Source organism: Thunnus thynnus, chromosome 8 (assembly GCF_963924715.1).
Source record: "Thunnus thynnus chromosome 8, fThuThy2.1, whole genome shotgun sequence".
NCBI classification, from domain to species: Eukaryota; Metazoa; Chordata; class Actinopteri; order Scombriformes; family Scombridae; genus Thunnus; species Thunnus thynnus.
Genome location: NC_089524.1, coordinates 6,837,833 through 6,970,450, shown reverse-complemented (window position 1 = coordinate 6,970,450; position 132,618 = coordinate 6,837,833). Strand labels below are relative to the sequence as shown.

At 38.0% G+C, this 132,618-nt stretch overlaps 7 protein-coding genes, 1 long non-coding RNA gene and 1 pseudogene across 14 annotated transcripts; 7 read left to right on the top strand and 2 right to left on the bottom strand.

The window, feature by feature from the left end:
• The first annotated feature begins 9,081 nt into the window (after positions 1-9,081).
• On the top strand, positions 9,082-10,991 carry LOC137188508 (phospholipase A2 inhibitor and Ly6/PLAUR domain-containing protein-like; annotated as a pseudogene).
• Positions 10,992-16,190: 5,199 nt separating this feature from the next.
• On the top strand, positions 16,191-17,786 carry LOC137188507 (interferon-induced protein with tetratricopeptide repeats 5-like). Its single transcript, XM_067598161.1, has 2 exons — positions 16,191-16,195; positions 16,475-17,786. Exons 1-2 carry the CDS (start codon positions 16,191-16,193, stop codon positions 17,784-17,786), a joined length of 1,317 nt encoding a protein of 438 aa, XP_067454262.1.
• A 12,176-nt stretch (positions 17,787-29,962) lies between these two features.
• Positions 29,963-30,968, bottom strand: LOC137188421 (uncharacterized). Its single transcript, XR_010929399.1, has 3 exons — positions 30,833-30,968; positions 30,623-30,742; positions 29,963-30,495 (listed from the first exon to the last, which is right to left on the bottom strand). It is a non-coding gene; the product is annotated as an uncharacterized lncRNA (long non-coding RNA).
• Positions 30,969-36,314: 5,346 nt separating this feature from the next.
• On the top strand, positions 36,315-37,890 carry LOC137188506 (interferon-induced protein with tetratricopeptide repeats 2-like). The gene is made up of 2 exons (XM_067598160.1): positions 36,315-36,319; positions 36,963-37,890. The coding sequence occupies exons 1-2, from the start codon at positions 36,315-36,317 to the stop codon at positions 37,888-37,890; spliced, it is 933 nt and encodes a 310-aa protein (XP_067454261.1).
• Positions 37,891-37,988: 98 nt separating this feature from the next.
• Positions 37,989-41,880, top strand: LOC137187412 (interferon-induced protein with tetratricopeptide repeats 1B-like). The gene is made up of 2 exons (XM_067596273.1): positions 37,989-38,281; positions 40,189-41,880. Exons 1-2 carry the CDS (start codon positions 38,277-38,279, stop codon positions 41,552-41,554), a joined length of 1,371 nt encoding a protein of 456 aa, XP_067452374.1. The 5' UTR covers positions 37,989-38,276; the 3' UTR covers positions 41,555-41,880.
• Positions 41,881-42,916: 1,036 nt separating this feature from the next.
• LOC137187411 (interferon-induced protein with tetratricopeptide repeats 1B-like) lies at positions 42,917-48,300 on the top strand. The gene is made up of 2 exons (XM_067596272.1): positions 42,917-43,781; positions 45,539-48,300. Exons 1-2 carry the CDS (start codon positions 43,546-43,548, stop codon positions 46,854-46,856), a joined length of 1,554 nt encoding a protein of 517 aa, XP_067452373.1. The 5' UTR covers positions 42,917-43,545; the 3' UTR covers positions 46,857-48,300.
• Positions 48,301-68,114: 19,814 nt separating this feature from the next.
• Positions 68,115-78,065, top strand: gpx7 (glutathione peroxidase 7). Of its 2 annotated transcripts, none has more exons than XM_067596270.1 (3): positions 68,115-68,325; positions 76,316-76,577; positions 77,568-78,065. In XM_067596270.1, exons 1-3 carry the CDS (start codon positions 68,194-68,196, stop codon positions 77,729-77,731), a joined length of 558 nt encoding a protein of 185 aa, XP_067452371.1. In that variant the 5' UTR covers positions 68,115-68,193; the 3' UTR covers positions 77,732-78,065. The 2 variants fall into 2 exon arrangements, with proteins under 2 accessions (XP_067452371.1, XP_067452372.1); XM_067596271.1 differs by lacking the exon at positions 68,115-68,325 and adding an exon at positions 68,471-68,706.
• A 5,173-nt stretch (positions 78,066-83,238) lies between these two features.
• On the top strand, positions 83,239-106,030 carry tut4 (terminal uridylyl transferase 4). 6 transcript variants are annotated; one of them, XM_067596264.1, is made up of 30 exons: positions 83,239-83,385; positions 85,764-86,341; positions 86,420-86,574; positions 87,655-87,771; positions 87,851-88,028; positions 88,162-88,250; positions 88,738-88,789; positions 88,898-88,967; positions 89,493-89,619; positions 90,747-90,866; positions 92,736-92,930; positions 93,038-93,212; positions 93,295-93,845; positions 94,967-95,117; positions 95,252-95,338; positions 96,293-96,396; positions 96,529-96,586; positions 96,703-96,806; positions 96,923-97,012; positions 97,731-97,844; positions 97,978-98,055; positions 98,163-98,340; positions 98,419-98,466; positions 98,669-98,751; positions 98,853-98,968; positions 100,735-100,889; positions 101,021-101,115; positions 102,292-102,850; positions 104,351-104,521; positions 105,486-106,030. In XM_067596264.1, the coding sequence occupies exons 2-30, from the start codon at positions 85,843-85,845 to the stop codon at positions 105,572-105,574; spliced, it is 4,608 nt and encodes a 1,535-aa protein (XP_067452365.1). In that variant the 5' UTR covers positions 83,239-83,385; positions 85,764-85,842; the 3' UTR covers positions 105,575-106,030. The 6 variants fall into 6 exon arrangements, with proteins under 6 accessions (XP_067452365.1, XP_067452366.1, XP_067452370.1 ...); XM_067596265.1 differs by having other exon boundaries at positions 83,248-83,642; positions 86,423-86,574; XM_067596269.1 differs by having other exon boundaries at positions 83,248-83,642; positions 102,292-102,385.
• Positions 106,031-109,566: 3,536 nt separating this feature from the next.
• Positions 109,567-115,367, bottom strand: LOC137188420 (uncharacterized). The gene is made up of 4 exons (XM_067598092.1): positions 114,717-115,367; positions 111,791-111,917; positions 109,852-109,981; positions 109,567-109,746 (listed from the first exon to the last, which is right to left on the bottom strand). Exons 2-4 carry the CDS (start codon positions 111,889-111,891, stop codon positions 109,606-109,608), a joined length of 372 nt encoding a protein of 123 aa, XP_067454193.1. The 5' UTR covers positions 111,892-111,917; positions 114,717-115,367; the 3' UTR covers positions 109,567-109,605.
• Between the last annotated feature and the right edge of the window lie 17,251 nt (positions 115,368-132,618).

Here is a 132,618-nt window from a genome sequence, read left to right as displayed (position 1 = left end):
TGTGTGTGTGTGGTATAAAGTTCAAGTGCCTTGTTCTATTGCTACCCATATAGCGTGGCTGTGACTCAGTCAACAATAGATTATTTTCTTATTATGAATAAACCTGCATTCCATGTGTGAACTGTCCATAGCTGAATATGTTACTATGCTGCTTTGACATACTGGTGTTCAAGTTTGCTGTCTGTTGTAGCATAAAATGTTCTAAAACTGTTGTAAAATGTTGTTGGCCATTCAAATAGATAAAAGTACATTACATGAGTACATTATGTGAAGACAGTAGGTTTATGCACATCCCCCATTTGTTCAATCCAAATTGTTGTTGTATTTGGAACAAATGTTTATAACACATACTGATGATCATCCTGATAAGCAGGGCGGTTTTCAGAGTGAGAACAGCAGTGTGTGAAAAAATGCAGAGCTCTCTATAGAGACTAATCATAATCTTAACTAGAAAGACCTGATTAAACATTAATCTTTGGATATAAATGAGGGTGTGTTAGTATAAAACCAAAACTTGAAGATGTTTACTAATGACAAGAGTGAACATTTTTACATGAATAATCCAGTCGTAAGTACAACAGGTCAAAACTGAAGCACAAAGTCGTTGGCATTTTCTCGATTGTACTTCACCTTTTCATCTGAATGCTGGTGTTTCTTTACCCATCATATTTCTTTTTGGCTGAAATCTTGTCTCAGCTATTCACCTGGTGAGTACACAGTTTTTATTAGTGATAGAAAGAGACTTGATACCTTCCACTTTGCAAAAACAAGGCAATTCAAAGTGCTTTACATAAGACATAAAAGGCAAGAAATAAAACACATCATGACAATATAAAATCTGATCTTTCCTCGACTTGCTGCAGACCTCATTTGTTAGAGATTGTCAGTCAGAAACTCGGGTCTGTTCAGGTCCTTTTGAGTCTTCTTTCCTGTCCTTTGCATTCCTGATTTGAGGGTACCTTTGAGTCTTCTGGGGACTAGCTTGAGGGAATACTAAAAAAATAAACCTTTCAACCAAGTGACCTACATTAGGGTAGATGTTAGGCTATCGTGAGGCAAGCAAGACCTCTTGCACAAATAGCACTAACTTCATATTATGTGTCTCTGGAGTTCTCATCTCTTTAGACTTCTTTCCCTTCTCTGTGCACCAAGTATGTGAAGTTGTTCCAGAGACCCTTACTCTGCACAAATAGCACTAACACCTGCAGGCTTTATTTTGATTATTTGTTATACAATAATAACAAAGACGCATTTGTTTGTTATTATTGAAGAGGTATTTGTTTATTAAGGAGACATTTTCCATTGTGCAGAAACTTGTGAGGTTGTTTCTTCAAGTGAATTTTTTTTTTTTTTTTTTTTTTTTTTATGTGGTTGGGAGCTGGTTCTTAGGCTTCTCTCTGATCAGCTGTGGTCTGGAGAATCAGTACGGCCACAAAATGACACATAAAAAGGATTAAAAAAGTAAAATAAAATAGAAGATAAAAATAAGCTAGAATAGAAGTACATCTATAGTGCATGACATGAATAAATAGTCCCAAATTTATTGTAATGAAGCTGAAACGAAGTTGAGGCTGTTAAAGATTTCTTTTATTATTTCATTACAGGCTGGAGAGTCTTTTTGAGTGCTGCCATCTCTTTGTATCTGCAGCATTCAGTGGATGAAACAGACTGTTGCTGTCCAGTGTAATAAACACTGACCTTGTGGGTATGAACACTGAAACTCACATGTTCTCTCAGATTCAGTCATGTGACTTCACTGAATTTTTAAAATGTACCAACAAGTAAACAAATACGTTTAACCAGCCAAACAGATCAACTGCCTTCTGTTTGTTGCATCTAGTACATTTTTTTTGTCTCTCATGTTACAGAAATATTGAAATATTTATGGGTATTTATGTTTGTATGCTTTTCAAATTTTGCCTGATATTTAGTTAACATGAATGAAAGTTCCACACAAAATTGTTAAATATTTAGGTTATATTAACATATATTTTGTTTTATATTTGAGTAATTTATTCAATGCATTTTAATCAAAATATTTTAATCTAAATCTATTCAATAATATTACGTCATTTTATTGTCATATTATTTTTAGTAACCATTGATCACATTTTTTATCTAACCTCCGAAAATACTTTCAAGCTCCTCCAAAGATACTCTCAAGCAACGTTTGTTTTTGCTTTTTACTGATGTTAGCTGGTTGTAACAGTACAGAAGATAAATATATAATGACAGACTCTTTTTGACCTGAAATAAAATCTTCACTCAAGGTGTGTCTTACTTACTTTTTCCAGAGCTTTAAACTAAATCTCAAGTTCTTCATCAGAGGATGGCATTACAAGATTATATGGACTTAATAAAAGATGGACGTATGTGGTTGTTTATGAACAGAGACAAGATGTACATTCCATGGAGATAAGTTACAACATAACTCTAAGTAACAACTAAATATTTACACACATGCCTCTATGGTAGGTGTAAATCATAAAATGTAAAACAGCAGTTTTTCTGCCACACAGCATCATTTTTTAACACAGCATTAATTGCAGCCATTTTTACAACACAGTAATCCAGTATAGACCTAATTTATTGATATAATATTTAAATACTGATCTAGCTTACTGTTACGATGCCAAGTGGCTAATGCCAGCTCACACATAGCTGGTGCAACTCAGTGCAGAAATCTATGTTTTTATGGATATAACGTTAGCCATTATCATTGATATTGGTCAGTGAAATTTCAGCACAATGCCTTGTGTTCTAGGAAGGAGCAGTTATCCAGAGCTTTGAGAGAGCTTTGAGGGAGCTCTCAAAGCTACTGAAAGGCTACTGTAAGATTTTCTTCCTTTCTAAGAACTATAATTGACAGCATACACAAACATTTTTGTAACTTTCCTTTAACAGAAAATTTCAATTCAATTGAATCTTCATATAAAACATCAACTATTTAAATAACTTGTATTTTTCTCCAAAACAAAATAAAAAGTGCACCAGGTTACAGGACTAGGAGAGAGCTTTTTTGTACAAATAAATCCAACTGAAAACTGCAGAACATCCCACTTTATCTAGCAATATGATTTACTTTCCCAAAAGAAAACAGGTGCAACAGATCTGTAATGGAGATTTAGATACATACTGCCATCTTGTGGTGAAAGCAACACACTTTTTTTGTTTTGACTTTATTTTATCAGCATAGCTATAGACGTTGACAATATGTTCTCTGAAAATAAAAATATGTTCAAAAAAAGCAAAATCAGCTCAGAACAGTTAAATTTTTGTTTGGTTGTTTGTTTAAAAGATAAATCCTTAATAATCTTAATAAAAAACAGTGGTGGAAAGTACCTAAGTACACTTACTCAAATACTGTACTTCAGTACAATTTTGAGGAACTATTCCACTACTTTCAGAGGGAAATATTATACTTTTTACTGCACAACATTTATCTGACTGATATCAGATCATCATTTTTTGAAATATGCATTAAAAAAGATTTATCCAATAATATAGGTTGTTAAAATAAACTTTATCTTGACAACATTAAAATGCTGTTTACATGTAAACATCAATGAATCAGTATTACAAATCATATACACTGTATATGATAAATATATCACTATAAATTGAGTCAATTTGCATAATGAGTAGCTACTTTTGATACTTTGATAATTTAAGTACATTTTGCATGCTTTGCAAATTTTGTAGTTTTGCTTAAGTAGAATTTTTAATGCAGGACTTTTGCTTGTAAAGGAGCATTTTTCCATTATGATATAGTTACCTTTACGTAAACACTTACATGTTGTTTTAAATGTATTGCTAGAATCCACAAAAACACCAGATTTTTTTTTTTTTTTCAAAAAAAAAAATATTTTCCACCTGTTTCCCAAGTTATATTGTTTAACATTACACCTTGAACTCACAAGCTACTACAGCACATAATTCAAGTTGAGGACAGTGGTAGAATTTCATTAAGTAAATTTACTTAACTCTGCTCAGCTCTGGTATGAGTCAGAGAACATCATGAGACTTACAGAAATCTGATGATGATGATATGAACTGGTATAAAAACTTGGAGGGGACAAAGTTCCATTTTGTTTCTTTACAAATTAATGTGTCAAAAGTTGTACCTTCCTCTGACTCACCTGCCACGTATTCAGGTCTGCAGAGATTTTTTTCAAAAACATTTCTTGACAAATGAAAGCATCATCATCTGAGCTCCATGTTGAGTCATGACTTTTTTTATTTTATTTGTATCAGTATGACAGACATGTGGCTGTAGGTTTCTATTACCAGGAAAATTAGGTGCACTGATTCCAAAGTCAGTCCTCCACACGGTGTCATTTATAGCGCCATAGAAGTTATACATTAATGATTTTATGGTGTATATTAGAAAGCTACTGAGTCCAGATAATAGCTGCATGATGAGGAGAGTGGCTGCTTCTGCATGTCATATTTAGAATCAATAACACTCTTAATATGTTAAACATTATGAATCATTCTTCAAAAAGATATTCCCTCATTTGGTGTTTCAATGATGGTGGTGGAGAACGCTGTCTAACACGTCGGTCCGAAATCTCCCATAGGTGTTCAACTTGGTTTAGATCTGGTGACTGTGAAGGCCATAAGATGATTCACATCATTTTCATACTCAAACCATTCAGTGACCCCCCTGAGACCCCCCAGGATTGTCATCCTGGAAGAGACTACTCCCATCAGGATAGAAACATTTCATCATAGGATAAAGGTGATGACTCAGAACAACTTTGTATTGATTTTCAGTGACCCTTCCCTCTAAGGGGACAAGTGGACCCAAACCATGCCAGCAAAATGCCCCCCACAGCATAACAGAGCCACCAGATCCCCTCATTGTAGGGGTCAAGCATTCAGGCCTGTACTGCTTTTTCCTTTAATTTGTCACCTATCCGTATCTGGACAAAGTATAAAAATAAATCAGATTTTGGGATTTCTGCATTATAGTGTTTGGTCTTTGTTTCACTTTACAGCAAGTGTGAATGGGAATTTCACTCAGGACACCATCAGGTCGTGTTTGCCATCCTCCCTTGTCAGTGAAGGAAACCACACATTTTCTATTAATGTTGGTTTTGGAACTATGTCTGCATCTGTTCATTTCTGCAACACATATGGCTGCAACAGTCAAGCTATGCCTTGAAAGTAAAGAGAAAGGTTTCCCTTTTTTTGTGTGAAAAACAACCTGCAGTGTTTCTCCAGTGATGATGAATCTTTTGCTGTGTGTAACAAGACAGTTCAGTGTGTGTGAGTGGATGACTGCTGCATTAATGGGACTGGTGAGCCCTTATGATCATTTTGTGCCTCAAAACACATTATTGCTGCCTTCAAAGTGGCCATATCCTGTTGTGTAAAATCAAGAAAAAAAAAAAAAAGAAAACTTTGAAAAACTGGTCTAACAATGATTTTGTCATGTGAGTCAGTGTGCTTCTGAGGGTTTGTCTGAAGTTTGATGGTTTCTTAAGTCAGAATTACTAATTGTTACAGAGAAGAGAAGCTTGATACCAGGCTGAAAAACAGTGCTTCTGTCTGTCTAGATAAAAGTTTTCAGTTTGCAGTGGTGGAGGAAACAAAGCTTTCTGAAGCACTGAATTAGTTTGAAGCAGTTGTGTTGAAAATGGTTCACTGTTAGAAGAATTTGATACAATCAAAATGGCGACATCTGCTGGACAATTATTGGCATTTCGTGTGTATGGATGGATTAAAAGCTGAGACTGTGATGAAACAGTTTGGCTGAATACAAGTGGTCTAACTGCTTTCATTGTCGTTATTTTGTTCAATAAAGTTTATAAAACTTTTGAAGAGTCTAGAGTTCAGCTTTTAAAAACTGTCAGATTCAAAACCAGCACGACCTCTGTGTGACATAACAAGACGCAGTTTAGAGTAGTCTTGTGATTGATGGTCAAAACATCTTGCAGCGATACCTTTGCCTTGAAAGGTTGATACTGTGTTGAGTAGTCTGCTTTGAGTGTAATATCACTAGTCTGCTGCACCTCTGACCACCTAGCATCACTGATGGGTGTAGTCAGAAATGTGCTTTATTGTAACCACGTCAGTGATGTCATGGTGTACTGACACACCCTGAAGTGCATGTCTTCATCACTGCAGCTTGGTGAGAAATAAAAACACGATTTCGGGGAGTTAAATTGATATTTAAGATCTGAAATTAACCTTTCAGGGGCTTTAAATGTGTGACATTTAGAAAAGAAATGCTAAATGTTATGTGTCTTCACGTGTACTCACCCCACCAGTCACAGTGAAATGCATAAATACTATGACAATTAAAGGAAACTGTTTTTAGTCCTGTTTACACTTTACAAAGCCCATTTATCACTATAAATGGCCTTCAGTTGTATTCATAAACCGCTCCCTGTCAAGGGAGAAGCAGGAGATGAACCCAAATGCAGGAGAAAAAAAAGCCAGAATGAACTGAAGAATGTCTCTTTAATAAAGATTCAGGCGTGCAGGCGCAGCAAAACAAAGGATCCAACCAGATTGAACTGAAACACAGGACTGAAATACTAACTGAACTAATGAGGAGATGAGGTGCAGGTGGGGAGATGGGCAGAGAAACCCAGGTGAGGGGAATGAGGAGATGAAACAGGAGAACGGGAAAGAAGCTGATGGCTGTGGAGAACACTGGGAGAAGAGCAGGGCTAATGAGGATGATGCAGGACAGGTGTGGAGGAAAAAGCAGAACAGACACAGGAAAAACCCAAAACAGCAGAAAACCAAGAAACCAGAAAACATAATCCTCCTCAAAATAAACCAAAATACATAAACCCGTCTAAGAATATAAATAAACTTAATATACATAAACTAATAAACTTAAATACACAAGTACATTATAACCTTATTTATAGTTTCATGATGATGCAGTTCTGTTCACATGGCACACAGAGGCTGTAAATGCAAATTATTCAAATCTACAGAAACAAATGCCAAACAAACTCCTTCTTCATAATGTGTTGAGGATGAGTTACAGAGAGTCCAGCCATTGAACAAACATCTGTCAGTCTCTGGATAAGAACATCTGATAAATGCCCTAAATGTAAATACAGAAGAACTGGAATGAACTCCCTGCCACTCAATGCAGTTCAACAAACAGGGAAAAAGTCCAAGGGCATCTGGTGGACTAGGAAACATCACCCTGCAACAAGCATCACAAAACATCACTATGTTCAATAATGTTCAATAAAAGCAGAGATAAATCAGGAACCATTTTATTCATATATATCAGAAAAGCTTTATAAGGGTGGCATTCCATGTGTATCTTTCTGAAGAATGTTGTGTTGGGTGTAAGTACACTGAGAGCCGCTAAACCAGAGTCAAATTCCTTGTATGTTTAAACATACTCGGCTAATAAAGGTGATTCTGATTGCTGTTGTGTTTTAAGTGAAGGTGGAGGAAAAAGATAAGAGACAGAAACATTCTAACTGTATAATTTTAAGCTCTTCGGGGGTCAGTTCCTTGTGTCGTTTGTCGCTTGGTTTCTTTCTTTTCTTCTCCATTTCTTTTTCCTCTTCTGAGTCCCGTTCTTCAAAACTTCATAACAAGTAAGCTCTGACAGCTGTGCTCTTTAATGTTGCTATGGTTACAAGTTGGGTAGCGGGTGAATTTAGGACGGTGATTAAACTTAAGCTGATCTACGTGTGCATTAAACGGTTTTAACGCACACCTGCTGGCCAATCAGAAAAGAGTTTTCGCCCAGACCATGGTATAATACAATTTAATATCCATTAAATAATTATTCCAGTTTAAGTAAAAAAGTATATTTTATCATAATTATACAAATATAAAAACAATTTTGAATGGATAAGCAACAGGAACAGCATTACACAAAAAAGGGGGTTCTAGGCTACTTGTAACATGACACCATGTATCTTTGCAAACTAACTTTTTGGCTTGTACCATTTACTATCATCATTTATCACTTATCATCATTCGTCATTATCTGCTGTACTTACCACTGTCCTGCTTTCTTTTCTCCTCCTCCTCTTTCTCTCTCTTTCATTCTTTGCTCCCAGACAGATAACTCCTCTCTATTTGGAAAACAGTAGTGACCTGGATGTAACACAGGTCACACAGACGAAAATGAGATGGGGCCCCTTAGGGGGGGTTTCCTAGTCCTGGCTGCCGCTGTAATGGTACTGCAGTTAAAAGGTGTTCCCACATATTGAGACAATGTGAGTCAGTCCTTAGGGGCCTCCTCATGCCTCTGTCAGCTATACAGGCACGTGTCTCCGTAGAAACAAACAAAAAGCAGAGATTTTGGGGGGCATCTGGGTGGCCAATCAGATTGTAGGGGTGGCACTGGCCACCACAACCACCACTTTAAAACCACACATTGGCATTCTGACCAAAGAAGATCAAACTTTTCTTCTGAGACAATTTTCAGTTTAGAGTGACAATTATTTTGGAGACATTTCACAACAAATCCAACACATCTGACTGGGTGAGTTTTATTAAAATAATTCTGAAATTTTATTTATATGACGCTCAGGGCTGAAGTTCATTTCGATACCTTGAAGGCCTTGATGTTTTCATTTTAACAATTTATTTATTAATTATTTAATAATATTAAAGTTACATTTGATTCTATTCTACTTAACTTCATTTCGTCTCATTTCTGTTCTGAGGTGTAGGTGTTATCAGTATCAGACTTTCACTTCTGAATGTTGACAATGTTTTATGATCCAATATTTATTTATTTTTTTTAATGGAACTGGATTATTTCAAAAATATTTCGTAATAATATAATTTGTAATAATAATCTGTTTTTTATTGCATTTTTTGTACATTTATTTATTTTACCATTTTTAATTTTCCAAAATATCCTTTTATCAATTATCTTGATTTTTATATATATATATATATATATATATATATATATATATATATATATATATATATATATATATACATCTGCAGCTGTGTACAGCCAGAAAGTTAATATTGCTGCTTTGAAAGTGAAAAATAGTGTGTCCAGTAACTTCCTCTTTTTAAACACAGGTTCACTATATAAAATATTTCCTGTAATCTGCACATTTACTCATCATGATGAAACTGATCTTGTCTCTCACTCTCATCTGGACACTCTCCAGCACAGGTAACCTCACTCACTCTTAAACAGCATTTCTGCAGGTACTTGTCATGTCAAGTAGTTCATAATTCTGCTATTTTTTTAGTGTGTCTGCCAGGTGCTGACTTTTGTTCAAGTTCAAGTTCATCATCATCATCATTTATGTTTTGTTTGTTATATCATCTGTATAGCAACCACAGAAATCTACAAACAAATATAAAAACACTAAAATGACAAATTTGCAGCAGAAAATATGTTTAGAAAGAAACTTCATGCTGCACAGAATTCAGCATAATGAAGAAACATCTTTTATGGAGCTATCAAGTTACAAAAAGTTCACTGTCAACATATTTAATTTGTATTTCCTACAATATTCACTCATGTCAACTAAAGCATGATTAATATCTTTATAGTAACATAGTTATAGTTGTTTAGGGACTCAAAGCACTTTGTTAAGATAAAGGAAAGATGATGGTCTTGGTTAAATAATAAAAACATCAACACAGACTTGAAGAACAGGACATGTTTACTTTTTCATTACTAAAACAAAACCACAATCTTTCCCCAAACATAAGTTTTTCTTTATTGGCCACAGAAATGTCCCAGTTAACATCATTTTACATAGTGCTGTTTCATTCTTTCCACATTTTTAGAGAGAGAAATAATGCAGATGTCAGCATGACAGAAAACTGTACATCTAAAGGCTGCAGCCATTTAATTTGATGCCTGATTTCTGATATTTTATATATTTGTTAAGAAGAATTTATTGGATTTACTTTGGCTTATATACCATTCTGTCATTGTGTGTTTTTAGGGTTGTCTCTCATCAGATTAACTTTGAATACTGTATCTGTGTTAATATGACAAACAGGATTCATGTTGATTGTTCAACTCATTCTGATTTATTTCATAAATTGCAGCTGAAGCTCTTGAGTGTTGGAATGGTCAACAGTTTTTTAGCAGAAAGCAACCAACCTTACGTCCATGTAATGCTACTGAGGTGTGTGCAACTGTTGTTGCAGAAGGTAGTTGTAAAAAGTATTAAGTCTGATTTTTCCTCAATGTCATTCACTTAATTAGTTTTGCCATTCATGGGATTTCTGCCTTACAGTGTTCGGTCTGTGTTTCACTTTACAGTAAGTGATAGCGGGTATTTCCCACCGATAATCACCTGGTCATGTTTGCCATCCTCCGCTCTCACTGAAGGAAACTACACATTTTCGTTCAGCCTTGGCGTTGGACCTAAGGCTGAATTTATTCATGTGTGTGAAACCGATGGCTGCAACGGTCAAGTCATCCCTCGTAAGTGAGAAAAACATTTCCCTTTTTAAACACACAGAATCATATTCACATGTAGTATCAGTCTAATGTTGATCACAGTGAAGAACAATAAGTCACTCTGTGTCTTGTACAGTTTCTGCCATATCTCCTGTTCTGTTTCAGACTCTCTTAATCTGACAAAAAACAACCTGCAGTGTTTCACCTGTGATGATCCGTCTTCTCCTGTGTGTAACAAGACAGTTCAGTGTGTAGGACCAGAGGACCGCTGCATTAATGGGACTGGTAAGCCCTCATGATCATTTTGTGCCCCAAAATACATAATTGCTGCCTTCAAAGTGGCCATTTCCTGCTTCTTGAATTTGAAAATTTAAAAAAAAACTGTGGTCTAACAATGATTTTGTCATCTACAGTCGCAGATGATGACAAAACAGTTCATACCTTTGGATGTGTCACTGCAAAATTCTGTGATTATGCTCCTCGCTCGAAGCTCATGGGTCTTCCAACTTTAAAATTCATCAGTGAACCAAAATGTTGTGGAAGCAGCTTCTGTAACTCAGCCTAGTCTGTCAAACTGAATGTGATGCCTTTGCTGTTTGGAGAATAACCCCAGGAGCCAGAAAATAGTACACACCTTAAGAGTACCACCACTGCTATTCGAGCCACAATAGTTAAATTTGCTCGCTAATGCAATGATCATTTAATCAATCATATGTTTTAGTCTGCAGGTAGTCCAAGGAATGCATATTGTTTGTTTTTATTTTTAGTCTTTACTATATATTCCATTCAATGCAATTCAATCAGGTAATTGTGATACATTGTCAATTTATTTGCATAGTAGTATGTACTCATATATGGAGGTGTGTAACTTTCATTGAACATTGATTGATATGTTTTGTGCCTTAGTACATATTTCAGATGATCACTACATATTCCAATCACTAGAATAATTAAGTTCTTTTGAATATTATACGCTAAGTAAGCGTATAAGATTCCATATGGTTCCATATGGTTACTTTGATTGATCTGTCACTGTCACATATTTGATTTATGTGAATTATTTTAGCTTTAATTGGCTATTCTCAGTCACGCAAAATGGGTGAGTTGAGATGTTTGATTTTATTTCTGTTATGTTTTATTAAGACTAATTTTTCTTCTGTCCTGATTTAGTGAATTAAGAAAATACCTTCATGTCTCTGATTGGATGTGTACGGATTGATGTTAACATGTCTTAGGGTTAGATATTTGAGATTCATTATATTACCTTACACTGCATTTATCTCATCACTACATTCATCACATTGTTACATTATTTTATTAATTCTACATTACATCATTTGTTCTTATATAATCTATCCATAATAATAATTGTATATTTTGATTTACATGATGGTTGACAGATGATGTTTGATTGATTAAGGCAGGTGTATGTTACTCCAAGTCTGAAGGATATCATGGTAGGTCATTTTTGTTGATCTATTGATGAAAAAGGAGGGAACTGTGAGGGAGTTTTCATGTATGTGCCTTGTATGAAATGCTCCTTAGACAAGCAGACAGTGAAGGACAGACAGCTGTCTTCTTCGTGGTTGAGTCGACGTGGCTTTATGATTGTTGCCATAGAGACAGCACTAAAGTAAACAATCTTATACCAATGTTGTGACAAGGGACAAGGTGACCTGGGTGCTGCCTGAGTAACTGAGAGTGGTTCAACTCTTGTCCTTCAGATATGCTGTTGCATTTCACTGAGTCTACAAAAGCACTTTGAGTTGTAACTGTTATCTCCTTGGTTAAGTTTGTGTTTGTCAATAAATCTTTTTGCATAAGACATCCATGTCTCCTGGAGTTTCTGAATTGATGAGCTCAAGATTTCTATAACACAAGGAACTGCTCTCCTGGGACTGAAAATGTAATCGCTGTTATCAGTCTATTGTTTATGGAGCTATTTAATAGTTTGGTTGTTGTTTGACGAATAATAATTAGTATTATCTGATTATTCGAGATATTTGCTTTATGTAGATTCCATTTCGATAGTAATTTGTTTTGTTTTTATTTTGTTTTGTGAGTTGGGTAACACTATGGGCACCTGAGGTTGTATAGGTTGGTATGCAGGTACAGGGCCAGCATGCATGTGGGTGGGCCTATGATTTTTTCTTTTTTACCAAAGCAAAAGAGGCAGCAGGGACCATGATTTCTTTGTTCTTCTGTTTGCTTGCTGGTTTTTGAGAAATAAACTTTAAGAAACGCAAAACTTTGCATGGACAATGAACTTCTTTTGCCTGTGTACACCACATGCCCATGGTATGTCAGTGGCACTTTGATGAAGTTTGACTTTGATTCCTGACAAATGGCCGCTGGTCTTTGGGGAGAAGCAACATGTCACCCAGTGGAGCAGTGTGGCTCATTGATGAGTTTTTCATAGCAACAGAGGTCTACAGCACAGAGGAATGAGATATATCAGACTTTGGATACACATACAATACTTGTAAGTAGGATGAGTTCATTGTTGGTTTGGCTCTGCACATGAGATTTGTTGACAATAATAAAGATATAGAAAATTGCCAGATATATCCTTTAAACTTTCAAGTATTTTCCTGTGTTTGATGCAGATAACTACAGTGATTGTGTATTGTATTGTGTTGCTCTAATGTGCTAATATGCTGCTTTTACTACGCAGCCTGTATATACATTGTATTGTTAAAACTCTCCACGGGATTCAAAAACTGTCAGTGCGTGATGACCGGAAGAGACCTGCATTTAATCTTAAAATTACAAAACATTAATTTAATGAGAAATGTCTTTGCTTTGTTACATTTATGGTTTACATGTTAAAGCCAACACCAAAAACTGCTTATTAATCGAACCTCTAAAGATTTATTGTTCAGGAAATGAGATAATAATTATCTACACAGTCATAGTTGTTGTTTAACACACAGTTTCCTACAGTACATTAGTTATTCCTGGAATGTGGTTTTAAACCTGCAATGAGACACAGTGCAGATTGATCAGGTCACAGCTGTTCCAGAATAATTTCAGAAAAACTACAAGTCACTAATAAAAACAAAACTCTCTCATGAAACATATCGCACACTCAGTATCAACCAAGTTCTTCGAAACTCATTTTACTGGCTTGTGTCAAGTTCCTTATCCTTTTGCATAAGTTCAGACTTTGATGTTGACATAATGGAAGTCGATGTGCATTGGATGAACAAGGCTGTCTGGTTATCAGTTGAATACATGGCATTAAAACCTTTAATGATTAATCCTGATGATTTCCATACTGCAGTAACATGAACCGAAACTGATACCCTCCGGAAAGAAGGTAATCAATCTTTATGACTTCATTGTCTAATATGGAAAATGAATAATGAGAAGTCTATAAAAATTTGTATTTAATGGGGTCAAACATAGAAAACCAGTGGGTTTTTTTTTAGCAACAGCATATATTCTGACCCTGTACCTGCTGAATGTCTGGATACCCTTAATTAATCTTCTGGTCACTTGCAACTTGCAAAGGTCAGTACTGAAAATGTTACAATTTCACAATAATATCTCTAAATCACGAAACAGAAATGATATACAACTCTAACCCTAACCCTACCTAACCCTAACCCCACCTAACCCTAACCCTAACCCTACCTTAACCCTAACCCTACCTTAACCCTAACGCTAACCCTAACCCTACCTTAACCCTAACCCATAATGGAGGCCCCGCCACATTTGACAGATGGGGTGTTTGGGTCATGAGCTGTTCCTTTTTTTATCCACACTTTCCTCTTTCCATCATTTTGATTACAGATGCACCGATTGCAATTTTCTTGGCCAATTCTGATTTTTTAAAAGTCTGACCTGTCGATTCAGATTTTTGACTGATTCTGATTTCTTTCTTTGTAAGAATTTAATAAGAAAGAAAGATTTTCTTTCTTTCTAAGAACTATAATTTACAGCATACACAAACATTTTTTGCAACTTTCTTTTAATGGAAAATTGAAATTCAATTGAATCTTCATATAAAACATCGACTATTTAAATAACTTACATTCTTATTAAACAAATTAAGCAAAATCAAAAAGTGCACCAAGTTACAGGACCAGGAGTGAACTTTTTTGTGCAAATAAATCCAACTGAAAATGAATTACAGTGCGTCCCACTTTATCTAACAATATGATTTACTTGTAAGAAAACAGATGCAACAGATCTGTGATGGAGATTTAAATACTTGCACTTGCAATTCCATTACGTTTTAAAATGCAGCAGATTACAGGACATTGACCTCTTTTCTTTTTTTACACATCTCACATGTCTCTGTTTACTTAGTAATCACCAGGTCTGTTGCCAAAACCCTTGTGACAGGATGTATGCTGCTGCATACACTTTAATAGTGGCGTGAGACAGCCCTCTATCCAGCAAACACTGCAAAAAAAGAGTGAATAAAATCAACTGCACATGTCAGGGGATCTAACTTCCTTTCCTCACATCACCGTTGGAACCCCAACAAATTTGCCCTATAACAGGTAATGGTGGATGCTGCCCTCGCCGTCTGGATGGTCTGTACGACCTGTACAGACAGTCTAATCCACATCAGCCTGACAGGCATTGCAGCAGCAGTCTTCATGTCATTGTGTTCAGTCCTTCTCATTTCTTGTGTGGAGATCAATGAAATAAAACAAGTAATGCGAGGAAATTGGGGAAACATTATACATTTTACTGCATTACATTCACCTGGCTGATATCAGATCAATATTTTCTATTTAAAACATATGATCACTTTATGAAATATTCATTATTATAGATTTATCCAACAATATAGGTTGTTAAAATAAGCTTTACCTTGACATTAAAATGCTGTTTACATGCACCCATCAATGAATCAGTGTTAGTATTCTATTAATGTATCCTGTATATGATATATATATCACTCTAAATTGTACTTTAAGCACATTTTGCTTGCTTTGCAAATTAAATACTTTTGTAGTAGTTTTGTAGTAAGTTAGATTTTAAATGCAGCACTTTTACTTTTAATGGAGTATTATTTTCATTATGATATTATTATCTTTAAACACTCACATACTGTTTTAAATGTATTGCTAGAATACACAAAAACTTCTGATGTTTTTTTGTTTTTTTTTAACAGTCAAACAATATTTCCCACCTGTTTCCCAAGTTATGGGACACCAATGTCGTTATCAGCTCATGGAGTAGATCTTTTTTTTTTTTTATCATTATACCTTTAATGCACAAACTGCAACAGCATAAGATTCAAGTTGAGGACAGTGGTGGAATTTAACTAAGTAAATTTACTTAAATCTGCTCGTCTCTGGTATGAGTCAGAGAACATCATGAGACTTACAGAAATATGATGATGATGACAATGATGATGATGATATGAACTGGTATAAAAACTTGGAGGGGACAAAGTTCCATTTTGTGTCTTTACAGATGAATGTTTTCAAGTTGCACCTTCCTCTGACTCACCTGCCACGTATTCAGGTCTGCAGAGATTTTTTTCAAAAACATTTCTTGACAAATGAAAGCGTCATCATCTGAGCTCCATGTTGAGTCATGACTTTTTTGTTCTGTTGTTTTGTTTGTTTGTTTTTTTGTATCAGTATGATGGACATGTGGCTGTAGGTTTCTATTACCTGGAAAATGACATGCACCAATACCAAAGTTGGTCCTCCACATAGCATCATTTATAGTGCCATAAAGTTATACATTACTGATTTTATGGTGCTGCAACCAAAGCTGAAGTGTACATAAAGAGCAAAACATAGTTAGAAAACTACTGAGTCAAGTTAACAGCTGCATGATGAGGTGAGTGCCTGCTACTGTATTTCACATTTATAATCAATAAGTCTTAATAAGTTAAATAGTTAAAAGTTAAATATTAATAATCTATTGTCATTTGTTTTATTATCTATCAGCTCTCTATTCCTTCTTTTCTCCTCTTTTGCTCCATTCCCTCCCTCCTTTGCTTTTATTTCTTGATTTCTCCCCTTTTCTTTCTTTCTTCTCTCTCACTCTCCTTACCCGCTCAGCATATTAACACACTGCATATGTGTTGTGATATTGGTGATTTTTCCTCTCTGTCAGTACTGCTCAGAGTCAAACGACACTGAAGGCTAAACTGGGGGCCCTGCAGTGCCACTTCACCTGGAACCTGGACTCCAGCAGGTACAAACTGTTCCGTCTCAGAGACATGCTGGAGGACATCGAAACCAAGGAAGAATACAGGTGGCTGGGTCACATTTACAACCTGCATGGGTACATTCACTACCAGCTGGGCTTCACTGAAGACGCCCAGCGTTTCTTCAGCAGGGCCGCAGAGGCCTTCCGCCAGATGAGAAACACTGTCTCAGATGAAGGCCCCTGGTTGGTGGTGCACTACGGGAACCTGGCTTGGCTGCACCACCACCTGGGAGAGGAAGAAGAGAGTCAGACTTACCTGTCAAAGGTCGATGCCCTGCTGAAAGGATACCCATCTCCATCCCAGGACGAGCTCCATCCAGAGATCTATGCTGAAAAAGCCTGGACCCTGATGAAGTTCAGCACAAACCAAAAGCTGCTGGCTGCAGATTACTTCCAGAGAGCCATCAGCACGCAGCCAGATGTGGTGGAGTGGCACACCAGCCGTGTCATAGCGTTAGTAAATGCTTATAAGGACCAAAACAAACCACTGGAGGAAGACATCTTGGAAAAAATGAAAATCGCCAAAGAACACGATCCAGAGAACTTGTACCTTGCTGCTTTATACCTTGAGGAATGTGCAAAGAGAGGAGGAAAAATTGAAGATGAAGCAAATGAGTTGGCCAGAAGGGTTTTGACAAAGCTCACAAACAGCTACAGTGGTATAATACCATTACTAAGGCTGTACAAAACGTATGTATCTATGGATAAGGCTATTGAGTTGGCAGAGAAGGCTCTGGAAAGACATCCAGATGAACGTTATCTGAAGTGGTGTGCTGCAATCTGCTACAAATGGGTGATTTATTCACACAAGGACAATCTCCCGGAGCAAAGCATGATAGACAGAGCAATCAGTCTCCATAAAGAAGTGATCTCTCTCTACCCTCATTCTTCGATTAAAATAAAAATATCTCTTGCAAACATATACGCACAATCAAACCACAGCCAGGCTGAAGCTGAGCAGATTTACCAGGAACTGGTAGAAAGTGATCTGGAACCTGCAGACCGACAGGTACTTTACTACTACTATGCCAAACATTTATACTTCAATCAAAATGATAGCAACAAGTCAATAAAATATCACATGATGGCAGCAGGGATACCGCAGCAATCTCCCCATCGTGAGAAAAGTATCCAAAGTCTGAGGAAGATTCGAGAAAGAAAAAGACACCAGATGTGTGGAGAAATAGAGGAGTTTCTGGCTAACCTGCAAGACTAAGAGCCGATAATAAAGAGGAAACATTTACTGCACTTCAACTGAACATTTATTGTAACATTATGTCAAAATCCAGAAAAATGTAGATATTCATGTTGTGGAAAAATCTGTACATATTTATTAGTCTGAATACAGATGAGGAAAATTTGTAGAAATTTTGTGATGTTTAAAATGTTTTATTTTTCTTTACACTGACCATTTTTCAAAGGACAATGCTGTTTTAGCTAAAAATTTGAATTAAAATAATATTTTATTGCATGCAGAGAAAAATGTACCGATTTCAACAAACAGAAGGCAGGTGATATGTTTGGCTGGTTAGACTTATTTGTTGACTTGTTGGTACATTTCAAAAACTCAATGAAGTCACATGATTGAATCTGAGAGAACGTGAGTTTCAGTGTTTATACCCACATGCACTAAGGTCAGTGTCTGCTTCATCCACTGAATGCTGCAGACACAGAGAAATGGCAGCACTCAGAAAGACTCTCCAGCATGTAATGAAATAAAAAAAGAAATCTTTAACAGTATCAACTTTGGGAGTTTAATCTGAGTGACTAAATTCCTTTAAAAAAGTCAGACTTGCAGTATATGCAGCAGAAGAGAACCAGCTAAGCAAGGAAAGGTATTTTTCATCCAAAAACTTTAAATTTTATAATAAAAAAGATGTGTACAATACATGCTTAATCACAACATTACTGAAGAAAGTGAATCAAAAAATAACAAAGACACATGTGACTGATTGCATGAAACTAGACAAAAGTGTCAATATTATAATATTATATATTATATATTATAATAACCTTAAAAACATCACTATTAAGAAACTGTTGAAAACTAAAATTCTAGGGTATCTGTCAGCAGAACATATTGTATGCAATCATAACACTTGCACCAGCTCATTGGGATTAATAAAAAGATGTTTTAATAAAAAAAAAGTAAAAATAATTTGGATTGAACAAAGAGGATGTGTATCAAGTGACTGATTTCACATAATTTCCTCATTTTTATATGATGTTGTTGTTTAGTTTCAACAGCCTGGCCTGTAAAATATAAGAGAAACTTCTTAGTGGAAGACAACAAAGGTGTGTTAAACCTTTCACTGTGACTGAAATGAGGATCTTTCAGTTTATTTATGCATCTGTGATCTTTATCTCTTGACTTTCATCCTTGTTTTATTGCATTACTTTTACTTAGCAGACTCACAGAAAACTGCATCTCTGCTCCAACTCTCAGTTCTTTTAAGTCAAGGCTCTGTTTGCCTCTTATTAAAGTAAATTTGGGACTATTTATTCATGTCATGCACCATAACCGTCATTAGTCATTATTCTCCTGTTTTATTTTATCTTCTATTTTATTTTACTCTTTTTAAATCCTTTTTATGTCATTGTATATTGTCATGGTGTGTTTCGTTTATTTCTTGCCTTTTATGTCTCATGTAAAGCAGTTTGAATTGCCTTGTTTGTGCAACGTTGAAGGTATCAAGTCTCTTTCTATTCCCATTAAATAATTTGGATTGAACAAAGAGGATGTGTATCAAGTGACTGATTTCACATAATTTCCTCATTTTTATATGATGTTGTTGTTTAGTTTCAACAGCCTGGCCTGTAAAATATAAGAGAAACTTCTTAGTGGAAGACAACAAAGGTGTGTTAAACCTTTCACTGTGACTGAAATGAGGATCTTTCAGTTTATTTATGCATCTGTGATCTTTATCTCTTGACTTTCATCCTTGTTTTATTGCATTACTTTCACTTAGCAGACTCACAGAAAACTGCATCTCCGCTCCAACTCTCAGTTCTTTTAAGTCAAGGCTCTGTTTGCCTCTTATTAAAGTAAATTTGGGACTATTTATTCATGTCATGCACCATAACCGTCATTAGTCATTATTCTCCTGTTTTATTTTATCTTCTATTTTATTTTACTCTTTTTAAATCCTTTTTATGTCATTTTATATTGTCATGGTGTGTTTCGTTTATTTCTTGCCTTTTATGTCTCATGTAAAGCAGTTTGAATTGCCTTGTTTGTGCAACGTTGAAGGTATCAAGTCTCTTTCTATTCCCATTAAATAATTTGGATTGAACAAATGGGGGATGTACATAAACTTCCTGTTCTCACATTATATCCTCTTTCTTATCTAACAAGTAGCCTCCAGAGAACAGCTTTACCTATAAAAATACTAGGAAGAACGTGTTGGAAAGCAGCCAAACTTTGCACAAATAACAATTGTGTGTACCACATTTCACTAATGCTACATGACTGGTATTATACTGGACAGCAACAGTCTGTTTCATCCACTGAATGCTGCAGACACAGAGAGATGGCAGCACTCAGAAAGACTCTCCAGTCCATAATAAAATAGTAAAAAAGTCTTTAACAGTGTCAACTTTAGGAATTAAATCTTAGTGACTAAATCCCTTTTAAAAAGTCAGTTTATCAGCTTTGGTAAAGCTTTGGTAGACAATGATCTGATATTTAGAAAACCAAATTTAAGCATTGTGTTGCAGTGATCAGTAGTAGACAGAACTATAGAGCTACCACTAGATGAAATATCAATTGGAATTAGACACTTTGTATTATTAGTTGACAGTTTTGAAGGCCTGCGCTTGGGATGGTATGAGGTCACACTTTTAATTACATAAGATGTTTGGTTCTGTACATTTTTAGGTGCTTTGCTGCACACTTCACCAACACTGGTTGCAGGGATGATTATTAGATTAACATATTTAGGGAAAAAGAGTTTGTGAGCAATATAGTGGGGGAGTTAGAAAGTTCAATTCAATTCAATTCAGTTTTATTTATATAGCACCAAACCACAACAAAAGTCATCTCAGGGCACTTTTCACATAGAGCAGGTCTAGACTGTTCTATGTGTCAAACTTAATGTAGACACCTGTCTATATTTCTAGATAAAAGAGCACCACTATTCCCAGTAAGGTGAAGGTCGTCCACTTTCAGTAGGTAAGGAAACTGTGGTGTATTTTCATTAAATGTCATTCGTGTGCTTAAAGACAATATTAAGCTATGCAGATTGATTTTATAAGTTTATAAGCAATAAGGGCTAGTGTGATACAGTTTGTATTGGTGTAGTTATAATCTCATGAACCATAGTTAATCACAATGTACGTATAGAGGCACGGTAGAAGAATCATAATCATACACTGGAGAAATTTGAGTGTGTTTGTATTACATGTCACTTTGCTTGGGTCTGCATTAAAGTCTTCACCTTTTAAAAAAAAATACTCTCTGGAGGAGATCAAGAAATAAGGGTGTAAAATGACTAGAATAACTTATAAAAAAATAAAAGGCCAGAAGACAACTTGGCAATAATGGTGTAAAATGATTCCCAATACTTATATAAAAATTGGATATAATCAGGTAGAATTGAATATGCCAGTACATATCCTCAAACAGCTCAAAACCTGTTTTGAAGAGTTTTGACCAACAACGAGTGACGGAGATAAAAGTAACATAATAATTGGTCAAAAATTAGGGAGGGTGGATGATAAGGTGTGACCTATGCCGACCCAAGGGAATAAAAACAATGCCCCAAAGAAAAAACCTTCGGAGCGATTTGGTTCGTTGTAAAAGTGCTGATTGCTCCCCTTTTTTGCCGGCATTAAAGAACACTTTGCTGCTTGGACCTCTGACTCCCTTTTTATTTTCAAAAGAGGGTTTTTTGCTCTGGTACATTTTTCTGCAACAATTTGATACAACAAAACAAGGCCATTTAACAAATCCAAATCCCTGCTCCTCACAGTAACAAGCCAGCTAGTGGTTCATTAAGATAAGCCTACTATACATCTCATCAATTACCCCACACAGGTAAGGGACCTGAGACAATTAATCAATGCTGACACATCTTTCTGGCCATCTCAAATGTCCTGACATCTTTAGTAATCTCATACTACTTCATCCCAGCAAAGTAAAATGTACCATCTGAAATGTAGCGGAGTAAACATGTAAAGTATGGAGAAAGAGGGATAAAACATTAAATAGACAAGCTCATGTAAAGTACAAGTATCTCAAATTGTACTGCAGTAGATTTGAGTACTGACCTGACACTTAAAGTGAGGTGAGACAGCTGTATACCTGTAATATATTCTATGTAATGAACACCATCATTGAACAGCGTGTACAGACAGGTTGTGAGTTTCACAACATTCCAAACAATGAAACACGTATGAGTAAGGAAATTAGTTTACAGTATGTAAGATTGTTTACTCTCAAGGGGGACCTATATAATATTAGGCATGTGGTTTTAATGTTCTGGCTGATTGGTGTATGGTTTAGTATAAAATAACATCTTCAAACATTGACTATTTTTTTCTCCATCCATCCATTTTCTTACCACTTATCCTCTAGAGGGTCTTGTGGGAGCTGGAGCCAGTCTCAGCTGACATTGGGTAAGAGGCGGCGTCCACCCTGGACAGGTCGCCAGTCAGTTAATTTAAATATATTCTCATTTAAATATTAAAAATGCATTTTTATTACATTGCATTTTTGTGCACAATGACAACAACAATATAGATGAAATTTTAAAAGGATGTGGGAAGGTATGTTGACATTGAGAGTACATTTAGGTGTTTAATGGGATGGTATACCTATATCTAATTGTTAAATGGGTGAAAATTAATTTTAACCATATTTTACTCATATTTGACAGTGCTCCCAGTTATTGACTATACTCACATAATAGCTGAGGTCAAGAGCTGAAGGAAACATGACTGATTTGATGTGGACGCAGACCAAAATAGGGGGTGTACCTGCAGTGATCCAGCTTACCAAGAGATGATCAGTGATCAACCATATAAATAAGTGATAACAGCCTTCTGAACCAACTAGCGGGTGTAGCAGACTACTTCTAACCCATATCTATGAAGCTGATAACCACTGATAACACCCATTCAATCAAGTCATAACAACCGAAGTTGAACTAAATAGTTATACTGCCATATACTGTACATGACATGACTTGAGCAGAGGCTGTGCAGATATTGTATATGTGCACAAGTAAACAGTCTATTAGTGTATATTAGACAAAGCAACAATAAAAAGAAGAATTTTCAGCCTATGTAGACCATCAAAACTTTGTAACCTTGAATCATGTGACGTGATAATCATTTCATTGACTATTTTTTTCTCCTCTATTGCAGCTGGAGCTCTTCGATGTGCCCGCTGCATAAATGGGTATTGTTTGCCATGGCAACAAGCATGTTTTTCCCCACAGACAATGTGTATAACAGCTTCCTTTCGAGGTAGTCATTTCTTCATGTTTTATAGTACTTTTTTCGTGAAATACATGTACTGTAGAGTTATGTTTGCCTCAGTCAACATTAACAAACTGTGCTTTGATTTTGTAGTCAGTTCATCTGGAACTCAGACACAGCATATCTTCAGGGCATGTGCATCATCCTCCCTGTGTCCAACCACAGGCTCTCAGACATATTCAGCGAACCTGGGTGGTTTGAGTGCAGTTGCATCTGTCCAGTGCTGCAACACAGATAACTGCAACTCACGAACTCTACCTTGTGAGTACAGATGGATCTTATTTAATATAGGAAAAGATAGGGTAGGCAAGAAAATCACCATCCTACTAATTTCTTACATGTTTGATTTTAATTGTGTGACACTGGAATATTATAATTATAATTATTATAATCATATTATAAAAATATGTTGTAATGTTTGTCATTATGTATACATATAGCATGTCAATATACAATATATGTCTTTATAATAAATTAAATAATTCTTTTCTGTTTCAGTCCCAAATGTTCAGGCGAGTAACAGCCTACAGTGTTTCTCTTGTAACCCCATCACCGGTCAATGCAACTCTCCATTACAATGCAGAGGAGAAGGGGACCACTGCTTTCAAGCCAGTTGTGAGTCTTTTTTGTACAAAATGAATGAAAACTGTCTCCAAATGTGTTTCACTACCTCAAAGTATTCCACACATTCCTACGTGGGAGTGATCTTATGGGCGTTCCCCATACCAGAACTAAGATCTCACCTATGGATTAGCATCCCAGAGGTCAGGGTGGATATTCAAACAGAACCTTAAAACATATTTTTAGGCATGCTTTTATGTAGTTTTAGTGGCCTCATAACTATTTATAGGCTTTTTGTGTTTTACTATGATTTAGGGTGTTTTCTGTTTTTACTAAATTTTATTTTTGTCTCTTGTGTTTTATCCTTTGGATTTTTATTGATGTACAGTAAAGCACTTTGATTTGCACTCGTTGACCTGTGCTATACAAATAAACGTTATTATTGTTATTATTCCTGAAATTAGCTCACTAACGACAATATAATTTGAATAGTAAAACTGTGATATTTCATCTGCAGTGACAAGTAGAAAAGGCACTTTCTCAGCCTTTGGCTGTGCATCGACAAACCTGTGTGCAGCTGCTGCCCGCCTGGGTAATCTACCTTTCCTGCGAAGTGTTGGTTACATCAGCAGTGGACCAACCTGTTGTGGGACCAGTTTATGTAATACTGTCCCACCACCTGCTCCCCCAACAATGACCACCACCCCAATGACAATGACCATCAGCCCATCAACAGTGACCACCACCCCAATGACAATGACCACTGGCCCTTCAACAGTGACCACCACCCCAATGACAATCACCACCGGCCCATCAACAGTAACCACCACCCCAATGACAATCGCCACTGGCCCATCAACAGTGACCAGCACCCCAATGACAATGACCACCGGCCCATCAACAGTGACCAGCACCCCAATGACAATGACCACTGGCCCGTCAACAGTGACCAGCACCCCAATGACAATCGCCACCAGCCCATCAACAGTGACCAGCACCCCAATGACAATGACCACCGGCCCTTCAACAGTGACCACCACCCCAATGACAATCACCACCGGCCCATCAACAGTAACCACCACCCCAATGACAATTGCCACCGGCCCATCAACAGTGACCAGCACCCCAATGACAATGACCACCGGCCCATCAACAGTGACCAGCACCCCAATGACAATCACCACCGGCCCATCAACAGTGACCAGCACCCCAATGACAATCACCACCGGCCCATCAACAGTGACCAGCACCCCAATGTCAATGACCACTGGCCTGTCAACAGTGACCACCACCCCAATGACAATCACCGCCGGCCTGTCAACAGTGACCACCACCCCAATGACAATCGCCACCAGCCCATCAACAGTGACCACCACCCCAATGACAATGACCACCGGCCCTTCAACAGTGACCACCACCCCAATGACAATCACCACCGGCCCGTCAACAGTGACCACCACCCCAATGACAATCGCCACCAGCCCATCACCAGTGACCAGCACCCCAATGACAATGACCACCGGCCCATCAACAGTGACCAGCACCCCAATGACAATGACCACCGGCCCATCAACAGTGACCAGCACCCCAATGACAATGACCACCGGCCCATCAACAGTGACCAGCACCCCAATGTCATTGACCACCGGCCCTTCAACAGTGACCACCACCCCAATGACAATGACCACCGGCCCGTCAACAGTGACCACCACCCCAATGACAATGACCACTGGCCCTTCAACAGTGACCACCACCCCAATGACAATCACCACCGGCCCGTCAACAGTGACCACCACCCCAATGACAATCGTCACCAGCCCATCACCAGTGACCAGCACCCCAATGACAATGACCACCGGCCCATCAACAGTGACCAGCACCCCAATGACAATGACCACCGGCCCATCAACAGTGACCAGCACCCCAATGACAATGACCACCGGCCCATCAACAGTGACCAGCACCCCAATGTCAATGACCACCGGCCCTTCAACAGTGACCACCACCCCAATGACAATCACCACCGGCCCGTCAACAGTGACCACCACCCCAATGACAATGACCACTGGCCCTTCAACAGTGACCACCACCCCAATGACAATCGCCACCAGCCCATCAACAGTGACCACCACCCCAATGACAATGACCACCGGCCCTTCAACAGTGACCACCACCCCAATGACAATCACCACCGGCCCATCAACAGTGACCAGCACCCCAATGACAATCACCACCGGCCCATCAACAGTGTCCACCACCCCAACGACAATTGCCACCAGCCCATCAACAAACACCTCCGCTGCAGCAACACAGCCAGCCAACACTACAAATGCTGCAAATGATGCCTGCTGTATCAGACTGGGTATGATCCATCTGCTGCTGGGACTTCTAATTTATACCTTCTATTAGAACACAGAACATAAACACAAATATGGACAGAGCCTCTATGAAGCCACCCAAAGGACTCTGACAGGATCTTTTGAAGTGTTGACTTGTGTTTACTGCTTATCTTTAGTTGGCGGAAATTTAGGAGAAAGGGTCTGGGAGAAGTAAGCAGTAATGCAACAGACACACATACATGTACATACAACAGAGGGAAAACTACCTTTTCACAGCTTTAACTTTATTAAATATTTCCTGGGAATTTTCTCTCAAACCTCTGTGTATTGTAAGTGGATTGAATGCATTATTATTTTATTACATTCTTTTATAGTAATACTCAATTTTAGAAAAAAAAAGTAATATCTGAAATTAATGAAATAATCAATGGGAAGGTCTGAGAGGCTGGGGTTGGGGAGGCCAATAATTTTGGAGGGTTTTTGTGTGATGCACATGAATTTCTTCCTATTGGAGGCAGTTAACATGGTGAAGAAACAGGGAGAACAATAGAGGAGAAGGGGTTGAATTATACTTTGATAGAGCAGCAGCAGGAGGAGGTGTGGGGCAACAAAAAATGCTGGTATTGAGTTTGTGGAAGGCAGAGAATCTTTGTTGGTAGCTTTTGTGGATGTCAGTGATGTCTTGTTCAAAGCTCAGTTTATTGTCCAGAGTGAGTCTGAGTTATTTGAAGCTCTCTACCAGCTCTCTACTAGCCGTAGTTTGGCTCAAATTCACCGTCCTGAATTCATCCGCTATCCAACCTGTAACCATAATAACATTTAAGAGCACAGCTGTCAAAGTTTATTTGTTATGAAGGTTTGTAGAATGGGACGCAGCAGAGGAAAAAGAGATGGAGAAGAAAAGAAAGAAACCAAGCGAAAAAGGAACCAACACCCGAAGAGCTTAAAATGATAGAAGAAGAGAAGGATGAGATTAATACAAAAAGGCAACAAAATGGGCAGTTAATATACTGAGAGACTTTTTATACCAAAAACAAAAGAACACTGATTTAGATACATAGCTACTCTGCGGTCATGCTTAACGACACCTTGTGTGAATTTTATGCCTGGGTTCAAGTTATATGAACATTAGAGATGGTATCAACCGCCATATATCACAATTCAATATAATAAGTGATAAGGAGTTCAAGTCAAGCAATGCTGCCTTTAAAGCCATGTTGAAATGCTCCTGGAAAAGCAGCAAAGATACGGGTGTCCATCATCCTCGTATAACCGAGTCTGACCTGGAAATTATTAGAAATTCAGATATACTGTCTGGTCAGAAAGATGAGGTTCGAGCCTGGTGCACAAACCATAAATATCCTGAAAGGTTTTATGTTAGCCATGTCTGGGAATCCCTTGTGTCCAGTTAAAAGTTTTAAGAGCTGCGTTTCCGAGTGTCCAGACATCGCCAAAGTCTTCTATCTTCACCCAAAGTGCATCCCGGACTCGCAACTTAATGCCACTCAAGTGTGGTAGGCTACACCCGGAAATATGCTGAAAATAATCTGTGAACAGGTGAGATATTTATGCCTTCGCTAAAGCTGATAAAAACACAAATTATATGATTTTTATATGCTTTAATTATTTTTTCAAATCTCGGTTGATCCTGTCCGTATTGGAGAAGATGACATGGAGCCAGATCTGGTCTTGACATAAATCCACAAGCACCTCTGCCCATCGTCAATCCCCAATTCAGCCACCTTCCAATAAGCCAGACTTGCCTATATCAATGACAAATTGCACCATCAATGGAAACATCGAGTTTAATTTTCGCTAGTTGAAGGCTTGACGAATCATTGATTGTTAATAGTAAGCTCATTAATATCACTATTAACATAGCATTCTCGCATAGCATTGCAAGAAAAATAGAAATGTAGCCTGGTTTATTTTTTGCTATAGTTGAAGGCTAGACCTGTACATTGTTAATATAGACTATTTTCTTATCTGCTATAGTTTAATTGAAATAAAAATGAACCTGTGAAATTGATGAATTAACACACCAATAAAAGATCACCTGTTTGGTAGCCTATGTCTCTTATTTAATCTAACAAATTTAGCGAATGTCTATGAAATGGAACTGCAACTCAGTTGACTACAGCTTAGCAACAGTAAAATGTTGTCATTGCTTTGGGTCAAGTTTACTGGCTGCCAACTGCTGAGAACACTGATAACAAAGGCAATAAGATGTGCTTTGTTTGTGTGTGTTAGCCTGAAGATTCCCAGTGATTTAAGATGTATGAATAACCCGATCATCAGACTGAAATGTGAGGTTCGTTTTCACTTCATTATTCAAAATGTTGACATACACAGTTTGTTTCTTTGTTCATTCATAGAATCACAAGAGATGTGTCGGCAGAGCCAATAAAGCTCCCTTAGAAGACAATCAAATCTCATCAGGAGCAAATTATATAAATAAAATTTAGAAAGAATTCCAGTTTGTAGGACTCCTTTAAAAAATATAAATTGGCTGTTTGAAGTCCTTGAAGATTTGGGTTGAAGCTGATGAACAAGAGATCCGAATCTTTTCATTATTAGATAGTTTCTCTGCCTGCAATAAAATGTTATTTTAATTCAAATTTTTGACTAAAACATCATTGTACTTAAAAAATTGGTCAGTCCCAAATTTTCCATATTTGTATGTATGCAGATTAATGAGAATGTACAGATTTTTTCAGGGCATTATTTGTTGTGTTTCAAGCACAGATGGCTGCCTCTGTTGTTCTCTCTCTTGTGTTTTCACTGTTTTTGTTATATTTGTTCTGCCTTTTGCCAGTCTAAAAAGATAACTTTTACGAAGGAAGAACTGTTAAATATTCAGCAGCTTGCTCCACACAATTTTTCTCCAGTCTTCACAAACACAGAAAGTTTTGTTCAGTAAAATTATCCTCTTAAATACGGGCTCTTAGTATTGCAGGTTAACCAGAAACTCCTCAGAGGTGCATGTCGAACTGGTTTTAAATGTGGGATGTGCTTCTCAGTCTGCCACAATATTTAAAAGCAGAGCCACAGACTCTGTTTAAGAGGGGTTTTTTTTATAATATTGACTTTATTGAACAAACTAACAATTATAAAGTTGGACCACTTGAAGTTGGACAAACTGTTTCATCACGGTCTCAGATTTAATCCATCCATACAAATGAAATGCCAACAATTGTCCAGCAGATGTCACCATTTTGACTGTATCAATGCTTATGAACAGTGAATCATTTTCAACACAATTGCTTCACATTGATTCAGTGCTTCAGAAAGCTTTGCTTCCTCCACCACTGCAGACTGGAAACTTTTATCTAGACAGGCAGAAACACTGTTTTCCAGCCTGGTATCAAGGTACTCTTTAAGTACTTCTCTATAACAATAAATCATTATCACTTAACAATAAACCATGAAGATGAAGACATACAAAAAGATGCTATTTATTAAGAGTTTACAGTCAAAAACTTCTAAAAACTACTCTGGCAATGTAAGCACACAAACAATCTAATCTACAAACAAGCCAAATATTGTGTGTCATCACCTTTTTGCACAGTTTAAAAAAATGATTGAGAAGGGTTTCCATCAATATATGATGAAGATCATTGAGAGGTTGCAGTTTGTCAAGGAAATATCTTTAATGCTTGCAATAATGGACTCATCACAACATGATGAGAACCCCCAAAGTCAAGGAGTGCTCTCCCTTTATACTCTTACAGTGGCTATAGACACACACACAAGACAGTGCAAAGTAACTCTTTATTTGGTTTCCCACATCCACAGTATAGATAAGTTCATTTCCACCTCTCCTCTTAAAAAAACAAGTTACACAACATAACGACTTACTTACTAGGAAATTAATACACACACACCTATTGTTGCATAAAGGCGCAAGCTAAGCAGAAGATCACTTGTTTAAAACCACAGTTTCATCCACAGTTCTTTATTTTTCTTTTCCTGGTATTGCATCTTTACTTTTCACAAGTATTTGTGCCTTGTTTCAAGAAAAGTAAAAATGAAATAAAAATGTACAACAGAGATTGTGTTTGAGGTAATTTGTGCAAAAATATAGTCCATATGAATCCAAATACAGCAAAATTCCAGTCAAAATACTTTAAAGTTCAAAATTTGTTGATTGCCCAGTCATTTTGTGGGATGGGATGCTGCTGTTATGATTAAAATAATTACTTAGCAAGCTGAAACATTCAAAATGTTAAAGAAATCTCACTGTGTAAATGAATGAGAGGATGATAGCAAAAGTAATGTCTGAGTAAGCCAACCACATCTACTTTGTTAGTTACTCTTTGTTCTAATAGATGATAAGAGTAATGAGTCCAAACAGCAAAAGAATCACATTCAGTTTGACAGACTAGTCTGAGTTACAGAAGCTGCTTTCACAGCATTTTGGTGCAACACTGAATTTAACAAGAATAGGAACAGGCAGGAGTTCCAAGTGAGAAGCAACTTTACAGAGGTTTGCAGAGACACATCCAAAGGAACGAAATACTGCGCCCCTGTCTTCACTATCTACCACTGTGGATGAGAAAATCATTGTTAGACCACAGTTTTTAAAAGTTTTTCAGATTTAATCAGCAGGAAATGGCCACTTTGAAGGCAGCAATAATATGTTTTGAGACAAAAAATAATCATGAGGGCTCACCAGTCCCATTAATGCAGCGGTCCTGCGCTCCCACACACTGTAATGTCTTGTTTCACACAGAAAAAGATTGATCATCACAGGTGAAACACTGCAGGTTGTTTTCCTTCTGAACACCAGGGTCTGAAACAGAACAGGAGACATGGTAGACACTGTACAAGACACAAAGTGACTTATTGTTCTTCACTGTGACCAACATTAGACTTTACTTACAAGAAATGTTTTGATTGTTGCAGCCATCTGTGTTGCACACATGAACAGTTGCAGATATAGCATCAAAACCAATATTGAATGAATATGTGTGTTTTCCTTCACTGAAAAGGGAGGATGGCACACACAACCTGGTGGTGTCCTTAGTGACATTCCTAATCTCATTTTCTGTAAAGTGAAACACAGACCAAACACTGTAAAGCAGAAATCCCATTTAAAACTGAAAAAGTGAATGACATTAAGGAAAATCTGATTTCTTTTTGTACTTTGTACAGATACCTTGATAGGCAACAGTTGCACACAGGTCAGTAGAGTTACATGGAGTTAAGGTCTGTTGCTTTATGTCAGTCCCATGACCAACCCAACACTCAAAAGCTTCAGCTGCAATTTATGAAATAAATCAGGGTGAGTTGAACAATCAACATGAATCCTGTTTGTCATATAAACACAGATACAGTATGCAAAGTTAATCTGATGAGAGACAACCCCAAATTACAACACACAATGACAGAATGATGTTTATGCCAGCCTTCAGGTGTACAGTTTTCTGTCATGGTGACGCCTGCATTATCTCTCTTTCTAGAAGAACAGAACGGCACTATGTAAAATGATGTTACATGGGACATTTCTGTGGCCAATAAAGAAAAACTTAGTTGACATGAGTAAAAAACACATTAATATGTTGACCGTGAACTTTTTGTAACTTGATAGCTCCTTAAAAGATGTTTCTTCATTATGTTGATGAAAAATGAAATCTGTACAGCATGAAGTTTCTTTATAAACATGTTTGCTGTTGCAAATTAGTCTTTTTAGTGTTTTTATATTATTTTGTATATTTCTGTGGTTACTAGATGGTATAAAACAAAACATAAATGATGACGATGATGATGATGATGATGATAAACAAGTCAGTACCTGGCAGACAAACAGCAGAGATAAAAAAAAAATTAGTAGAGTTATGAACTACCTGACATGACAGGTACCTGCAAGAATGCTGTTTTAAGAGTGAGTGAGGTTACCTGTGCTGGAGAGTGTTCAGATGAGAGTCAGAGACAGGATAAGCTTCATCATGATGAGTAAATCTGCAGATTACAGGAAATATTTTATAGTATTATTATATAGTGAACCTGTATTTAAAAAGAGGAAGTTATGGGAAATGACAACTGTCTTGCTGTAAACACCTGCAATACACAGTTCAACAAGCCATCAACTCCTCATCTTTTTCACCTGCAGTAATGTCAGGATGAATATACATATAAATTATTATCATTTATAATATAATTGTTAATTATATCACTATCATTGTGTAAAAATATATATATTTTGAAAAATTGGAAAATGAGGATTGGTGAAATAAATGACACTGTAAAAACAAACAAACAAACAGGTTAGATTTTGTATTCAGAGTTATTCAACAGTAAAATGTGTCCAAATTAATTTACTCATTTTAATATAGACCGACATACTTCAGGCTACTGTAAGTTTGTACAGTACATTGTATAATGTTGGAAAAAAACATGACAAAATCTTTGAAGAAATTCCAGTTCCATAAAAAGTTTAATATTGGATCATAAAATGTGGTAGACATTCATAAGTGAAAGTCTGATAACACCTACACCTCAGTACAGAAATTAGACGACATGATACAGATCAGAAGTTAACCTGAATAGAATCAAATGCAAGCAAAATATTATTAAATAGCTATCATAAATTATAATGAAAATATCATGGCCTTCAAGGCATCAGATTGAACATCAGCCTTGAGGATCATTTTTTTCAGAATTATTTCAATAAAACTCACCCAGTCAAAATTCAACACACCCAGTTCGTCAATAGAAAAAGGAAAAGGTCTCCCAGATAACTGTTACTCTTCTTCTCTGGTCAGAATGACACTAACGCTTCTAAAACCGTTTCACTTATACCTCCACCAATGATGTCTCCACCTCTTCACTGTTTTATTTAAAGTCCAAAGGCATTGCTTCACTTTTCTACAAGATCCTGACAGTACAATTATAACAACAGTCTGCAAAATGGTGGATATTCTGCTGTGATGCAGGGCTTAATCAGTTTACATCCAACTATGGTGCATACAAACCACTGCTTAATGAAAGTAAAACGTTTTCTTAGCATGGCTATGGAAAGTTGCACTTTCTTACACACTGAATGAGCTGACACAAAAGCATAGAAACTGTGGTTATACTGTGACCATTGTGTGAAAGGTAAAGAGAATTAGGCTATTTAATAAGTGGTTTAATAAATGATGTTTATATGAGCGATTGTTATATTGATTTTATGAGTGAAATCAACCCGCTTCAATTCCATGTATGAGAGATATTATGACACCAATCCAAGGGTGTAAGGTCATAAGGGAAGAAGTCTGCAAAGCACTCACTGCTGGGAATTTTGTTTCTTGTGAACGCATGGTAATAATTGAAAAAAATCAATATAGATGAGCATATTAACATTTTAAGCAGCTAAGATCTTCTTTCATCTGGATTTTGCGGTCCGGACTGTGGGACGACAATGTTACAATAAAACTATAAAAGTGAGATTTTGAAAAGAGGAAATTACACTTTTGACCTTGTCAGTGTTGCCAGAGAAGCTGATGTATGTTAACACACCAGAGTGATCTTACACACTGCTCCTATCAGTATGAAGTGACTGTCATGGTTCTGTCCCAGTCTGGCTCTCTGTCCCTGCACCAGTCCAGCAGATGCCCTCAGACTTTTTCCCTGTTTGTGAAGTTGATATTAAAGTTTGCTTTTGTGAAAGTAAACATTGTTTCATCATTTATTTAACCATGCCCAATGTTGTCCTTATTTGAATTCAAACTGTGAGAGGCTTTGTTTACTTTAACTGCTAACAGGTTGATTTGGAGATTCCCTTTTCCTCTGTATGTATGAAGTGAGTAGACAATGCAGGATTTCCCCATGGGAATCTCCTTGCTTCATGCCAGTTGGTTCAATATATGTAACTTTAGAATGTTATCCAATCAAAATTCAACACACCAAGTTTGTCAACAGAAAAAGGAAAATGTCTCCCAGATAACTTTTATTCTTCTTCTCTGGTCAGAATGACACTTACGCTTCTAAAACTGTTCCACTTATACCTCCACCAATGATGTCTCCACCTCTTCACTGTTTTATTTAAAGTCCAAAGGCATTGCTTCACTTTTCTACAAGATCCTGACAGTACAATTATAACAACAGTCTGCAAAATGTGTTACTAGAACTAAAGTGACAAGTTTTATTGACACATTGTGTACGGTTGTGGGTTATAGTTTAAATTTATCTAGATTATGTGTATGTGTGTATGTCTCTCTATTGTCCAGATGCACTTCTGCCATCTGAATTCTGGTTTGCAAAACATTTAACACAACTGCAGACACTGAATACAGATTTCACATGAGTGCTCACAATAGTTCTACTAGCTCACTAATCATGAGCTAGTATGAAGGATAGAGTGGAAATGCAGCTGTGATGCAAGAATCAATCAGGTTATCTGACTATGATGCATGTGAATGAATGAATGAATGAATAGTTAATTTCAGTCATACATAATAAGGAACAAAACAAAAAATTGTGTGGGTATGAAACTGACAAAAACATAATACATGTTTATACCGATCCATTTCACACAATAAAAAAAACACGCAATCAATGACCGAAAAAGGAATAGGCTGAAGTCCAAGGCTTATTTCTTTCCTATCCTATACAATCCATAAAATAACCCAGAATATCAGCAGTATGAAATAATTTACTCAAAATTATTATTTTACATCTTTATCATTTCATGTCATAATCCTTTATTTTTTTTTACATTTTAAGGCTTTTTTGAAACTCAACAGAGAGATAGACAATTTTAAGTCATCACTAAGACCAAACCATAGTTTGACTCCCAAAACTGAAACATATCTGTATTTTACATTGGTTCTCACTTAACATATGTCAAAGATACACAATCCTCTTAGATTATAATTTCCTTCTCTTAACTTAAAAAATTGTTGAATACAAATAGGAAGACTTTTATTCCTAACTCGAAAAAGTAATTCCAATGTTTTTAAATACACAAAATCCAAAAATTTTAATGTGCAGGACCCTATGAATAATGGATTAGTGGATTCACAGCAGCAAGCTTTATTTATTATTCTAATAGCTCTTTTCTGGAGTTTAATTATAGGGTCTATATTTGTTTTATATACACTAGACCTCAACACAATATGACATATATGGCATTATAAGTGAACAATACAATATATACAAACATTTCTTATTCAACAGATCCCTTGTTTTGTAAAGAATAGCAACAGATTTAGATTTAAAAAAACTATAAAATAATACAGTAAATTTCTGTGAAATAACTTCTTTTTTCACAGTGTAGGCCTAAAGTTTAGTTGTTTGTGTGTACTTTTGTTTTTCTACAGGGACAAAAACCTCTGTCCAGGTTTTTGTTTTGTTTCATTTATCTGGTCTCAGCAGCAGGCTTCAGTTGGGATCTGAGGAGTTAAGAAGCAGAATTTGTTTGATTTGTTTTTTTGATTTAGCTCCACCTGCAGTCCTTTTCCTTTTGTTGCTCACCTCAGTTATTTAATCACACTCAATTACTGTTGATTATTTGATGTTGATATTTGAGCTGTAATCTTGTAAACTCTGTTGTCATGACACCAAACAACAGATGCTGATGTGCTTGCCTGTCTACATCAGTATTATGTTGCTTTCCTCATCCCTAGACACCTGCAGGGTTGTAGCATAAATGAGGGCTGGGGGCTCGTTGGATTCAGTTCTCTACAGAGGTGGGGGGGAGGGTTCACTAGACTGTTGATGGTATGAAAGAGAAATCTTGAGTTTTGCTAGATTAGAAAAGTAAGACAGTCTCTTACTTTATCTGTGAATTATATGAAGATAATAACTTCCTCATGTGGAGCCAATGAACTTGAGACTCTTTCCATTTATGTTCAGCTCTTCTACATTTTCTTTTCAGTTTTTGAATATCTTTATTCATCCAGGACCTTGGGACCAAACCCTCACAGGGGCTATTTGGTCAAGAGCTGTCAAACACATTAAATTGATTAACCATATCATTTACATTATTACACTGTGTAATACAACCACGAGCACTGAATGAAGCAGCAAAATCTGCAGCAGCATTGTCATTAAAAACCCATGACTGTGCTTAGCGCATTGAACAGCGACGTGGCAGTTAATATAAAAAAAGATGCCTCTACTCAATTGAAACTTACAGTAACTTAAAGAAATAGAAACTTAGAGTCAGCGGGTTCCTACAACAAAACTAAAGGCATGCAGTTACTTGATCTGTTGCTTTCCTAAAGCATTTAAATTTGTACCCCACCTCTTTAATTCCCTTCAGCATCAATATGAATGTAAAATAGAGGTTGGACAATAGCTACTGATTTTATGTCAGTGAACCCAAATGCTGCTTCAGACTAATATTTAGAGAAATAATGAGTCAAAGAAACCGCAGGATAATGAGGTGAGGAGCTGCTTCTGAATTTCATATAATTGCATGAACAAACATCATTATTAGTAGTAGTATTAAAACCAATAGTTTTCTGTAAACTTTATCTCACACAGCCAGGAATATAATGTTAAATCCATCCATCTTCTTTTAATTGAACAAATTTTGTTAATTAATCTTTTTTGCCTGAAAACAGTCAAAGATGAGTGTAAACAGTGTGTAAAAAATGAAGTGAGGGTTTTAGTAAGACCGTCCTCAGTTGTTGCTACAGCTCTGCTTTCTTCAGTTCTTCCTTCATTCCCAACTCTTTCCTCCCTCCTTTATCTCTTCTGATATTTCTTTAATCATCCATTTACTTCATCTTTCTCTCTATATATAATCATTTTCTTCCTCTAGTTCATCCTTCTTGTCTTCCTTGTTCACTTCCATGTCTTGATGAATTTCTTTCCTTCCTCCCTGCCTGTTTCAGCTCAGTTTTCCATTTCTTAACCTCATTCCCTTTTGCTTTTTTCTTCTTCCTTCATTCGCTCCTGCCTGTCCACTCAATTCATTTCTTCCATCCCTCCTTCCATGAGATGAACACTGGTTACCCAAACGTATCAAGCTTCAGAGCATATTATATTAACATGCTGTTGATGTTATTTTTATTCTCCATCAGTGCTGCTCAGAGTCAGTCAACACTGGAGGCCAAACTGAAGGCCCTGCAGTGTCACTTCACCTGGGACATCGACCCCAGCAGGTCCAAACTTTTCCGTTTTAGTGACAAGCTGGAGGACATCAGCACCGAGGAGGGAAACAGCTGGCTGGGTCATATTTACAACCTGCAGGGGTACATTCACTACCAGCTGGGCTTCACTGAAGACGCCTGGCGTTTCTTCAGCAGGGCCACAGAGGCCTTCCGCTGGTCAAGAAACACCGTCTCAGATGAAGGTCCCTGGTTGGTGGTGAACTACGGGAACCTGGCTTGGCTGCACCACCACCTGGGAGAACAGGCAGAGAGTCAGACTTACCTGTCAAAGGTCGACACCCTGCTGAAAGAATATCCATCTCCATCCCAGGACGAGCTCTATCCAGAGATCTACGCTGAAAAAGCCTGGACCCTGATGAAGTTCGGCAAAAATAAAAAGCCTCTGGTTGCAGATTACTTCCAGAGAGCCATCAGGATGCAGCCGAACATGGTGGAGTGGAACACCAGCCGTATCATAGCGTTAGTGAATGCTGTTAGGTTCGACAACACACCAGTGGGGGAAGACATCCTAGAGGAATTGAGAATGGCCAAGGAACGGGATCCAGAGAGCTTGTACCTTGCTGTTCTTGACCTTGAGCAGCGTGCTATGAAAGGAGAAAGAATTGAAGATGAAGCACACGAGTTAACCAGAAAGGTTTTGAGAAATCCTGTCAGCAGCTACAGTGGTATCAAAAAGTTATCATGGGTTTACAGAAAATATGTATCTGTTGATGAAGCTATTGCTCTAGCAGAGGAGGCTCAGGAAAAACATCCAGATGTACGTTTCCTGAAGTGTTGTGCTGCACTCTGCTATGAATGGAGGATGTGTGAATCTTTTAATTGGGCAGTCAGGCAGTAAATTTCTGCTGTTAGGAAACGAAAGTTAAGATGCCTTCGAATGAGCGAATTTGCTGACCTTAAAACTCACTAAGGGCTCGAGTTTTTTTCTATTTTTTTATCAGTTTCTTTCATAAGACTCCATGTTTTCTCTTGTCTCTCTCTACGTTGATGAAGCGGAGTTTCTGTAAGTTTGTAATTCGCTGCAGCGAACTCCCGTCTGTTCGCTTCGTCCCACCTCTAAAAGTCCAAAGTCCATTCTGCATCATTATAAATATCATGCTCAACATCACAGCATTCACAGCAAAGCAGAAGTTGGACAACAGCTACTGACTTTATGCCAATGGACCCAAAAGCTGCTTCAGAATAATATTTAGAGAAATACTGAGTGAAGGAAACAGCAGAATAATGAGGTGAGTCGCTGCTTCTGCAGTTCAAAATGTATAACAATGTCTTATTTTAGGGTATCAGAGCCCAAAATATCAACATTATGGATCTTGCCAGTTAATGATGATGTATTTATTATCAGTCAGTGCTGCTGAGTTCTCTCTTATTTTATTTTTCTTGTTCCATTTCTGCTGTTCCTTCTTTTGCCTTCAGTTTGCTCCCTTTTACTATATTTTATGATTCTTGCTTTTTCCATATTACCTTTCAACAAGGATGAGATCACGAATCACCTGATGTAAATCCACCACACCCAAAGACATTTCTCATAAGTCTATAAAATGTTATTTTCTGTCTATTTAATATAATTATCATTCTTTTGCTTATTGTTATTATAACTTATCAGTTATTTTCTGTCAAATTTATCCCACTTTTTTCCTGTTTTTGCCTAAAAATGTTTAAAAAATTGTAAAAAGTATCGGAATCAGCCATTAAAACCCTCCAGGAGCATTTAAGTGTAATAATGTCTTAAGTTCTTCTTCAGAAGCTAAAGTTCTGCTTTCATCCATCTTTCCTCCTTTCCGTCCCTCATTCTGTCTCCTGTCTTTGTTTCTTTATTTCATCTTTCTTGTCTTTCAGTTCACTTCTCCTTTTCTTAACTTCATATGCTTTTGTCATTTCCTTATGTCCTCCCTGCCTTCATTTCTTTTTCTTTCAAATTCTTATTTGCTCATCACTTGCTTCCATCATCATCTCTTTATTGTTCCTTTGCTTGTTGCTTCCTTCCTTTTGTCCTCCATTGTTTCCCTCTTCAATTCCTTTTCTTCCTTTTTTACCTTAACTTTCCTACCTTTATTCCTTCTTTATTTTCTTTCCCTCTGTAGTTTCCTTTATGCTTTTTTATTGCTGTCTCTACTCTAAAACTTATTTGGCTATCCTTTCCTCCCCTCATTCACTCCTTCCTTATTACCTTCCTGTCCATTCAATGCTCCTTTGTGCTCTATTTCTTCCCTCCCTGCACATGTGTAGATGAGGGATCTCAAAGTTCAGTTGCAAGCTGATGGATGTTTGATGCTCGCCACTGAGTGACGGTCAGGACACAAGGCTGGAGACTCTGATGAGTTTGTCTTCTTTATTGATGGTTAGGTATGCTTCAACGCAAACAAATAAAGGAGAAGCGATATGAAAATTAACTTACTGATTAGTGCCTTTCATGCTCTATGTAAAGCACTTTGAATTGCCTCGTTGTTCAAATATGCTATACAAATAAACTTGCCTTGCTTAGTAATGACTGGCAACTTATCCAAATATTAACAAATACCACAGCTATGGCTATGGAGATGAAAGTAATATCAGCATCGAAGAATAAGTATCAAATAAACATTTCAATAATTTTATCCACCAAAAACTGACTACAATGACCTAAAACCTCAGTTTCAGTACTACTTTCTCTCACCAAAACTCCTAACAGGGTAATCTCACTGAGGAAACCAACAGTGACACCTGGTGGCCTTTAGCTGGACATGGCAGCTGATCACTGATGACATGGCACTTAATTAGTAACGCTCAGTTAACCCACCCTTCTGTCATCCTAAGAGCAGTAAATAGCAATATGAATCAAACATCTACTATGTAAAGAAGAAGAGGAAAACTACTTGCAGTATGTCAAAAATGCACACCACCAACTGGATTTGTTTGGTCTAATGCAGCCACACTCCACTCATTAAGCCTGATACCTCTCTGTTGCCAATGAGGGGTATTAATCAGTGTGCCAGCAGGTGGTGCATTCGTGCAAATGACCATAAATCAACCTATTCTGAACTGTTTAGCCTTTCTGATAACATGAGATGAACACTGGTTAACGCAACATATCAAAGCTTCAGAACATATTATGTTTACATCTATTTTAATGTGTGTTGTTTTTATTCTCCATCAGTGCTGCTCAGAGTCAGTCAACACTGGAGGCCAAACTGAAGGCCCTGCAGTGTCACTTCACCTGGGACATCAACCCCAGCAGGTCCAAACTTTTATGTGTCAAGGAGGAGCTGGAGGACATCGGTGCCGAGGAGGGAAACAGCTGGCTGGGTCACATTTACAACCTGCAGGGGTACATTCACTACCAGCTGGGCTTCACTGAAGACGCTCGGCGTTTCTTCAGCAAGGCCACAGAGGCCTTCCGCCGGTCAAGAAACACCGTCTCAGATGAAGGTCCCTGGTTGGCAGTGAACTACGGGAACCTGGCTTGGCTGCACCACCACCTGGGAGAACAAGCAGAGTGTCAGACTTACCTGTCAAAGGTCGACGCCCTGCTGAAAGAATATCCATCTCCATCCCAGGACGAGCTCCATCCAGAGATCTACGCTGAAAAAGCCTGGACCCTGATGAAGTTCGGCAAAAATAAAAAGCCTCTGGTTGCAGATTACTTCCAGAGAGCCATCAGGATGCAGCCGAACATGGTGGAGTGGAACACCAGCCGTATCATAGCGTTAGTGAATGCTGTTAGGTTCGACAACACACCAGTGGGGGAAGACATCCTAGAGGAAATGAGAATGGCCAAGGAACAGGATCCAGAGAACTTGTACCTTGCTGCTCACTACCTTGAGCAGCGTGCTAAAAAAGGAGAAATAATTGAAGATGAAGCACGTGAGTTAGCCAGAAAGATTCTGGGAAATCCTGTCAGCAGCTACAGTGGTATCAAAGTGTTATTAAATGTTTACAAAAACTATGTATCTGTTGATGAGGCTGTTGCTCTGGCAGAGGAGGCTCTGAAAAAGCATCCAGATGAACGTTACCTGAAGAGATGTGCTGCACTCTGCTACAGATGGAGGATTGTTTTGGCCTGGGACAGACGCTTAAAGCAAAGCACGATAGACAGAGGGATCAGTCTCCATAAAGAACTGATTCCTCTTTACACTGATTCACTTCTGAACAAAATAACCCTCGCAAATATATACGCAAAGTCAAATCATAGCCAGTATGAAGCTGAGAAGATTTACCAGGAACTGCTAGAAATGGATCTGGAACCTTCAGAGAAACAGTTGATTTACAACTACTACGCAAAACACTTAAACTTTGTTAGACAAGATTACAACAGGTCGATAGAATATCACATGAAGGCAGCAGAGATACCGCACCAATCTTACTATCGAGAGTACAGCATCAAATTTCTGAGGAAGATTAAAGAAAAAAACAGGAACCGAAGGTGTGGAGAAATAGAGGAGTTACTGGCCAAACTGGAAGTCTGGAAAATCCTATATCTAGAAGAAAGTGAAGGTACGATATGTTTTTGGATTCATATATAACCATGGTGTTTTCTATATAACTGGTGTGTTGATTTTGTTTTTTTCTTAGCACTGTTTTTGAAGTTTAAATAAGAACATAATGCACTTTGTATGAAATATGCTTTGCTGTAAGCTTTGGGGTCATGAAAAATAAAACTGTCTGATGAGAAATGTAATGATTAATATGATGTATAACCTGAATATAATCACAAAGTGGAACTGATTGTGTTGGTAGAAACTTGTATGTCACGTGTACACTATACTAATACTATTAAATAAACAATATAAAATCTAATATGTTTGTTTTGGTGGTTCATTTACAAGATATTCATGTTCTCTATGAATGACTGAGAGACGTATATTTGAAACTTTTTATGTCTTTTATTTTCTTGTAGTTTTCATAGTGTCTACTGATCAAAGAGAGAAATCTTCAAAAGACATCTGTATGATGCATGGCCATTATTGCATTGGACCAGTGTATCTACAATAGGAGCAAGACGACAACAAAACAAACAACATATTTCTCTTTCTCTTTCTGTGACATTTTGCAGGTGAACCAGAACTCTCTGCTGCTGCTATTGGTTGAACTGTTACTGTAGCTCAGTATGAAGTCTAGCTGTAATACGAAGGAAAAAGTCCACAAAAACAAATATTGGATCAGCATCATTTCTAGGACTTGAAAAGATCTGAGGTTAAGCCAAGGTCATCCAGAGCTTCATCTTTGTTGTTAATAACACTGACATTTCTGGCTGTGTGTAATGATACACCCATCTGCCCAATGAGGCAACAACCACTGTTAATTATTATTCAATAAAATGATATTTGATTAATGATTTAATTTAATGATTTGGTCAGTAAACACTTCCATGGACACAGCAATGTCAATACAGGAAATATTGTGAGACTTTGCTTTTAAGCAGCAAAACTGAAAACTGAAATTATGAACTTGACAAGTCAGAGGAAACTCTGCAGAGGAAACAGAGTTTGGACTTTTAGATACTTAAAAATAAAGAAATATCCCGACAGCTGTGATGGAGCTCAAGATTCATCCTGCCAGACAACTTTACTACTGGTAATTTCACTGTATAAACTTGGAATCTGTGTATAACAGCTGACCACACAGAACATTAATTATTGATAGATCCTGAACGATCTGGTTGGTGTGTCAGGAGGTAAATAAATAATGAATGATGATATGCTGCTGTGTGTGTAAATGCACCAGTGATGGAAGATCCTTTAATTAACTAAAAGTACCAATACAACAATGTAAAAATACTCCATTACACATAAAAGTCCACACACACACACACACACAAAGTCATTTAGTGCAAAATGCATTTAACTTAATTTAAGTTGATGTGAAGCTTATATAAGGCTTCATCAGTCTGAGTTAGTCATATCAAGTGGATATCTGACACATTTACAGTCTTTTTAGCATCAAATTCCCTCTTTGTGTCTCCTCAGACAGTGTTTCCCTGTTGAGCTGCAGGTGGAAGAATAGTAACAAAAAGAGGGACTTTGGCACTAAAAAGACTGTAATGTTGAAAGATATCTACTTGATTTGACTCATTTGGACGCTGAAGCTTCATATTAGATTCAGATAAACTTTTAAATACATTTTTGCACAGAAGGAGGACTGTGGATTTTGTCCCCCATCACTTCCATTGTAAGTGCATTATGAAGGGATCTTCTAATGGTCAGTATGAACAGGAGGAATGATTACAGCAAGAAAAACAGGTTTAATTTTCATTTGGGCTCCTAACTGTGGTTTTAAGACTCACGTGACAAATTGTGGATCGTCCTTTAAGAGGAAATCTGATGAGTCTTGATTTTATTTTAGTCGAGCAGTCAGGCAGTAAGTTTCTATTGCTGGGAAACGAAAGTTAAGATGCCTTCGAACGAGAAGCGAATTCGCTGACCTTAAAACTCACTAAGGGCTCGAGTTTTTTCTATTGTTTTCTCACAGTTTCTTTCATAAGTCTCCGTGCTTTCTCTCGTCTCTCTCTACGTTGATGAGTTTCTGCAGGTTTGTAATTCGCTGCGGCGAACTGTCGTCTGTTCGCCTCGTCCCACCTCTAACAATCCAAAGTCCTTTCTGCACCGTTACAAATATCATACTCAACATCACAGCATTCACAGCAAAGCAGAAGTTGGACAACAGCTACCGACTTTATACCAGCGGACCCAAAAGCTACTTCAGACTAATATTTAGAGAAATACTGAGTGAAGGAAACAGCAGAATAATGAGGTGAGTAGCTGCTTCTGCAGTTCAAAATGTATAACAATGTCTTATTTAAGAGCATTACAGCCTATAGCCTAATATTAACATCATGGATCTTACAAGTTAATGACGACGTTTTTATTATCAGTCAGTGCTGCTGAGTTCTCCCTTACTTTCTTTTTCTTGTTCCTTTTCTACTGTTTCTTCTTTTGCCTTCAGTTTGCTCCCTTTTATCGTATTTTCTGTTTCTTGCTTTTTCCAAATTCAACAAGGATCATGGTCAGGGTTTAAAAAAAAAAAAAATACTGAGGTCATGAGTCACTTGGTGCAAGTCCACCACACCCAAAGACGTTTTAACAAGTCTGTAAAATGTTCTTTTCTATCTATTTGATATTATTATTATTCTTTTGCTTATTATTATTACAACTTATCTGTTATTTTCTGTCAATTTCATCCTGCTTTTTTCTCTTTTTTGCCTAAAAATGTTAAAAAAAAAAAAATCTGAATCAGCCATTAAAACCCTCCATGTGCTTTTAAGTGTACAATGTTTTAGCAAGATCTTCCTCAGTAGCTGCATCTCTGCTTTCATCCATCTTTCCTCATCACTTGCTTCAATCATTCAAATTTATTAATTGTTCCTTTGCTTGTTGCTTCCCTCTGTTGTCCTCCTTTATCTCCCTCTTCAATTCTTTCTTTCTTCCTTTTCTACCTTACTTTCCTACTTTTACTCCTTCTTTATTTTCTTTCCCTCTGTAGTTTCCTTCATATTTTTTCCTTCCTCTCCTCTTAAACTTATTTAGCCATCCATTCCTCCCTCATTCACTCCTTCCTTATTACCTTCCTGTCCACTCAATGCTCCTTGTTCCATTTCTTCCTTCCCTGTACATGTGTAAATGAGGGATCTCAAAGTTCAGTTGTAAACTGATGGATGTTTGATGCTCGCCACTGAGTGTTGGTCAGAACACAAGACTGGAGACTGATGAGTTTTTTTATCTTCTGTATTGATGTGGGTGTGGTTCAACACAAACAAATAAATTAGCTTACTGATTAGTAATTACTAGCAACTCATTCAAATATTAACAAATACCACAGTTGGCTATGGAGATAACATTAATTTCACCAAAGTAGAATAAGTATCAAATAAACATTCAAATAATTTTATCCACCAAAACCTGACTACAATGACCAAAAACCTCAGTTTCAGTACTACTTTCTCTCACCAAACTAACTCTTAACAGGGTAATCTCACTGAGGAAACCAACAGTGACACCTGGTGGCCTTTAGCTGGGGATGGCAGCTGATCACTGATGATTGGCACTTAATTAGTAATGCTAAATTAACTAAAATACCATACTTATCATTACTAAACAAAGTAATTCTACCCTTCTGTCATCCTAAGAACAGTGAATAGCAATTTAAATCAAACATCTACTATGTAAAGGTAAGTGTTAATGCACAAGAGAAAAGACAAGGAAAGACGAATCTACCATGTGGCATGATAATTACTGTATTTACATAACGTCATACTTAGCACAATGATATTCTGTATACATGGCAGATAAAGAATCCAAAGAATAACAAACAGAAAACTACTTACAGTAGGTCAAAAACGCACACGACCTCCTGGATGGTGCATTGGTGTAGATTACTATAGATCAATTTATTCTGAACGGTTTTGCCTTTCTGACAACATGAGATGAACACTGGTTATTCAAATATATCAAGCTTCACAGCATATTATATTAACATCTGTTTTAATATTTGTTGTTTTTATTCTCCATCAGTGCTGCTCAGAGTCAGTCAACTGAGTCAGAGGCCAAACTGAAGGCCCTGCAGTGTCACTTCACCTGGGACATCGACCTCAGCAGGTCCAGACTTTTATATGTCAAGGAGGAGCTGGATGACATCGGTGCCGAAGAGGGAAACAGCTGGCTGGGTCACATTTACAACCTGCAGGGGTACATTCACTACCAGCTGGGCTTCACTGAAGACGCTCGGCGTTTCTTCAGCAAGGCCACAGAGGCCTTCCGCCAGTCAAGAAACACCGTCTCAGATGAAGATGAAGGTCCCTGGTTGGCAGTGAACTACGGGAACCTGGCTTGGCTGCACCACCACCTGGGAGAACAAGCAGAGAGTCAGACTTACCTGTCAAATGTCGACAACCTGCTGAAAGAATACCCATCTCCATCCCAGGACGAGCTCCATCCGGAGATCTACGCTGAAAAAGCCTGGACCCTGATGAAGTGCAACAAAGACAAAAAGCTACTGGCTGCAGATTACTTCCAGAGAGCCATCAGGATGCAGCCGGACATGGTGGAGTGGAACACCAGCCGTGTCATTGCGTTAGTGACAGCTTATAAATTCAGCGACTCACCAGTGGAGGACGACGTCCTGGAGGAAATGAGAATGGCCAAGGAACAGGATCCAGAGAACTTGTACCTTGCTGCTCACTACCTTGAGCAGCGTGCTATGAAAGGAGAAAGAATTAAAGATGAAGCACGTGAGTTAGCCAGAAAGGTTTTGGGAAATCCTGTCAATAGCCACAGTGGTATCAAAGTGTTATTAAGGGTTTACAAAAACTATGTATCTGTTGATGAAGCTGTTGCTCTGGCAGAGGAGGCTCTGAAAAAGCATCCAGATGTACGTTACATGATTAGATGTGCTGCACTCTGCTACAGATGGAGGATTGTTTTGGCCTGGGACAGACGCTTAAAGCAAAGCACGATAGACAGAGGGATCAGTCTCCATAAAGAACTGATTCCTCTTTACACTGATTCACTTCTGAACAAAATAACCCTCGCAAATATATACGCAAAGTCAAATCATAGCCAGTATGAAGCTGAGAAGATTTACCAGGAACTGCTAGAAAAGGATCTGGAACCTTCAGAGAAACAGTTGATTTACAACTACTACGCAAAACATTTAAACTTTGATCGACGAGATTACAACAGGTCGATAGATTATCACATGAAGGCAGCAGAGATACCGCACCAATCCTACTTTCGAGAGTACAGCATCAAATTTCTGAGGAAGATTAAAGAAAAAAACAGGAGTCCAATGTGTGGAGAAATAGAGGAGTTACTGGCCAAGCTGGAAGTCTAAAAAATCCTAAATCTAGAGATCTAGGATTGAGAAACCTGACCTGGTCAGTGTATGGAGTGAAATGTGATTAGTGGACAGTGGTGGAAAAAGTATTTTGATCCCTTTCTTAAGTAAAAGTAATACAACAGTGTAAAAGTACTCAATTACAAGTAGAAAAGTCCTGCATGAAAAATCCTACTACAGTAAAAGTAAATAAGTATTATGAGCTTGATGTAGTACTGCAGTAAAAGTAGTGGTTTGGTCCCTCTGACTGATATATTATTATTATTATTCTTTATTATTACGCCACTTTTTATATATGACATCATTAGATTATTAATAGTAAAGCATCAGTGTTAGAGCAGCATGTTACTGTTGTAGCTGCTGGAGGTGGAGCTAGTTTCAACTACTTTATATACAGTTAGCTAGTTTAGTCCAGTAGTTCCCAACCTAGGGGTCGGGCCCCTCCAAAGGGTCAGCAGATAAATCTGAGGGGCTGTGAGATGATTAATTTGAGAGGAAAGAAGAAAAAACAAAGTTCTGATGCACAAATCTGTTTTCAGTTTTGGGACTTTTTCTCTAATCTTTGATTTTTGCTGAAATATTGGATCATTTGAACATTTATTGAAATGAAAGCATGTGGGAAGTTTAGAGGGAAAAATCACTATTTGGTGGAGTCGAAAGTACAATATTTCCCTCTGAAATGTAGTGGAGTGGAAGAATAAAGTAGCATCACATGGAAATACTCAAGTAAAGTACAAGTACCTCAAAACTGTCCTAATGGACAGTACTTGAGTAAATGTGATTAGTTACTTTCTACCACTGCATCATAAATTTTAATTTTTCTTTTTTTGAGATGAACTGTTGTGAACTTGTGAATTTGTATTATTGACCAACAGCGTTGTGAAGTGTGAAGAGCAGCTGATTCCAGAAATGTTTTTCCCCAATCAGTACATATATATTAACATTATAGTGAAGTTAATGAAAGATAAAGACTGCTGGAAGGAAGAAGAACAATTAGCCTATAAATTCACTCTGAAAAGATGCTCAGCAGTAATAGAGTTTATGTGATTTGTAGGAAACAAGCTGAATCATTTAAAAGCACTGAGATGGTCTTTTAAAATGTCATTACCATAATCATGTTATGTACTTTAATGGTCAGGTTTTAATCAGATGTTCTTGGACTCATATATAACCATGGTGTTTTCTATATAACTGGTGTGTTGATTTGTTTTCTTAGCACTGTTTTTGAAGTTTAAATGAGAAGATAATACACTTTATATGAAATTTGCTTTGCTGTAAGCTTTGTGGTCATGAAAAATAAAACTGTCTGATGAGAAATGTAAAGATTAATATGATGTATAACCTGAATATAATCACAAAGTGGAACTGATTGTATCGGTAGAAATTTGTATCTCACTTGTACACTGTACCAATGCTATAAAATAAACAATATAAAATGTAATATATGTTTGTTTTGGTGGTTAATTTACAAGAAATTCATGTTCTCTACACAGTTTTGCAGCACTGCACACAAAACAGATGTCAAACTACAACATTGGAAATTTGCTGCCAACATTAAATTTAAAGAACGTTGGTTCAAAGATTCAGTATTTTATCTTGTGTTTTCCAAGAAGGTCTGATAAGAAACTTATTTGACTATTTTCTGCATATTTTCCCAAGAACTTTCATGAAAATAATTTTATTTGCTTACAATTAGAAACTTCCTTGAAGAAAAGTTCCATTTAAACCCGAGTCAGGACTTATTCATTATTGAAAACTTTATTCTCTGTTTATTCTCAACGGTATCCTTGTATGTAGACAAATTTCACAATTTTGCATTTTCAGCTATTCAAACTTAGTTACCCAAATCATTAAATGGAATCAATTAAATGAACACTTTTTACTTTCTCCTTTATTAATACCAGTTTACATAGTTCTACCTGAAATAAAATAAATATGAATTTACAACCATAAAAAACATAATACAACAATGAGATCACAAAAGTATGGTATAATACTGAAGTAATTACAAAGATTGACAATACATACTGTCAGGGAGCAAGAAACATTATGATGGTGCACAACAGGTGGAGCGGGCGGTCAGTAATGGAAGCATGGTTCCCCTTTTATGAGTTGAATTGCAAAAATCTATTTTCTAAGTCTCCAGATATAGGAAGACATGAAGAGCTTGTAGAAAGGCCCAGGTGCAGTTTCAGCAGTGTACAGGCTGCTGCAGCCTCCCTCTGCTGACTGCAACTCTGAAATAAAAACATAGTGGTAACATGACGTGTGTGTACTCATCTCCAATAGTTTGTTTACTTTTAACACTGAGAACTGGCTGACTTGGATTTGCTGACGATGGACAGAGCTGTATCAATCCTATAGATTTATAAATGGAATCAATGGACTCTGGGACTTAAGGACCAATCTCTGGGAAATTGAATTTATCAGGAAATTACAGAACTGTTACTGAGTGTTACTGAACTTCCTTCATCTGTCTTATGGCCATCTTTGATCTCTTTCATCAGCAGGTAGCTTCTCTGGTTGCTCTCTGAGCTCCATTGTGGGACATCAGTGTCCATCAACACCACAATCAAATCATCACCTCTTACAAACTGAGACAAAATGGATGTTTAATGTTGATATTCAGTGTCCTTTCATGGACTTAAAGAAGTATAGATCTTGTGATATATTTTTATATATAAGAGCCGAATTGATTAACAGGGAATTAATCTGCAAACATTTTAATTATTGAATAAACAATTGATTTATTGAATGTTTATATTCTGCTTATAAATGTTAATTGGGAGACTTAAAAATAAAGTCACTTTGACAGCTGGTAAACTGAAATAGACATTTTTTGGCACTTTTCAAACATTCTACAGACAAAACAAATAATTGTAGCAGATTAATTGATACTGAAAATAATGTTGTAGCATTGTGGATTTTCATCTGGTCGATCCTACTACTTTCTCACCTCGTATTACCTCATTATTATTACAGGTTTCAGCATGTCTGCCTCTTTCCAAATACTGTAAAAAAAAGTTTTTGTGGTATTAATGTAATCATGTAAGCAAATAAACTTTATTTCTGTATCACCATTCAAAACTAGAGTTTCAAGGTGCTTCACAGGTGCAGAAGGAATTTTTGTTTTCTAGTTTTTTCAGTCTTCAGGTTTTTAAAACTTTTTAAGATCACTGACTCAGTGCCACATTCCCAATCACCCAATTGGAAATGGTCAAGTATGTTGTTTCCTTATATCATTTCTAAAAGTTGCTTTGCAACCACGGTGGAAAATCCCATAACTCTAACCTTACTCTACCTCCTCAACTGCTCCCTGGATGGGTGACGCCTCAGCCTCGGACTCAGGAGGGACAAAAATATACGATTAAAGTAATCACATAAGTGTTGCCTAACTTCTCCTAACTATTTCCTTTCACTATAGTATTAAACTTTTATTTTAGCAGAAGGTTTGAGATGTGTAAATAGTTTGAGAAAGTTGAACCAATGAAGGTTATATGCTTATACATCATGAAGTGTTAATATGAAGGTTAATGTTTGTTATTAGAAGGACTACTTAACTTAAACTCCTTAAACGTTATCAATCAGAAAATATAATGAAATGCTCAGACATTATGAAAAGAATGTATTTACAGCTTTAATGTGAAATATTAGGTCACAGTGACTCTGAAGCGTGATTTTTGCATGTAAAAACTCAGAATTAGACTTCACCAAAATTCCTTTACTTCAGGAGACACAGGCTGCAAACCACCAGCCACATCTAAAGCCCCAAGAACAAAGGAATTGAATATTCATCAATAATTTGGCATGAAACCCTTTAGAACACATCCAAACTCCTCCCGTTTTATCCTAACTTATGAAAACAACCTCAAAGAGATTCCTCTTTGAGCTGGCCTCCAAGAACTCGAGAAAATTCTTAAGACGTCTCTTTTATTTGTTTTTCAACCAAATATATCTATATATATTTAATCTTTTATTGCAAAAAGTTAAATTGTTTTGTTTTATTAGTAACTAGTCTTGTATTTCCATGTATTTTAGTAATTTAATTCTCTGCTACAGATGGAGGATTGTTCAGGCCAGGGACAGTCGCATAAAGCAAAGCATGATAGACAGAGGAATCAGTCTCCATAAAGAAGTGATTTCTCTTTACACTGATTCATTTCTGAATAAAACAAGCCTCGCAAATATATACGCAAAGTCAAATCACAGCCAGGATGAAGCTGAGAAGATTTACCAGGAACTGCTAGAAATGGACCTGGAACCTTCAGAGAAACAGTTGATTTACAACTACTACGCAAAACACTTAAACTTTGATCGACGAGATTACAACATGTCGATAGAATATCACATGAAGGCAGCAGAGATACCGCACCAATCTTACTATCGAGAGAGCAGCATCAAAGCTCTGAGGAAGATTAAAGAAAAAAACATTAGCCCAATGTGTGGACAAATAGAGGAGTTACTGGCCAAACTGGAAGTCTAGAAAATCCTAAATCTAGAAGAAAGTGAAGGTACAATATGTTTTTGGATTCATATATAACCATGGTGTTTTCTATATAACTGGTGTGTTGATTTTGTTTTGATTGTTGTTTGAAGTTAAAATAAGAACATAATGCACTTTGTATGAAATATGCCTTGCTGTAAGCTTTGGGGTCATGAAAAATAAAACTGTCTGATGAGAAATGTAATGATTAATATGATGAATAACCTGAATATAATCACAAAGTGGAACTGATTATGTTGGTAGAAATTTGTATCTCACTTGTACACTGTACTCATACTATTAAATAAACAATCTAAAATCTAATATATATTTGTTTTGGTGGTTAATTTACAAGAAATTCATGTTCTCTACACAGTTTTGCAGCACACCGCACATGTTAGTTAGTCTCTACAACTACGGATGGCTATGGTTAAGATTCATAAAGACAACTATTTATGGTTCAGTTCATACCTTGTTTTTTGTTGTTGTTGGTTTTTTGGGGGTGGGGGGGATTAAATCAACTACAATTTGGAATGTCAACATAAAACTAAAGAATATCATGCAGGTTGATTAACTTTATAAATTAACTTCACATTAATTAACTATTTGAGCAAAAATAAATAATCTGATCTAACATGTTTTGCAGGATCTAGGGTTCATAATTCTGTATTTTATGCAGTATTAATGTGTGTGGATGTTGTATGACTTCTGCCATTCTGCCACTAGGTTGTGCCTTTGAGTAAGGTGAGAGTTTTGAAGCAGAAGTAGTAGAAGAAGAGGAACTTCCTCCAGTTGCAGTAGTTAGCACAAAGCTAGTGGGTTTTAACAGCAGCAAAAATATGCTGATGGACTATAAACTACACATTCTGCTTTGTTGTGGTTGTAAAGATAAAAAAAACTGCAAGTTATACTACAGCCCAGCATTGGCCTGTGTCTCTGTCTGCAACACATGACTACTTTGGTATATTTACTTGCCAAATTGAAAATCTACCCGCATTTGGTGCTTTCACAACAAAACATAGTACTCTATCTGATGATTACTTTTTTCTGCTGTGGATTGTGCGACTAATACATCCATTAATTTAGAACACTGAAATTGTTCAAACATCAAGCATCATCAAGGAAAAATACCATCTTGTTTGACTGATCTTGAAGGATTGCATTTGTCACACAGTTGATTAAAGAGAAAGAGACCATTCTGCTGTGGTTGAGTTACATTGACTTTGAGCTAGTGAGGGACTGCGAACAGAACAGTGAAACTCTGTCATGAAAACCTGTCAATACATATGCTGTCTTGTCTGAATCAGAAACGGTGTTGTAATATTAAGCTTGAGACAAAATCAGCGCAGGTATGGGAAAATGCTTTCAACAAGCTCCGAGCTCAATTCTGTCTTGCATTGTTTTCTAGGTCCTGCTAGACACTGTCTTTAAAGCCTGGGTTGCACACATTTCACTAGAAGCCACCCTTTCATGTCTCAAAACGTTAACTGTTAATGCTCAATATCTACAATAATGCAAATAGGCCATTCAGCTAAAAACTGCCAGAGCAAGCTGTCCTTTAAATATGATCAACAAAATCAACCATTTGTAAAACTGACTGGTATCCTGTGTTGGGATGCTTAATTTGGAGTGATGTAGTAGTCTCTACATTTGGAACCAGTTAAAACTCTGGTGCAATATTTTGCACAAGCTTTAGGCAAGAGAGTGATTTTCAGTTTTTGACTTGCAATATAATGTTTGAATTATGCAGAATATACAGTTTAAAATAAAAAACAAACAACAAATATACACATTATATATAAAATAACGTGATTAAATCCCTATCATGTGTTGCACATGTTAATATGTATGGTAACAAAAAACACTGTCTTGGCAGCATCATCAAAAACAAATGAAGTTGTCAGCCCTCACAAATAAATGTATATCACTTTTTTAATGATGTACAGCAGCAAAAAAGAGTTTCAGCCCTAGGCTTTCCTCAGTATTAGGATGGAACATAGGATACAACAAACATTTTTATCACCATTTGATTTGATTTGTAACCCCAACATGTTGTGCATCAAGACCTAAATACAATAGCTCTCTTTAGCCTCAAGCACCCTATAAGTGGCAGGTTCTGAAGAATGATGGCAGTGTACACACAATATATAAGAAATATGCCTCTGAAGAAGAGTGTCAGATGGATATATTGGATAATTGCTTGTAATTACTGTCAAATACTATTCATATACAGTAAATCTCATACATTAATTGGAAAAGTCTGTAGATCTATTGGATAGTTGCTTGTAATTACTTTCAGATAATGTTTATATAAGGTAATGATTATTAAAATTATGTTTTTGTAAGCCATTTTCACATGATCCTATTTTTTGTACAGTATCAAACCAATATTTTTTTTACCAGGAATTTACTGTAAATAGATGAGATAATCACATACAATTAAAGCCTAAAGCTCTCAAGATACCATTAATGGGTGTTAAAGGAGGATAACTTGAATATAATTTTACATAATTTTTTTGTGTTTTACATCCAGAAATTTGTGCTTTGATGGGGCAGTCTTAAGGATAAATTGGATAATTCTATGAATTTACAAAATAATACTGTGTAAAACAAGCCATTATTTAAATTAGGTAATTTTAATGTATTTCTGCAATGTTTTTCATTTTTTTGTGCACATTTATACATTTATTTAGCATTCTAGCAATATTTTATATTTTTTTGTTTTTATTTTACAACAGTTGGACTGTAAAAATGCAGATAATGTCTACAGTAAATATCTGTATTTAAAAAAAAATTCTTTGTAGAATAACTAAAGGTTTTTACCATTATTTGACGGTAAGTGTTTTTTTTACTTTTTTTTTTTTTTTTTACTTTTTTTACATGAAATTTAAAGTTAAAAAACAGAAAGTTGCCTTGATTTTACATTCGGTAATAGGATGTGTATTATTTGTATTTTTACATAGAATTCAATGTAATGTAATATTCAAGACCATTTAGTGATTGAAAAATCCTGTTAAAAAACTATAATATTCCATTATATTAATTTACAGGTTACAGCCTTTATTTTATGGTGAATATTTTTAATAAAAATAATTTACTGTGTTTTTATGGCATTTACACCTAATGTAGAAAAAACAAAAAAACTGTAAAATAATACAGTAAATTTCTGTGAAATAACTTTTTTCTTTTACAGTGTAGAAGTAAACAGTCCTGATATCGGGTCTAGTGAGCACTTAGATAAGTGATACACTGAGGCAGCTTTGGCAGAAGACCTTTGCAAAAAAAAAAGATAAAATGTAGTTCTCTTCTTGTTGCTAGTGAGGACCAGTCTACTTTTCCATATAGTAAACAGTGATGTGTGCAATATTTATCTCCTCTAATTAAACACAAAGCACAATGATAAACTGCATCAAGCTGCTTTAAGGTCATATTTTCTTGGATGTCTAACACTATGTATTCTTTATTTTCAAACCATATCCATACATGGATATGTGATGTCTACATGACAACAGAAGTGAAAATGCCTTTATCAGTCGTTCATTTCATGTGGACAATGATTCAAAACCTCAGGATATTAAATAAACGAACATAACCTTGACCATTCACTGCATAGTGTACTCCATTGACTATCATGATGATCAATTTAGATGCTTTTATCGCATCAATAATAATAAACCTAATGAAAACATAACAATGCATATTATTTCATCATGGAGACACACATTAGTTTAAGTGTTTTGTTAGTATCAGATTCTGCTATTTAGTCTAACTTCTGGCTACAGGACAATGTAGTTAGTGAGATCTGAGTAGATATCTCTTAGGAATGTGCAGAGAGGCCAGTATTCGTATTTGTATCTGTATTTGTTGAAGCAGCAATATTATTTGTATTTGTATTCAAATAAAAGAAAAAAATCTTGTTTTTGTTTCTACTACATTTCTAATTTTAGGATATTAAAGTGTTAAAATGTGTGTTCTTCAATAAACCTTTTTGCAAAGGTGTGTCTCCCCCTGTTAGTCACAGCTCAGCTCTGCCAGAGAGAGAGATCTGCTGCATGTTTTTTATTCTTCCCGAAAACAGATAATTTAAAAATATTTGTACAAAATAAATATTTGTAAAAACCCACTATTTGTGTTTTGCCGAATAATGTATTTGTATTCGGGCACACCCCTAGTTTTCATTTTCATTCAAACAGCTCACCAGAGTCCTGATCTGGCACAACTGTTACTGGTGTTAGTTTGCTCTTCATTGTGCCAAACAATGTTATACTGTTTTAATCTCTGTTAAACATGTAGATATTACCACTTAATGTGATCAGACTGCCAGTAATGTTGGTGAATAACTGATGAGGTTGTTCCTATTGGAAACTTTATTTCTAAAGCTCCTTTCAAAACCAGAGTTACAAAGTGCTTCACAATATACAATACCATAAATATAGGTGCAGTTTCAGCAGACATATTTGAACATAGAGAAATGAGATAGAGAGAGCGAACACAGAGAAATAAAACAAAAATTAAAAGAACAACATACACAGAAAATACAATAAAAACAGGGATTTCAAGGACAAACATAGAGAAAATTAAAAGAACAACATACAACGCTTACGGCAGATTAGTGCAGATGAAAATACATTTCTAGCCAAAAGAAACACATGACAGTAATGTTACATAATTTGCTAACACACAATATATGTACCTTGAGTTTAGAGTGTATGGAGAAATTAAAACACACCTGGAAGAAAACATGAAATCAGCCCTATATAGAACATGGGGTAACGATGCACTTGTGCCCTCTTGTGGCTAAAATGAGTATTACAACAACAAACACTTAAAAAAATCCTGACAAAAAATACATTTTTGCACCTGCTATCTTCACAGATGAAAAAAACCTGGCAAAAGATTTTTTTTTCACCTGGCAAAACTTTTTTTTTTTTTTAAATGGAACTGGAGATTATCCTGTGAAAACCTTTTTTTTTCACCTGTTCTTAAGTCATAAACACAGGAGAGAAAAAGAATTTAGATCAGATCTCCAGAAGTATTTTTTTCTCACTTGCCTTTCAGGGCTTCCATAAATAATAGTAATAAAGTAAACAAAAAGCAGAGCTATTTCAAATCAACTTAAATCGTTCTAATAATTAAAAGAGTTTAAGGGCTTTATTGTAATTCACAAGTTTTAGTGACTTACTCAAGAGTTTTAACTCATTCTTCCAATGGTTTAAATCAGGTTTAGCTTTGAAATATCTACATTTATGTATAAAAAACTCTCCCAATAATAATAGAATATTGACGACAAAGTCAAGGTTTCTGTTTTCAACAAATACACCAAACTTGAATGTCTTCACTCTCAGTGGTGACAACTCTATCTCCTTAGACTGTAGCCAGCCCTGCACATCACTCCAGAAAGACTGCACTGATTCATAATGAAAAAACAAATGTTCCAAATTTTCAGTTTCCCTTTCACAAAATACACAGTTATTCATATCTAAGTTAAACTTCATTCTTAGGAAATCATTCGTTGAGTAAATCTCATTTAACATTTTTAAATTAACCACCTGTACCTTAGGAGGGAGTGGAAATGAGATGTATCTATTTCTTATTTTCTTAACCTCTTCAGCTCCAAATTCCTTGAAAACATATTTCCTGGGTTGGGATAACCATTTTCAACATAATTGCTTCACATTGATTCGGTGCTTCAGAAAGCTTTGTTTCCTCCACCACTGCAGACTGGAAACTTTTATCTAGACAGGCAGAAACACTGTTTTTCAGCCTGGTATCAAGTTTCTCTTTAAGTACTTCTCTATAACAATAAATCATTATGACTTAATAAGAAACCATAAAGGTGCAGACAAACAAAAAGCTATTATTTATTAAGAGTTTACAGTCAAAAACTTATCTTATCTTATAGTACATTTGATTGACAATGATCTGCAATAATGGACTCATCACAATATGAAGAGAACCCCCAAAGTCAAGGAGTGCTCTCCCTTTATACTCTTACAGTGGCTATAGACAAACACACACAACACAGTGCAAGGTAACTCTTTATTTAGTTTCCAACATCCACAGTATAGATAAGTTCATTTCCACCTCTCCTCTTAGAAAACAAGTTACACAACATAACGACTTACTTACTAGGAAATTAACACACACACACCTATTGTTGCATAAAGGCACAAGCTAAGCAGAAGATCACCTGTTGCTTAAAATCACAATTTCATCCACAGTTCTTTATTTTTCTTTTCCGGGTATTGAATCTTTAGTTTTCACAAATATTTGTGCCTTGTTTCAAGAAAAGTAAAAATGAAATAAAAATGTACAATAGAGATTGTGTTTGAGGTAATTTGTGCAAAAATGTAGTCCATATGAATCCAAATACAGCAAAATTCCACTCAAAATACTTTAAAGTTCAAAATTTGTTGGTTGCCCAGTCATTTTGTGGGATGGGATGCTGCACTTATGATTAAAATAATTGTTTAGCAAGCTGAAACATTCAAAATGTTAAAGGAATCTCACTGTGTAAATGAATGAGAAGATGATAGCAGAAGTAGCTGTGTAATGTGTGAATAAGCCAACTACATCTACTTTGTTAGTTACGCTTTAGACGATAAGAGTAATGAGTCCCAACAGCAAAAGGATCACATTCAGTTTGACAGACTAGCCTGAGTTACAGAGGCTACTTCCACAACATTTTGGTGGACGAGGGAATCTAACAGGAAGAGGAACAGGCAGGAGCTCCATATGAGAAGCAATTTCACAGAGTTTTGCAGAGGTACATCCAATGGCATGAAATTGGCCCTCGTTATCTTCCACTGTGGATTACAAAATCATCGTTAGACCACAGTTTTCAAAAGTTTTTTTAAATTATTTAAAGCATCAGGAAATGGCCACTTTGAAGGCAGCATTAATGTGTTTTGAGGCACAAAGTGATTATGAGGACTCACCAGTTCCACGAACGCAGCGGTCCTCCGTTCCTGCACACTGAACTTTCTTCTTGCACACAGCAGAAGATCGATCATCACAGGTGAAACACTGCAGGTTGTTTTTCCTCTGAACGCCAGGGTCTGAAACAGAACAGGAGACATTGCAGAAACCAGCCTGGTTGCCAGAATAAAACATTGGCATTGTATGTTTCTGCAAACCACAGATATGTTGAATATCTACGTTTCAGCATGTGTAATACGCATCATATCAACATTTCTAAAGTGACGTAGTGCACATGAGATATACAGTACTGTGCAAAAGTTTTAGGCACCCTAGATGTTTAGATTCTTATCCATTATGTAATACCATAAGGGAGGTGTCTGATTGGTCCTAAATATATTCATGACATGACAATGACCCCAAGCATACAGCTAGAGTCATAAAGAACTATTTTCAGCAACAAGAAGAATGATGAGTCCTGCAACAGATGGTATGGTTTGGCCCCCACAGAGCCCTGATCTCAACATCATGGAATCAATCTGGGATTACATGAAGAAGCACCTGAGATGGCCTAAGTAATAAATCCACAGAAGAACATTCTTTCTCCAGGATGGTTACAACAACCCACCTGCAAGTTACCTTGAAAAACTGTGTTAAAGTGTACTGAGGAGAACTGCTCACAGCAAATATTGATTTCATTTAGCTTTCTGCTGTTTACTCAACTTTGTAAGAAGTTAATTGATAAATGAAAACAATTTATAGTAATATTTTTGTAAGCATTCTCACTTTACTTTTAGTGCCTAAAACTTTTGCAAAGTACTGTATATGAGCTGACTTTGTTATTAGGAGGACGATGGGTCGGTGGATGGCTAGAAAGTTAGTTAGATGGAAGAAAGTTGGAAATGTTGAAGGGCACGGTTCTAGACCACCCATCCTGTTTCAATTGGGTTAGGGTTAGGGGTTAGGTAACCCTAACCCTAGGGCTAACCCTAGGGCTAACCCTAACCCTAACCCAAACCATGATCTTTTCCTAACCCTAACCAAGTGTTTTTTGTGCCTAAACCTAACCAGACCTTAACCACAGCGTTGTCACATCATAAAACATCATTATTCAACTGATAATGGCCAACACTGAAACGTAGACATTCAACTTATCTGTGTTTTTTTGCAGAAAATGCCAACGTCGATTGGGTTGCAGAAATTGTACGAGACACAGAGTGACTTATTGTTCTTCACTGTGACCAACATTAGAATGATATTACATGTGAATGTGATTTTGTGTCATTAAAAAGGGAAACCTTTCTCTTTACTTACAAGCAATGACTTGACTGTTGCAGCGATCTGTGTTGCACACATGAACAGATGCAGCCATACTTGCAAAACCAACATTGAATGAAAATGTGTGATTTCCTACACTGAAAAGGGAGGATGGCAAACACAACCTCACGGCGTCCTGAGTGAAAGTCCCATTCTCATATACTGTAAAGTGAAGCAAAGACCAAACACTGTAATACAGAAATCCCATTTAAAACTGAATAAGTGAATGACATTAAGGAAAAATCTGATTTATTTTTATACTTTTTACAGATACCTCGTCCAGCAACAGTTGCACACAGCTGAGTAGAGTCACATGGAAATAAGAATTTTCTCCCTGAGTCATCCCCTTCACCAAGCCAACACTCAACAGCTTCAGCTGCAATTTATGAAATAAAAGATTGTGAGTTTAACAATCAGCATGAATCCTGTGTGTCATATTAACACAGATACAGTATGCAAAGTTAATCTGATGAGAGACAACCCTAAATTACAACACACAATGACAGAATGATATTTAAAAAATAGAACGGCACTATGTAAAATTATGTTACATGGGACATTTCTATGGCCAATAAAGAAAAACTTAGTTGACATGAGTGAAAAACACATTAAATATGTTGACAGTGAACTTTTTGTAACTTGATAGCTCCACAAAAGATGTTTCTTCATTATGTTGATGACAAATGAAATCTATGCAGCATGAAGTTTCTTTCTAAACATATTTGCTGTTAGTCTTTTTAGTGTTTTTATATTATTTTGTATATTTCTGTGGTTACTAGATGGTATAAAACAAAACATAAATGCTGATGATGATAATAACAAAGGTCAGCACCTGGCAGACAAACAACAGGTAAAAAAATTAGTAGAGTTATGAACTACCTGACATGACAGGTACCTGCAGAAATGCTGTTTTAAGAGTGAGTGAGGTTACCTGTGCTGGAGAGTGTCCAGATGAGATTGAGAGACAGGATCAGCTTCATCATCATGAGTAAATCTGCAGATCACAGGAAATATTTTATATAGTGAACCTGTGTTTAAAAAGAGGAAGTTACAATACACAATACAACAGCTGCAATACACAGTTCAACAAGCCATCAACTCCTTTTTCACCTGCAGTAATGTCAGGATGAATATACATATAAATTATTATCATTTATAATATAATTGTTAATTATACCACTATCATTGTGTAAAAATATATATATTTTGAAAAATTGGAAAATGAGGATTGGTGAAATAAATGACACTGTAAAAACAAACAAACAAACAACAAAACAGCAGGTTAGATTTTGTATTCAGAGCTATTCAACAGTAAAATGTGTCCAAATTAATTTACTCATTTTAATATAGACCGACATACTTCAGGCTACTGTAAGTTTGTACAGTACATTGTATAATGCTGGAAAAAAATATGACAAAATCTTTGAAGAAATTCCAGTTCCATAAAAAGTTAAATATTGGATCATAAAATGTGGTAGACATTCATAAGTGAAAGTCTGATAACACCTACACCTCAGTACAGAAATTAGACGACATGATACAGATCAGAAGTTAACCTGAATAGAATCAAATGCAACCAAAATATCATTAAATAGCTATCATAAATTATAATGAAAACATCACGGCCTTCAAGGCATCAGATTCAACATCAGCCTTGAGCATCATTATCAATAGATTTTCAGAATTATTTCAATAAAACTCACCCAGTCAAAATTCAACACACCCAGTTCGTCAATAGAAAAAGGAAAAGGTCTCCCAGATAACTGTTACTCTTCTTCTCTGGTCAGAACGCTTCTAAAACCGTTTCACTTATACCTCCACCAATGATGTCTCCACCTCTTCACTGTTTGTTTCAAAGCCCAAAAGGCATTGCTTCACTTTTCTAGTGGAAATTCAGCTGTGATGCAAGGCTTAATCAGTTTACATCCAACTATGGTGCATACAAACCATTGCTTAATGAAAGTAAGACGTTTTCTCAGCATGGCTATGGAAAGTTGCATTTTCTCACAGTTTGAATGAGCTGACACAGAAACTGTGGTTATACTGTGAACATTGTGTGAAAGGTAAAGAGAGCAAGGCTATTTAATAAGTGGTTTAATTAATGATGTTTATATGAGCGATTGTTATATTGATTTTATGAGCAGGGAAGTGGCAGCAGGAAGTCATGTGAAATCAACCCGCTTCAATTGCAAGAACAGGTATGAGAGATATTATGACACCAATCCAAGGGCATAAGGTCACAAGGGAAGATGTCTGCAAAGCACTCGTTGCTTTGCACAGTAATAATGGAAAGAAATCGATATAGATGAGCATATTAACATTTTAAGCAGCTCAGATCTTTTGACCTTGACAGTGTTGCCATAGAAGCGGATGTATGTTAACACACCAGAGTGATCTTACACACTGCTCCAAAGATCAGACACTGCATCAGTATGAAGTGACTGTCATGGTTCTGTCCCAGTCTGGATCTCTGTCCCTGCACCAGTCCACTAGAGGCCCTCAGAGTTTTTTCCTGTTTGTGAACTGGACTGAGTGGCAATAGGCCCTTGACGCTGAGATTGAAGTTTTCTTTGGTGAAAGTAAAGTAAACATAGTTTCATCATTTATTTAACCATGCCCGGTGTTGTCCTTATTTGAGTTCAAACTGTGCTGTGCTTCACCAAGAGCCTTTGTCGGGAAATGAGAGGCTTTGTTTACTTTGACTGCTAACAGGATGATTTGGAGATTCCCTTTTCCTCTGTATGTATTAAGTGTGTGGACAATGCAGGATTTCCCCATGGGAATCTCCTTGCTTCATGCCAGTTGGTTGAAAATATGCAACTTTAGAATGTTATCCAATCAAAATTCAACACTCTAAGTTTGTCACAGAAAAAGGAAAATGTGTCCCAGATAACTGTTATTCTTCTTCTCTGGTCAGAATGATACTAACACTTCTAAAACTGTTCCGCTTATACCTCCACCAATGATGTCTCAACCATCTCACAGTTTTTTTTCAAAGCCTAAAGTCATTGTTTCACTTTTCTACAAGATCCTGACAGTACAATTATAACAACAGTCTCCAAAATGTGTTACTAAAACCAAAGTGACAAGTTTAATTGACACATTGTGTACGGTTGTGGGTTATACTTTAAATTTATTTAGATTATATGTGTGTGGAGCAGTGGTGCAAAGTAAATTAATTACAGCACATTTTCTCTCTGTTGTTCAGATGCACCTCTGCCATGTGAATTCTGGTTTGCAAAACATTTAACACAACTGCAGACACTGAGTACAGATTTCACCTGAGCGCTCACAATAGTTCTACTAGCTTACTAATCATGAGTTAGTATGAAGGATAGAGTGGAAATGCAGCTGTGATGCAAGAATCAATCAGGTTATCTGACTATGATGCATACACACCATTACTTAATGAAAGTGAGACATAGAACAAAGAACAGAGAGTTATCCAAACAAATGTTGTTTCTTTGTCTTTGAAAGATAAGGTGTATGTTATTCTTTCTCTCTACTGAGACTGACTTGCTGTTGACTTGGTGTTAAGGTTTGTCTCCTTATTGTACAATAATGATTTTTAATCTTCAACCCAGCAGTGTTTTGTGCATTATTTCATATGTGTGTTCAATGTTTTCAGACACTAGTCGTTGAATGTGACTGAGGAGACTGACACACCTAGTTAGACGCCATAGACGCAGCAATTTATACACCAGAGGTCCGTGCTAGGGAAGCAGGATCTGGGGTTAGCGAGGTAACTTCAGGATTAACTCTGGGTTTTCAGTCCTACGACGGTGGTTCACTTCTTACTGGGGTACATCACCATGGTAAATTATGCTGAACAGAGGATCAGATCACAACCCGTCAACTACCTGACCACTGACCAATCAGATCACTGTTAAAAAAAAAAAATCATCATTCCTACAGGATCCCGACATGGACAAAAGCCCTGAGTTACAATAAAGTGACAGGGAAAAAAGAGCAAAATGTAGAGCATTTTATTGTTCCAGGCTTTGTATTTCCACTCTGGTTTTAAAACAGAGCTTCTAACAAACAAAGAGATCATTTACGACACTACATAATACTTACTAGGGGTGTGCCCGAATACAAATACATTATTCAGCAAAGAACAAATAGTGGGTTTTATATGAATATTTGTTTCATACAAATATTTTAAAAATTATTTGTTTTTGGGAAGAAAAAAAAAACATGTCAAATACCAGCTCACAGGTCAGTTACATCGTTATCTCAGTCTCTCTCCTCTGCTCCACTGTTACATCTATCAGGGGTTAGTCCCGAGGGACTCTCCATAACCTTGTTCCCCTTCTCCTTTCCACAAAGTTAGGTTGTAAAAAAATAGGCAATAAATGAGAAGTGCAAAACAATAATCACCCTTGAAGTTCTACTACATGTTACATGGTGTGCTGTCTCTGTGTTAATGAGTCGTAAAGTTTTAGCTCAGTAGTCAGTGCAGTCGTCTATGATCTGGGAGACTCTAGTTCAAGACCTGGTGTGGGGACCTCCTTCGTAAGGTAATTTATTCATGAACACTTATTGTAACACTTTAATTTTCTAAAATTAAAAACGTAATAAATACAAAAACAGGATTTTTAAGCCTCTTTCCACTTTTATTCAAATACAAATACAAATACAAATAATTTTGCTGCCTCAACAAATACATATACAATACTTACTATCCCTAATACTTACTACATAATGATGATTTTAGCTGCATTTTAATAATATAAAGTTTATTTTATCCCCGGAGTGACAGCTGACAGTGTGGATGATTTTACACTCTGATTCCATCACTGCAGCTCAGAATAACATGAGACAACTGTGTGATGATAACTGGAAATAAAAACTAAATATTTTATTAGAAAAAATAATCCACACTGTTAATTGGCTCCCATGATTATAAATTTGGCAACATTTGTGTCAGATAGACCTCATCAGTCATTAACTACTTTTCCACTCTTTGCTTCGGGGGCAGCAACAGTCTGACATTACTCTTAAAGTTTCCTTTTTATGTGACATATTCAGATGGTTTCTTCATCATCCAACTAACTAGCAAAAACACTCTCTCTATACTTAAGTCATACATACAGGCTTATTTACATTTCACTTCATTGAATATGACTTTTTACTGTCCCTAACACAGAAGTTGGTATCACTGTTTCATCTCACACTGTATGAGGCATTTCATTCATGAACGCGCTCATAGCTGGAAAACCCCGGGTTGACTGAGCTAGATGACAACCAGCTTCATAGGTCTGATTATCTGGACGGCCAATGTGCGGCTCAGTGAAGCCAGATAATGAAAAGATATCCTGGATATGTTTAACTTGCTTCGTAGTTCAGGCCTCAGGTAGTTCATTCCACACGTCTTCTGTATTTACATTCAGGCCATTTAGCAGACGTTCTTATCCAGAGACTGACAGGTGTTTGTTCAATGGTTGGACTCTCTGTAACTCATCCTCAACACATTATGAAAAAGGAGTTTGTTTGGCATGTGTTTCTGTAGATTTGAGTGATTTGCAGCCTCTGTGTGCCATGTTTGAGGAGCTGCATCATCATGACATTGTAGATTGTAGAGTTTGCAGGTTATGGTGTGACTGTGTGTTTCAGTTGTATTCAGGTGTGTTCCTGTACGGGTTTATGGATGCCAGTCGATTTTGATGAGAAATGTCGATGGCCAAAAAGGAAAATCTCCTATCTGAAAAATGCACTTTTTTGAGGAAACTTGTTTAAAATATACTTGTCGTTTTCTTGCAGAATGCTATTTGTTAAGGATACCCAATACATAACACACTGTTTTTGGGCTATATTACTATATTATGTGGTGTTCTCCGTTTGGTTATTTATATGGTTTGTATGGTTACACTGCACTGTTACTTTTATTCTCTTGTTTTATCTGTCTTATTCCCTTTTTAGCTTCTTTTTATTTCCAAATTTAACATTTTTTACTTGTGTTGCTTTTATATTCTGTTTTAATGCCTTTTATGTTCTATGTAAAGCACTTTGAATTGCCTTGTTGTTGAAATGTGCTGTACAAATAAACTTGCCTTGCCTATAGTATTGTTAACACATAATATAGTAATATAGTCCAAAAACAGTGTATTATATATTGGGTATTCTTAACAAATAGCATTCTGCAAGAAAACAACAAATTTTTTTTAGTTTTCTCAGAAAAGTGCATTTTTCAGATAGGAGGTTTCTCTTGCTTTTCCCTCCACACCTGCCCTGCATTATCCTGGTTAGCCCTGCCCTGCTCCCTGTGTCTTCCCCAGCCAATCAGTTCCTTTCTTGTTCTCCTGTTCCACATGCACCTCATCCCCTCGTCAGTTTATTTTGTATTTAAGTTCTGCTTTTCAGTTGCTATGGAAACAGCTTTGGGTCAAGTTTACTGGCCGCTAACTGCTGACAGTGCTGGCAACAAGATGTGCTTTGTTTGTGTGTGTTTGCCTGAACATTCACAGTGATTTAAGATGTCTGAGTAACCCGATCAACAGACTGAAATGCTGTTTCATTTTTACTTAATTATTCAAATGTTGACATACACACTGTTTGTTTTTTTGTTTGTTTATTTGCACAATATTGAAATAGAAGATGCAATATAAAATGTCAGATAAAAAATCATGACAAGTTAAAACAAAAGGGAATATTCATAGAATCTCAAGACATGTGCAGGCAGAGCCAATAAAGCTTCCTTAGAAGAGAATCAAATCTCATCAGGAGTAAAATATATAAATATAAACAACATTCATGTATTTATCTGTTAAAAGCAGCATTTCCAATGCCATTATTGTATCCATTATTGTTCAAAATAGAAAAATACTAAAAGTTAACAATGAGGAAAAACATGTGGGCATAAGTTTACAAAATTACTGGAATTGAATTCCAGTTTGTAGGATTCCTATTAGAAATTGTATATTGGGAGAATCTTATTGTGAAGTTTTGTGTTAAAAATAGGAAGCCAAGGAAGTCAATCATGGTAACCATCACTGACTTTTCATGTTTTAAATCACCTGTGAGCTCAAGATCACCAACCTAAATATCTGTAAATTTAGCTAGAAACAAATTAGAGAGATAGACCTTGTGAAAAAGTTTAATGTGGGTTTCCTTTATTTTGTTAGAGAATATCTGTGTAAATTGAGTTGCAAGTCAGTGACAGTGTTCTTACAGCTGGTGTCAGCAACTGGTAACAAGGTACAAACGGTATTACGGTGGTATTTCTCATTAAAGATACTGGTGATGAATTATTCTGTTTTCATTGATGGTACTTGTAAAAACATAAAGTTTATGATAAATCTATGACTATAATGGCTATACACATAATAGTCAAATAATGAGAGTGAAAAGAACAAAAAAAAAAACAAAAAAAAAACAATATTTTGAAAGTAATTTGAATGTGATTTTTGTGTTGTTTCCTTATGTCAAGTTAACTAATAACTAGGGTAATTTTAAGGTATTTCTGTAATATTTTTCTTTTTTTTTGTGTACATCTATACATTTATTTAACATTCTAGCAATGTAATATATATTTTTTTGTTTTTATTTTACAACAGTTGGACTGTAAAAATGCAGATAATGTCTACAGTAAATAAAATTCTTTGTAGAATAACTAAATGTTTTAGTTTTAGTTTTTCGCCGTTATTTGATGGTAAGTGTTTAGTAACTTTTGCTGCCAGACTTTCTTTTTACTTTTTTTTTTTTTAACTTTTTTTTTAAATTGAAAGATTTGCTGTAAAAAAAAACAAAACAGAAAGTTTCCTTAATTTTACATTCAGAAATAGGATGTGTATTATTTGTATTTTTTCATAGAATTCAATATAATTTAACATTTAAGACCATTAAGTAATTGTACAAGTAATTGTAAAAAAAAAAAATAAGTAAGAAAAAAAGTATAAAACTATAAATATATAAAATAAAAAGTAATTGTAAAAAAATAAGTAATTGTAAAAATAATCCTGTTAAAAAAACTATAATATTCCATTATATTAATTTACAGATAACAGCCTTTATTTTATGATGAATATTTTAATAAAAATAATGTACTGTGTTTTTATGGCATTTACACTTAATGTAGAAAAAACAAAACAAAAAAAACTGTAAAATAATACAGTAAATTTCTGTGAAATAACTTTAGCCACAATTTATTGACCCACTGACATCACAGCAAAATTCACAACGCAATATCAGGCCGCTATTATTAAAGATGACATTCTCTGCTGCTAACTGTGCTGCAATCTACAAATTTACAAATTCTACAAATGATTGCTATACAACTACATTTACTTTAGGTTTCTTCTGTTTACTCAACTTTGTATCAAGTTAATTTATAAATAATAATTTATAGCATTACTTTTAGTGCCTAAAACTTTTGCACAGTACTGAATATTTATATATATAACCTTTTTATTTAATCAAGTAATCTTACCGAAATCAAAAAAGATCTTAAAGATCTTAGATCGCTAAAGGCTTTTATGTTGTGAACAGCGGCCTACGCAGGAAGTGTCGTCCTTCTTTGTAACTTGACTACCTGACGGAAATCCTGCATCCCTGACGGAAATCAACTGGATCCTGTGGGATCTCACCGCTGATGTGTTGGCAGTTTGACTGTTGAAGATGCTTCCCAGGGCGCTCACCGTGTTGCTGGCTTTATTCAGCCTCACCGAGAGCAAACAGAAGGATTTTTATACTTTTAAAGTTGTGAACAGCAGAGGGAAGTTAGTGTCTCTAGAGAAATACCGGGGATCGGTAAGTTTTTTGTGTGTTGAACAGCTGAATAATGCAGTTTATACCGGTGCTGTTACAGACTCTGCATGTCAGCCGGCTGCATGAATGATTGCTGCATGCAAAATGTTTGTGTTTACATCTGCCCGTAAACATTTTGTCTGTAGATGTGACTAACACAGCACTACTGACGCGGATCAGTTAACTGCAGGCTGCTCTGGATGTCCCATCATGTAGCCTACGTGGCAACAGGCCTGCAGGAGCTTCTGCAGGAGAGTTTTCATTTTCATTCAAACGGCTCACCAGAGTCCTGATCTGGTCCTGATCTCTATTACCACTTAATGTGATCAGACTGCCAGTGATGTTGGTGCATAACTGATGAGGTTGTTCCCATTGGACATGCAAGTAAGTAAACTTTATTTCTAAAACAAATATAGGTGCAGTTTCAGACATATTCCAACATAGAGAAATGAGATAGAGAGAGCGAACACAGAGAAATAAAAGAAAAATTAAAAGAATATACACAGAAGATACAATAAAAACAGGGATTTCAAGGACAAATATAGAGAGATAATGCAAAATATAAAAAGAATATAAAACCATTGGAGTATACATTATAGAAATGTTATGCAATATAGTCATAAGTCTGCTATGAAGGTGAAACCTTGGTTAAAACGCTCATGAAGCAGCTTTTCAGTACAGTGAGTTCTGCAATTTTTCGTTTCATAAGTTTTAATGTTTCCAATGTCAAATTACATGTCATATGTTCTGGCTCCACTGGTCCTTTAAATGGCTGGATCTTGTAGTTGATTTTAAATGTATTCTTGCTCATAGTATCCTAAACTTAATTTAGACTGATTCCTTTTTAGTGTACAAACTTTCTTTTTGTTGTATATTCTATACATCATCATGTATAAGAACAGGTAACTCTTCATAATAAATAAGTTATGGTGATAATTACACCAATAATTCATAGTTATTTGTCAATAACCCGCATGTTCTCATCCAAAATCACAATTATATCAACATATTTCATTATAAATATTAGAAAGCAAGACATTTCTATCTGAAAATGAGTTAATGTTTGGGGTTCACCTTAAAACGTGTTAGTCATGATGCGGCTAACTGTCAATAAGCTGCACGTTTGCAGGTTTGAGATTCATTTGTTGTTCTGACAACAGTTCCAGATGAAGTTTTAGCCAGCTTTGAAAAAACAAAAAAAAATCCAGACTCATGTCAAATCATCAACATTGTAATCTGGATAAACCGGTTATCTACGTGTATCCAGTTGATTACTTGGCACAACTGTGGATTTTATTTATTTTATCTGAACACACAGTCACCTGCATGGTTTTGTGTACAGGTGTGTTTCTACAGTATTTAAGGGAAGATGCCTCCCTGGTGAACACTCTCTTTCAGTATGTACAGTATCATCATACATAAACCAGCACAGTTTTGGGGCAATGTGAGTATCAAATAAAGCACTTAAAGTTATAATTCAAATAATGAATACTATCTCATTAAAAGCAGTTGTTTTTACTGACTTGTCTTTTACACTGAGTAAAATTACATCTTAAAAAGGCAAAGTTACTTTAATGAGGTTTAGCTTTAAAGGGTTCAGGACTTAAAGGATACAGCCGGCAATGTTCTATATTTTTCATATTGTTAAAAAATCTCATGTTTTGAGCCAAACCAGCAATGAACTCATCCTACTTACAAGTATTGTGTGTGTATCCAAAGTCTGATATATCTTATTCCTCTGTGCCGTGGACCTCCATTGTTGTCCAAAAGCCATTAAAAACACGTCATTGAGCCACAGTGCTGCAATGGCTGACATGTTCCTTCACCACATAGTTTTAAGGTACAATAGTTTGTTTAGAAACGGCTCCAAAGTCTAATAAAAATGATCACGTTTTCAGTCTCCAGAGTTCTGTGTAAGGCAGACGCCACTGATGCCACATATCACAAGCTCTTGACTTTGTACTACATTGTAAATTTGTCAAAGAACGTCAATAAAAAGTCAAGAGGTTGTGATGCGTAGCACAACAGCAGTGGTGTCTGCCTTACACAGAACTACTCTTCAGAGACTGAAAACGTGATCGCTTTTGTGAGTTTCTAAACAAACTGTTGTGTTGGTAATGAAGGGACATCTCATGGCAAAAACACACAGATCCTTTAAAAAAAAGAGGAAAAATCAGATCAAGTTACCTCAAAATCTGTTGATGTGCAGTATTCCACAACAGCAGAAAGCAAGATGGATATATACAAATGACAGCTTCTAGTCAAGTTTATTTTGTATAGCCCAATATTTCGAATCACAAATTTGCCTCAGGGGGCTTTACAACAGTACAATATCCTCTATCTGTAGACACTTGATCCAAATAAGGCAAAAACTCCCTTTTAATGGGAAAATAATGACAGCTTCTACTGAATTTTTGCTATTAGCTTTCACTCAAGTCCAAAATTTAACTAGTCTTCTTAAACAGAGCTTCAGTGTATATATATTATATCTCCCCCCCCCCCCCAGTTTCTAGTGAACTGTTGTGGTTCTGTATTTATTTAGGATTTATAGATACATCACACTTGCTTCATCGTGACACTAGATGTCAGCACTAGATGATGGGATCATCATCAGTCTGTAGTCTGAGCTGCTTTCCTGTCCTTTGCACTAATTTTTCCTTATTGGCTTTTGCTGCAGCATGAAGCTGTAACTGCACTAGCATACTCAACTGTTTCTTTGCATGTGTACATGAACAGGTTCATCCGTGGCCTCTTCACTAACACCTAAACAGGTAAACAACAAAAGCAGTGATCTTATCACACATGCATCCTTTGATTTTCAAAAGAAGTATGTCTGAACGTTTTTGTCTGTATCACAATTAAGATGTTACAGGTGATCTAATCACTAAGTCAAAGAGCAGAAAAACTATTAACATAAATATTGATAGTTGATTAATGTAGTTAAAGTCATTTTTCAAGCTAATTATTCTCTGATTTCAGCTCCTATGATGTGAAGATTTGCAGCTTTTTTCTGTTATTTTTGGGTTTTAAACTGGCAGTCAAACAAAACAAGACATTTGGACTGTATGAACTTTGGTATTTTTTCACTTTTTTCACATTTTAAAATACTAAGGGCCCAATTTTAACCGCAGGCACAAGGCCAACGCTGGTCCAAACACAGTTTTTATGCAACTTTCCTGAGGCACAAGTCTACTTTTTGTGTGTCTGTGCCTGTTTGGTCATTTCTGGGCACCAAAGGAGTGCACTTGCATCAACATGGGAGGAGAGGCACAGCTGAGGCTGTGTTTATGCAGATTAGGCGGTCTAATGCAATTTTGGTGCTCATTTTGGCACAGAATTGCATATGCAAGAAAACCTGCTCAGAACACTGCTTATCGCAGATGCAGACGCAGACGCAGGGAAAAACACACAGACAGATGTCTCCAAAATCACAAAACACCTTTCATTTATGCTAAGCTTTGCCCCTTAAAGTTTGCCACACATTTTTTCATCTGCTGCAGATTGACATGGGAATCAAAACACAATTTAATTTTTAAGGAAGATAAAGTTCAGAAATACCTTCTGTTAGACGAGTGAGTTTCCAACAACTTGCAGAATGTCGGATCTTTTACATGTTTATTAGCTTCAGCTACAGCTTCAGATTCCAAGTTTGACAATAAAATAATTTGAAATAACCCAGCTGTCCTCAGGATGCGTCCTGAGCTCCATCAGATCTGTCCAGACATTAAAAGTTTAGAGAATCAAAATATTGTGTCTGTTATGTCACAAGGATCATTACAGTGAGTTTCCACCTATGCCTCAAAGTTAAGTCTCACAGTTACACACAGTTAAATAAAATACTATGCAGTAGTCAGTTCTGCGCATGGATGTGCATCCATATAATCCATATAATCAGTGTGTAAAATACCCTCTGACAACCGGAGGTCCTGTCCCACTTCCTAAACAGAGTAGTCATACATCAACATCCTATATGCCGTGAAGAAATAAAACATTCGTGAAAACATTGTAAAGCAGGTTTAAACACAGTCCTGCTTACTTCACGAACAGCCGACACATCAGCTTTATTTTCATTCTACCATTGTCAGTGTATTTGGATTGATGTATATTAATATTTGGGGTGTCCTGAATGTATATTTTGGAACTTCAGGGGCTTCACAGAGGTGAACTCATTTCTCCTTCTAACTCAGCCTTTCTCCCCCATTGCACCTTTTGCTGCATTTAAAGGAAGTGGGAGGAGCTCATGTGATTGGTCATTACTGAATCCTGCCCCGACTCCACCTGTGCATAATGCATTCCTCCCACTTATAATGTAGTCAGTCTCTCCTCCACGTTGCACCAGAGCGCACCGATGCTGATTGTCGGGAAAATTGCAAAAATATGGTCACACCCATAGGCGTCATGAGTCAGGAATTAAGACTTGGATCTGTGCCTGCGCACTATTTCGGGAAAATAGGGCCCTTAATTTTTAATCGATTAAAGAGCAAATAAAACAGCGGTGGAAAACCTTTTTTTTTTTTTTGGCTAATCTCCAGCAGTTTAACTTCTCACATTGCTGTAGAGATGTACAAGCATACGCCAGCATGAATCAGTACACTCTGACATCACTGCAGCATGTGGTTACAGGTGCCTCTAATACCAACCACACCCAGAGGTGAAACAGCCTTGAAACATGCAATCAGAGAGACTCTTTTCTGACATGTGTAAGTAAGTAAATCGGAAACAAGTCAATTATCATAGAAAAACAATTAAAAAACACTTAGTTTTGAAGCTCCATAAATTGTGTACTTGTTAATATATCAATGTTTTTTTAATGGTGGAGAAATTATTAGGTGGTTAAGATGTAGAGGTTAAAGTCAAGGGTCCATAAAAGCCAAGACTGGCCCTGTTATCAAAATAGAAAACATATTCTAGGGCTGCATCAACCCAGCCACTGGAGATACACAAGCCAGTGTGTTATAAGTGCCAGTCCCAAGCCCAGATAAATGGGGAGGGTTGTGTCAGGAAGGGCATCTGGCTTAAAACCTATGCCAAATCAAATATGCAGATCATAAATCAGATTTCCATGCCAGATCAGTCTAGGCCTGGGTTACCAACGGCCGCCACCGGTACTGTTGACCAGCAGGGTGCCGATGGAAACTATGCTTCTGTTGGACGAAAGAGAAGGAGATGGGGAAGGCATGTCAGGAGGCAGTGGAAGAGGAGGAAAGATAGGAAGGAAAGGAGAGAGTTGGCTGATATAATGGAGAGAAGGGAGGTAGATATACTGTGTGTGCAAGAGACCAGGTGGAAGTGAAGTAAGTCCAGGAGCATCAGAGGTGGGTTCAACCTGTTATACCGTGGTGTGGATGCGAGGAGAAATGGGTTAAGGGTAATCCTGAAGGAAGAATATGTCAAGAGTGTGCTGGAGGTGAAGAGAGTGTCGGACAGAGTGATGAGTATGAAGCTGGAAATCGAAGGTGTGATGATGAGTGTTGTCAGCACAAGTTGGGTGTGAGATGGAAGAGAAGAATTCTGGAGTGAGTTGGATGAAGTGGTGGAACGTTTGCACAAGCAGGAGAGAGTGGTGATTGGAGCGGACTGCAATGTTGGTGAAGGGAACAGAAGTGATGGGCAGGTATGATGTCAAGGAGAGCAATGTGGAATGACAGATGGTGGTGGATTTTGCGAAAAGGACGGAAATGGCTGTGGTGAATACATATTTCAAGAAGAGGGAGGAGCACAGGGTGATGTAAAAGAGTGGAGAAAGGTGCACACAGGTGAACTATGTCTTATGCAGGAGGTGCAGTCTGAAAGAGATTGGAGACTGCAAGGTGGTGACAGGGGAGAGTGTAGCTAGGCAGCATCGGATGGTGGTCTTTAGGATGACTTTGAAGACCAAGAAGAGGAAGAGCATGAAGGCAGAGCCAAGAATCAAATGGTGGAAACTGAAGAAGGAAGACTGTTGTGTGGAGTTCAGGGAGGAGTTAAGACAGGTGCTGGGTGGAAGTGAAGGCTTGCCGGATGCCGGAAGTAGGATGATGAGGATGAGGACGTACAGGAAAGTATACGGAGGAAGAGATTGGTGAAGAAGAAGTGGGATAGCCAGAGAGATGAAGAAAGTAGACAGGAGTACAAGGAGATGCAGCGTAAGGTGTAGAGAGAGGTGGCGAAAAGGACTTGTAACGTTTGGCTAGACAGAGGGACTGAACTGGGAAGGATGTGCAGCAGGTTATGGTGATGAAGGATAGAGATGGAAATATGCTGACTAATGAAAAGAGGGTGTTGAGAAGTTGAAAGGAATAATTTGAGGGGCTGATGAATGAAGAAAATGAGAGAAAGAGAAGGTTGGATGATGTGGGGATAGGGAATAAGGAAGTGCGGTGGATTAGAAAGGTAGGAAGGGAGGGCAGCTATGAAGAGGATGAAGAGTGGAAAGGCAGTTGGTCCAGATGACATACCTGTAGAGGCATTGAGATGTTTAGGAGAGATGACAGCCACAGCATGAAGTTATTGGAAAGAGTAGTTGAAGCTTGGTTGAGAGGAGAGGTGATGATTAGTGAGCAGCAGTATGGTTTCATGCCAGGAAAGAGCATTAGAGTTGGGATGTTTACAGAATATTGAGAATATTGATGGAGAAGTATAGAGAAGGTCTGAAGGAGTTGCATTGTGTCTTTATGGATCTAGAGAAAGCATATGACAGAGTGCCGAGAGAGGAGGTGTGGTAATGTATGAGGAAATCGGGAGTGGCAGAGAAGTATGTAAGAGTGGTGCAGGATATTTATGAGGGCAGTGTGACAGCGGTGAAGTGTGCAGTTGAAGTGACGGATGCATTCAAGGTGGAGGTGGGATTACATCAAGGAACGGCTCTGAGCCCTTTCTGGTTTGATGATGGACAGGTCGACGGACGAGATCAGGCAGGAGTCTCCATGGACTATGATGTTCACGGATGACATCGTGATCTGTAGTTAGAGTAGGGAGCAGGTTGAGGAGAGCCTGAAGAGGATAGCAGAATGGTGAGGATACAAGGGGTAGAGGTGGCAAAGGTGGATGAGTTACTTGGGGTCAACTGTTCAAAGGAACGGGGAGGGCGGAAGAGCAGTGATCTGCGACAGAACAGTACCAGCAAGAGTGAAAGGGAAGGTTTACAAGAGGATAGTGAGACCAGCTGTGTTGTATGATTTGGAGATGGTGGCACTGATGAAAAGACAGGAGGCAGAGCTGGAGGTGGCAGAGTTGAAGATGCTAGGATTTTCGTTGGGAGTGACGAGGACGGACAGGATTAGGAATGAGTATATTAGAGAGACAGCTCAGGTTGGACAGTTTGGAGACAAAGCAAGAGAGAATGAGGTGGTTATATTGGGAGAAGGATGCTGAAGATGGAGTTGCCAGGCAAGAAGAAAAAAGGAAGACCAAAGAGGAGGTTTATGGATATGATGAGGGAAGACATGCAGGCGGCTGGCCACACAGAGGAAGATGCAGAGGACAGGAAGAGATGGAATCAGATGATCCGCTGAGGTGACCCGTAACAGGAACAGCTGAAAGAAGAAGAAATTCTAGAGCTGCATCAGTTAGTCAATTAACTGATTAGCTGATCGAAAGAAAATTAATCAGCACCTATTTAAACAATCGATTCATCGTTTCAGTCATCAGTCAAGCGAACATGCCAAACATTTGCTTGTTTTGCAAATGAAATATTTTTTTGTTTTTGACTGTTTGTCAGATAAACAGATTAAGGACATCATTTTGGACTTTGGTAGGCTGTGATGGCTGTTCTTCACTTCTTTTTGAGGTTTTATAGACTAAAAAATTGATAGATCAATAGACTATGAAAATAATTGTTAGTTAGTTGTCTTTCCTTTTATATATCTGAGAACACAAGCTAACAAAACTAACAGCCAGTGTGCACAGAGCATGTTCTGTTTTCACTCATTCAGGGATTGCAGCTGATTGTTGTTTTGTGACTGTCATGATTTCTGTTACTTCAGTGTTTTATAGCGTGTTTCTGTGGCTTTAGGTGTCCCTGGTGGTGAATGTAGCCAGTGAATGTGGCTTCACTGAGGAGCACTACAAAGACCTGCAGCAGCTCCATCGGGACTTTGGCCCGTATCACTTCAACGTGCTGGCCTTCCCGTGCAACCAGTTTGGGCAGCAGGAGCCCGGCAGCGACAAGGAGATTGACAGCTTTGTGCGCAGAGTCTATGGAGTCTCCTTTCCTCTCTTCAGTAAAATTGCTGTGGTTGGAACCGGAGCCAACAATGTCTACAAGTACCTTGTTGGTGAGTCAGCAGCTGCGCCACTGTTCAAAGCATATCGAGGAAATACTGCACATAATGAAAAGGCACATGTTGCAAACCCTCTTTGAAGAACATGACATCTTCTCTTTTATTCTCTAATTCCCCTTTAAGTATTTCAACTACACCCATAGTTACCTTACATGAGTGTGAAATTGTTGTAATGTCACACTGTCTTGGGAAATGCACCGTAACAATGTGATCTTATGAAAGTATCTCAATCCTTCATTATGCTGCTGACCTCCAGTCAAGGTAACATGATTGTGTTCCAGTTTTAGTCCACTGTCACTGAGGACCCTCCTCATGCACTTTATCTTTATGATGTGCAAAGTGCAATCAAAGTTTGATTTATGAATACTGATATTGGTTCTGACAGAATCATCGCTGCTTTGCGCTGCTGCATGTTCCCTGTTGCAATAAAGTGTAATGTTATGAGGACGGTTTCTATTGTGACAGCTTGTGTTCTCAGCAACCCACACAAGTGCATCACTGAGAATATTTGGCCTGTTAGGAGGAATTTCCTTCATTGTCATGCTTGATAAATATGAGCCCAGGTTTCCAATTAAAACAGTTGAACCTAATGGAAAACTCTGAACTGAAAATTTGTAATGGAAAAAGGAAAATCAAAACATGAATAAGAACATTGTAGAGGGAGTATGAGCTCGGTTAAACCATCCTTCATAGCTTCCAAGATTACACATACAATTCATAAAAAAGGAAAATGACTCATGAAAGTTGTAGGCTGCTTATTAGCTCTGTCATACACACAGCAACAAGCAGAAGGTGGCAAAGTCAGTGTCACAATTAATTCACATCTAACACAAAAAAGAAGAGGGCGTGGAAGGGAAGAAGGAAAAAAAGAATAAATTAAAAAAAAACATAAGAATGGAAAACACTGTTATACACTGTTGTTTGAAAGAATGATTTTAAAATAGGAGGACTTTTCATTTGATTTTCTTCTCTAATCCTTTGCAGAATCCGCTGGAAAGGAGCCTGACTGGAATTTCTGGAAGTATCTTATTGACGTAAACGGCAAAGTGGTGGACGCATGGGGACCAAAAGTTTCTGTGAAAGAAATCCGACCTAAAATAGCTGAAATGGTGCGGCAGATAATCTTAAAGAAGAAAGAAGAGCTTTAACCCGTCACCCTTCGCTACACAGTGTTCTGCTGTAAGAAATTTAAACACATTGGTACATGAAGCAAAGGGATCAACTCGACACATTTACGTTGCCAGTACAATCTGACTTTGTAAGAATAAACCATTAAATTGAAATCACATAGTGAAAGCAAAATTGCTTTCTGAAAGCACTGATGAAACACCACTAAGTTTTCCAACTTAATGTCCAGTTTTATATCTTGTGAATTACATTTTTATACCAAAGAACTCCTGTTTCCCATGTTGTGTGGATTATGTGTGTTTTTTCTGATTTGTTGAATAAAAATCAATAAACTCACTGTGATGGGAACAATAAGTTGCTATTAAGTTTTTTATTTCTATAAGTTTACTATTCCTTAAAAAGTAAATGCATCCTGTTGTTTTAAACACGTGATTGTTGGAAGTATATAACAGAAATAATACAGCCATTGAAGGTATATACAGTGAGCAGATCCAGCAGTTTGTTGCACAGGGATCATCAGGTAGCTACTTGGACACTGGTTGGTTCTTAGTATGTGTGTATGTGATTGTACTCAGGTTTCAATAAATGGAATAACAAATAATAATAAATGGAAGCTATTTAATCACATCACTCATAAATCTGCAATAGAAAAGTCCTGCAAAGATGAATAGCTACTTAACATTGCTTATACAGTGATAATGGTAGATTCAAATCAACATGAGAGTATTGTGAAATAACAACTCTCCCATGAAATTATTCTTTGTGCCTCAGTTTTGGAATTTCTTTCTTTCTTTAATAATTTATGTTATTATAATACACACATTATGTTAATTTAATAATATAATACACACCTTAGACCTATATAATAACATTTTTGTCTCACAACCTTCCACATCCTGCAACCTGTCTGTCAGTTTGCAGGAACACTGTCATAAAACCAGTGTGGCTCAGAGCAAAAGAATAATGCAAATGCCAGGACTTAAATAATAAATACATACGGCATGATTCAATGGAGAATCATACTGGTGTGGCTGGTATGAATAAATGACTAACTTGAATAGAAGCTGCTCTACATATTATCGCTGATGAGGAACATGTTACTGGCACTGTGTTTGAACACCGCCCATCTGTGCAAGTGAAACATTGAAGAGCTCCAGCTGCAACGGGGGGAGTAAATATAGTCAATGAAATGATGATCACATCACAAGTCAAATGTCAAATACAGCGTGTGAAGTCGAGGAGGTTGTGAGCTCGAGTTTCCTCCACACTCTCATGGCGGACTCCTCTCACTGCAACATATATCCGACGCGCTCTTTTAATCATAGCAGTGGGTCTGGGTGCTTCATAAGGTACAAGCAGATCAGAAATGTATTTGGTAAGGGTGTGCCCGAATACAAATACGTTATTCGGCAAAGCACAAATAGTGTTTTTTTTTTGTTTTTTTTTTAAGAATATTTGTTTCATACAAATATTTTAAAAATTATTTGTTTTCAGGAAGAAAAAAAAAATATGTTAAATACAAGCGGCAACCTCCAGGGCTGAAAAATGAAGCCAATGCGGAAGTGCCAAAAACTGCAGTTCCTTGAATGGCCACTTGAGGCTCCAAAAGCGAGTCAATCCCCATAGACCCCCATGTTAAAATGCCCAACTTTACAGCAGAAATAAACATGTTTACAGCCTGGTACAAACAACGGTTTTTCATGACAACTGTACGGGGGGGGGTGAATTTTTTTATAACTCACCTGTTTAAATGTTATTAAGCCGTAAAGTTCTGCATAATGAGGGACATGGCTGCTTTGAGTGACAGGTCCACCAGCCGCTAGGTGGCTTGTTTCAGCCAATCGGCCTGCATCTCTGCCCATTTTTGATTGGCTGGGAGTTAGGCAGAGTCATGTACTGCCAAGATGGCGACGGCCGGAGCGGCTCAGTTTGAGCTTCAAAACCGCTCTTCAGAAACCAACGGGTGACGTCATGGTAACTACGTCCATATTTTTATACAGTCTATGGTCTCAACGAGGGGAGTCACATCCACCTGCTACATGACGCACATTTCCTAGTTTGGACATCGCTCTTGGAGTTGGGGTCTTCCCCAGAGATAAATCTGAACTACTGACACAAATGAAGCGCTCCCAAGGGGGCACTTCATGAACACTTCTTGTAACACTTTGATTTTCTAACATTAAAAGCGTAATAAAAACAAAAACAGGATTTTTAAGCCTCTTTCCACTTTTATTTGATATAATTTGATATTTATATAATAATTTTGCTGCCTCAACAAATACAGATACAAATACAAATACTGGGCTCTCTGCACATCCCTAGTATTTGGGCCCAAGACAGTTTAGTGCCTTACAGACTGACAGTATGATTTTGGAAGCCAGTGCAGTGATTTAAGGACTGGTGTAATGTGCTCCATTTTCTTGGTGTTAGTGAGAACTGTGGCAGCAGCATTTTGGATGAGCTGCAACTGTCTGATTGATTATTTGTTGCGAATGTTGATGCAGCATTTGAAAAGCACCAACCTCCACCCCAGCATCCACCTCCACCAGCATCAGACTTTAATTTTATGTCCAAAATTAAATTCTGACTTAGTATTTACACGTATGACGCAATACCTCTTAATTCTGGTAAAAAATTCTAAATTAGCATCTTATAATTTTGATTTACAGTGAGAATTTCTTATTATTTTCATTTCAAACTTTTCATTAGCCCTTTTCTGGCAGAAATGTTTGCAATAAAATAAGATGCTGTAACTTAAATCCTGTAAAAGGATGTGAAAGTCCATTTCATCACAGCCAGTGAAGGGCATTTATACCATTTTCTGGTCTTAAAGTGTTCTCTGTTCTCTGCCTCAGGCGTCTATGTTGAAAGCATATTGGATAAAGAAAGATTGGAACTGGAACAGAAACTTTTCCACTCACAGCTCATTAGGCAAATGAAGGCTACACACACCATGACCTACTTTTTTATTTTCTGGAGGAAAACAGATGAATAGATGCCAAAAAAAAGAAAAAAAAAACAGAGTGAAACCTGAACTCGCTGCATTTTTTTTTGTCAGACTTGTTCCTCACAAACTGGGTCTCATTTGTTTGGATATTTAGGCTACATCACATTTCCAACCAGTGAATAATTATACAGACTTGAGATGAGGCATATTTTTGGTTACATCTTGTGTTCTGAAGTTTAGTTTTGGTTTGAGTCGATGTCCCACATACTGAAAACTGTGGCCTGATTAATTTGTTTTGCATTACCCAGTAAAATGATCAAATTCATAAAGTATCAAGATTATTTTCTGAAAAAGACTATGTCAAAATATGTCAGTATATTTTTGGCTACACACTGACAGAAGGTGCAGAAAACACAGTGATCAATCTCAAACTAAAATTGTTAATGTGCAAATGCACTGACTGGTTATACATAAAATATGATGTAATGATATTTTATGTAATTCCCTAAAGTTTAATGAGTCATGTTAACCTTGTTGTTGTTGCAACAACAGGATACTTTAATCAAAAAGAAAATTATATTTTTTTTACCAAGACATCAACATCAGAAAATGGAAAAATACAAAATCTGACTTCAAGTTTGTTCTGTCATTGTGTAAAATTCAAGTTTACATTGGCTCTTTGGAGTCAGTAATGGAGGTTTACAAAGAGAAAAGAGATTACACCTCTAAATCATTTTAGCTTTTCATAACCCTTTGGAGTAACCAGCACACTCACTATATTTGTGAATAAAATCATACGTCTGTAACCAAGATAATTCCATAGACTAATCAGCCTTATACACTTTTTTTAAATTTGTTTCAGAGAACCAAGAGAATATAGGTAGCCTAAATATAATTTTACAGAAAATAAGTATTTTCTTGTGGGATGGAGAGGGTGTAGTTGTTGAATGCTAAGAAATGTTTCCAGTCCATCTGACCTCAAATATACCAAAAATGAATTGTGTTTTATTTTTATCTGACAAACCAATGGAAAAAAAAGGGAAAAAGAAAATAACCACATTGTTTGGCCAAGACTATTCCTTTAATGTCCTCCTCCACTCAGAAATGTGTTTTGGTTATTGTTACATCACTTGGATTTTGTTCTCTTCTCTGTGCTGAATATTTTAGGTGCAGAGTTTGTTTCCACATTCATTTGCTGAAAGAGGAAAGTTTCCCTGTGTTCACCGAAAATCTGAGTTTAAGGTACGTACCTACGAGCAGGATTTGTGACATCATGCACTTTGCACGAGTGTGATGACGAAATTTGAAGCCTCCGGTGCACAAACACTGAGAGTTAATTTTACAGTGAAGTAAGAGATATCTTATGTCCAGCAGTAAAACTTTTGAAATGAAAAACATTTGCATATTCATAGATTCAGGATTTGTCATTGAGGGAGAACGGGAAGTGTAATTTAAAGAATTTTTATGAGGTAATTAAACGTTTTTGTTTTTGGTTAAGTTAAGTAGTAGTTAAAGTATTGCAGTAAAAGTAGTGGTTTGGTCCCTCTGACTGATATATTATTATATATGACATCATTAGATTATTAATACTGAAGCATCAGCGTTAGAGCAGCATGTTACTGTTGTAGCTGCTGGAGGTGGAGCTAGTTTCAACTACTTTATATACAGTTAGCTAGTTTAGTCCAGTGGTTCCAAACCTAGGGGTGGGTACCCTCCAAAGGGTCACCAGATAAATCTGAAAGATCGTGAGATGATTAATGGGAGAGGAAAGAAGAAAAAAAAACAAAGTTCTGGTACACAAATCTGTTTTCAGTTTTGGGACTTTTTCCCTAATCTTTGATTTTTTGTGAAATATTGGATCATTTGAACATTTACTGAAATGAAACCATGTGAGAAATTTAGAGGGAAAAATCACTATTTGGTGGAGCTGTTAACAATTTATAGACATCTGAAATGTGACCCAGACTACACACTGCTTTTAATAAGATGTCAAAAGCCGAAAAGGTTGGAGACCACTGGTTTTATCTTCATCTGAAAAGTAATTAAAGCTTAAAAATAAATGTAGTGGAATAGAAAGTACAATATTTCCCTCTGAAATGTAGTGCAGTGGAAGTATAAAGTAGCATAAAATGGAAATACTCAAATAACGTACAAGCACCTCAACAATGTACTTAACTACAGTAATCAAGTAAATGTACTTACTTTCCACCACTGCAGACTACTTTTGAAACGTGTCTGGAGGGGATCTTTAAATAATTTTGGCTAATATGACACACACTATGAATTGATCTTGTATGTGATACAAGTACCCATAGAAAAAAAACTTTTTATTGCTATACATTTGTAGCCTAATTATTATAATTATAGTATTATTTCTTTTAATTTTTCTTTATTAGTTAACGATGTTAAATTGTCCCTGCACTTTTGTCAGCATTGGAATTTCCAATTTTTAATAATTATTGCAAAAAAAAATTAAAAAATAAATAAATAAAGGGGCGTGAATACTGTAGTTACGTTACACTAGTTTTCCGAGGGACACCTGAACGCAGCACGTTACACGCCCCTCTTCAGCATCACTGGCACTCCCACAATGCAGCGGGGTAATGTATTAACATGGCGTCAATGGTTGCTGTTTTGACCAGGGCCGTGGGATTTGAAAAACACCATGTAGAGCAGAACCATGGAGACAACTAAACAATAATCCGTAATCGACTTCAGAGCTCGAAAGTAAGTTTAGACGCGCTCGTCTGTGTCGTAAAGATCGAACTCGGATTTTTTTCTCTCTCTCTTTAATGACTTGCTGCTGTGTGGCAACTGGGTGCCAGTATTATTTATTTCCCGTTAGCTGTTAGCTCAACCGGACAACCGGGCACAGCGGCTAACGGTAGGTAATTAAGCTCACGGAGACAGCTAACAGCAAAGAGTCCCCAGGAAGTCAGCGTGAAGCCTTCCTATAACACAGGAAACATATTCTGGTTTCGATGGTGAGCATTTCTTCAAGTCGATATATCTGTGTGCGTGGTGAGCCCTTTTTTTAGTTTCTGTTTGAGAAGTTGGGGTAACGTTAAGTATTACAGGTGTTTTGGTTTAACGAGGGACCGTGTTAACTGGTGACTTTCGGCCAAATGCGTCCGTGGTTGCTCGTAGTGACGGCAGCTTCTGAAAACACGTACAGACCACGTTACAGCTCATAAAAGCTTTAAATTCTCTTACATTGAATGGTCAATACAGGATATATTCGTCTGGTCCTTTTTTAAAAATCTTACATAGTGTAAATTAAACTGCGTCGCCAACAAGACGCGTTCACATTTCTTCACTGAAATTAAATCTTTTTAAACAATTTCAGAGTAAACGTTGATTCTGGCTGCAGTAACTTATCCCACACTGATGAGTCACAAGTTAAACAGACCGTAGGCTGGTCAAACCGGGTGGCTACTGGCCATGTGACACAGTTTATACACAATATGTAGCCACAAACTGACCATATTGTGTGCACCCAATAACTAACGGGTTAATTGTTTGAATGTGGGCCACTTTCAGATTGAGGATAACTCAATCATAAGATAGGATATAGCTGCACTGCCGACTTATAGGCTACGGTTTGTTTCCCACATTATATGAAACATCAGGTGAATGTGTCTTGCTGAGCACAATTTAACTTAAATAAATAGTTAGTATAGATAATAAACACTGGTGAGTATTAATTAAAATAAAATTGTTAAAGGTTTTAGGAGGTCTGTTTGTGTTTTCAACAGCTGTTGTTACTACGAGCAACCACGGCTGAATCGGCTGAAAGTCGCCAGTTAACATTATTATTATTATTATTATTATTATTACTAGTCATATTTCTGTTGTTATTATTGTTATTGTTTCTGTGCATCTCAGTGTCTCTCTCCCTCTTTCTCTCTCTCTCAACCCAACCGGTCAAGGCAGACGGCCTTTGAGATTTCTTCCCGTTAAAGGGGAGTTTTTCCTCGCCGCTGTCACTAAATGCTGCTCATGGGGGAATTTTGAGTCTCTGTAAATGAAAGAGTGCGGTCTAGAGTTTCTCTATATTAAGTGTCAAATTGTCAGTGTTGTTAAAATTGACTTGATTTAACAGGGTCACTAGTTAAACCGAAACTGATCTGTTTCCTCTGCGGTTTGTGTTTTTCCTCCTACCTTAACAGAATCAAACCTAAACCCTCAACCGTAATCTGTCTCCTCTGACAGCGAAACATAACCAAACATTACTCGAAATTAAAAACTCTCAAGCATTGGAGGGTAACGATGAGGGACATGTTATTTGAAGGGGAAACAGACTTGGCCACAACATCTGTTCATATGAGGTGTGTTTGTGTGTAAGATAAGTGTATTTGTATAGCACATTTCAACAACACGGCAAACATAAAAGGCATCAAGACAAAATGTAAAAGAAACACAAGACAATATAAAGAGACATTTAAACACAATTAAAAATAAGTAAAAATAGAATAAGATTTTGTTTAGCCTAATAAAAGGCAGCGGCAAACAGAAAAGTCTTCAGTCTCGATTTAAAAGAAACGAAAGTTGGAACAGACCTCAAGTATTCTGGGAGTTTGTTCCAGATTTATGGAGAATAGAAACTGAAAGCTCGTTCTCCAGCTGAAGGGAGCCAATTAATGCTGTTGTTGTTGTTTTCAAGGATGGGTTTTTAAAATGTTTCAAGTAGTCAGGAGCCCAAATGAATATTGACACACATTTTTCATGCTGTAATCATTCCCCCTGTTCCCACTGACCATTAGACGTTTAATCAGCAGAGACACGGTGAATGAAGTAAAGATAATTGTTTATTATAACAGATGACACGGTGCTAATTACGTCTTCGACAAGAAAGTCTTTGGCGCTTAGATTCTACAGCAGCATAATAAACCCCCCCCCCCCCATGGAGTCCAGACACTGGTGATGATGGTGGCTGATGAGGCTGATGAAGTGATGAAACTGAGGGATCTGTGAAGATAAAGGGGTGATGGGGAGGTGGAGGCAGCATGAACGCACTAAAAGACAGAGAGAGGAACAGCAGCAAGATGATAGGCTAACAACGGAAGTGTGTCACTGTGCTGTTTTTCTGTTTTTTTTAACCCCAGACTTTAGGTAGCCTGCCTCCCTGGTCATCCTCAGCGTGGTGTTGACTCCACCAGGGACAAGAGCAGCAGGACAGGAGGGATGGATGGGTCCAGAAGTCCAGTAAAATCAGTGAAACAGTCTCAGCCCCGAGGAGCCAAAGCTTCGTCCAACGACAAGTCGAATAAAGAGGCTCCCGCGCAGAGAGAGGGCGCCAAGTCCGCCGGCCGCAGCAAAGAAAACCCCACCGCTGTGAAGGATGAACATAACATAGGCGGCCAGGGGAGTCGCGGGCAAGGCAGGACTTCCGCAGATACACCCGACAAGAGGAGAGGACGGCCCTCCAGGCTCACCAGACTAAGTGGAAGAACTAGTTCTGGGGAGAGAAGCAAAGGAAAAGTGGCAGGCCCACAACAACAACTACAGCAGCAGCAGCAGCTGGCGGCACAAGCGCCTGACTCCAGGGCGTCTCTTTCTGCAGACAGCAGCCCCTCAGCGTACAGAGAGACCAGCTCTCCCGTAGCGCCTGGTACACCTGAGAAAGGCCTCGCAGAGCAGGAGAAAAGCTCCACTGTCGCTCCAGCAAAGGAGAAGTCTCATGGTGGGTTTATTTTTTCTGAGGTGATTACATCTTCTTTCCTAAATGTGTCTCTGATAAACTGCTTGTTGTTGTTGTTAGTAGGGGTGAAAGCTGCAGCATTGATGCATCAGTCTATTGAAGGGAGGACAGAGGTGAGGCCCATTGTGGAGGAAGGACCGCTGACAGAGCAACAGCTGGGCCTCCGACAGGCAGAGGAACGCCTCTACAGAGACTACATCCACCGACTGTTGAAAGTAAGGAAGCAATCCGGTCATTCCTTTTATGCACAGTTAAATGTTGGGAAGCATTGGTCATTTGCAAACGTGTGCCTGTTGAAAGTCTGTAATTTGCATTTTCATTCAGACCTGTCTAATAAATGGTGACCTCTCCTGAATATGCAAATGTAATTTATTGTGCTGTACAGTTTCGATCATCGTTTAATCATTAAACTCTTTTAACTCAGCTGCTCAAACGTGAGGATGTGTTGCTATTCTCTGCATTTAATATAAGGAATTTTCTACCTTTTTATTATGGACTATTGATCAAAAAAATAATCATCAGATCAATAAATAATTAAGTCATTGTTAGTTGCTGCCATAGCATTTTAGTAGCCAGTAGCTATAGTTACCAATAAAAGGGTATAAGATATATTAATAAAGACGTTGGTAGATAAATACATTTATCTGTCGAGTATTAAATGAAAAATCTAGGATTAATCTGGATTAAATAATTGATAGAAATAGAAACTTAAAACTGAAACTTTCATAGAGTTTATTACATTGATTTGAATATAAAAAAACTTAAAATTGGTGGAAACTGTTCAACCGTCTTTTATTAGCTTGGATAAAACTTCCAAAAAATTGAGATCAAACCACATGTATTAGAAAAAAATGTACATGGCTGATGGCTACATACTTTAATGGTTATCATTTAAATTAATACAGCCAGTTTTAAATTGTCTGAGTACTAACAACTTAAAAAAAAAATTAAATCATAACACTGCTAATTATGATGTAAGATGTTAAGATTGTATTCTCTATAACATATAGTTGCCATATAGTTTTGTTCTGTAGAATAATGTTCCTGAGAGTAAGGTTCAGGTATGTCTCAGCCCAGTTCTACCAGTCTGTTTACTTTCGTCTTGTCTCCGTCTGCCCCATAAAATCATCACCAGTCAGCGCTGCACGAGTGTTTGTTTTTATCTCCACCTCTCACCGGCTTGTGATCATGTGGCGGAGCACGAAACGATAAATCCCAAAATTTCCAAAAGGGAAAAATGTCGAGAAAACATTATAACCGATCGCTTTTTTTTTCCCCTCCGTTTGTTTCCACAGCAGTCCCCCGAGTACCCGAACTACCAATACTTATGCAAGCTCTGTTCTGTGCACATTGAGAACATCCAAGGAGCACACAAACACATCAAGGAGAAGAGACACAAGAAGAACATAATGGTTTGTATTCTCACTCATCCTTTAATCATTCTTGTTTTAGGGATTATTATATTTTCTAAAGATCTTTCTCTTGTGTCAGGAAAAACAGGAGGAGAACGAACTGCGTGCCCTGCCGCCCCCCTCCCCCGCCCAGCTGAGGGCCGTGGATGCCGCCGTCCTGGAAACAGCCAGAGAGCAGGGGATCTCAGAGGAGGACTTCGAAATCCGGAAGGCCATGGTCGTCAGGATGGAGGAGATCATAAAGAAGCACCTCTCAGGTTCATCTATGACGCCTCTCAGCCTGGTTCAGATTTCACCAGCAAGTAGTTTAGAAAGAGGAAACACCTTGAAAAACATTTCATGTCCCGCTTAAGTGATTTTAAAAAAATGTCTTTTCTTTGGTTTTTACAGCCTGTTCTCTCCGTCTCTATGGTTCCTGTCTTACCCGATTTGCCTTCAAGACGAGTGACATCAACATCGATGTCACCTACCCTTCCTCAGTAAGTCTGCTCCATGTCCCAACGGAGGGGAAAAGTTTCCTGCTTCAGTCGGGATAGTGAATCCTTTGCACCACCCTGCACGTTCAAGCTCATACAAAATGTTATTATTTATATATGCATTTCATCTTTTTAGACACTGAAAAATTGTACACGGCAGATGTACTTATGTTACATATTTTTATAATCTTTTTTTTCTTTGAAATAGTATTTTTATTTATAGTACATTTATATATTTATTTTCTAATTTGCTTACTTTTATTCCAATTAGCATTGCAGGCTAGCCTTTTTAGCTCATTCTCAACAGTATGTCTGTATTTCACTGGACACTATGTTTGAGCATTTGACAAATAAAACCTTTAAATTTTGAATCTCAAATAATATCAAGTCACAGCATAATGACGTTATGTGTCAAGGAAGTTACAGTGTGTAAATCAACAGTTACATTTGGGTCTTATAGTTTCACTTCCTCTCATTTTTGTCTGTTTAGATGACACAACCTGAGGTCTTGATTCAAGTGCTGGAAATCCTCAAGAACAGCCGTAAGTCACACCTTGACTTATATGATTTAAGAACGATTTAAGTTGTATAAACATGTTTTTGTCTGTAGTCAGATTGAATCAGTTTCTCTGTCTTTCTTTCTTTTGCAGCTGAATTCTCTGAGGTTGAGTCAGACTTTCATGCCAAAGTTCCTGCCGTTTTCTGTCGGGATGTCAGCAAGTGAGTGTCGATTTTGTTTTGTCACTTCATGTTCTTGACTCGTCACGGAGCGGCCCTTGATGTGGTGTGCCAGTAGATTTGCATGTTTCACCGTGAAACAGGAAGTTGTCGTACCTCCGCTGGACCTTGTCCAATCACCCCCGCGTTTCACACGCTCGACTGTGAAAAAAGACCTGAACACGTGTACAGTTTCTTTTGATGTTATGAAACTACCTGTGGTCCCTTTTTGGGTTATCTCATCTCAGTCAGCTAAATTTGATGATTTCATTTTTGTGTGCTTATGTAACAGCACTTTTTTGACCTTTGACCTTTGATGCAAGCACTTCCAGCAGTTTTCATATAGAAAGAGAATCTAAAACCAAACACTTCATATGTATGTTTTTGATTTTATTCTTCAATATACTGCTTATTTAAATACATCGAGATATTGCAGCAAGATTTCAACTGGTGGAGGTTTAATCTAACATTTAGAATATGATCTAATGCCGTTCATCGCTGTCTTCCCGCTCCTCTGTTCCTCTGCAGTGGCTTGATGTGCAAAGTGAGTGCAGGCAATGATGTTGCTTGTCTCACCACCAATCACCTGGCAGCCCTGGCTAAACTGGAGCCCAGATTGGTCCCCCTTGTACTGGCCTTCCGCTACTGGGCAAGGGTAAGGTCGGGACCTACACATCAACTGAGCACAGAGATGATAAAGAGCCTCAACTTGGCTTTAATGTGTATGAGAATGTGTTAAAGATGCTCATTGGTTTACATTTTCCTGTTCATATCAGCAAATACAGACACCTGGGAACAAAAGCAAGGTGCTGACAGGTTGTAGCTTTCAGAAAAACTGCATTTACTTTAAAGGTGCAATATACGACATTTCAGTGTAAGTGATGGGGGGCCCCACTAGATGTCGCACTATAGCACCAGCATCTCAGACCGAAACAAATGTGTGTGTTGTTGACTTCATAAAGTTTGGGAGGAAAAAGATAGCGGCGCCTGAACTGACAGCTCACAAAACTCAGATCAAACTGTCAAACTAGGCAGTTGCCTGTTTCTCGCCTCAAATGTTGTCAGAAACATATTTTAGCGTAGCCTACTGTTTAGCTGTAATGTGATAAAGTTTGTGACCCGGCCGCCATGTTGAAAACGGATGCGAGGAGGACACGGAGGGACTTAAATGCACTAACTAACTATCAAAACAAAGAATACGGCGGGAGTGTGACTTCATTCTCTGCTCAGGTCTCCATTACTCCACTATGTCTTTACATAGCAAATAGTCGGTGGCTGCTATATTAACATTCTAAATCAGGCTGAATGTCGTATATCGCACTTCTATTGAGTGGTTTTAAAATGAAAGGTTGTGTTTGTTTTTGTCTGTTGCTAATTTGACAATCATGTTAAATGACACACATGTACAATGTCAGTCCTAAAGCTAAGCTAGCTAGCAAGCTAAATAATACACATGAAAATAAAAGGTATGAGACATGATTTTTTTTGTCCCTTTTCACTACTACCAAACACTTATTTTTCTTTTGCCTGAGTTAGTTTTTAAAAATAAAGCACACACAATATATATGTAAAAAAAAAAATGCTGAAAATAAGTCAAGTCACCCTTGGGCCCTTGATTCAGATAAGGGAAAAAACTTTTAATAAAAGCCGTAGTAACAATATTTAGCATATAATGAGTGAAGATCTGATAATTGAACCAATTAAGTACATTTTTACTTGAGATTCTGCCTAAAAAGCAAACTAACTGAACGCAATCTCTTCCTCGTTGGTTTACCCCCGCAGCTGTGTCACATCGACTGCCAGGCTGAAGGCGGCATCCCCTCGTACTCCTTCGCCCTCATGGTCATCTTCTTCCTGCAGCAGAGGAAAGAGCCCATCCTCCCCGTCTACCTGGGCAGCTGGGTAGGTAAAGCGTTAACGTCGCCACAGAGTTGTCGATATATAACTTGTCATTTTGCCTCTCCTTATGTGCGCTGACCTCTGAAAACGACCCACCCGAACATGTAACGACTCATAGAAACGACTACATATAAAACAAATAGTCTTGAAGCTTTGTAAGCAGGCAGTAAAGCAATAACAAACCTTTTTTATTGGAAAGGAAACTCAAAATAGAAAGTCTCTCTTTGGATATAAAGCTCAGAAAACAATATTAGTAGTGTAAGTCATGTGGACAGTGTGTGCCCACTTAATGTAATCCTAAAATGACCCACATTCCTCGTCTGTGCCTTGTGTTGTTCTGTGAGAAAGGCTTCCACTCTGCTCAGGTCTGTGTGTTGGGAAACATGGGCTGAACACAGGATGTTGTTGTAAAACTGTCTTGCAGAGAAAACACAAGACTGTTACCACTATGCTGCATACATTTGAATAATAATGATGAACACTTATTGGATGCAGCTGCAATCATTAATTTCTTTAAGATATAAAATGCATATTCATAGTTACTTAAAGATATGAAACTGATAGAAAACCAACAGGAAGAAGGAGCTTTACAACCAGGAAGAAGTCCTCTATAAGTGTAGGTGCCAACAATTGTTTCACGTGGTTTTTGTCCTTGAGATATACTTTCATTTCTTCAAACCCTCAGGCTGCTTGTATCACTATGAGCCCAGGATACAGCAGAGTGAGTCAGGTGTAATGACGGTACCTGGGTGAGCGATGTGGCTAACCGCTGTGCTGATTTAAACCAGGTGCGGGACAACATCTGTCCCGGTTGATGATGCATACGCTGAACAGAATCTGCTTCCCGATTCAGGGTCTGAAGTCCACATTACAAGATTTTATAACAGACAGATAAGGCCTGCCCCATTTCTACATCCCATTATCAACAACATTATCCATTTTAAAGGCTTTACTTGAATTTGGAGGAGACAACTGGCATGTCCTTTGCATCCCAAAACATCCCATTATCCACAATCCACAATCATCCACTTGTATATTCAGGATGCACCATTTGACCACATTATAACAACAGTTATTTTCATTTTTAATCCGTCAGTTAGAACGTTTTGCTATAAAATGTCTAAAAATTGAGATAAAGGTCCGTCCAAGGTTCCTAGATTCCAAGTTGACATCCAGATGTCTTTTGTCCGACCAGCGGTCCAAAGATATTCTGTAAACAATGTTATGAAACCATGAAAAGCAGCAAAATTCTCCCACTCGCACTCTGTCGGCTGTTTGAATGCAATTTCTTGGTTCAGGGAATGTGACAAGGAAGGGAGTTCATGCAAGAGTTTACTTAAAACAAAAGTAATTTATTGAAAGTAAAGTCAACTCAAGCAAACAATAGGATTTGCAGCTTAGCATCATCAGCAGTGAAAGCAGTGCGTGGAGGTGTGGCGTTTGTGCTGTGGAGGCGTTGAGGTTAGGACGCAGCGTCTTCTGTCACTTAACACCTTCTGTCACCAGATTACTACAGCGTACGTAAACGTGTTCCCCGATTACCCACATAACCGGTTTACTCGCATTGCACGTAAGCGCGCCGAGTGAGTCTAGAGGATTTCATACGAGGAGCAGCAGGTTCAGCCTGTTTGTCAACTCCTCCACCCAGCATGTGTCTGCACAAAAAGGAAAAGTGATCTCAAACCTGTACTATGATAGTTATTGGAATTATAAACTATTGTGCAAAAACTCACCACTGTAAAAGTCACAGCACAGGAACACACAGGTCGTAAACGAGTCTTAAAGTCACCAGCAACAACATGACGATACAGCGCAGAAACCCTTACCGCTAAGTTTTCTCTGAGTTTGGTTTCATTTTTGTCCTTTTTCCAGATCGAAGGCTTTGACTTGAAACGTGTGGATGAGTATCACCTGACCGGAATCACGGCGGACATGTTTGTCCGGTGGGAGCACAGACCTCCGAGCTCCAACGAGGGACGAGGGGAGAATCGGAACGAGGCCAGAGGGGAAGGCAGACCCAAACCAGAGCAGAACAAATCTGACGACGCTCACTATTCAGAGGGTTTGGTGAGTCCGGCTGTAACTCAGATTTAAAATCATAAGTGTTAATATAAAGTTTCTCTTTGATTTTCTTTGCCAGCTTTAAACTATTTCCTTGTTACTTTCTCTTAAAGAGCCGCCTGACCTTGGATGTGGATAAAAGTGTGTCGCTGGGCCAGCTGTGGTTGGAGCTCCTGCGTTTCTACACGCTGGAGTTCGCTCTGGAAGAATTCATCATCAGCATCCGCTTAAAGGAGCTCCTCTCTAGGGAAGTGAAGAACTGGCCTCGTCGCAGACTCGCTATCGAAGGTAAGAGACGAGCACGTTGGTCATACATGTCCGGGTAAATGGTAGAAACTGACTCTCGGTGTCTTTCTTTTCTTTTTCAAAGATCCTTTTGCCTTGAAGAGGAACGTTGCACGAAGCTTGAACAGCCAAATGGTGTTCGAGTACATCCAGGAGCGCTTCCGTACAGCCTATAAATACTTCGCCTGCCCTCAGAGAAAAGGCACGGGGGGGCGTCAGAGGAGCAAGAAGGCTGGCAAGCAAGGCACCAAGTTGGACGGAGTAGAGAAGAAGGAGGCCGCATGTGAGAGCAAGGAAGAGAACGACGGGAAAGGGGAAAAAAGGCGAAGCGGGCTCAAGAGGTCAAAGGATGACGAAGAACCTGAGAGCGACGACGAAGATGGTTCGGATCTGTCCAGAGAGAAGGATGATGAGGAGATGTTAGATGCCAGCCTCATGGACCTGGTCCTCAGTGAGGAGAACAGATCCGCTGAGCGGCCGGCGAGCGCTTCCCTCTCCCCCAACGGCCTGCTGGACAGTGACAAGGAGGGGGAGGACGAGGACGGGGAGGAGAACGGCGTTTCGGACAAAGAGGGGATTGTGGCATCAGAGGATCTGCACTATGTGTTTGATAAGATGATTTTCACTGGCGGGAAGGTAATAATGAGCCACATTCACCCTTTTTATACATTATTTTAATGAAATCAGCAGCATAGAATCAAGAGTAGAGCTGCAACAATTAATCGACTGGTCGATCAACAGAGAATTAAATAGATCAATGGTTTTAGTCTATTTTTAAGCAAAAATACCAAACATTTGCTAATTTCAGTTTCTCATATGTGAATATTTGTTGCTTTTCTTCGTCATACATGAGAGTAAACTGAATATCTTTGGGCTTTGGCAGAGAAAAAAATACATTTGAAGACGTCGCCCTGGGCTGTGGGAAATATAGCAGTAGTGTTTCAATATTTAATGAAATTTTATAGATAAACTGAGAAAATGATCTGCAGATTAATCGATGGTAGGGCTGCCCCCGACCAAAGATTGTCCTAGTAGACTAGTAGTCGTTAGTTCAAGCTGTTAGTCGACTAGTCGTTGCACATTTATGTTATTAATTAAATTATTTAAATATTTGTTTGGGGGGGCATCAGAAAATGGTTTGAGTTTCAGGGCTGAGAAAGAATGTTATAACTAATATTGTTAACATTGTGCTACGTCACAGAGAAATACAAAACTGTAATAATGAGCCTTTAAGATTTACATTTTACAACCGTACACATGCTTCTGACGTTAGCATTGCCTGTTAGCAACAGTGCTAACGGCAAAAGCGGTAAAGTTAATGATTCTGAATATGTGGGAACAACCAGCAAGAAGACTGAGTCATCAGTCCCGTGGGTCAGTTAGTTCTGTTAAGTCCCGTCTCTCATTTTAGGCGGCGGGAAAGTGCCAAAACTAAGCGATATTTCCAGAGGAATCAGTGCTTCTGTTATCACAGCGGACCAACTCACTGACTGAGTGATAAAGTTATGCCATTGGTCAGCCGGGTGACGCTACTTTTCACCGCTAGCTGTATCCATCGTTTCAAATTAAAAGCCCTCAGACGTTTCATGCACTTTCCAGCCAGATACTAGGTTTTGAGTTTCAGGGTTGTTTTTTTTTCTCCTGCGACTAACCGACCAATGAAAACTTGGCCAACGAATCGACTAGCAGTTGGTGGACTATTAGCGGGCAGCCCTAGTGAACAGTCGTGTCTAACCGGATATATAATTTCGTTCCAGCCTCCGACTGTCGTTTGCAGTATCTGCAAACGAGATGGTCACCTGAAGGACGAGTGTCCCGAAGACTTTAAGAAGATTGAGCTGAAGCCTCTGCCTCCCATGAACGACCGCTTCCGAGATATCCTCGACGGGCTCTGCAAGCTGTGCTACTGTATGTATTCACTGATTTTTTTTTTTTTTTTTTTTTTTTTTTTTTTTTTTTTTTAAATATACCTGTTCCAGATAAGTGAATCAGTTTTAAATAATCAATATTATGTGATTGACTTTCTGCTCTGTTGTTTGTAGATGAATTGTCACCTACACATGCTGAGCAGCAGAAGAGGGAGCAGATCCTCGCCAGCCTGGAGAGGTTCATAAGGAAGGAGTACAACGGTGAGCGTTAACATGAACTATCTGTCTTCCTCCAATGAAGAGAAAACTCTTAAGTCTTTAATGTTTATTTCATGTTTTTACCACGTTTTGGCCACAAGCCTGCCTGTTTTCTCCCTTCCTGCTGTGTTAATTAGCTGTTTACTGTTAATTCAAACCTAAAGCTTGCTTTGCATGTTTCAAATTAAAAGCCTTTGAACAGTTTATGAGACACAGTGTCTTCCCTGCAGGGCTTTTTTTTGTGAAATGTGCGGAAATTGTTGAGGTTTTTATTAAGAAGAAGAACAGCAAAGTAGAATCAATCAGAATAGGAAGTGGCTATTTGTACGGATTCCTTCGTGTCAATAGTTTGTTTATTGCTTGTACGGAATTAATTTGCATGCGCATTGGTATTGATTGCTCAAGATCACTTGATCAAATTTAACGTTTGTGCTTGCATTTGATACGCCGATCCCTCCCATGAGGTTTAGGCACAAAAACCACTCGGTTTGGGTTAAAATGTGGAAAAAATGTTCTGTTTAATGGCGCTAAAATGCCCGATGTGACGGTAAAAAAATATCCAGTTAGTGGTAGATACAGCAATAAATTCTGGAAACCCATTCCGCACCAATAAAACAACTACTATTGGCACAGAAAACCAGTCCGGACCAACAGCCTGTGGATTACTGGCACAGACTACCGTTCAGTGTCAATAGTCAGTAAATTATGACACCGGTTTCGTAGCCGGTGCTTTTCTTTTAATGAGAAAATCAGCAGCAGAGTGGTGAGTGTGACACGACTGTGCTGCTGTTGTTGTTGTTTCTAGACCGTATTTGGGACCATGTTTTATCTGTTCAGAGAGACAGAACATGAAAAGGCAGTTTTTATTTGAGGATTTCTGATAATGATACAGAATGTGTGTTTTTTTTACATTTGCACAGTAACGAGCTTTTCTTCCTTTTTTGTCTGAATCCGCAGATAAAGCTCAGCTGTGCTTGTTCGGCTCCTCCAAGAACGGCTTCGGTTTCCGCGACAGCGACCTTGACATCTGCATGACTCTGGAGGGTCACGAGACTGCAGAGGTAGGCAGACTGAAAACACACACACACACACACACACACACACACACAGCTATTTGATACAGCTGACACTTCCTCACCGGGATTAGAGATGTGACCCTTCTTTTCATCCAAATCTTATTTTGAAATCAACAGAAACTGAACTGCAAGGAGATCATCGAAGGTCTCTCCAAAGTATTAAAGAAGCATACAGGTGAATTAACATTTTACTAATTATCTCTATTTAAGTCATTTATAGACATCAGTATAAGACATTTGTATGTGTCAAGGACTCACCCCGACTGGTTCTCTCATTCTCCAACATCACAGGTCTGAGGAACATCTTGCCTATCACAACAGCTAAAGTGCCTATTGTGAAGTTCGAACACAGACAGAGTGGTTTAGAGGGAGACATCAGCCTCTATAACACCCTGGTGAGCGACGAGACCCTCTTACCAGAACCTGCCTTCAGTTTATCTGCTATGTAAACTGTTTAGAGACACGACAAGTGCTTGGTGAATTATTATATTGGACTGATATTTCTCTGCAGGCTCAACACAACACCAGAATGCTGGCGACATACGCAGCCCTGGACCCACGCGTGCAGTTCCTGGGATACACCATGAAGGTCTTTGCAAAGGTAGGTGACAGTTTACAAACCGATAACTTCAGTGGATTGTTTTTTGGTCAATTCAGCTTTGGCATTCAAGAGCTCTGGCTGAAAATATCTAATAACTATTCTGACATCCAGAAAAATTAATGTCATTTAGACACCTGGAACATGTTGTACTAACTATTCAGAGATCCATCTGTAAGTTTTTGCCAAGTTCCTAGCAAATACTAGCAAGTTTCAAGCCACCCTACAGCTCCCCTCAGCTTTATGGAGCTTTATAGTGAGTTTCAGCTCATTTTTTGTCTGTCTGGCTGCAACTTTACTGTTTTGGTTCACTCTCAGTGCTCTCATAGTGCCATTTTGGGCCGCAGCAGGCAGCTGTTTTCAGAGAAGAAGCTCTAAAAAGCCACTGTACACTACCTGCTCAGCACCAAACGGCAAACACACACAGTTAGCTGTAGACTAGCTGGTGAACACAGTGGAGCATTTAGCAGCTAAAGAGCCAGATATTTCCCTCAGGAGTTGGTGGAGACCAAAAACAGAGCTAAAAGAGAGTGAATATTGGACTAACGTTCACCAGGTGGACAGAAACACGACTCCAAACGAATGATAATGTTAATGTTCACTACTTGTTTCTGCTGAAAACAAATGTACAATAAAACAGTTAATGCAGGCCTAAATAAAACCTGGTGCAGTTATTCATTATAACATTTGCTGTGTGACTGACTTGCTTCTGTCCTCACAGCGCTGTGACATCGGCGACGCGTCCAGAGGAAGTCTGTCGTCTTACGCTTACATCCTGATGGTGCTTTACTTCCTGCAGCAGAGGCAGCCACCAGTCATTCCCGTCCTGCAGGAGGTAACCGTCGCCGATTAACAACCAAACCCTTTAAACTCTCTTTAAACTCAGAAAGAAATGAGTCACACCTAAACCATAAATGTGTGTTTGGCTTCGAGGACAGAATAAATAGCTCTGCGCGATGTCTTTTTAGATCTTTGACGGGAACACGGTTCCCCAGCGGATGGTAGATGGCTGGAACGCTTTCTTTTTTGATGACCTTGAGGATCTGGTGAGTTCTCTTTCAACTATGAATGAATGTAGTCCAAATCTGCCGCCGTATCCTCTTGTTTTCCTGGATGAAGTTTGTAACGAAGCGCGTTTCTTCTGTCCACGCAGCGTCGGCGTCTGTCCGAGCTGCAGCCCAACACGGAGTCGGTGGGGGAGCTGTGGTTGGGTCTCTTACGCTTTTACACAGAAGAGTTTGACTTCAAAGAGCACGTCATCAGCATCCGTCAAAGGAAGCGTCTCACCACCTTTGAGAAACAGTGGACCAGCAAATGTATCGCTATAGAAGGTGTTTATCCCTCTCTGTCTTAACAAACTTCCTAATGTTTCAGCCAGTTTCCACTCACTCATCTGTCTTTCTCTTCAGATCCCTTTGATTTAAATCATAATCTCGGTGCTGGAGTCTCTCGCAAAAGTAAGTGCTTCATTCTGACATAGTTGATCAAAACCTGAAGATTTCAGTTTAAAATTCTCAGACATTTTAAATTAAGTCGCATCAAAATCTTCGGGAATAAACACATAAGGTGTTTTCAGACTTTGCCCGTTAACTGATTTTTGGTATTTGAATGACTTAAATTGTTGCAAATTACAAATGCCTTCTTTCTTCTCTCCTCCAGTGACAAACTTCATCATGAAGGCCTTTATAAATGGGAGAAAGTTGTTTGGAACTCCGTTCTACCCCGTCCCCAGCACTGAAGTGGTACGTCACTCGCGGTTCAATTTCCCCGCTTACACGATTAGTTAAAAAGGCTCAAAAGCTGTCTGCTTTGTGTTCTGAAATGTCCACCGTCTCTGCTGCAGGACTACTTCTTCGACTCGAAGGTTCTAACGGACGGCGAGTTGGCGCCCAATGACAGGTGCTGCAGGATCTGCGGGAAGATCGGACATTACATGAAGGACTGTCCCAAGAGACGCAGGTTGTCCTCTCATGTCATGAAAAACATTTCTCACATACGACTCAGAAGCCAAAACAAACCTAAAAGGCAGCACTGAGAAGTAATAAAAATGTCTTAAATTATATAATTTCTACTTTGTGCTTTCTCACAAAGCATCACTGTCTGCATTCTTCAAATATGTACAGTAAGGGATCAATACCATTTTGTCAGACACTTTTTGATAGTTACCATGGTTACCAGGTGAGCATGTAGCTGCTATCACATTTGATGTTCAGAAATGTAAGTGATGTTGAGAACCATTATTTAAAATATAGTGTACACAAGCCTTTCATTACTTTTAGCAGGTCTGAGAGCTCTTAGTAAACTAACTTATCAGTAAATATTGTCATTATCATCATGTGAACACAGTTAGTGATGGTATAAAACTGCTTATCAGTTGTTTTTTCTTTGTTCCTTGTAATTATAACCAGACTTTTATTCATAGGCTTCATACAAAATTTGTATTTCTGTTGGAGTTTATACATTTTGTCTCACTAACATGCTTGCGCATCACATAAAACATTATTTTAAGTTTATAAGTTCCTATAAACACCAACACACAACCCAGAAAATGACACAAATAAAAAAAAAAAAAGGTCTTAAAATGGAGAGTTATGAAAGAACAGAAAACAGGGACAGAAAAAACTCATCACTATCTAAGTGTGAAAGAAGAACAGTTGACAGTGAAGAAAGGAGAGACTAAAGGGCCAGTACGAAGAAGACTGTAGAAAGGAGTAGACTAACAGGAAATTCCTTATTCCTGATGCTTCAGCTGAGGTAACATGTTTCCATTTAAGTTAAAGGTATACTATGCAGGATTTGTCGGCTGTTGTTTGTAAACATATCGCATACAAAGTTGGCTCCTCCTCCCCGGCTCAACGAGCGAGAGAGAGAGAGAGAGAGAGAGAGCAGCGGTGGTTGAGAGAGCTAGAGAGTGAATGAAGAGAGAGAGCGGTGCTGGCGAGAACAAAGCAGTGAATCAGATGGACAAAACATTATTTTCTGATTGTGTCATGGTGGTTACGCTCTAAAGCGCAAATAAACACACCCACGCCCACACAACCCTGCGGGAAGGTGCTGCATTGCCAGATTTTGTGTGAATGCAGAGCTTTGTCTTGTCCGCTGTTGCCTCTCTGCTCTGTGTGTGTGTGTAGCTCAGCCCCACACACACACAGACCTGCAGCTCTTCATACATAAATGACACGGAGACAGAGCGGAGCAGAGGAGAGAGACAGAGACAGTGATGTAACCTCGTCGCTACGCTACGAGTCCTGACCTCACACCCTGAACGCTGTTATTGGCTACACACCCACCACCCAAAGACTGACACCCAGAAGCGTCCCGAACACAGCAAAATAATAAGAAAATACATGCAGAGTCTCTGAAGATAAATACACCCGCACACACTTCTAGTGGGTCATAAGTGATGATTGAGAGGGATTATTTTTGTACGAGTCGATACATTGTTTTTCAGGAAAATCCTGCAAAGTATACCTTTTAAGTTGTTCATTCCTTTTCACGTAATTTTTAAATTGTTAAGCCAAGAAAAATACTGAATATGTCCAAGTTACTACTTTATTGAGACACAGCAAAAAAAACACAGTGCTTTGACTTGAAAAACAAGTATTTTAAATGGTCTTTGATTACAGTAACCATTGTCATTTTTCTTTCTTGTCAATGTTTGCTCACATATTTCAGATTTTTTAAAAATCTTTCTTTTGTCGTACCCTGAACTTTTTCTACGCCAGGATGAAGAAGAAGGAAAACGACAAAGACGAGGATGTAAAAGACGAGGAGCGGGAGCCGAAGGACAGACGATGTTTCCAGTGTGGAGACATGGGTCACGTACGAAGGGACTGTCCAGAGTACCGTCATCTAAAACAGAGGGTCACCGGGGCACCAGGTATCCACAAAGTTTAACTAACACACAGAAGCTTAACAAAATATTACTGTCATCTGTCTGTCACAGCTAATATTTATAGCATTAGAAGATCCAAATAAAACTGCTTATGTGTTTTCTTATTCTTCCCCCAGTTCACATGGTACGAACAATGGTGAGCTCCCAGTCCATCCCCATTCCCCAGGCAGCTGCAGACTTACCTGGAAGGACCAGACTACCCTCCGAATGTGTGAGTACACCAGTTAGACATTAAACTGGGGTCAGATCACCCACATTAGAAACAAACACTCTCACTCACCTCTAGCGGTATAGATCATGTAGATAGTTTTGGTTTTTAATTTAATTTATTCATCATGCTTGCAGTATTAAAATAATTACATTACAACACCTTGTCCTTCTAGGAACAGTTGGATAATCCACCAACCTCACTGTTAAATATTCAATGTTTTACTTTCTGTCAACAAATAACATTAAAATCAAAACCAACAACGTATCTAATGTAACTTCCTGCACTGTCTGAGGCACTGAAGATGTAAATCATGAATACACAGTACATTTAAAAAAACAGCTGGTCACTGTAGTTTTTTGCAAACAGGAGGAAATGGTGCATTTGTTGGGCGACTATTTTCAGCAGTGGATGAATCCACATTTGGTGCTTCAGTATTTCTGGCAGCAGGACGGTGTGTGTGTGTGTGTGTGTATGTGTGGGATGGAGTCAAAATAAACTACAGCACATGTTTTCGTTATAATGAAGGATATAATGTCAACCAGTGCAGCGGTGTGACTCATTGATGTGTTTTAATGGTTTTTGGAAAAACAACAAAGCTCTCTGGCACAGAGGAATAAGATATATCAACCTCTCACACACAAACCTTAGTAGTAGATCAATTAATTTATAGGTCATTGTGCTGTTTTTTGTTGACAATACGAACACATTTGAATATCACCAGATTTATCCATTATAGAGCCTTGAATATAGACATACACGTGACTGTGTCTGATTATTTATTTTTAATTAGAGCTGCAACGATTAATCGTTTAGTTGTCAACTATTAAATTAATCACCAACTGTTTCGATCATCTATTAATTGTTTTGAGTCATTTTTCTTAAGAAAAAAATGTCCAAATTCTCTGATTTCAGCTTCTCAAATGTGAATATTTTCTGGTTTCTTTAGTCTCTGACAGTAAACTGAATATCTAAAGGTTTGTCAGGACAAAACAAAATATGAGGTTGCATCTCGGGTTTTGGGAAACAGTGATCGACACTTTTTTTCACCATTTTCTGACATTTTATGGACCAAACAACTAATCAATGAATCGAGAAAATAAGATAGATTAATCGATAATAAATATAATCATTAGGTGCAGCCTTGTTTCTAATATTTTCTTTGTTTCTTCTTGATAGTCGGACAGTCGGCAGACTCCTCCCTACTCCCCGCAGCCCACCAGTGTCCCTCAGAGTTCCTCCCAGTCCTCCAGTTCCCCCCAGCCCTCCCACGGTAAGACCAGTTCTGCTGGTCCCCCGAAGCAGCCCGTTCACCCGCAGGTCCCCCTGTCTCTCTTCAGCTTCCCTACGTCCCACCCAGGCCAGTACCATCCCGGGGCACTCACCACACTGGGGCTTCTTCCCTCCCACCAGCACCAGTCGCAGGGTCAGCCTCATCACCCAGTCCACATCCCTTCCACCTCCTGGCCCATCCACGGACCAGTCCTCACCACGTCCTCTCCCACCGCCCCCTCCCCGCCCGGCCTGAAATTCGCTCTGCGCTCGGCGTCGGGGAATGGGAGTCCCACAGGCTCAGGGGGCAACCCCAGCCCCATGAACCTGAACGACCCCAGTATCATCTTCGCCCAGCCGGCGGGGAGACAGCTGGGCATCGGCGGGCCTGGACGGGAAGGACACTGGCACAACCACATGGCACAAGCTGGGTCACTCATGGGAAATGGCACTGTAGTCAAGTCAGGTATTCACTGGGTGAACTTTGGTGGCACTTTCTGTCTCTCTGTATCTTCCTGTGGTTTAGACCTGTGGCCTAGAATCTGCTAAATTATTATAAAAGTATTTAAAATTTTCATCCAGGAAAAGGTTTCCAGTCTTGTGTTTTATCAGTGTGATCAGGCTCAACTCAACAACAGTTACAATAATGAAAAGTTTATAATAGAAATCATAAAATGTCTTTTAGACATGAAAAGTTTTGACTCATGAGCAGAAATATTTTATCAAAGAACTATGTCAGAACAATAATTGGATTAGGATAAAAAGTTTCTACTTGGTGGTAATAAAGTGAAATGACATTTGGTTTTGATGATCAGTTATCAGTCACTGAGTGTTAAGCTGAACCATCCGAACTCAAACTCAACATGTTCTGATGAAAGGAGGCGGTGATTTAAAACACAACAGTACAAAAAGTAACCTGCCTGGAATAAAAATAAATAAAAGTTAAATGAAAAGTAGCCCAACACTGGTCTTTAACCCCTGAACACTGCCCTACTATCCTGAAAATGACCACAAATTAAATGGTTACTGGTCTCGAACCATTTAGATCCTGCAGGATGTCAAAATCAATGTGATTCTAAACCAAAATATTACAGAGGCACATTAGTAATGTAAGTAATAAGGGTGTGCCCGAATACAAATACATTATTCGGCAAAGCACAAATAGTGGGGCTTTTACGAATATTTGTTTCATACAAATATTTTAAAAATTATTTGTTTTCGGGAAGTTAAATACCAGCGCACAGGTCGATTACATCACTATCTCAGTCTCACTGTTACTCTATCAGCAGGTCTCAATGAGGGGAGTCACATCCACCTGCTACATGACGCACATTTACTTATTTGGACATCACTCCTGTAGTTGGGGGTGTTCCCCAGAGATAAAGCTGAACTACTGACACAAATGAAGTGCTCCCAAGAGAACACTTCATGAACACTTATTGTAACACTTTAATTTTCTAAAATTAAAAGTGTAATAAAAACAAAAACAGGATTTTTAAACCTCTTTCCACTTTTATTCGAATACAAATACAAATAATTTTGCTGCCTCAACAAATACAGATACAAATACAAATACTGGACCCTCTGCACATCCCTAGTACGTAATAAGTAACAATAAGTAATGTGAGGTTTTTTCTTTCTTGCCTGTTTTTTATTTTACTGTTGCTGTAAATTGAAATATAAATCGAATAGTGAGATGTTTTTCAAGCAAGGTTTAATCTGATAATAGAAACCTCCTCTCAGCCAGTATACAGGCAGCTGGTTACTGGTTCTAAACATTGATCAAACCTGATAATTAGAGACAGTTGATGTTTAAATGAGGTGAGATGCAGCAGTTGTTTGGGACGTTGGTGGCAGTTCATTACTTCACCGGTGAAGAGGCTCCGATTGGTTTACATGAACTGAACTTTTTATCGAACTGTCTCTAATGCGAGTTACTGAATGTGTTTTGTTGTCGTCTCTACAGACTCGGGCCACCCGACCCAGTTCGTCGGTGTGAACCAAGGCCATCGGTTATGGGAGCACAATAAAACACCCCAGTATACTCTGTCTCCATCCTGGCCCTACCGGATGCCCCAGAACTTCATCCAGCAGGGCAACGGAGGCTACCAGCCCAGCAAGCCCTACGTGGCACAAGGTCATACATGATGAACAGGGAAAAGTATTAGTTTGGATTTATTCTGTCATAAAACAATTTACACAAAACACACTTTTTGACATATTCACCAAGGAAACATGGACATACAGAAACACAGAAAGTTAAAATCACTCATGTCCTTATCAGTCCTGGCGTCAGATCATGACAGCAACAACAAAAACTGCTGCACTCCGGCTACGTTACTGACTGAAATACTAAATACATTATTATAATAACAATAATGTTTATTTATAAAGCGCTTATCAAAACCAGAGATAAACAAGTGCTTTACAAGGACAAAATGAAAAAGCAAAAAACAAACAAACACATGCAGGCAAATTTTCCAAAATTGAGAGAATAAGGTAAAAATACATTTTCAGAAGCAACATATTATGATAATAATAAAAACAAATTATAAATATTTTTTAAATCACTCATCTCTCCTCTTTCCATTTCATTAAATAAAAAGTTCTCACATCATCTGGTAAACTTTTCCAAATTTAGCTGTAAACATTGAAATTTGGATCCAAAACTTTTACATATTTGCATTTTGACAGTCAAATATTATACTTACGCTGGTCTCTGATACACTTAAACACCTGAAAACAGTCTGCTGTCATTAAGTCATTTATATTTATGACTTGCTGCAAGATACTGAACCTTGTTAGTAATGTTTAACTATTGTAAAAATAAATATAATAAAAGATATAACGAATCATTTCATTTTGTATAATCTATAAGCAGCAGTGTTTAAAAGGACTGTGGGAATAGAAATGACATGCATCATCAGTTCTGGATTATATTGATTGTGTCAGACATACAAAACATGACATACAACTTTTTGAACCATAAAGTTACCAGATTAGTTTTGGTTTACTGACCCACCTGAACAGTTACTGAATTATAATAATCACAAGTTTTCTGCGTCTCTTGACTTGTTTTTCTTCTCTCCTCCTTCCTTCAGGTTCTGTGGTGCATCCTAATCCCAACTTCCCGCTGGTTCCCCACGTCAGACATCAAGTCAATCTGAATTTCATCCAGCAGAAGAAATGAATTTGCAGCTCCTTTTAAAATCGGGTTCATGGTCAGTAACAACAAAACAAAGCAGCATTATGTACTCTTTGCATCATTTGATCACAAGGATTTTTAAAATGAATTTTATCATTTTTGTACAGTTTTTATGTTTTATTTTTTTGTCTCATTACATTGATTTGTGATACAAATGTCAAATATTTTAATACCCCCATTTTTGAGGGGGTCCAAAAAAGTGTTTTTATTTTATGTGTAAAGTAAGGAGGAAAAAAATGTAAACCTTTATTTTTATTAGCTGTATTCATACTTTGCTTGCCACAAGATGAAGGCTTTGAATAGACGTTTGTTTTAAAAACAATCTAACATGTCACCCTAGGTATGTAGTGCCAAACGCAGGGATAGCAAGAAAAAAGGGAAAAAAATCTTAAATATTTGAAAAAAAAACCCTAAAAAAAAAATAAAGAAAAAAGCAAACAACTTTTGTGTCTCGTGTTTGGGGTTTTTGTCTTCGGTCTGTTTCTGTGCAGTTTTCTATTCATCTGTTGATCAGCAGGTGAAAATGTTTATTAGTAAGAACTTAAACTGGTCATTAAACTGGTTTCACTGTGTTTCCATCATGTGTCTATAGAGGTCAAACTTCTAGATAAAATCAGGAAGTGCTGCAACAAATGATTATTTTCATTGTTGATTGATCACTTCAAGCTGAAACAATCAATCAGAGAAAATGATTAGGCAACTATTTTGATTATTGAAATTGTGACAGGAATTTTTCACACTTTTCTGGTTGATAATCAAAAACATATCACTTTTTTCTATCTGCAGATTTATTTTTTTTTAGTAAGGTTCCAAACATATCCCATTAGAACGTCTTAAATATCTTGTTTTTTTCAACCAACAAGTATAAAACATGAATATATTTCATTTACACTGACATGAAACAGAAAAGCAGCAGTTTGATAAACGGGTTAAAAGGTCGACTTAATAGGATTGCTGTTGATACTTTTTCCGTCGATCAGCTCATCGATTTATCATCTTAACTTCATGCCTGAGTCGGCTGCTGCTGACTTCCTGGAAACGCTGCAGTTGTCGTGTTAAATGCAATCATCTCTGCCTCTGTGCCACTGAGACTGAACATTATAAACACACTATTATATAGGATAAGACAATCGCTGTTTTCATACGTTACAGCTCTTGGTTTCTATTTCAGGGTATTTGCAGGGTATCTTGAAAAGCCTTGAGTTCATTTTCCACAAGAAATGTTCTTAAATGATATTAAAAAGTCTTAAATTTCATGTTGTACTATCAAGATTCTAGCTAAAGCCTGCAGGGTTAGAAATCGCCATTTAAGCACATAAAAATACAGTATATATATATATATATATATATATATATATATATATATATATATATATATATATATATATATATATATATATATATAATTAGTCATGCTCAGATCAGACAGTGGTCGTAGAGGCAAGCTATGCAAAATGTTTTAAAAGAAAATAAGATTAAAATAAATGACAAAAGGTAAAAGTTACTTTCCTAAACCTGCAAATGATCATTTCTCTTAACTCAAGTCTAAAAATGTGAATTCCTAATGCAACAGTTCATGTTGTGGCTCTTAGTTTTGTCCCCTAAAGAGCAACAACGACACAAAAACATTTTAGGGGAAACCAGGACGTCATCACCCATCAACACGGCTGCTTCAGGAGTCTAAAACTCTAAATGTAAATTGACAGTACGATGCGTAATGTGTATGTTCGGTAAGTTTTGACACAACCTATTGCTGCTCTTCCCTTTCTCATATTTAGAAGTAGGATTGGAGGTTTCATCTGTGGTCTATTTGGCGACAGGAGTCCTTGAGCAACACACTGAACCTCAAACTGTTTCCAGTAAGCCGGCCAGCACATGGGGGGTGGGGTGCATTTGTTAAATTAATGTAATGTAATGTAATAAAGCTATAGATGACATAAAGAGACAAATCATCTCATGAATGTACAATAATTTCAGTAAGAATTTATAGTCCTTTGAAGTGTTTCAGAGTTGCGGCCAGAGGAAGTTTGGCTCTGGTTTCTCGCTGTCATCGATCCTCAGCGAGCTCAGATTGATGATGTCATTGTATTTGTGTATCAGCTGTTTGTCCTCGTTTGTTCAGCTGCTCTGAAGCTGCAGAGAGGTGAAAGAAGGAACAAGTTGCATCTTTAGTTCATTTTGCAAAGAGCAGCAGATACAGAATCTGAATTTATTTTGCATCTGAAAACTGTGGATTTACTTCTCTGTCACTGTGGATTTTCCTCTGGAAATGCAGAATGTCTTATGAATCGTAGCAGTTTTCGGTAATGAACCTGTGAGAACACATTGGACTGGTGACATTAAGACACCAAACTTTTTCTTTCTCTTCTATCTTGAATTTTGGACTGAATTTTCATCAATCCAGTCAGAGCAACTGGATTTTTTTTTACTTTACTTACTTTTTACAATTAATGAAGTATGGGACACTTCAAAGTTTTATGAGTACTTTTTAAAAAATTACTTGAGATGACCTGGAAATTTTAAAAAGGGGAATTCAAACCACATAAACTCAGAAAGATAGTTGTTAAATATGCTGAATTTCAACATGTAGTGTTCAATGATGGTTAAATTGCACAATTAGGTTTTCAATTCTTATGAGCTTCCAATTATTAAATGCTTTCACACATTTCCATCCAGCTAAAAATAAGATTTAATGGCTCTCTTACTACTATCTTACCTGGTCTGGATCACATTCATCAGAAAACATTTGGAGGAGCAGAGAAAACGTTGGTAATTTCAGCGGAACATCATTTTTCAGGAACAGGTGAGTGACCTCCGATCGATCGAGTGTCCCTCTGGAGGTGGAATCGAGAGCTGCCGCGTCGTCCTCTGTTGATGTCAGAGAGGAGAGCTGCCAATCAGACAGCTCGTCACTGACAGCCGAGGAGAGCTCGGCCTTATCTCCGTCCTCAGACACACCTTTCTGAGAAAACACAGTCATGAAGGTCACAGGTCCACCTCAAAAGCAGAACTACAAACTGCGGTGTGGATCATCGCTCTGGATGACGAAGCACAGAACGTCATCATTTTTACAATTTTAATTTATATTAATTATGAAACAACCACTTTATTTTATACTTTAAAAGCACTTAAGCTTAAGGTGAAATGTGACTGGAATGATGTAAAATCACCGAATCAACAAACCAAAGTGAAGCTGTGCTGTTGTTTATCCTCCTCAATTTATCTGATTTCATTTGTTTATTAAGTCGTTTGGCCGATAATCTTGTAAATCAAAGGAAATCTGAGAGATTCAATTCAAAGATGTAGGGGAGTGTATGTATTTTAAAGTTTTTAAAAATGATTTTTGTCTGCTACTGATTGTTTACCATCGAAAAAATAAAAATTAATCATCAAATTTCATCACTTGCTTAATGCTTGGTAGTTATTTCTGCTTTATCAGATTTGATTAAAGCTCCGGAGCCACGCCTGATAAATGTACAAAAATCTGCAGTTTTACTCCGTTCTTCTTCTTTAGTCTTAAAAACTGTATGAGAATAATCTGCTATTGAAAACTGGTGGTGTTAAAGATCCTTCCAGACATGTTGTAAGATATAAAGATACTCTGAATAATAATTTGTGTCTGATGGTTTTTTGCACCAAAAAAGTTCAATTACCTAGTTAGAAAATCTTAAAATTACATCTATTCCCTCTCCCTTATTGAAAAACTGAGAATCTGTTTATGTAAATATATTTCATTTCAAAAGTTGAACTGTCTCCTGCTTCACTGTAAAGTCTTTTCTCAGTGTTTGTGTACTGGAGGCTTCAAGTTTCCACATCACACTTGTGTAAGTTGCATACTGGACCACGATTGGCTCCAAACTAGTCGTAATGTCACAAATCATCCTTAAACTCAGATTTAAGGTGAGCACAGAGAAACACATGAAGCAGATGAATGTGAAAACAAGAAGAGAAAAACATCCAGCTGAAGGAAAAATAAATGAAACACATGTCTGAGAATGTGGAGGAGGATTTTAAGGTTATATTTCACAGAAGAGAACCTGCTCTGTTGTCTCTGCTGCTCCAGCTGCTCTAGACTCAGTGATGTGGGAAGTCTTTGGGTGAATGTAGGACCTGGAGCGATCACCAGAGGGCGCCGTCATACACACTCTGTCAGGAACCTAAAGGGAAACACAATCAGCAAAGACACAGTATAGTAAGTCCTCCATTTACTCTTTTGTAGAACTTAGAAAATGTGAATTAGGTGAATAAAGAACACGATTTACCTGATTGATCACAGCCCAAAGTGCAGAGTCCACTCTGTCCTGCAGCCGTCTGTGAGACGCCATCACACCTCGTTTATCTGCATCATCATCTGCAGCTTCAACAAGAGGATCTTCTTTCTCTGACGTGTCTCTGTTCAGGAAAAACAAATCAAGATAACATGAATATTGCACTTCTGCTGCAAGTTTGACGCACATGAAAAACAAATAATCAGCTCCTTTAGTGCTATAATCACATTTACAGCACCAAAAGGGCTTCAAATTAATAATAATAATAACTTTTTTTTCAAAACAACCATTACAAAGTGCTTCACAAACAAGGACAAATAAAACAATCAAATACAAAATTACATCAACAAATAACACTTAAAACAGTTTAAAGTAGTGATAAAATGATGGATAAAAGTAACACATAATAATAATAAGTAACAGGTAGAATAATTATAGCAAAAGCCACACAGCTGAAGTAAGTTTTGAGAGACGATTTAACAGAAGGAAGTGAATTTTTCTAGTCTGACTTCCTCAGGTAAGCTGTTCCAAAGGGTTGGAGCTCTGACAGCAAAAGCTCTGCCACCCTTCGTCTTCAGCCTTGATCGGGGAATAGCTAACAGGGCCTTATCAGAGGATCTCAAGCTACGGGCTGGTGAGTAATGATTTAGAAGCTCAGCCAGGGAGCTATACCATGCAGGGCCTTAAAAGTCAAGAGTAAAATTTTTAGAATCAATTCTAAAACGGACAGGCAACCGGTGAAGGGAAGCTAAAATAGGGGAGATATGATCACGCTTTTGTGATTCGGTTAAAAGTCTGGCGGTTGCACCCTGAAGCCATGCAATCATGTTTTGGTCAAAGCTTGTAAACACTGCATTACAATAATCCAGATGAGAAGTGATAAAAGCATGAATCACTCTGAAGATTATCAAAAAGAAATAAAAGATCTAATTCTAGAGATATTTCTCAAGCGGAAAAAACATGACTGAGCTAGACTTTTAACATGGGACTGGACAGTGAGGTTCAGGTCTAAAAAGGTTTTTAACAGTGGGTACCACATGCTGAGCCAGAGACCCAAGAGCAGGCAAAACTGGGCCATGAGTGTGCTCAAGGGCTGTAATAAGGATTTCCGTTTTGGAGGAGATAAGCAGAAGAAAATTTACTGCCATCCAATCCTTAACCGCAGCAAGGCAACTGTGCAGGGAAGATAACTTAGCTGATTCAGATGGTTTGCAGGACAAGTACAGCTAAGTATCATCTGCATAGCAATAACATGAAATATCCTGCTGTTTGATAATGTGGCCCAAAGGGAGTAAATAAAGAGAAAATAAAATTGGTCCTAGAATGGAGCCCTGTGGCACCCCATACATAGACGATGCTTGAGAGGAGCTAAAACCATCAACAGACACAACAAATTTTCTGTTAGAAAAGTATGAGGAGAACCACTAGAGGGTGGTCCCAGAGATACTAACCCATGTGCTCAACCTTTCAATAATAATGCTATGATCCACCATGTCAAGATAAAGTGATGACATGATGAACAAAAATACAAAAAAAATAACAACAATTCTGTGAAAACAAGAAAAAACTCCTATAAAATCCTAAGTGGGATGTTATTTGTCAGAATTACTTTTAAAAAATGGAGATTGATTCAAAATACTGGTGTAAAAAACAAAATCAGTGAGTAGTGACATCATCAAACAAGTTCATATTTACAGGATTAACACAAATCATGATCCACATTTTCCACTTTAAATTACTATCAATGACTCATACAGTATATATTGCAGTACTTCAGATGGATGTACAACAGAAATCCTTCTAATAAAATTGTAGAGTACTAGTGTAAATATACTTCTGCAGTTTCTGACGTTATGAGAGTAATTTCTCCAGCCACTAAATAACCACAGCGGTGTCAAATCCGATCATAAGTCAGCCTGGTTATTACACTCACTCTTGTGGCTCCTCAATAAACTGCTTGACTTGTTTGCCTCCTATAATCTTGACAACAAGTCTGGGGATTGCATTTGTTCCAGATGTGTTTCTCTGAGCCATGATGCAGGTGATGTGATGGGGATTCCCTGGAGAAAGAGACAGGAGAGAGAGGCAGGAGACGCATCAATCACACAAGTCATTGAAGGCTGCACAGCTCAAACTTTCACTCAAGTGATAGCCTCATATCAGGAACATCTTTTCTCTTATTTTTCACATGAAGCCATTACAGCAAACTACACCGACTACAGCATAAAAAACACTTTCTCTACAGTTTTCTAAGGAATTTCTGCATGTATAATATCCTTTACTTACATGTACAATCATTGCAATTCCAATTTCCCACTTTTTTCTAATCTTTAGTTTAAGTTTCCATGGCCAAATGGATCTTGTCAGCTTGTGTTTTGTCTCTGTGAAATGGAAACACTTCCCTGAGGGTAACTGTTTGCTCTTTCTGCACCATGGTTACCTCTCTGTTCCCACCCCTGAGCTGCAACGCCCGACATCCTTCAGCACCCTGCAGAGGACCGGGACTCACCTCAGCACAGAAACACTGTCTGTGATTTATGACTCCGTGTTTTGCATTTGAGTATTAAAAATGTGTGAAAAGGTAGAGGAGAAAAGTGACCAGCAGGTAAAGTTGAAACAAAATTAATAAATAAGTAAATGAATGGTGATTGAGAGGAAAACATACAGTATTGGATCCAAAATTGTGTGTCCATAATTGCTGCAGTGATGGAAGAAGCACTCAAATCTTTTAGGCTACTTAAAGTAAAAATGTCTAGTAAGAAAAATTTAAAAAATGTTGACTTAAACCTGTATTAACTGTTTTTTGGCCACTTGGGGGCAGCAGAAACAAGTAGTGAACACAACACTGACATATCATCAGCTTTTGAGTTGATATGTTGAACTTGTTAGCAAACAGTTGCTTATTTCTACATCCAGCGGTTATGGAGAAACATTATCATTCATTTGGAGTCGTGTTTCTGTCCACCTGGTGAATGTTAGTCCAATATTCACTCTCTTTTAGCTCTGTTTTTGCTCTCTACCAACTCCTGAGGGAAATATCTGGCTCTTTAGCTGCTAAATGCTCCACTATGTTCACCAGCTAGTCTACAGCTAACTGTGTCTGTTTGCCATTGGTGTAAAGTGGCATTTTAGAGCTTTTATAGCCGGACAGCTAAACAATGAGCTGAAACTCGCTATAAAGCTCCGTAAAGCCAAGGGGAGCTGCAGAGTTGCTGATCATTCTCTGTAGGTTCATCACTATGAGCCACGACCAACACATTACACACTGTCAGATCATACAGTGTTATATTAAAAAATATTGATTATAGCTTTTTTAAGTGAAATTAAACAAGTATGAAGGCTAAAATGAGCACAAGTGTCAAAATAAAAAGTAGCAATTGTGAAAATGGTTCCCTTCAGTGTTAAATTATCACATGAATGCATTAAGAAAGAAAATCCCCAAAATTAAGAGATAAAAGCTTATTTTGAGATAAAATAAAGTTTTAAATTATAGATTTTATGCCCCCAGTTATGTGGAAAACATTTTTTAAAAACTCTTAACATAATTATCTGAAAGTCATTTTGTTATTTAACTCAAACCAGGCTGGTTTTCAAAGTTCCTGGGTTTTTAGAGACATAATGTTTACTGGTAACAGACATTTTAATTAGTTTATTTTATGTTGAATGTAAAATTTTGACCTGGACCTGAGTTTGGGGCCAAATTATATTCAGTCTAATCTGGTCTGGTAGGGTCTTGTTGTATTGTCCCAGGTCTTAGGTCTCCGTGTTAATATGAGTACTACCGAAAATGGATCCAAGTATTCTTTATTGTTTATTTGGATTCCCATCAGCTTCCACAAAGCAGTCACTAGCCTTCCTGGGATCCACACAACATGAGCAACAATAAAACAAACAGCAATTTAAAGTCCCGTTGATCAATAAAACAAGAAACAGCTAAACACGTCAAATATGGAGATCAGAAAATAAGGGAAATAACTCTGAAAAGGTCGACAATACGAACTTAGAATAAAAACAAAAGACAGAAACAAATAGAAAAGATTAGAAAAGTAACACCTATGTAGGATTCAAGTAGACTCATCACTTCTATTCATAATTCAAGTGCATTAAGGTGTTTGTGTTCATTTTGAATTGGTACATTTAAAAAATAAAGAAATGTCTTCACGTTGGGTTAAGGTAGGTTTGCCATCAGTCAGTTTCAGATCGGGTTCAAAATCTTCCTCATATGAAGACGTTTAGTAAGAAGATGCTCTGTAAAGCTGTACTGAGAACAGCAGCACTTTTAGCTGAATGCTAACACGAGCTACAGCTAACACAGCGCTAGATAAAAAAGTCAACAGGTCACCAAAGTTATTCCAGTTAATCCTGAGCCGAACATGAATGTCTGAACCAGATTTCAGGGTCATTCATCCAGTAGCTGTTGAGCCAGTTTCACTCAAACCAAAGATGTCAACCTCTTTGTTTTCTTTTTTCTTTCTATGTGAAAATCTGATAATGTGACCTCTTTGGGAACAATTATTTAAATGAAACCATCTGAGAAGTCTTTGGTAGAGCTGCAAACAACTCATAGACATCTGTAACATGATCAGGGGCTCCAACTAAGCACTGCTCTTTCAGAAGGGGGCATAAGCAAAAGGTTGGGAACCAGTGGTTGAATCTTTTACAGTGTTTTTTATTTATTTATTTATTTTTACGTTAATCTGAAATCTGAAAAGTTACTTCAGCTTTCAAATAAACTTAGTGGAGCAAAAAGTACAATATTTCCCTCTGAAATGTATGTGGAGTAGAAGTATAAAGTAGCATCAAATTAAAACAATCAAGTCATGTACAAGTACTTCAAAAACTTGAGTAAATGTACTTACTTTTGTTCTTTCCACATCTCTGTCCAGCTCTTCTCTTTATATGCCTCCGGCCAACAACTGACAAGGGAATGAACCAGTTGAAGTTAATTTCACAAAATCGTTAATTAGAAAGATTTTTTTTCTAATTAAATTTCCAGAAGCGATAAGGAAACAGCTTTGATAAGAGGCCTGAGTGGAGATAGAGAGCCTAATTACATTAATTACTCTATACCTGGAGGAGAAATCTGAGTCAATAAGTTCTGCAACCCTCTAATCTTTTCATAGAATAAAGCAGGAGGTGGACCACTGTACGGTTTTAATCTGAGTCTGGAACACTGCCAGGAACAGCTCCGCTTCTCTCCGTTTGATTTGCAGGAATTAAGTTATTACACGGTCTTAATAAGTGTGGAAGTAGCCGCTCATTCTTCATGGCATTGTCAGTCCCTACACGTCACAGACACATTTAAATGTCCTGCTACGGCTGGAGTGTGAAAGTCAAACACTAAGTCCAGATCTTGATGATCAAACGAGCAGCAACAAAACAGCTTTAGGACGTTTGCTGCTGTGAGGAGAGAGGCGCCGATGCCGGCTGAGAGCCTGTTTACTGACAGAAGAATCCTCAAAGGCCCATCTGGTGATTCTGTGAAATTATGTCCACTGTGGCTGAGCTCACATGCTGCTCAGTAATATTAACAGCAGGAGCATTAAGAATTAAAATGAATTGCTGGTTTTCACATAATAATTCATTTTTGTAAATGCACTTGGTTGTAACTATGAACAGTACATTTTATTTCAGAATACCTGATGTACAAACTCCAACATCGAATGTTTATGTGATTTCTTATATGGAATCATACCTTTCATACCTGTATGAACTATATTTTATAGATAGGGCATGTTAGCCCAGTGCTATAAGGCTTTTATGCTAGCTCAAAGCTAACCTAATAGCCTGGAAAAGCCATCCCACAATTTTTACTTCTCTGATTCAGTGTTTCCATGCACTTAAGTAACCAGGTATTGTTAACCTTCTACAGTAATCTAAAGAAACTTGTTTTCCATAGGGGATTAAATAAACCTGATTCCAAAAGCCAAGTTCTTTGTTCATAATTTGTTGAAGTTCTTTGTAATTTCTCAAAGTAGCTGGTTTCTTGTTTGCATGTACAGGAATCTGTATGTACTGAGCGTAGTACGCCATCTGGATGAATTAGCTTGTGACAGACATCATTTCAAGTAGGCTGCACAGGTGATTAACAGCTCTTATCAACTCTTTCTACACCTGATTTGGCAAAAATACAATTTGCCAGGCTGTCGTTGATGTTTGCTCTAGATGTTCAAACTGTAACATCATGACAGTGGCTGTTCTGGAAATACTGTCAAATTTCCTCTAAATTATGCACCAAAACCTGACCTTTGACTCCTGAACTGTGCACAGAACCATTTTTACAAGAACCTCCAATTTTTTGAGTAATATCTAAATGTGGGTTTAATTATAGGCTTGTGTAGAAGAAAGCCTTTTTAAATTAATATTCCTATGTGTATTTTTATCCTGTAATATGGGAACCAGATAAAGTGGTGCATAACTTAATGTGATTTATGAAGTTTAAATTTCTCTTTTGTTATCGCTGTTATCATTATTTTGTCTGTTCGAGTACACTAAGTTGCCAGTTTATCAGGACAATATCCACCTTTATACTAAAATTGTGCATTGCAGAAAGTAATACATCATGTGACTGCAATGCGTTTTACAAAGAGACTGCTCAAATGACAAGGATTCAAGGAAGTTTATTGTCTTTTCAAAACATGTTGGTACATGAGAGGAATGAAATTAGGTACTCAGGTCCCAGTTCAGTAAACTCATCACTGGGAGTTAGAGAAGCTGCTGCACTGCTGCGTGCCGCCATGTTTGCTGTTAAAAAAAAGGACAGCACCCTCTAGCAACTGTAGTAATTATGTCAGAGCAAAGGAGGAAATCAGGTGATATTATAGAGTGAGGAGGTCGGGGTGAATGGGTGGGTCAACAAAACATTGACTCCTATGCAGACTTTGTTGCTCTATAATAACGTCACCTGATTTCCTCCTTTGCTCTCGTCATGATTACAATGGCAGTTAGAGGCTCCTTTCACTTGAACATAAAATGATCTCAAGTCTCAGGTCAAGTCAAGTCAGATTTATTTATAAAGCACATTTTAAAATAACAACAGGTGACCAAAGTGCTGTACAATCAAAATAGCCATAAAGCAACACAATAAAAACACAAAGACCAGATTAATAGACAAAAAGACAAACAGAGCAACGCTCATACTGTGTTAAAAACCAAGGAATAAAGATGTGTTTTAAGACGGGGTTTAAAAACAGGCAGCCTAACATGCAGAGGCAACTCGTTCCAGAGTTTGGGGGCAAAGGTACAATCAGCAACTGTTCAGTGGACATGAGCGACCTTGATGGGACGTGTGGTTGTAAAAGGTCAGAGAGATAGGTTGGAGCTAGTCCATTTAATAATTTGTAGGCAAACAATAAAATCTTGAAATCAGTCCTAAAACGTACAGGAAGCCAGTGGAGGGAGGCCAGTGCGGGAAAATGTGCTCTTGTTTGCGTGTTCCTGTTAAAAGATGAGCTGCAGCATTCTGGACTGACTGCCAGCATGAGTGGGAGGCCTGGCTAACACCAAAACATAAAGGGCATTACAGTAGTCAAGTCGGGACGAGATAAAAGCAGGTAAAACCCTTTCAGAATCATTAAATGATAAAAAAAGACTTGACCTTAGATAAGAGCCTGAGCTGGAAAAAGCTAGATTTGATTACTCAGTTTATCTGTTTGTCCAATTTAAAATCACTGTCCGTTATCACACCCAGATTTTTTACAGTGGGTTTTACATATGGTTACAGGGGACACAGGCTCATCTGAGGGGCATCACAGGTACCACTAGGTCCAAAAATCAGGGCTTCAGTTTTACTCTCATTAAAGTTTAAAAAATGTAAGGCCATCCAAGCTTTGATGTCCTTGAGACAGTCCAGTTTGAATCTTTCTGTTTCAAAGGCAGGTAAATTTGAGTGTCATTTGCATAACAGTGGAATGAGATGCCATATTTTCTAAGAAAGGACACTAAGGGCAGTATGTAAAGGGAAAACAGGAGTGGCCCGAGAATAGAACCCTGAGGGACTCCACAAGGGAGCGGCGCTGAGGAGGATACAGAGTCACCAAGGCTGACAGAAAAAACTTCCGTCAGACAAGTAAGACCATAACCACTCCAGAGCAAAACCTTTAATGCCAACACAGTGCTCCATGCAGCTGTGAGATCTAAGAGTAAAAGAATGGCAGAGTTCCTGGGGTCAGTAGCTAAAGATCGTTAAAAACATTTTAAAGTGCAGATTCAGTGCTCTGAGGGGCTTTAAAACCAGACTGGAACACATCTAGAACACCATGTATGTCTAAAATAGATTGCAATTGTATGAGTACAATTTTCTCCAAAATTTTTGAAAGAAACAGTTTGGAAATTGGTCTAAAATTGGAGAGGAAAGAAGTGTCCTCATTTGATTTTTTGATCAATGGTTGCACTACTGCAAGCTTAAAATTTGCTGATACAACACTTGAAGTGAGACTGCTGTTCATAATTGTTTGGATGTTTGATCCAATAGTCTCACAAATCTCTTTAAGAAAAATGAGGGGCAACCTTATCTGTGAGACAAGCTGAATCATATGATCAATAATTTCCTTTAGAAGAATGAGAGACACAGGCTCAACTGGTTAAAAACAGCAGAGCAAGTGACAGTGATGGATGGGTCATAAGAAGAGGGTGAGGATAGTCCCACCTATGGAAACACCCAATGGAGTATAAATAATTATTGGCACGTTTGTTTTGGAGTTTCACCGGTTTCACCAGCGAGTTATCTGGTAACATAGTGTGAAGCAACAGTATTGCTTCAGTGGTTATCAACAGTTTAATATGCCTTGTGCATTGATTAAGAATTATAATTAATTGATAACCACAACCATGTTTCAGTTGTGCCAGCCGAGATGACTTTCTGCGGATGGAAAAAGCTCAAATATTTGTTTAGCTTTGATTATGATGAGCAGGATGATAGCAGACACTGAGGTAAAACGTGTTCTGTTTAGTCACCTCTCAGCGTCTCACAGATCCAACTGTCAGCCTCATTTATGCACTTGGCTGAGGGGATCTTTGCACACAGGCTTTAATTGATTAGCAGCCCAATTAAAGAGCAGCGATGGGGGCCGAGGGTGGAAGAGAAGGTGACAGAATCACGGAGCTCTCCTCTCCTCCTGAGTAATTCTTTTACCGAGGTTCTAAATCGGGTTTGCCTCGGACTGATAATGGATGTCCGGGCTATCTAAACATGCACCCAAAAGCCAGCTCAATCCCTCAGCTGAGATAAAGCAGACAAATTACACAAGGAGGAAAGCACAAAGAATAAAAAAACCAGAACAACTCCTGAAGGGTTTTATCAGAAGTTTTGGAGTGGTTTCTGTTTTCAGATGTGCTATAAGTGATTGCACATTCTTGTCTGTTGCTTGTAAGTGTATGTGAGTGTTTGGGAGAGAAAAGGACAAAATTTTAGATCAATTTCAGAATGATAAATTGATCATTTAATGGGTTATCTCTGTCTCGTTAACCTTCTCCTGCTTGCAAATGAAGTGTTGGATTAAACAATGGGGTCTGAACATGGTGAGCACTACATCTCCTGACTGGCTGTGTGGAGAGACACATTGATCAAAGCGTCACGTCCAGGATCTCCAACACTCCTGCTGCGCTCCGGGCCATCCATCACCAGTCCCTCCTCCGGTTCAGATGGCAGTGTCGTTTAACATTTTTATAAATGCCTTCTGCTCGACATACCTGCACAGGAAATATATGACATTATAATGTCCTTCAACAGTCTAATGGTCATGTGTTTGGGGCTCCAAAGGACAAAAACTACTAAAAGTCTGTATGCTGGTGCACCTGTGAGGCTTTTTACATGCCAAAGAACTGTGTTTGAATTGATGAAAACTTTCCTAGTGTAATATTAAAAAAGATAAAGGGCCATATTGCTCATCTAACTGACCACACACAGACCAGTCACTAGAATAAAATGTAGGCCTTGTATGTTTCTGTAAACCACAGATATGTTGAATCTCTACGTTTCAATACGTTAAATACGAATCATATCAATGTTGCTATAATACGTATCAAAGGGAAAGTAACGTAGTTCAGATGACATCTATATAAGCTCATTTCCATGTTAGGAGGAGGCAGATTGGGTGGTTGGCTAGAAAGTTAGTTGCATGGTGGAAAGTTGCAGAAACTGTTTGAGACCATCGCTCGCTTCCTGTTTCAACCAACAAAACCAGGTATTTTTAGCGAAACATCGGGGCATTTGCAGCCGTTTTCCTGGCAACAAAAATGGGTATTTTAACCCAAACCATGATCTTTTCCTAACCCTAACCAAGTGGTTTTTGTAACTAAACCTAACCAGACCTCAACCACAGCATTGTCACACCATAAAAAATCATTATTCAACTCATAACGGCCATTTAATGCAGCGTTAAATGACATGCGAAAAGTTTAAAATGCGATCAACTTTGAAATGTAGAGACTGAAACGAAGAGATTCAGCATATCTGAGTGTAACAGGGTCAACTGTGCATATGTATTATAATTACACAAAATTTGTAAATAGTTAAATCCTGACATGCTACTCCTCCATGGTCAACATGTGGAACATTTAAGACTCAGTTCATTGTACCCCTACGTTCACTTTTGTGGGTCCCCCCCCCCTATAAATGATGTCCCCCGCCTTTACCTCTCCCCTTTTGTTGTTGTACTTCATGGGAGAGGCAAGTGACATTGTGCACTTCCTTTGAATTACGGGTGTTTATTAGCTTGGACTTCCTGTGCAGTATGCTAACAAATTTCTGTGTTATTTAATTTATGTAGGAGCCTGAGTTAGCATCACAATTGACCGGAGGATTTCTTTTATTTACTTCTGTCATCAGTTGCCGGAATAAATGGTCGCCTCCAAAGACACCTGGTCTGAGCTTCTTCCTTATAACACCACGCAAGAATCCACCGGTTACACGTGGTTGGCAGAAACATACAATGCCAACGTTTTATTCTGGCAACTGGGTTTCAGGGAATCAGCAAAATCATTAAGATTCATCATGTGAGGACCATAAATGTCTTTACCAGAGTTCACGGTAATTAGATCAAACATGGAAGTTGACCTTGGGAACAGTGTGTGTTAAAAATAATCTTAACTCAAGGGTTCATTTATTTGCTTTTCAGACTTTTGACTGCTATGCATATAATCTGGACAATACAAACTTTCTTTACTTAGAGTTTGTCTGAATCAAGGCGTTGATGGTTAAACATCAACATCAATATTCAGAGAACATTTTGTGTACCCTTCACAAATGGCAGCCATCATCCATTTACAATCTCGGTCCTGACCTGGACAGAAAACATCCGTCACAGCAGGGACTGAGCCTTCAGAGGAGCTGCACACTGCTGAAGGTCAAGTATTCATACAGTGAAATGTTTTGGACAAATTTAAGTGGAAATATTAAAACTTTCTGAATGTCTGGGAATAGATTCTGAGCTATCACTGAGCAGGAATGAAATGACCCCATATTCAGGCAAATAAACAACAAAATGTAATAAATCAAAGGGATGTATTAGTGCAGAATTATAAACTTATTTTTTTTCTTTGGCAGGCTACAGCGTGGCAATGCCTCTCTATTAAGGAAGTGTCAAACGTGATAGGAGGGCTCAGCTCTGCCCTTCAGGGAGCTCCGAGCAGCAGCAACACTCCACTCACACTGTTCCCCGTGTTAAAATGCAAATTGCTTTTTCCTGACCCCTCTGCAGTGGACAGGGAGGGCCTGTAGCTTTCAAAGTGACCTGCTTTTTGCTTCAAAAGGCTGCACACTATGATGCAGCAGCCGCTGACAGGGCGAGACAGCTTAGCTAGATAATATCGTCTATGGCAACGGAGCGGCCAGCAAACCAGACGAAAACACAAAAATATACTCCCACACCATCATATCTTTAACCCTGTGGAGTCTGAGGTCACTTTCGCAATTTTATTTTACTTCCTCAATGACATAGAGCCCCATTATTTACACCTCAAAAGCTCCTTTAATTCCTTACTAAAATTTAGATGGAAAGGGCATTCAGCCAGTATCTTTAAGGGGTAAAACAACAGAATTTGATCCAAAGTGAAGCCATATTGTATGTGTCATTTATGCTCCTCAAGGTGCTTCTCATTACCTTATTTCATGTCTCTTCACTCCTCAGGTGGCCTAGAAATCATTCTCATTAATATTATTATTTATACATGGGAGGGGGGGGGCCCAAAAATTAAAAAAATCAATAGCTCAGGAGTAGGTGAAACCGGTGAAACTTGCCACTACAGCTTGGTGAAACCATAGACTGTATAACAATATGGACGTAGTTACCGTGACGTCACCCATTGGTTTCTGAAGAGCAGTTTTGAAGCTCAAAGTGAGCCACTCCGGCCGCCGCCATCTTGGCAATACGTGACTCTGCCTAACTCCCAGCCAATCAAAAATGGGCAAAGAGGCGGGCCGAATGGCTGAAACAAGCCACCTAGCAGCTGGCGGACCTGTCACTCAAAGCAGCCATGTCCCTCATTATGCATAACTTTACAGCTTAATAAAATTTAAATGGGTGAGTTATAAAAAAATTCACCCCCCGCACAGTTGTCATGAAAGAGGAAATTAGCTATAGAGACCTACACCGTGTTTTTGTACCAGGCTGTAAACATGTTTATTTCTGCTGTAAAGTTGGGCATTTTAACATAGGGGTCTATGGGAATTGACTCGCTTTTGGAGCCTCAAGTGGTCATTCAAGGAACTGCAGTTTCTGGCACTTCCGCATTGGCTTCATTTTACAGCCCCGGAGGTTGCCACTTGGGTGAAACTGAAGTTGGGACTGAAAAGATTCGCCACTGTTGAGGAAATCCAGGAGGAAACACAGGAGGACATGATGGACACGATGACAAAAGATGACAGAAAATGTTTCCAGCAATGGTTGAAACACTTTTTTTTAACAATTATGGGAATATTTCCGAGATCCAAGCAATGTTGTCATTTAACAATACTGAAAAATTATTCTAAAAAATTACAGTGGACTAATCAGAATGCCACACTTTGAAAACTGCATTTGAAATTATTTAGTTACTTATTTAGTTCTTACTGGAGATCTGTCTGAATCAAAAGTTACTGACACAACAGATCAACATCAGCCGAGAGAAAAAACGCTGCGGGACACTGTGAAAACATAGGAAACCATTATTAAACCTCACACTGCTCATAAAAACAGACGGGGTGTAACACAAATAATCTTGCAACAATACAGTCGGTACAGCCGCCCGTGGAGGCGGTGCCACTGGGGAACTCTAACTTGTATTATAAACTTAAATGTTTTTTTAAAAGGTCTGTTGTTGTTAATGGACTGCATGTGTTATACTGGCTGCAACAGTCTCAGTTTGAACGTTATTCTTTGTGTGTTAGATGTCAGATGGCAGCGGTTCACAAGGTGATGCACTTTTATATCAATGTACTGTAAAAAAGAGCTGAGTGGTCAAAATGTAAAGAGGATACCATGAAAGTTTAATATCAGGATGAACACAGGTTTGTCTTACAGTTAAAACTCTGCGTTGTCTATTCTCTGCTAGTCCTTTTCTCCTGATATGGTCACCCGATTTCCTCATGGGTGCTAACAATTACCCGTGGTTACCAATTTCTTTCCCTACTCCCTACTTCCTACTCATCACTTACAAGGCTTTACATGGCGCCTGAGCACATCAGCAGGCTATTCACTCCTTACTGTCCAAAAAGGCTGGTTAGATCTGCTAGTTTGGGCCTGTTTCAGGTTAAAAAGTGATCAAGCTTTTTTCTACACTGACTATACTCGGCTTTGGAACAATCATCCGGTTAGTATTTGCTCTACTTGCATTTTCTCAGCTTTTAAATCCTGTCAAACACATTTTTATAGACTCTCATTCTTGTCTGACACTGGAAAGCACTTTGTGCTACTAGCTTGAAAAGTGCTATACCAATAAAATGACTATTATTACTATTATTTTTCGGAGGAGCAAGGAGGATGCCCAGAGGTGGCATGAGTAATGATACATGAGACCATCCTATGCAGAAGTCTTTTATCAGACCCTTTTATTGGAAGCATGAAAACACTTTCATCATTCATCAGAGAGATTTTTCTTTTCATTTTCCCATTTTAATCCGTGCACATGGGTTAGCAATCTGTGCACACAAGTGAATATGAAGTAAAATTTCAAAAATTACCTCAGAGTCAATGTGGTTAAGAGCGTGCCAGGCGTTGTGGTGTTGTATTTAAATGCAGGTCAAACTGTGCATCTGCAGACTAGTTTCTCACAAGCATTCGAGTCAATGTATTTCACTAATAAAGTCACCCTCTTCAGATGCATAAAGCTCAGCTTGCACAATGAAATATTAAGCTAACAACATGGTGAGCCCAGAGGAAGCTGACTTCCTTTTCACAGCAGACTGACGCAAATCTGCTCTGAATTTCTAGAGCTGACAATCACCTACAGCAGAGGACCTTTCTGGGCTTCTTCTGCTGCCTCTTATCTGTCTGCCGGAGGATACCCAGGAGACAGACACATATAATAAATGTGTGAGTGCCAAGTGTGTGTGTGTGTGTGTCTTCAGAGACTGTCCTTATGCAACTGCACAACAAAGCCATCCTCAGATGTTACACTGAAGAGTTGTGAAAGAGAAATGATGACGTAAAAAACAGAATACAGTAAAAGTAAAAATAAAAAAGTGATACAGATAATAAATTTGCCATGAATGTGTCTCTTTAGGATGTTGTTGTTGTGGCCCTTAGCTCATAGCCAACATCATTCAACCCTGAAGCACAACTTTGCTCTGCCATCCTTCAAATCTTTCTGTCTGTAAAATGTTGGATCTTATTTTTATACTTTGGTCCATCTTTTCCATTAATGACATTAACGTTTGAACCACTGGTTTCACTGATGACATCTGCAGATGTGGTGACACTGGCAGCCCGCAGGGCAAGATGAGAGATAAGTTTAACTTTATTAGCTAAACCACATATATATAAGATCTAAATATCATTTACAGTTTGAGTTGTTAACATCTTTCAAAACACTCTTCTGACTGTCCTAAAAATGAATCATATAAGCATTTTCTAATCTGCCACTTTGGTTAATGTTGGGTTCATTTCAGGTAACCAAAAACTCCTTCACCTTTATCTCCTCCCTGAGACATAAGGCCCCTTTACACTGTGTGATTTTGGGCTGAGATGATTGTTGACAATGTGAGAGAAATGTGGCGAAATCTTTGGTCATCAATTCAAAACGGACTGCTGCTCCTACAGCACTGGATGACCTTAATTCCCTGTTTAAAAATTGTTTTTATATTGAATAAATCCTCTTTTTACCTGGTAACATCTCAGGGTTTGATGTATCCAAGGAAAAATAACAGTTTTCTTAAATTGCCCTGCTAGACGACCCATGTCTACACACCAACCAATCAGAACATGATGTGAAATGATGCCTTTGGCTGGTGTGACATTTTGCAAATTCGAAGTCATTTTTGAATAAAGTTCAGTGAAAAACACGCACACACTCTCTCCTTAATACCTCCATTGCACACACAAACCAAAACAATGGAGGCGAAATGAAAAAGAAGTTTGTGTGACTTTGCAGCACTTTCAACTTTTTGTTTGTCGTGGTAAACAAACGCACTGCATGACCTTCATCTCACAGAACATATCTTCACCTAAAGACCCAGGCTGTAAAAAAAAAAAAAAAAAAAAAAAATTGCTGAGCTGTAAGACACTTCTCCTCTCCGGGCTTTGATTCATCACTGAATCAATCAATTAGCTCCTTCTGGCCATTCAGCTCCGAGGAGGAAAGGCTCCAGAAGAGATTATTTATCTGCTGTCAGGACGGTTGTCAGGCGACAGGACAACAAACGTCGACTGTGTGTACTCGGAGTGTCCAGCAGAGCATGCTGGTTTGTCGGAGGCAGAGCTCAGAGAAAAAGGTTAATAAGGACATCTCTTCTTTACCGGAGAGACAGCGCCGTCACTTTGCCAGCGAGGGAGCCTCGAACAGGTCTCTGCCACATGCAGCGCAGGAATATTTTAGAATATTAATTGCACACTTAGTATGCTGTTGTCATATGGCTTTTATTAGTATTCCATCAACTCAATGAGGCGTGAAAGGGCCAGATGCTGTGTCCTCATCTATCCCACATATATTCTTGTCTTTTGTCAGTTATTAGTGCACCGAGTGTCAGTCTGCTCATCAGTTCAGCGATCTGATGTCATGTATTTATTAATTGGACCAGTGAGTTTAAAAATGAATTAATAACACTCAGGTCTGATCTACATTATTAAAGTGGGGGATGCGTCTTGTGAACAGTAAGGACACGAGTGACAGTTTCCAACCTCCACTTCTCACTGTTATAAACACACATGAGTATTACTGTACTTGTCAGGACACTGTTGACTTATATGAATTACCTGGAGGCTCAACCTCACTTGATCCATTCCACACCTCACCACTACCCTAACCTTCATCTAAAGTGCACTGTAATCAGTGTTGCAGACTCTTGTGTTACAATTCATTAAAGGTGAACTTAAAAAGCAAAATTCACCAACCGTTAGGATTTAGATTTTGCATTTTACAAACTTTTTGCGCACAAATTCTGGTGTGACAGAGCTCCATTATTAATCGTGATAATAATAACGACCACATACCGACACCCAAACCTTATCCTGATCTCAGTTGAGTACTTATTCTAATATTAACCCTAAAATAACAGGTTAACCATGTGAGGAGCAGCTTTGTATCCCTAGATGGGAGGTGAGTCCCCATAAGGCTGTGTAACCAGGTTTGTATCCTCACAACACTGCAAATACACAAACCAAACACCACTATCAAGAAGGAAATGACATTCAGTGTAGATGTGATTGATGTGTATCGATATGTTTAAACACAAATCCAGGTTGTAAGTGGTGGCACTTCACTTCTAAAGCCTTGTTTAACACTCTATCACTGTGCTTTGACAAGAAATCTGTCCAGGAGATTATGTAGAGCTGGTTATATGTTGGACAAAAAGATGTCTGTGAAGATTCTCAGTCTTTCAGGTCATGGTTATTCAAGGAGTTGAGGGCAACTGGATTCAGTTGTAGATACTTGAAGATGTTTTGCTTCTCATCTGAGGGGCTTCTTCAGACACCCAGGTATTTAACCTCTGCAGGGTCGTTATCAAGGTCATTGATACCACTTGGTTCGTTAGTGCTCCTGGCTGTTGTTAAGAGTCGTTAGAGTCACATGAGGCCAAATGTGAATGGTTGTTAAGTCTCCTGGGAAGGGATGAAAGGACGGCATTGTAGGTGGGGGATAAGTAATGTCGTAGATCTTCTCCTCTGTTGAGAGATGGTTTCTCTACTTTGACGTAGATCGCCTCCTTCTCTCCTCTTTCAAAACATCTGTCCTCTCCATCAAAAATATATGTACGTTGTTGTCCTGTTGATGAGTCCTGAGGAGTTGGCCGTCCTGTGTTGAGCCATGCGTTTGTTTAATGGTTGTTTAGTTTCCCCGAGTTGGAGAAAAAGTAATCAAATGCAGATGAAATACAGATTTGAGTCTAAAAAACGTAAACTTTTCAATAAAATGTTGTCCAGCTGGCTGACGTCTTTTCCGTTCTGTTCTGTTTCAGCTGCTAACTTAAACTTTGGGAAAAACAAGTGACGACATGTAGTTTAAGAGAGCCGATCAAAAGGTATAATTTGATCTTTAATCATCTACTACATAAAACTTCTTTTCTGCTTTAAAATGAACGCATGAACTCAGACACATCTGCATTTTTATTTGGCAGTTTACTACTCAGTTCCTTACATCACGTCCTAGTACTTAAATTTTAATTGAGCCGGAGGAAAGTCTGTGTTTGATGCAATTTTCACTCTTTTTATGTAGCCACTGAAGCCCTCATTTATTTTATTTTGTAAAAAAAAAAAAAAACAAGATAATATTTTGTGGGAAAAAGTTATTATCTTGTAGGAACAAGATTCATATATTGTAGGAACAAGATCTGTATGTTCTGCCAGAAAGATCTCTATCTGTGTGTTCCCTCTCTAAACACACCTTGTTCTCATAAACTCTCAGTTTATTCTCACGGAGAAAAAAAAAACCACCATCTTTATGTGACTTTGGTGTTTCCATACTGTTTAGTCGAACATGTTTATTGATATTTATGTCGGTTTACAGGTCATTTTTTATGTGATGACTCATGTAGATGCTTGTTAGTACTTTGACATCTTGTTTAACGGCTGCTTCAAACCAATTTCCTTTAAGCTGACATACTGATGTGCTCTAGCTGTGTGATCATTTACAAAGTTTTGTTCACTCCAGCACTCCGGTGATTTAGCTCAGGGGAAGTGACTTTTACGACTGGGTTGGAGGTGAGAGTCAATGAAGCACATGAGTGGAGGTCTTCAATAACATTATAACTCTCTTTTACTGCACTCCGGTGCTGCGAGCTGGTGGCCGAGAGCCAGGCAGGAGGAGCAGCGCCTCCATTTCTCCTTCAACACTGTCAGTATCAGAAGACTGCTCACCTTCCCCGGGAGAACAGATCTATCAGCAGCAGTAGTTTTTAATCTGGTGCTTTCCCTCTGATGTCCACACTTTCAACATTTGTCTAAAAGAAAAAAAAGGTATTTATTACATTTTTGTGCTCTTTAGTGAAAATACTGGAGATGTGGTTGAAGTTTTTTGGGTTTTGTCACAGTAAGATTTGTTTTTCCTAAGGACTCGTTCTAATAATGCTGATTAATTCGGGGGGGGGTCATCCCTAGAGCCAGTGGCGGTGTGGCTTTAGGGATGGAACTGACCACCACTTTCATCCAGACTGAAATATTTCAACATTTTTTGGTTCAGAGTGAAAAAACTATTGGAAAGATTGCCATTAAATTTAGCTCAGACATTTATATCCCACATTTTTTATGACTCTCTGACTTTTCCTCAAGCGCCATCATCATATATACGTTTTAATTTGTCCAGTGCTTCTGACCGAATTCTTGCAAAACTAATGACATCACTATCAGCCTCAGCTGTACTTTGTGTTTAGTGCTAGTTAGCAAATGTAACTAAGGAAACACTGAGATGATGAACATGGTAAACATTATACCTGCTAAACATCAGCATGCTAGCATAATCATTGTGACCGTGTTAGAATGCTGTTGTTAGCATTTAGCTCAATGTAGCGCTGCGTGCATCAGAGCTGCATTTCAGCTGCATTTTTCAGTCAACACAGATGCTTTATGGCTCACATTTCACTTTTGCTTTACATGTGTAACTTCTTATACAGTCTATGGCGTAACTACAGTGACTGTGTATTGGGCTCTGAGTGCTGCCAAAACACAGGTGACCTACACTCAATACTGTGCCTGAACGCATCCTGTGTAGACACAGATGGAGGACAAAGGCCATGTTCAGATGGACATTAGTCCTGTGTGAAAAACATCCTCTCATTCATTTGAATGGGGGCGGTATGTTGACATAGTCGGGGTCCCGACACAGAGCGTTCGGCAAAAAACACAGAATCGGCAGGTTACTTTGAACGCCATATTTTTGCTAGCTCGACTTTTTTTTTATTTTGATCATTGTTTTTCTGTTTTATTGTAAATTGAATAGTCTGTCTTTAGGTTTTGGACTGTTGGACATCAGATTGAACTTACATATCATCATAAGTCATCAGTTAATTATAATCAATACGGGATGATCTAATTTTTCTAAAGACAAAAACTTCATCAGAATAATTTGAAAGATATTCACCACAAAATCTACACTTAGTGGCACTAAAAAGAAAAACACATTTATCAGAATAAAAGCTGAGACAAAGGATGTCACAGACTTGACTGTTACTAAGTAACTCTTTTTATTTGCTGCTCCTTTTAGAGATTTATAGCTATATCTGCTTCCACACACACACACACACACACAGCGATGGTGCGAGTCCCTCTGTTCATTAGAGTTTAGATTGGAATCTGTGGCGTGTTGTTTGTGGCGGCTGTACTTTATCCCCTGTAGAATTGGAGAGGAGGAAAATTGAAACCACAACCTTTGGACGAGCAGACATTTAAGGTCTTGTCAGAGTGAGATAGGGCTCCCCGGCCCTGCCAAAACCCTGACGGCCAACTCCATCACTCTCAATATCCTCCCCGTTACTCACACGAGTCTCCCCTTTAAAACAAAAGGAGATGTGGAGATACAGATAGCAGCAGAGTCTCAGCTCAGAGACGGTATGTAGACATTTCAGACTGTCTTCTTCCTCTTATTCGCTTTATCTGGAGCATTTCATCTATTCGCCACAAACACACCAATATTCTGTCTGTGCTGATGTTAGCTGTAGCTGTTAGCTATAGCATCCATCACAGGCACCTTTTTTCCAGATGTGACGCATTCTGCCCCAAACACGTGCAGAATATTTATCAAACAATACAATTTGCAACAGTCAGTTTTGTGGGGAAAATTCTTTGAAAAGCAGATACAAGTGAGGAATAGAAACATGCATTAAATATAACCTTAAATATGACTAAAAACTGATCATTAGAAACAAAAATGAATCAATTAGGCTTGGTTTTGACCATTAATGTTCTGTAAAATGTAAAATTACACTACAGGCTGCAACTTAACTTGTCCTTCTTTTCTTAGGACATTTAAGTGTGTGTTTGGCTGCGTTTAGCTCAATATTAAAGGATATATCTGGAGATTTTCTATATTTTTCTTATTGTCAAGAAATCTCATGTGCAGAACCAAAGCAACATTGAACTGATCTACTTACAAGTATTGTGTGTGTATCCAAAGCCAAAATCATGCATTATCATTCCTTTTCTGAGCTTAATGAACATGTGTCTGGTCATGTTCATTTCTGTCTTTCCATTAAAGCTACCCTGTGGAGTTTCTCACCTTTGGAGCTTTTTAGGTCCTCATTTTCTTTGTCTCGTGCATGCTGGTGACATGATACATAAATCCCGTCGATGCTTTCACACTATTCCACTGAACTACAGGTGACTGTAATGTGCCAAGAAATACAGAAAAGCACGAGCTGGAAAGAAGACAGCAAGCTAGAAAACAGCAACGCAGGATTAAAAAAACTTTAAGACCTTTACAGATGTTTTATGAGGAAATAAATACATTCAACACTTTTGTCAGACCTCAAGGATACACACAACTAGGGCTACAACTCACGATAATTTTCATTATCGATTAATCTGTCCATTATTCTCTTGATTAATTGATTTGTTGTTTGGTCTATAAAATGCCAGAAAATGTATTTAGATAAGATATTTAGTTCACTAACATGGAAGACTACAAAAACCACAACATATTCACATCTCAGAATCTGGAACTTTATGATATTAGCTTTTTTTTTCTTAAAAAATGACTCAAAACAATCAATCGATTATCAAAATAGTTGCTGATTATGTCAGGTGAGTCATTTTTTCATCAATGTCTGTCTTATCTCTTCCCATGAACTAACTGTCCTGTCTTTTCAGATGCTGCCACACCAACCTGCCCTGTATTAACCCCCTTTTCCCGCCATTCCCCGTCACCTGACTTTTCTCCGCCCACCTGCACACCTGTTTCCACTTCTGCTCAGTAGTATTTATACCCTCCCGTTCCCATTCATTCTCTGCCAGATCGTCTTTTGCGTCCTGCTAGTTTGTTCGCCTGCCTTTTTGGACTTTTGCCACCTTGTCTGCCCCCTTTTTGATTCATCTGCTTGATTTTTGACCTTTGCCTGTTTTGTTTACCACGATTAAGCTAAATGTTTTTTATCTTACCTGCCTTGGGAGTTGTGCTTTTGGGTCCAACTCTGTTTTTACTGAGCCTTTACAGATTAATTCTCTGTTGATTGACTAATTGATTAATTGGCTAATCACTGCAAAACACGCTAAAACACAGTTTATTGACTTTTCTTTACTGAGTCCACTGGAAGACAAACACACAAAACTTTGCATTTGTGTCTGTAATTTTGAAGTCTTTACTATGATATCAGTATCTGTAAACTTTATGTAACAAAATAATTAAGTCTTAAAATACAGAACCTAAAAATATTATTGACCAACACAGGGCTGCTGTCAGCTTCCATATGTCACAGCACATCATCTCTTGGCATAATTCACGCCCTTTCATTAACACCTTCTAGTGGAGTCATCAGCTCATTTTAGTGTATAGCTCTGCATCACCGCACAAACACACACTCCTCCGTCTCCACACCAAATACATCAAATTAAGAGGTTGATGGTCGTTGGGTACATCATTCCCGTGCATGGCTCTGGCTCCAACAGGGAGGGGAAGGGATCCAGTTTTACTTATATTCCTTTTTGCGAGGTCAATGACATTTTGATGCAGGCCCGACAGCCATTTCCATCAGTGTCACTGTAATAAAATTAAACGAATGTGATTGCTGTGAGTAAATCCACATTACTGAACATAATTTTTTACTGTCCTGACATCCTGTTCCGCGCGCGCTCGCTATTTCCGTCCCTCCCATCGTTATCCTCCATCAGTTTGCAGAGATGGGACAGTAAACAGCGGGAGACGGATCGAGCCGCACAGAGGAGCGAGTTCACCGTTCACCTCGAGGGACCCAGCTCCGAACGATTCGACGACGGAACGATGACGACCGCAGGGAGGTTAGATCAGGTTACTTCATCCACATAAATATAAACTACTGCGAGATTAAACCGCGGCTTTCATGGGAAGTTATATAACAGCAAACAACAACAGCCCTTATCCTGCAGGCACTGATGAATGGCATCGTTATGGAGAATGAGCTGGAGTCACATTATGAACACAAAAATCTTTATCTTATGATTAATT

Bases quoted from the DNA above. Each gene is read 5' to 3' on its own strand.
- LOC137187411 (XM_067596272.1), top strand. From the start codon at position 43,546: ATGAGTTTCTGCAGGTTTGTAATTCGCTGCGGCGAACTGTCGTCTGTT. The intron at 43,782-45,538 runs GTGAGTAGCTGC...ATTCTCCATCAG, and splicing joins GGAAACAGCAGAATAATGAG to TGCTGCTCAGAGTCAGTCAA.
- gpx7 (XM_067596270.1), top strand. From the start codon at position 68,194: ATGCTTCCCAGGGCGCTCACCGTGTTGCTGGCTTTATTCAGCCTCACC. The intron at 68,326-76,315 runs GTAAGTTTTTTG...CTGTGGCTTTAG, and splicing joins TAGAGAAATACCGGGGATCG to GTGTCCCTGGTGGTGAATGT. The intron at 76,578-77,567 runs GTGAGTCAGCAG...AATCCTTTGCAG, and splicing joins TGTCTACAAGTACCTTGTTG to AATCCGCTGGAAAGGAGCCT.
- tut4 (XM_067596264.1), top strand. From the start codon at position 85,843: ATGGATGGGTCCAGAAGTCCAGTAAAATCAGTGAAACAGTCTCAGCCC. The intron at 101,116-102,291 runs GTGAGTACACCA...TCTTCTTGATAG, and splicing joins CCAGACTACCCTCCGAATGT to TCGGACAGTCGGCAGACTCC. The intron at 104,522-105,485 runs GTCATACATGAT...TCCTTCCTTCAG, and splicing joins CAAGCCCTACGTGGCACAAG to GTTCTGTGGTGCATCCTAAT.
- LOC137188420 (XM_067598092.1), bottom strand. From the start codon at position 111,891: ATGGCTCAGAGAAACACATCTGGAACAAATGCAATCCCCAGACTTGTT. The intron at 109,982-111,790 runs GTGAGTGTAATA...TTTCCTGAACAG, and splicing joins TTTATTGAGGAGCCACAAGA to AGACACGTCAGAGAAAGAAG. The intron at 109,747-109,851 runs GTAAATCGTGTT...GTTTCCCTTTAG, and splicing joins TTTGGGCTGTGATCAATCAG to GTTCCTGACAGAGTGTGTAT.